The 123782-nt window shown below is 41.9% G+C and overlaps 16 protein-coding genes across 28 annotated transcripts; 6 read left to right on the forward strand and 10 right to left on the reverse strand.

Moving 5' to 3' along the window:
• Positions 1 to 7150: 7150 nt before the first annotated feature.
• LOC102720553 (pentatricopeptide repeat-containing protein At1g09820-like) lies at positions 7151 to 9891 on the reverse strand. Of its 6 annotated transcripts, none has more exons than XR_005812623.1 (4): positions 8105 to 9891; positions 7781 to 7944; positions 7486 to 7585; positions 7151 to 7409 (listed from the first exon to the last, which is right to left on the reverse strand). XR_005812623.1 is itself a non-coding variant. In XM_006662389.3 (2 exons), exon 1 carries the CDS (start codon positions 9844 to 9846, stop codon positions 8113 to 8115), a length of 1734 nt encoding a protein of 577 aa, XP_006662452.3. In that variant the 5' UTR covers positions 9847 to 9891; the 3' UTR covers positions 7604 to 7944; positions 8105 to 8112. The 6 variants fall into 6 exon arrangements, 1 of the variants encoding a protein (XP_006662452.3); XR_005812622.1 differs by having other exon boundaries at positions 7151 to 7414; XR_005812621.1 differs by having other exon boundaries at positions 7151 to 7585.
• Positions 9892 to 11347: 1456 nt separating this feature from the next.
• LOC102720828 lies at positions 11348 to 14095 on the reverse strand. The gene is made up of 2 exons (XM_006662390.3): positions 12979 to 14095; positions 11348 to 12065 (listed from the first exon to the last, which is right to left on the reverse strand). The coding sequence occupies exons 1-2, from the start codon at positions 13912 to 13914 to the stop codon at positions 12030 to 12032; spliced, it is 972 nt and encodes a 323-aa protein (XP_006662453.2). The 5' UTR covers positions 13915 to 14095; the 3' UTR covers positions 11348 to 12029.
• A 6976-nt stretch (positions 14096 to 21071) lies between these two features.
• On the reverse strand, positions 21072 to 23645 carry LOC102701756 (probable N-succinyldiaminopimelate aminotransferase DapC). Of its 3 annotated transcripts, none has more exons than XM_006661811.3 (9): positions 23364 to 23641; positions 23150 to 23280; positions 22956 to 23041; positions 22753 to 22847; positions 22477 to 22573; positions 22205 to 22319; positions 21923 to 22077; positions 21710 to 21835; positions 21072 to 21504 (listed from the first exon to the last, which is right to left on the reverse strand). In XM_006661811.3, exons 1-9 carry the CDS (start codon positions 23543 to 23545, stop codon positions 21280 to 21282), a joined length of 1212 nt encoding a protein of 403 aa, XP_006661874.1. In that variant the 5' UTR covers positions 23546 to 23641; the 3' UTR covers positions 21072 to 21279. The 3 variants fall into 3 exon arrangements, with proteins under 3 accessions (XP_006661874.1, XP_040384109.1, XP_015697185.1); XM_040528175.1 differs by having other exon boundaries at positions 23150 to 23270; positions 23364 to 23381; XM_015841699.2 differs by having other exon boundaries at positions 21392 to 21504; positions 21710 to 21825; positions 23364 to 23645.
• A 1681-nt stretch (positions 23646 to 25326) lies between these two features.
• On the forward strand, positions 25327 to 27632 carry LOC102702039 (type III polyketide synthase A-like). The gene is made up of 2 exons (XM_006661812.2): positions 25327 to 25612; positions 26379 to 27632. The coding sequence occupies exons 1-2, from the start codon at positions 25414 to 25416 to the stop codon at positions 27356 to 27358; spliced, it is 1179 nt and encodes a 392-aa protein (XP_006661875.1). The 5' UTR covers positions 25327 to 25413; the 3' UTR covers positions 27359 to 27632.
• Positions 27633 to 27641: 9 nt separating this feature from the next.
• LOC102721396 (pentatricopeptide repeat-containing protein At1g61870, mitochondrial-like) lies at positions 27642 to 29419 on the reverse strand. Its single transcript, XM_015841545.2, has one exon. The coding sequence runs from the start codon at positions 29345 to 29347 to the stop codon at positions 28043 to 28045; it is 1305 nt and encodes a 434-aa protein (XP_015697031.2). The 5' UTR covers positions 29348 to 29419; the 3' UTR covers positions 27642 to 28042.
• A 316-nt stretch (positions 29420 to 29735) lies between these two features.
• Positions 29736 to 39675, reverse strand: LOC102702317 (pre-mRNA-processing protein 40C). Of its 3 annotated transcripts, none has more exons than XM_015841898.2 (16): positions 39248 to 39675; positions 38239 to 38385; positions 37896 to 38108; positions 37195 to 37798; positions 36958 to 37121; positions 36810 to 36847; positions 35365 to 35443; positions 34809 to 35264; positions 34404 to 34487; positions 32606 to 32746; positions 32368 to 32474; positions 32169 to 32280; positions 31360 to 31503; positions 31122 to 31268; positions 30910 to 31032; positions 29736 to 30286 (listed from the first exon to the last, which is right to left on the reverse strand). In XM_015841898.2, the coding sequence occupies exons 1-16, from the start codon at positions 39638 to 39640 to the stop codon at positions 29996 to 29998; spliced, it is 3243 nt and encodes a 1080-aa protein (XP_015697384.1). In that variant the 5' UTR covers positions 39641 to 39675; the 3' UTR covers positions 29736 to 29995. The 3 variants fall into 3 exon arrangements, with proteins under 3 accessions (XP_015697384.1, XP_006661876.1, XP_015697385.1); XM_006661813.3 differs by lacking the exon at positions 39248 to 39675 and adding an exon at positions 38566 to 38619 and having other exon boundaries at positions 29738 to 30286; XM_015841899.2 differs by lacking the exon at positions 39248 to 39675 and having other exon boundaries at positions 29739 to 30286; positions 38262 to 38372.
• A 386-nt stretch (positions 39676 to 40061) lies between these two features.
• LOC102721679 lies at positions 40062 to 47635 on the reverse strand. The gene is made up of 8 exons (XM_006662392.3): positions 47297 to 47635; positions 46384 to 46800; positions 45834 to 45886; positions 45275 to 45682; positions 42987 to 44784; positions 42555 to 42652; positions 41949 to 42090; positions 40062 to 40957 (listed from the first exon to the last, which is right to left on the reverse strand). The coding sequence occupies exons 1-8, from the start codon at positions 47487 to 47489 to the stop codon at positions 40350 to 40352; spliced, it is 3717 nt and encodes a 1238-aa protein (XP_006662455.3). The 5' UTR covers positions 47490 to 47635; the 3' UTR covers positions 40062 to 40349.
• Positions 47636 to 50463: 2828 nt separating this feature from the next.
• On the forward strand, positions 50464 to 59673 carry LOC102721961 (protein EXECUTER 1, chloroplastic). Of its 4 annotated transcripts, none has more exons than XM_040528300.1 (12): positions 50464 to 51108; positions 52147 to 52263; positions 52708 to 52773; positions 53586 to 53692; positions 54037 to 54115; positions 54998 to 55711; positions 56223 to 56331; positions 56676 to 56842; positions 57289 to 57363; positions 57441 to 57533; positions 57622 to 57734; positions 59290 to 59673. In XM_040528300.1, exons 1-11 carry the CDS (start codon positions 50578 to 50580, stop codon positions 57712 to 57714), a joined length of 2151 nt encoding a protein of 716 aa, XP_040384234.1. In that variant the 5' UTR covers positions 50464 to 50577; the 3' UTR covers positions 57715 to 57734; positions 59290 to 59673. The 4 variants fall into 4 exon arrangements, with proteins under 4 accessions (XP_040384234.1, XP_015697032.2, XP_040384235.1 ...); XM_015841546.2 differs by having other exon boundaries at positions 59293 to 59673; XM_040528301.1 differs by having other exon boundaries at positions 59354 to 59673.
• Positions 59674 to 61514: 1841 nt separating this feature from the next.
• Positions 61515 to 64020, forward strand: LOC102702596. The gene is made up of 3 exons (XM_006661814.3): positions 61515 to 61971; positions 62170 to 62294; positions 62922 to 64020. The coding sequence occupies exons 1-3, from the start codon at positions 61735 to 61737 to the stop codon at positions 63613 to 63615; spliced, it is 1056 nt and encodes a 351-aa protein (XP_006661877.2). The 5' UTR covers positions 61515 to 61734; the 3' UTR covers positions 63616 to 64020.
• A 1778-nt stretch (positions 64021 to 65798) lies between these two features.
• Positions 65799 to 79099, forward strand: LOC102702879 (endoribonuclease Dicer homolog 3b). Its single transcript, XM_006661815.3, has 25 exons — positions 65799 to 66200; positions 66316 to 66429; positions 66984 to 67118; positions 67283 to 67352; positions 68617 to 68681; positions 68777 to 68908; positions 69034 to 69186; positions 69992 to 70127; positions 70827 to 70932; positions 71027 to 71219; positions 71297 to 71457; positions 71705 to 71920; positions 72217 to 72482; positions 73335 to 73609; positions 73698 to 74206; positions 74304 to 74401; positions 75663 to 75871; positions 75949 to 76158; positions 76554 to 77030; positions 77115 to 77396; positions 77556 to 77882; positions 78054 to 78140; positions 78221 to 78296; positions 78439 to 78550; positions 78651 to 79099. Exons 1-25 carry the CDS (start codon positions 65955 to 65957, stop codon positions 78847 to 78849), a joined length of 4854 nt encoding a protein of 1617 aa, XP_006661878.2. The 5' UTR covers positions 65799 to 65954; the 3' UTR covers positions 78850 to 79099.
• A 299-nt stretch (positions 79100 to 79398) lies between these two features.
• On the reverse strand, positions 79399 to 81800 carry LOC121055508. Its single transcript, XM_040528019.1, has 2 exons — positions 81438 to 81800; positions 79399 to 79904 (listed from the first exon to the last, which is right to left on the reverse strand). The coding sequence occupies exons 1-2, from the start codon at positions 81798 to 81800 to the stop codon at positions 79401 to 79403; spliced, it is 867 nt and encodes a 288-aa protein (XP_040383953.1). The 3' UTR covers positions 79399 to 79400.
• A 7273-nt stretch (positions 81801 to 89073) lies between these two features.
• On the reverse strand, positions 89074 to 90349 carry LOC121055509. Its single transcript, XM_040528020.1, has 2 exons — positions 90023 to 90349; positions 89074 to 89787 (listed from the first exon to the last, which is right to left on the reverse strand). The coding sequence occupies exons 1-2, from the start codon at positions 90347 to 90349 to the stop codon at positions 89281 to 89283; spliced, it is 834 nt and encodes a 277-aa protein (XP_040383954.1). The 3' UTR covers positions 89074 to 89280.
• A 3007-nt stretch (positions 90350 to 93356) lies between these two features.
• Positions 93357 to 97933, forward strand: LOC102703424 (uncharacterized protein YpgQ). The gene is made up of 7 exons (XM_006661817.3): positions 93357 to 93527; positions 93647 to 93677; positions 93756 to 93774; positions 93912 to 94012; positions 94514 to 94612; positions 95342 to 95517; positions 95995 to 97933. Exons 1-7 carry the CDS (start codon positions 93357 to 93359, stop codon positions 96079 to 96081), a joined length of 684 nt encoding a protein of 227 aa, XP_006661880.1. The 3' UTR covers positions 96082 to 97933.
• On the reverse strand, positions 96694 to 100639 carry LOC102703152 (cytochrome P450 86B1-like). The gene is made up of 2 exons (XM_006661816.3): positions 99300 to 100639; positions 96694 to 97094 (listed from the first exon to the last, which is right to left on the reverse strand). Exons 1-2 carry the CDS (start codon positions 100587 to 100589, stop codon positions 96711 to 96713), a joined length of 1674 nt encoding a protein of 557 aa, XP_006661879.2. The 5' UTR covers positions 100590 to 100639; the 3' UTR covers positions 96694 to 96710.
• A 7138-nt stretch (positions 100640 to 107777) lies between these two features.
• LOC102722251 (zinc finger protein 385A-like) lies at positions 107778 to 111227 on the reverse strand. Its single transcript, XM_040528021.1, has 2 exons — positions 111021 to 111227; positions 107778 to 108314 (listed from the first exon to the last, which is right to left on the reverse strand). The coding sequence occupies exons 1-2, from the start codon at positions 111225 to 111227 to the stop codon at positions 107778 to 107780; spliced, it is 744 nt and encodes a 247-aa protein (XP_040383955.1).
• A 1625-nt stretch (positions 111228 to 112852) lies between these two features.
• Positions 112853 to 114348, forward strand: LOC102703717 (thioredoxin-like protein YLS8). The gene is made up of 2 exons (XM_040528462.1): positions 112853 to 113078; positions 113819 to 114348. Exons 1-2 carry the CDS (start codon positions 112959 to 112961, stop codon positions 114125 to 114127), a joined length of 429 nt encoding a protein of 142 aa, XP_040384396.1. The 5' UTR covers positions 112853 to 112958; the 3' UTR covers positions 114128 to 114348.
• Positions 114349 to 123782: the final 9434 nt, after the last annotated feature.

Below are 123782 nucleotides of genomic sequence, written 5' to 3' on the forward strand. Positions count from 1 at the left end.
ATTTATTTAGTTTAATTTGTTACTGTTGGATTCTAATCTCTCATAAAATCGATTATGGATTTAGTTTTTTTCGAACGATGGACCGACGCATCACATCTTTTAAACAGGCAGGTCTATCGGCAGGCGGGACAGTTGCGGTAGAACGTCGGCGGGCGTAGCAGCACACGTCCGCGGCTTGTTCAGCAGCGCCGGCCGCTACACGCAAAACGCCGACAATTAACGACGCCGATGTTCGTATTCACCCAGCACTGCATAAAGCATCTCTCTTCAATCAGAATAGCCCTGAAGCTACACGAGGGCACGAACAGTGCTCCTACGTGGCGAAGAGCTCTAGCTCGTCATGTAGAAGCTTGTTCGCTGGGTCGACCGTGCCCTAACCAGGGTGCATGTCCCCTCGGCTATGTACGGTAGCTCTGTCAGAGAGAGGAAAGAGAAACCGAAGAAAGCAAGGAGAGGACAGAAACGTCGTCGGCCGGAGAGAGCACCGCCCATGAACGTGACGCGTCGCCAGCCGGATCTGCCATGGCCCGACGCGCCGCCGCTCGCTCGTCGTCCAGATCCGTCGCGGGGACACGGCCGCCGTCTCGACGAGCCGCCGCCGAATCCGCCACAACCCGACAAGCCGTCGCCCGCCCGCCGCCCTGACGCAGCCCGCTCTCTCCTGTGCCGAGCCACCAAGATCCGGCGCCCTAGTCCGTGGAGCCGCCGAGATCCCATGCCCCCGACTGCCGCGCCGCCGAGTTCCGCCGTGCCCTGTCCAAGAGCTCTGCCACTGCAGGGACGCCGACGTCGTCGAGATCACGCGCTGCTGAGATCCGACGCCCCTGACTGCCACGCTGCCGAGCTACTGCACTGCCAAGCTCCGCCGTGCCCTGCCCAAGAGCGCCGCCCCCACCGTGGGGACGCAGTTGTCATGCCTTGCCGGCTCGCCGAGGCGAGAGCTCCTTACAGAGGGGAAAAGTTAAAAAGTAAAAGAATTTTATGGTGGGACCAACTTGAAACACCTTGCACGCGTGGCTTGCATCGTAAAGCTGGCATCTTCATCCCACGTGGTATGTCAGGGCTCCTCATGTGAGGAGCCTGCATAGTGTATGTCCTGACAAATAATGGGTACAGTGCGGACCTAAATATGGAATTAGTGGGAGAATATTTTGTGCGTTTGGGAGCAACTGCAAAATAGAACAGATATGAATGTGGTCTTCAGGAAAGATGTACAAGATAGCATCCACTGGAAAATCTCTACTGATGGACAGTATGCAGCCAAATCAGCGTACATGGCTCAATTTGCAGGCAGAGTATGGACGAGGCAGGCACGATTGATTTGGAAAACCTAGGCACTATCAAAATGCAAAATAATGATGTCGCTGTTACTATAAAATATGTTATTTTTTCTCTTTTGCATGTCTTCGAGGGATGACGCGAGGGGATGTGTATCTATCTCCATGCCTGGTAGCGGACTTGACCCCACCTATTCCAGATCGACCACGGTCTAATTCGGGTTTCTGAGTGGGTTGATTGACACTCGTTACGACCATGGTATAAGTCCGCATGATGATTTATGGCAGCATTTGTTGTTTATGCCAATTATTATTGACCAGCATTTTGGTATTTATGGCTTAACAAGGTGCCACCGTCAGTTTTGGTCAGATTATTACTACTAACTGGCTGAATCTTTAGAGCATCTCCAACAGACAACCCAAATTAGATTCTCCAAATGCTTATTTAGCCACTCCTCGTTTCATTTGACCACTCAATTTTTATTTTTTACTCCAAGAGTATCTTCATCCACCCTCTCAGCCTCTATCCATATTCTTCTCCTTTAATTTCTCCCTCTTTCTCTCTCTTTCTCTCCCTCTATCGAATGAACGGACATAGAGCGACAGCGGTGATGGCCGTGGAAGGGGCGGCGGTGGCGACAGCCGCCATGGATGCAACAGCGGGGGGGGGGGGGGGGGGGGGGGGGCTCTGCGGGCGGTGCGGCGATAGACTTTGACGGCGTCGGCGAGAGCCTGCGAATGACAGAGGCAGCGTGTGGATGGCGCCGATGCCAACAGTGGGCTGGCTGAACAGCACCAAGGGGGCTGGACGGACGGCGACGGCGGGCTGGCCTCTCGGCGTCGGTGGCGGTGAGACATCTAGGAGACGGGCAGATGGTAGCTCGGGTGGGGCGGGGGGATTTATTTATTTTTTAAACCTTTTTAACAAATAATTTTATTACTAAACCTCTGGGAAAAATATTTCCACCGCATGAATCTTTTGACCACGCCAGTAACATTAGCATGGCGAAACGGCTTGCCACGTCATTGTCGGTGGCGTGGCAGTATTGTCTTGCCACGCCACTGACATTGCGCGTGGCAAGACTGCCACACCGACCAGGCTGCGTGGCAGCATTGTCTTATCACACCACCAGCACTAGCATGGCCAAAAGGTTCAGTTTTGAAAAAAAATTGCCCAGTGGTTTAGCAATAAAATTAGTTGATAAGAAGGTTTATTTAATAAAAAATTTCAGTGAGGAGGAGGGGCTAGGATGAGAGGTGTAGTGTGGGCCCCATGCATGGGGCTCACAGATGGTAACCCTAGTTTGGCTGGCCAACTTTGGCAAGTGGGAAGGTCAGTTTGGCAAGCCAGATGGCTTGGGCACGTTTGTTGGAGTGTATTTTTTTTTGCCAAAATTACCAAATTTTAGCTTAGAGAGCCAAATAGTTATGCTGTTTTGAGATGCTCTCAAGGACATCCGGAGAGTTGGCTTCTACACTTATTTCTTGGGCTCCAGTTGTCAATGCTGCCACAACATAAACAATTGGAAAAACAGTCAAAAAGAAAAGAAAATAGGTAAACTCTGCAATTCTTATCTTGTGTTTCATTCTACGTTTGTGAGTTATGACAAATCAAAGGCGCAAAATAGAATAAAAGTTCCAAAATAAGAAAGTTTTGTATGCTAATTTAATATATCGAAATAGTGGAAAATGAGAAGACATGACAAATAAATTATATTTCCTCGTAAGCTCTTCTAAGATAGTAGGTATTTATGTAGTGAGGTTTAGGGATGGATCTAGAAATAAACTATAGTGGGATCTAAATAAACCAGACCATCATAAATTAAAGCATATCTCTATTTATTTATGGTAGAAATTTTTAATAGATGCTTGAGGGTCTCCATGGTTCAAGGGCTAGTAGTGAGGCCTCAGGACCCCATAGCCCCTATCGTAAATCTGTTCCTAGGGAGATAATGGAGCATTAATAGGAAAGTCTCTGAGATTTTATTTATTGGAGATTAAATCACTTTTTTTGATCAAAATGGAGATTAAATCTCTTGAACCAAGAAATTAGCAAATGTCGTTATGAGATACTGCTGGCATGTCTAGCCAAAGGATGACAACTATAGAAGATAATTAAATGTAGTGCACACTATTTTTGTGTGAACAGGGAATGCGGAAGATGTTGCATTGGAAAGAGTTTTCAAAATGTTGATCCTTCTTTTTAGAGTTGGTTGAGTGCCTTCAGGAAGAAAATTCCTCTGCATATGTGTAGGATGAATAAAAATTTTAGAACCTCAGTTTCTGATTGGTTACACGATATTTTATTTCTATTGTGAAGGTGTTGTCCTCTTGTATTCTTTTTTTTATTTACTTTATTTCTTTTTTATAAAATTACACTACTAGGCAAATGCCTGATATTATTTCCCCTCAAAACAAAAATAAAAACCAAATCTAGGTTTTCTTAGCCAAAACACATGCTATGGATGCAAGTGATGTTTTATGAATTGATAGGTACATTATAGTGAAAGCATTTAAGATGGGCATTTTAATTATGATGTTTGACTCCCTATAGGGAGTATAGCGAGTACTTGCTACAAACAAAATATGCTTGTCATGTGTCATTCCATTCCTATAACATCATTTATAAAATCTAAGTTGTATACACAAAAGCTTACTTATGGTATAGTTATTGTGCACTTGTTCCATACGATAGGTCTAGTGTTTGATACTTATTCTAACAAAATTCTAAGCTATATCTATCACTAAGTAGGAGAAAATCCATTCAATGACTAGGACCAAGCTGGATGGGTCACATATGCATATCCAATCTCTTGGGATTTCACCCTCTCTTTCCCCGGGTGGTTATTAATACGCCATTGTTATGTTTTGGGCCAACGTAATCACAATACTTATACAATCTATGTTAGTTTAACTTAAGAAAAAACATAAACACTATATATAGATATTGTGTTTTATGCTTTTAATCTATCAATTGTTCAACATAATATTTTACAAATTGATGTTGAAAACACAACTATATTGCAACTATATTGTCTTATATATATTTTTATATGTGATAAAACTATTTTAAGATGCATCTTGCAAATACTAGACTCTTAGACTTAATATGATGTTCTTTTTTCTATACCTAGCCTATATTTTTTTCATTGATCAATTATGTGTTTCACATTTTTACATACTTTAAGTGTATTACTTTTCTATTGACATAAACTATAACATTGCTTACATTGTTCAATATTTTTATTTTACAGCAACTTGTAATGACGGTACATAAGGAGGCTTCCATTGAAGAGGAAGCCATGTATGATTGTGCTAGAACACTCATAGAGTTGCCAGAGGCCTCTCCGGGGAGCTTTTGTAAGGTGTCCAATGAAGCTGAGAAGCCTAATAAGAGATTCTTGATATGTGACCACTCTCTTTGCTCATACAAGTTCTACCATATCATATACTTGAAGCCCAAACAAATAGCAAGTGATGAACAATTCGACAATGGGAACTGGTACTGTCCATCTTGCCTCTGTCGTGTTTGCAAAATCGATAGGGATGACGAGCAAATCATCCTTTGTGATGGTTGTGATGAGGGATACCACCTCTACTGTTTGACCCCACCATTGACATCAGTGCCTGAGGGGTAATGGCATTGTTCATCTTGCATCGCGCACGACACTGAGGAGGTGAAGATGAGACTATATGAGCTGAATATACTTAGGCTCCATGGGAAGGACGTTGCTACCATTGAAGAGATAGGCGGCTTTGCTGAATACAAAGTTGCTAATGTGCTCATGCTAATGAAGAATTAGAGCACCGATGGAGAGATGGTGGTGTCACCTCTGTCCAAGTAGGATGTCACCTAGGGATATTTGCAACCTCGTTGAACTTTCTTTAGGCCTTTGTTAGTAATGTTTTATTAATCAAGTCCAAATGTTTCTTTGCCTTGTTTTCAACCAATTGAGATATTCTGTCATATAAAGTTAAGTCAAACAACCAAACTATGTTTGTGAATTGTATTTCAGTTGAACTTAGCTTGGAGACTACTTTTTTTTAATCTTTTCTCACATTTTCACAATCAATTTATACAACTTTGTATTGTATTAGAACTCAAGAAAAATGTTTAGCACATTATTATAGTGGTTAGTCTTAGAATTGATAATACATTTTTACTCTATCCTAGTAAAATATGTGTTTCACACATTCTTTTCAGAGAAAATATGTTTTTCAAAAAGTGTTTAGCGAAAGAAAAGGTCCAATAGTCACTTAGAAAAAAAACATATTAAGGTTAGATATGTCATCAATCTAGATAAAAAATGCAATATAGTTTATTTTGGAAAAAAATGATTTTGAAAGTAATAATGAAGCACTTCTCTCATTTGCTTTAAAAGTGTTAGAAATACAACGCATGAATTCATTTTCCCTAAAAAAAGTACTACACGTGTAAAAAAAAAACATGTAGTAAAACGTGAAAAATAAGTGATTTTTTGGAGCATTTTTTAATTATATTTTTTCATCGCATGCATTAAGGAAATCAAATAAAAAATCTAAAATCAAATTGGTGTAACATAAAATCATGGGAAAATCCAGAAAATAATAAACATCACTTATGTCGTGTTCGTTAGTTTGGGTGGGAACTGGCACGGAAAATGTAACTGCGTATACTAATTATTTATTAACTATAAGAAACTTTAAAAATAGTTTGATATGATTTTGAAGCCAAAATTTTATACGAAACTTTTGTAAAAAAAACGAGTCATTTAGTAGTTCGGAAAAAGTGCAAAGAAAAACGGTGGAATACAGTTTGGTAAGACGTTGGTGAACACGACCTTAGAGCCAAATTGAAATTTTCGTTAATTTTTGTTATTGTTTAATATTTTTTTTAAATAAGACGAAATGGTCAAACACTTGACACATAAACTAATAAATACTCTTTTTTGTTACGGGGTGATAGTTCCTTGGTTTGATTTCTTGATTTCCTTCACTACCTATTAGCCCCCACAGGGCTGTGGACCGACTTGCAGCCTCAGCACCCAACATCCGTAGAGATTGACCACCACATCGCTAGAACACGACAGAAGCTCAGAGCACCCAACATCCGTAGAGAATACAAATCTCATCTTCCATGGATTTTTTATGCTTTTCAACCTGCCGTGGTGACCATGCGCTCGCCGTGGAGCTCGAGGAGGGTCATCCTACCGTGGTGCGGTGGTGATCCAAGGCGTGTCGCTCCCTGCACACGAGGGTCAGCTCCAAGACCCTTTTCTCGCCGGCAGCCACCTGTGGACGTCCAACCAAGCTCTGCTCGTCGGCGATGAGAAGACAGCCTCCTCGACGGTGCGGTCCGCCGGTACGAGGCTCTCCTCGAACGAGCCTAGCCTTGGTCGATGGTAGTACGTACTCCAAACTGAAGGTGATTGTGGTTTGTGAACCCCGGCTCGCTCACAATCTCTGACATTTTGAACAACGAACACCCTGCAAGCACCTGTCCTGAAGATGATCTTCTTCTCAGCACTTGCCTCCAGCGTCTTGCACGGTGAGGGGAGTGACATGGTCCAACCGGAGCTCGTTTTTCGGTCAAGCCGGCAGCTGTGCCCTGTCAACGTGGCAGAGCTGCTCCCACACTGCGGGGTGTTTAGTTGGTGAAATAAAAAGTGTCCCATCAGACGTTTGATCTGATATTGGAAGAAGTTTTCGGACAAGAATGAAAAAAAACAAATTTCACAGCTGACATGGAAACCGCTAGACGAATCTTTTGAACCTAATTAATCCGTCATTAACGCATGTGGGTTACTGTAGCACTTATGACTAATCGTGTACTAATTAGGCTCAAAAGATTCGTCTTATGATTTCTCACATAACTGTGTAATTAGTTTTCCGATTTATCTATATTTAATACTCTATTTAGGTATCCAAAATTTAATGTAATGTTTTTAAGCGAAAATTTTTGAGAAATAAACAGGGCCTGCGTTGCTTGCTCGATGTTGCCATGTCGTCATAATAGCAGCCATACGTGGGACACGACGTTGCCTCTGTAAACCTCCTGATAGTACGCGCATATGCATCCATCGAGCTCCGTAGGTTGACGCGGACGTCGGCCTCCTTGTCGCGACGCTAAGCCGAACGTCTCGTCGGCGACGTCTAAGCTGATGACGTTGAAGCTATTACTGCAGAGGAAGTACACTGATTCGTCCAAGAACACAATCGATACATTTACCTCGACGGTGCAAGTGCAGTCGGATTCAATAATCAACTTGTCAAAGCCATGCTTGCGTGAAAGAACACCATCTCACATCGCCAAGGCCTCGGCAATACACCTGTATTGTGATGTCAAGTCTAATCCATTAGTAATCCCAGAAAGTAAACAGGTGAGGGCGTTGCTATTGCTGAAATTGCTATCCTGTAACTCCTGTTCTTCTTCTGGGCATTAAGCCATTAACAAGAGAGAGAATAAGAAATTTGACACAATAGATTTTTAGCTATCTACAGTTAATTTGGTCCGTTAGTCTTACCTAGACGCTCAATTGGCCGGAATAGCAGGACCAGACCATGTTTGGAAAACGAAAAATTAGCTGACAATATCCATCGCAAGCACAATCAGGTTCTCAAGTTTGCCCGCTTTGCTGCTTCATTCACTCCCAATGCCAAATGCATGATTGATGAAGGAAAAGGATTTCTACAATAACCAGAAAGTAACGGCATGATCAGACAAAAATTTAGAGAAGTAATCTAGAAAGAAAGGAGCGTAATTTCACAGAAAACAATCCAACGTATCATTGTTTCACTGCTATGTATAACCTAGTGAAAAGCTATATTAGTATACAGCAAGAACATACCATACTTCTCAGGATGATGGGTTTTGAGAAGCTTGTGAGACAGTGCATCCTCTAATATCTGGTACATAACCTTTTTCCATCATCTTCTCCTTGATCGTTTCATATGTGATCGTGTTTGGAACTAGCCCTTTATCCAACATCTCATTGATGAGATCATCAGCTTGCTCCATCTTCCCCAAGCTGCAGAAATACTTGATCAACACATTGTACGTAACCACATTTGCCCGTTTCCGAAATTTTTCCATCCTAGTTCTAATTTCGTAGGCAGCTTTAATGTTACCCTTGTCACAGAACCCCTGTATTATGGTGTTGTATGTCAGATGGTTCGGCTCCAATCCAACTTTCAGCATTTCATCCAAGAGCTTTACAGCTTTTGGCACCTCACCTTTGCCACACAACGCACCAATAAGCACATTGTAAGTGACGACATCTGCTTCAATACCTTTCTCCTTCATCTCATCCCGAAGGCCAGAAGCACTCCTCCAATCCCCATTACGGCTAAACCCTGTTATCAGGCAATTATATGTTCTGACGTTTGGACTGATCCCCTTTTTTGCCATTGCCTCCTTCACCGCCATTGCATCCTCCATCTTTCCAAGCCGGCGATACCCACCGATCAACATATTGTAAGTAACTACACTAGGTTGCACATTTCTCTCTACCATACCATCAATCCAATCCTTGGCATTTGCCACCATGCCCTTCTTACAGAACCCATTCAGAACACGGCCAAAGGTGATCTCATTGGGTGGCAGCCCCAAATCCTCCATCTCCTTCATCATCTTCAGCCCTTCCTCTACCCTCCCCTCGCCGCAGAGACCTGAAATCAGCACATTATATATCGCAGCACTCGCAGCAATCCCCTGCTGCTTCATCTCCTCGAAGACTCTCACCGCAGCAGCAATGTTCGAGTTCCTGCAATATGCATTAGTCAGCACGCCAAATGTAACCGCACTTGGCGAGATCCCAGCTTCGACCATCTCCTTCAATAGCATATCTACATGGTACATGTTCCCAGCTCCACCCCTCTTGCAGAATCCATCGATTAGGCTATTGTAGGTGGCCACGGAAGGAGCTAGACCCCATAACCTGATCTCCCTAGCGCAATCGCGGGCTTTGCGGAGCTGGCCGACCCTGCAGAGGCCAGAGATGACGGTGTTGAAGGTGTAGATGTCCGGTGACGCGCGCCGCCGCAGCGCGCTCCTGAAGGCCTTCTCGGCGAGGTCGACCCGATTGGCGCCGACGAGAGCAGCGAGCAGGGCGTTAACGGAGATGGTGGACGGGCGGTGCCGCGGGTGGCTCGTCTCGGAGAGGAGGAACGCGTCGTAGGCCCTGAGGGGGCGGGAGGCTCTGGCGAGGGCGAGGATGAACATGTCGGCGATGAGCGGCGCGGATGCGGCCGACGCAGAGGGGGAGGAGGGGAGGGAGCGCAGGATGGATGCGTGGGAGTGGAGGCGCGCGGCGGCGAGAGTGTGGAGCTCGGAGCGGAGGAGGCTGTAATGCCCCTGGGAGGCGAGGCCGGCGAGGAGGAGCCCGTGTAGACGGAGCGGGAGCGGCGCGCGGAAGTGGGCGCGCGACCACCGCGTGAAGGAGACGAGGTACGGGAGGGGAGGCAGCGGCTCGGTGCGGAGGAGGAGGCCGAGCAGGCGGTGCGCTGCCGCGGCCGTGGCGGCGCCCGTGAGCGCCTGGACGCGGCCGAAGCGGCCGGCGGCGAGGTGGCCGAGCAGCGTGGCGAGCGGCATGGCGAGATTGCGGCGCCAGTGACACCTACTGGAGAAAAGAGCATTTTTCTTCTGACCCCTCTTTTCGCTTATAATTCCGTTTACAAGCTATATTTAAGTTTTTAAAGCTTAATTTTAGAGCTGGTTTTAGGGTTTTATCCTAGTTATTTTTTAGCATTTGACTTTAGACAGTTAAGAACATGTGTAAAATTTTTAACCACGAATTATTTTAATAGTTAAAAAACCGTTTCGCTCGTGCTTAATTTCAGCGAAAAGATTTGGCTGCACTGGACATTTTCACTAACTTCGGATGAATTTCTACAAATTTTGAATGAATTCAAAAATTTCCGAGCAAAATTGTTGAAGATGCCATTTCGGCTCAGGCTCGAGATGTTCTAAATTAGTCAAGACTATGAACTCTGTCGTCGTCGAAGTGAACGCGCACAACATTCAAAATCAACAGGATTTTACCTGCTATGGTAACCACCGTTTGAACAGTAGAAAAACCAGATGAAATTTATCAAATTTTCATTTAAATTTGTTTTGAACTTGGTACTGTTACCGAACATTTGCTATTACTGCAACCTAACGGTAAACCCAGTTATTATGGTAATCGGAATAAAGGAAACGCAACAATCAAGAACTGAATTAATTATCTTCATCGACAAACCTAAGACTCCATTGTCTATCTTCTCCTTATCTGCAGAATCAAGCAACACGACTCTGTATCTGTTGGAGTCCGAAGGTATGGGCAGTAAACTGAGCTGAAAAAAACCATTTGACCATCTGAGCATGACCCGTCGATGACTCACGCATTGATTGTGTCCTCTACAGAACTAAGGGCATTCCTAATACAAGATATAGTCTTGATTATCATCAAAAAACTAGTAGCACACATCACTCTTATAATACATCACTAATTTACATATAAATTTAATGTTGTTCATCTCTCATCAATCATTATATCTAGATGTTGTGTAGAAATCATTTCTCACGTAAGAAATTTTTTTTTCTTTCTTTATTTGCTCACTCATCACGTCATCTTTTAACCTATCTGATAACTCATTCAATTCTATTGGCATTATCTTAGTAACAAAATAGCCAAATGTCAACTCCAATGCGGTAAGCTTGCTTGTGTAGTCGTTGGTAATCAAGTGTATTTCACAGCCGGCTCTCATCCTCCTTCCCTCTCCTTAACCTGTGCTCTCTCTTCCTCCCCGCCTACGCCTCCTCCCTATGCCAATCCCCAACACTTGAAGCTTTTCCTCCTCCTCCGTCTAGCACGGCAAGTTGCTGGTGGTCGTCGCCGCCGTCCCTCCAAATCGAACGCGACGAATCGCTGCTGCCGGAGGGAGGGGAAGACGGCGAGGGCTGCGACGAAAAACGAGGATTTCTGCTCAGGCCTCTACGATCAACTGGTTTGGGCCGGCACGGCCCATGACAGATGGCACAAGCAATTAGTTCGGTCCCAGCTTTAAATGGAGTACAAGGGCAGTATAGGTATTTTCAATCTAAAGGAAAATAACAGAAATGGGTAAATATACGCCTAACATAGCATGATGTTCTTGTTCCAGAATTGTTTCTTCCATGCAAGAGAGATAGAAGAAAAGGGGGGGAAGCTAGCTAAGCCAAAAGACTTGAATCCATCAGTGCATTTAGTCCTATCTGAAAAAATTCATGCAGTGCGCTACACCTGATGTGCTGATAGCACCGTTTGCATCTGAGCACCTCTTCCGTTCAGCAAATTCTTCAACAGCAGCATATGCTTGGACTATATGCGGTTCTAGGAACGTTCGGTTGTGCTCGTCGAGCTGGCTGAACCAGCAATCCAGCATGCTGGTATGTTCCCAGTAGAAGAGCTTGATCCACAACCATTGTCTGATGAACTCAATGTGATTGGATGTCCATCCTAGTTTGAGCTGATGTCCCATCTACTACATCTGAAGCTGCTCCTTCCTGGGTTCCACAAATCCTACCCAGAAGTTTGATAGAGCACAGTGCTTTGCCATTTAGAGCACCCGCCTCCACCTGAAGACTTGGTCCCTTGTTTTTGAAGCTTCTGATGGTTGAGAATAATTTGCTATTTTGTGCTAACCCAAAATTCCTGCGGGGCAGAGGATGATACCCCGGCAGCGGCAGCACTTCCAGTCAATGTAGCAACAGAAAAACTATCATGGCTTCTAAGCATTCATAGTGTTGAACCATCAGCGAGATTGAGTGTTCTGCATAACCAGTGTATTCTGCAAGTAAAGGTTGAAATTGTCAGGTCTAGCAATATTAGCACTTGGAAATTAACAGTGCTGTTGACATAACAGATTTTAGAACTCTGAATGTTCTCTCCGTGAGGATAAATAACTTCATATGCATCATATCACGCATACATGCTAAGAAGAAACCATATCAATGAACACAAACTTTGCCAAAGGCAAGTAGTAAAGCAACACATTGTTGGATACATGATGAGCTCGGCTCAATTAGTCGAAATAAGAATGTAGAATCGGGAATTGGTTTAGTAGTACCACATCCTGTTCACCTTGCTTATCTATGTCATGCATCAAAATGAAGCATTTCATAAAATTAGTAAGATTATGAATTTGTAACAAGAAATGCTTCTAATAGTTTGGTCCTAAAACCAATAAAAGTTCTATAAACGTGTGAAGATGATTTTGCGTTAGTGCAATCCCCTCATAGGCTACTTTCAGCAGGTGAGCAAAATAAAAACCCAGATCCAACAGATATTTAAATATACAGATGCAGGTTCATAAGGACATTTCAAAAATCCATGAATTCCATCAAACAAATTTGTGGAAGTGATTTCATGGTTAACTGAAAATAGCAGAAAGTTTTCTCACTTCTTTTCTACCTGTTAGGGAGGCAAAATAGAAGGACTGCTAGCTCAAGAATAAACGTTGGGCACCTAACTATTTTCACTAAGAAGCTTCATTATATGCATAAGCGACTTGCTTTCTTCAATTCTTTATATCATGGTTTGATGACTACTTGCTGTAAAATGCCAATTCCTCATACAGAAACACACTTTGAATATCAATACATTATTTCAAACTTAAAATTGTTCCTATACATGTGATGTGATGGTGGCACAATATAATTTCTTTGTGCAATTGCAGTATATAGCACATGATCAAATAATACCTTTGTTGGCTTCCTTTGCTTGAGCTTCACCTTAACATCAACCCCATTATCAATAATTGAACGCAGCACAATCTCAATCTTCCCTTCAATCCTATCTCCTTTCCTTGGTGTATAAATTGCATTGTGAATATCATCCTCTATTGCACGTTTTGCAAGCACTGCCCCAACCGCTGCACATGCCTTCATACCTTTCCTTGAACCCACATCACACTTCATGTCCTTTGATATGGAGTGTGTAACTGTTACAACCCTGCTGGTCACTCGGTGCACAAAGCAAGCACGAACTGACCCCTTCGTGACATGTATGTCCAGACAGAAAGGATGGTGATAAGGATCGGTCATCTGGTTAAATGTCGGCACGCGGTCCCTCTTTGCTTCAACCACTTCATCCTCACGCACTGTACACTTCTTTTTCAGCTTCGGGGCCTTCAAAGAAGCAAATTCACGAGGATCCACCTTCTTGCATTCCTTTGGATTCTTTGCATTGCCTTTCTCTCTCTTCCATCTGTGGCGCAAGGACACATTATTCTCCTCAAACTCCTTGGACCCCCTGTCCAGCTTGTAGAACAGCTTCTTGCGGTGCCTCATGTCGTCTATCTCATCTTCAGAATCATGCACTTCTTCATCCTCATTTTCTTGAAAGTCATCAGGGCTCCCATTTTTTGGTGCAAGGTCCATCGACAGGTCGAAGGATGCGGGCCAGAGGTCAGAGTCAACCATGTCAATGCGGAAGCGATCCCCAAGGGGATTGGCATGGGAGCAAGGGAAATTTTGAGGCGGCAGGATTTGCTTAGTGGAGTGACGGGGCGGCGCAGGTAAGGTTTTGTGCGCGTGGTCGGAAAATTCCCGGAAGAGAACGAGTATACCTGAGAGCTGCGGAGGCGGGTGAGACGGCGGGAACCGCCGAGCTTGGAGAAGCAGCTGTCGGAGCGACATTTCTACAAACACCCCACGGGCAATCCTTCCTACCGGTGCTACCGCACTAGTCAGCAGCGCAGCAGAGATGTAGACCGCCGGTGCACGCCCCGGCCTGTCGGCGTTCACCGGAATTTGCCCCCTCCTGGTTGGGGCGCAGAAAGAGGAGGCGAGCCGCCGCCGAAGACGAGGTGGTGACCGGTGAAGGCTTCACGCGTCAAAGGCTTGTCCGATTCGTCGCGCCCTCTCCGCGCGTGGACGCGCCACGCCCCGCCGCGAGCAGACGGCGAGGATGACTGTCCCCGCCTGGCCTCGACGGCGCAAGGAAGCCGCGGCAGTGGAGACGGGAGTAGCGTGGGCCTGATCGATACGAGATGGCTCCGTAGACTGTTTTTTTTTTTTTTTGTAGAAAACAAACTCAAAACATCAAATTGACAACCAATCCAAAACATCCATAAATTCCATCGAGTAAAAAGGATTTGATGTTGAGAAAAGTTAGCTTCTCCCAACGATATTTTTGTTAGAGGGGTGAGGGCAAGGCCAGTGTTTATGGTTGTTATGGTTATAAGGATGGGACCCACTCAAAAATAAATGTGAATGTGCCTATATTAGTTTCAGTTTATTTTTGTTTTCTTTTTGTTATAATTTGTAAAATTTGAATTTAAATTTACATGTTTGTGAAGTGATATAATTTATATTAATCTATCTTATCAAATGTTTTTATATTTTTTAAGACTATTTTGATGACATGCAAGCACACGGGTGGACTACATGTTTCTCCTCTCGAGAGCGTGGCGGCAGCCGACACGTGCTGGAAGGCGGAGTGAGGCCGGCAGGGGCAGGGGCTGTGGCGGTCGGGCTAGCAGCGACAGCGAGCGGCGACCGGCGTGGGCGGGTAGGCGGCAGCTGGCGCGTCGGTGGCGTGCGGCGACCGACGGGCACGGGCGACGAAACCGCCAGGGCGGTGGCGGCCGGTGATGATCGTGCGGCGACCGACGTCCGTCGACAGGTGGTAGAGCCGTGCGGTGGCCGACGCGGGCGTGCGACGGGGGCGGTGGTGGGGGTGGCCGGAGAGCGGAGCATGGGCGGCAGCCGATGAGTACGTGGAGTAGCGCATCTTATCGGCGATGGCGACGAAAGTGTTGGCAGGTTAGCCACTTAGCCCTACCAGCGTTGATCGTTGTTACCGGCACGACCCTCGATGGCTCCTACCCGGGACACGCCGTGCTGCTCGTCGCGCTTTGGAGCTACGCGAAGCGCTCTACACCATGGAGGTCGTCGGTGGCGAGAGGCACACTGAAGCCGTCGTCACCGTCGAGGTTGCCAATGGCCTTGCTCTCGTACGTACTCGTCGTCGCTGCTCTTGCACTTGATCGCCACCTGGAGACCTAAAAGGTTAAAACGTACATTGTTGAATAACATGATCTGTGGTAATGAGTTGTGCTACGCGTACGTACGACTAACAGCAGCTAGCGGTATAAGTTTTTTAACACACGGAGGTATGTATAACCTTTACTTGCATATCATCTAAATAGTCATCAAAAAATATAAAAAAATTTGACAAGATAGTTTAATATGAGTTATATCACTCCACCGACATGCAAGTTTAAATTCAACTTCTACAAGTTTAAAAAATAACAAAAACAATTATGAATATGCGTATATATACTTAGTTTTAGTTTTGTTTGTTTTTTGCTATAACTTGTAGAAGTTGAATTTAAACTTACATGTTTGTGAAGTGATATAACTCATATTAATCTATCTTATCAAATTTTTTTATATTTTTCATGACTATTTAGATGGTATGCAAGCACATGGATTACATACGTACACCCGTATACTAAAAAGTGTTTCCGGCAGCTAGCACAGCAGCAAAACGCAGAGACGGCAGAACGATCGGCGCGCAGCGGCAAAACGCGGCGAGGACGGCTGAAATCGTAAACGTATCGTACAACTCGCTTCGTATGTACAGCGTTTTCCCTGTGGTAATAGATAAAGCTTCATTCTGCAGATATGGTGTATATATATACCCTTGAAAGCATCCTCAGCCTGCATGTTCTTCATGGTGCAGTCGCCACACTTGCCTAGCCAACGACGACCGCCGCCGCCTGCATGTTCTTCCTTGGTGCATGTTCTTCCTGTTCAGTAAATGCTTTTGCTACGGTTGTGGTGCTTGCATGCATCAAATTAGCTGGCTACAACTGGTCAGTACATCAGTACATGCATTCGCGCATGATTTAGGGTTGGTTTGGATTCAGCTACTTTTAGTAGTTCTTGAATTTTTTCCTAGTAATCCCTAGAACTTTATTTATAGTCCCTCTTATTTAGAAAGAGGGACTAAAATTATATTGCTATAGGGTATAAGTACTATATTACCCTTGAGATGCTACCCTGTGCTCCAAATGCTGCTTGTTGCTTGCTTTTGCCGGCGAGCGGGGACAGCGCACATTGGGCGGGGGCGGCGCCGGTAGGTGGGCAAGCGAGCGGAAGGCGTCAACGGGTGGGACGGCGGGCGAGGGCGGCGCACATCGGGCGAGGACAGCGCCGGTGGACGGCGCCGGCGGGCAGGGACAGCGCGCATCGGGCGGATGGCGCCGGCGGGCAGGGACGGCGTCGGCGAGCAGGGACAGGCGGGCGGACGGTGCCGGCGGGCGGGGAAGGTGGGCGGGCGGGGACAGGCGGGCGGACGGTGCCGGCTGGCGGGGATAGGCGGGCGGACGGACGGCGCTGGCGGGCAGTGACGGCGGGTGGGCGGACGGCGCTGGCGGGAGCGTCAGGTGCATCGGCAGATGGGAGAGAGGAGGGGCAACGCGTAGAAAGAGGGAGAAAAAGTTCCTAAAAATCTCTCCTAAGGGACTACTGATTTTTGAGGAACTACTTAGAAAAAAGTCCCTAAAAAAGTTCTTTCCTAATAGTCCCATGACTTTTTCTTGGATCCAAACAGTGTCTTAGTTTAGTGCATGCAGCTAGCTAGTGGTGGCCTGATTGAGTTAGTTGCGTGCATGCACCCAGCCCGGCTCCGCCGCACGCCGCCGTCGCTCGCCCGACCGCTTCCTCGACTGCTGCCGCCATCAGCTCGACCGCCATCTCCAGCTTGCCGTCCTTACTGCCCAACCCAAGAGAGAACAAGAGGTAGCACGGAAGAGAAAGAAAGAACAAAAGGTAAACAGGTAAACAAAAATAAAGAAAAACCGACTCGTGTGGGATCTGTCTAGAGATCTTTTTTAAATGGATTATACAAGTTTAGGGGTATATATTTCTAGTATTCTGGTTAAAGAACGAAAAATAGACTCGTCTTGAGGGAACTTTGGTGAACATTTTCCTCTCGGAAAAGGAATAAAAAAATGACTCGGAAAAGTATTCTAAGTCCTCGAGGAAATGTTCTTCGTCTAATGGATGTTATAGTTATTAAAAAATTTTAAAAACTTCATAAAGATACATTAATATAAGATATACTACTATACAAACATACAAGTTCAAATATAACTTCTAGAATCTATAACAAAAATAACAAATTTCATATTTGAACTTGCATGTTTGTGTAATGATATATCTTATATTAATATATCTTTATAAATTTTTTTTAATTTTTTATTACTATTTAAATAGCATGTAATGGAGGATTTAAAATCCATTCCCTATATATAATACAGTAGATCAGAACCCCGCGGTGTATTTGTCACATCGAAGCACGCCGCCGCCGCTGGACGCGCGAAGTACGTACCTAACTCGCGACGGAATCGCCGACGCCGTTGAGGCTGATCTGATCTACCGCGATGGGGTCGGTGCCCGACGACATCCTCATCGACATCTTCTCCTACTTGCCGGCCAGGTCGGCCGCCAGGCTCCCCGCCCTGTCGCGCTCGTGGCGCGCAGCGCTCTCGTCGGCGTTCTTCGTCGACCTCCACCTCCGGCGAGCCAACAGGACGCCCAGGCTCCTCTGCGGCGCTTGCGACTACAAGCTGGAGAAAGAGTGGTGCTTCTACGCCGTGTGTCTCGGCGGCAGCGGCGGCGGCGGAGGAGGAGGACGACGAGGCCATGTGGAGGAGCTGATGCGCGGCGAGTTCAGCGACGTGACGGCGTGACGCCTGCTCCGATCACCGGGCCTCTCCGTGGCCTCATCTTGGTCAGGTGCTTCGGCAAGAACGGCCTCTACGTCTGCAACCCTTCCACCGGCGAGGTGCTCGCTGTCCCCGACACGGAGATCCCCAGGAAGACGACGCTCCGGCCGTCGAGGGCGCTGCCCCGGCCGCCGCGCTACCTCAGAGTAGCGTACGGCCTCGGTTACTCCTCGGCGACCAGGGAGATGAAGGTGGTTCGGCTGTTCAGCCAGGACACCTCTGATCCGTTAGGCCCGTCACCGACGATATGCGAGGTGTTCGTCCTCGACACGCCGGCGTGCTGGAGACCCGCCGCCGGGAAGCCTCCTCCGGAGTGCGTCGTTGAGTACAACACCGCAGGCGCGTTCTTGAACGTCTCGCTGCACTTCCTCTGGCGTGACGGTCGCAGTATCGTCACCTTCAACGTCACCGACGAGAGCTTCGGTACGCTGCCGCTGTCCCCGCCGCCGGCAGCGACGGCCGGTGCGGAGGATTGGCAGATCGTGGAGACGATCACGGAGCTGGATGGTCGCTTGTGCGTGTGCCAATCTGGTCGTAAAAACATCTGGCCTTTGGATCTATCATCTATGGCTGCTGCACGGAGACGGAGGCGACGGAACGACGGCGTGGGAGAAACTCTGTTCCATCGACGCGACCGCAAGGCCGTTCCGCGACCGGAGTCTGCTCTGGGCAGGCTCGGTCGCGCCGCTGCCGCTATGCATGCACGGGGACAAGAAGATCTTGATGCGGACGGGGCGGTGCGTGGTGTTCGCCGTGGACGCATCCGGCGGCGGCGCGCCGGAGATCCTGTTCCGGCCGGGCCAGCACGAGGCCACCGCCGGCGAATTCGAGGACACGTCGTTCCCAACGCTGGGCCTGTACGAGGAGAGCCTCACGCCCGTGGGCCGCACCGCCGAGGAGATCGCCCTGTCGTCGCCGGCGACCAGGGCTTGGTTCTACGTCCTCAAGTGGCTGCCGGCGCGGACGGTGTCGGAGCTCAGCCTCGCGTGCAGGGAGTGGCGCGCCGTCGTCACCACGGACAGCTTCGTCCGCTCGCACGCCGTCCACGCCAACATGGCGGCGAGAAGGCCGCGTGTCCGGTTCCTCGCGGAAACGATCGCTATCACCTACGGCATTGATCGCGCCGACGAGGTGTACACGCCATTCCCCTCCGCCAAGCCGTTCGTGTACGTGCCAGTCACCTCCGCCAAGCTGTTCGTGTGCTCCCAGCCCTGCCATGGCCTCAACGTCGGCAGCTTCTCCAACAGACTCGACTTCATCTGCAATCCCGACATGGAGTACCTCCCCGCGACGTCATCGACGATGATGACGATGACGACGGCGTTGGCGGCGGCGGCGGCATCGACTACGATAGCTTCTACGGCCGCATCGCGCCGGGGTACGACGAGGAGGAAGACGACCAGGTGGTGGTGCGCCTCGCCTACACGGAGAAGAACCTCGAGACGCGGAGCTACGAGCTGCGATGCCTCGTGCGCTACGTCAAACGGCAGGAGTGGCTTCGCCTGCCAACCCCGCCGCCGCCGCGGCCGGTGGCCTCCTCCGCGACGCCGGCGTACGCCAACGGAAGGATCTACTGGCTGGTCGACCCGGCGCTTGCCCCGCCGCCGGAGCCAACGACGGCGTGCGAGCTGGTCTCGCTCGACTGCCGCAACGCCGCCGCGTGCAGGTACGCCGTCGTGCGGGGCCCACCCACAGCGTCCCCGGCCGCCTCTCCGTCCTCCGGCTCCACGGCGCGCTCTGCGTGGCGTGCTCCGACCGCGACGCGAACACCATCGACGTGTGGGCACTGAAGGGCGCCGTCTGGTCGATGGAGTATCGCCTGGAGCTCGCCGGGCACTCGCCGGAGTACATGTCGGAGAACGCGACGCTGATGTGCGTGGATCCGACGAGCGGGCGGATCCTGCTCAACACGGAGCGGTCGCTGGGTTACTACGACGCCGAGACGGGGGAGCTGGAGACCATCTACCGCGTCCCGAGGTGGGTGGAGCCCCACGAGAGGTTCTGTGCAGTTTGAGTGCATTCCCAATCCATAACATAGTTTCTATAAACTTCTCATCATCAAGAAACTAGTACTAGACACTATTTTTTCAATGCAAACATCATTATTTCACACTTAAATTTAATGCTACTTATCTTACATGATATCTTGGATGTTGTGTAGAAACCATGTCTCATTCTTTTTCCTCATTTATTCACTTGCCACATTATTTTTCATCCTATGTGGTAACTTATTTAATGCTATAGATACCATCCTAGTCATTGGGTTAAGAGTGCCTTATGCGAAGAGAGCCTGGTTCGCTACGTGGTCTCGAGGTACCGCCGGATGTAGAGGTGGCACCGAAAAATTTCGGCTTTTAAGTTTACAGAGAAAAATACCATTGATTAGCTTATGCAAAATATATTTTTAATTAATTTTTATATCCTATTATATATATTATATGTTATATTTATGGTAATTACAAAAGTTAACACGACCACCCATAATAAAAATTATGAATACGCCGCGGTCTCAAGGTTTTGAGTTGAGTGGCTTGCAAGCGGTTTGGAGGAATTTTATGCGAGTTTTCAAGGAATTAAATTGTTTCCTATAAAATACATGTGCTCTCAAGGAATACTGAAGGAGCTTAATGTCTATTCAGTTTAAAGGAATTTCATGAGTTTTGGAGAAATTGAATGGTTTGCTGTAAAATTCAAACCAATAACTTGTAAAATTTATTTTTGTAACCAGGCAGTCGAGCTTGAACATTCATCTTACCCCCCCCCCTCCCCGGGTTTTCTCTGATGCTTATAAATCAAATTTTAAATTTTACAACTTAAAATTGGTGGTATTTAGTCATGGTTTATTTTACAGTCAATGCTTTTAGTCGCTAAGACCACATATATAAAATTTTTAACAACAATTTGTTTTGTTTAATTTAAACAAAACAATGACGTTGTTAGTAATAATTTCTGCAGTTTGATTTTGTTTTTGAGTAGATCAAAAATTTTCAGGTTATATGTGTTAATACATTTTTTATGTTTTTAAATAGCTGTTTGGATCGCATAAAAAATGAGGGCAGACCATTTGGGCTTAAACACTTATTTTGGAAGTTCGGTAAAGCGTTTAGAACAAAATTGTTTGGTGAAGATTTTGCTTGTGGGTGTGGTCTGGCAACAAACTTCTGCCCTGTTACTTGAATACTACTTGATAATCACCCCAAAATTATAGCAAAATGACACTTGGCACGCAGATAAGATAGCTGTGATCAAGTAGGGATGGCTGATGCTATCTGAATTGCTTGTCCATCAGTAGAGGTCGCATCTTTGCATCACTGCCGGCTAGCTTCCTCATCTTGTGAGCAGCAGAGTTTAGGGTGTCATTGCTCTTGCAAAACGCAAACCTGACGTACCGGTGATGGCAGCTTGAGTCGCCAGTACTAGTGTGGAAGAATCCACAACCAGGCACCGCCGCCACACCGGCATTGGTGATCAAGTTTGTCACAAAGTCCATCTGCATTGCACGGTGCCAAGAAATGATCAATTGCATTACCGCGATGATCTTTCAAAAAAAAAAAACAGCTGGTTATTTACTCGTTCCAAATGCTTCAGTTATGAGAGAATTATGGCATTGCCCTACTCACTATCTCATGAATTTTCAGTGTGAATAAGAAACTCACATTTATCTGTAATAAAATAAAAAAGGGGAAGAAACTCACATCTGAAATTTGCCATGACGTGGGAAGCTCAGCAAATACAAAGATCGAGCCTTGTGGCTTGAAGCTAATGTGAAAGCCAAAATCTGTGAGCATCTGAAGGATGAAGTCTCTTCTAACTGTGTAGTCCTTCCAAAGTAATGATAGTTGCATGATTTAACATATAATTTTCACAGAGCCATGGCAAATTGGTAAACACTGCTGATGAAGTATCACCTTTTTCAAGGATGAATAGAAGTCTGGTGTGCTTGTTAAAGCAACCAATGCAGCTTCTTGGAATGGTGCAGGAGCTGAATCAGTTAGCTTGACATGGATATTTCGTATTGCTGAGGCAATATTTGCTGGAGCACAAGCCCATCCAACTCTCCAACCTAGCCAGTTTTGACAAGTGATTTTTCAAATGTCCCAAATCTCTCACAAGTAGTTAATTGCATTCATGTGTGCATCACAACAGACAATATCATAAGACTCTGCGTTACAAATTTGATTGATGCTCACCAGTTACACTGTAGGATTTTGACAGCGAGGACGTGATGATGGTCCTATCTTGCATTCCTGGAAGAGAAGCCAATGAGATATGCTTGTTCTCATCATACGTAATGTACTCATAAACCTGTAGATATTCGGACACATTGAAACAAGAGATAAAGAAATGACGAAAAATCCATTCACAGGATTGTCTATAAATGCTGATTGATGTTTTACTACATTTGCAACACAAGGGGAAAGAAAGTAAGAAAGTCTACAGGCATCACACATGATAGATCTACCTCATCAGTTATTGCAAAACAATCCATTTTCTGACAAGCTTGAGCAATGATAAGTAATTCCTCCTTGGTGAAAACCTTCCCTGTTGGATTGTGCGGGCTGCAGTGGTGAGATTTAACAATGTCACGAGTCAAACTAAGTTATGGAGCTCCAAAACAAAGGCGTATTTTGTGCATACAACCCCAAATACTTGCGATTAAAAAAATGCCATAAAGATGAGCAAGATACACTTTCAATCATTAGTTACTTCTCCATGAATACTGATGGGAGTCAATCACCTATTCAAGACCACTGCCTTTGTCCGGTTTGTAAATGATTTCAAAAATTTATCCTCATTCAAACTCCAAAAGGGTGGATCCAATGGCACATACACCTAACATGTAAATGCAGGGATTACATACATGGATAGCTAATTTTCAATAAAAATAGTACCATTCTTGTAGATAGCTAAAGAATCTAAAGACTTGGAGAAAAGACTTACAGGGACACCTCGGGCTAGTTCAATGCACGTTTGGTATGTTTCGAAAGCTGGATCAAAAAGCAAAACCTCATCCCCTTGGTCGATTACTGCACCAAGAATCGTCCTAGTAAGATCAATTAAGCATCACCAATTCAGCGTCTCACACTGAGATTCTGAATGCCACATTGGTCGCTCGCGGTAGCACTGCTAGTCACCTGCGAATGTCGCGGCAGCGAAGGCCTCGGACTGGCCGCAGCAAACGGCGAAGTCGGTGAGAGGGTCGACGTCAAGGCCGTGGTCCCGCTTCATCGCCTTGGCGAGGACGTCGCAGATCCCCTGCACATGCCTTAGGGCCGATCGAGCGCGGCGCGTGAGTTTGTCAGTGGTGCCACTAGGGTTGGTTAGGTAGAGAGAGAGGGGAGAGGGGACCTGTACTGGTTGAGGTCGGCGGCGATGGCGGCGGCGGCGGCGGCCTTGACGTGGGCGGGCGCGGGGAAGTCGGGGAAGCCCTCGGCGAGGTTGACGGCGCCGACGCGCTCCGCCAGGTGGGAGAGTTGCTGGATGGGCGACGGCGCCACCCGCCTCGTAGCCTCCGACAGCTTCGCCTCCATCGCGCGCACTCGCAGCTTGGCAGTGCGACGTGAAGCGTGCGCGTTCGGATAAGGTAGTCGCTAGCTAGCCCTGTACGCTAGTCCTACTCCTACTCCTACTCCTACGGGCTACGCCTCTCCTTCTGCTCTGCACACGCCAACGCCGCAGGCCAGCGCGGAAGCAGCGCTGGCGACGAGGCTTCCGTGAATTCGTGCAGGTTCTAGGTTGCTGCTACTGGTATACTATCTTCGTCGCATAAAAATTTTATTTTTCGTTTTTTCTATCAAATATTTGACCATTCGTCTTATTTAAAAAATTTTAAAAAATTAGTCATGTATAAAGTAATATTCATATTTTATCATCTAGTGACAATAAAAATATTAATTATAAAAAAATTTTAAATAAGAGGAATAGTTAAACGTTGGACACGAAAAAACGAAAAATATGATTATTATGGAACGAAGGTAATGCTCCACTGTATTCCAATAGAGGTCATTGGTTTATTCATATACGGTTGATTATTTGTTTTAATTGAAAATTTTATGTAATTATTATTTATTTTGTTGTGGCTGAATTTATTACTAATATATTTTAATTATAACTTGATTTTTGCATATTTGTATAAAATTTTTAAATAAGACGAATAGTTAAACATATGGCAAAAAGGTGCACATTGTCATCTATTATAATACAGAGAAAATATAAGTTATATTAAAGTGAGATTCATATATAAGTAACTTAGACGTAAACGGTATAAAGTTAGCGGAAAAAAGTCAATTTCACTAATACCTCCACCATCTATAAACGTGGAAAGTTATCTCTCTTTTTTTGAAGGGATTCTTTTTAGAAAGGTGAAGGTGAAATCAGATTTCATATGGTAAGATTTCTAGCATTAGCTAAATTCACCAATAGATGAATATATATAATTTATATATATGTCTAAATTCATTAGCATACATATGAATCGGAAGGGAGCAGGAATGTTAGTTGAGCTTAGAAAGTAGTGATAAAGTTAATATAAAATGTTATATTGATTAAGACAAGAAGGTTATGTAAAATGTTATAATTGTATGTCGAGACAAATTTGAATCATAGTAGTTATATTTATTTTAATACAGAGAGAATGTCTTCAGTGTTTCACCTGACCCTGATTGTACATAAAAGCTTTGTTCATCTCACTCACGGCTTATAGTTTCAACCCCTTGCCCTATCCGGTTTATATTTTAATATAGAGAGATCAAGTATTATCTGTGCTTTACATGATTATTCATAAAAATTTTGGTTATCCCACCCACGGCTTATAGGTTCAGCTCTCTTGTCCTATTCGATTTATATTTTTATACAGAGAGAGCAAGTATTATCAGTGTTTCACCTGTTTGTACATAAAAAGTTTGTATATCTTACTTACAGTTCATAGTTTCAACATGGTAATTTGCACCAGCAACTGAAACTTCTCATTGGTGTTTCCATCACGACATACAGATATAACCATGCAGCATCAACTTACACCAATTGCTAAAAGATCTTAGCGTTAGAGTTATTGGTCAACAGTTGTTTCATCACCTAACAGACGGTTGTAACAGAGATCACACCAAATGGATGGGCAGCAAAAATGCAGGGTAGACCAAAGAAGGGTGGAAAGAATGAACCTTCTGCTACCCCCACAAAAAATGGACAGCAGGGGAACTGACCAGTATGCAACCTACCACCCTTTGTAGCCTGTCACTCATGCCATCGTCCTCTGCAAGCCTGAACCCAAACAACCTCCCCCTGGCAAAAACCTTCGCCTATTAAAGCGCACAAACATGATGTGAACCTGGTATCAAAACAGCGAAATTGCAGGATCAGAATATTTGGTGGGGCAAAAAAGGATACCAGGAGGGCGACGATGTCTGGCCTTGGATGCTGCAACACCAACGACAGGGGTGGCAATGGCAAGAGCCACTGCTCCGGTGGCAAGGCCATGCTGCTCGCGCTGGGCAAGGGCCTCCCTGAGCAAGTTCTTCCCCAGGAGAAGGTTGTCGAGACCTACCTCCAGGACTCCAGCTGTGATGACCCTGCAACAAGGGCAAAGCTCGAAAGACTTTGTGAGTTTCGTACATGTCGCTTGTTGTTTTACATCATGCTTTCTAGGTTGAGAATTTCCAGATGCCAACATAGTTAGCCCTCCTGAAAAGATCATTGGACGCTAGAGTTATCGAAATTGTTGTTTGTTAGCTGTATCACTGTGTGTGAAATCTGGCTTTATTTTAGTGCATCTGACACTATCAATCGTCATAGGTTGACATTGTTTAGTGAATAAATGTGCACATCATCATCAGTACTACTAAATGTTAGTTGCCCTTCTGCTTAACAAAAAACAGTAGGGTCTGGAAAATGAAATTATTACAGTGAGAAAGGCAACAGATTCCTCATTTAGAAAACAACACGTGCACATGATAAGTAACTACAGTAGCACTTTCACTCTAAGAAAATCACTACAGTGCTGCCTGGAAAGTCTTTGGATTATAGTCCAAAGATCATATTGAATTTTAGAGTTTTAGGATTAATTGTAGGGGTTTTCTTCATCATTTCTATTGGTCAGCTCTCTTTTCATGATTGCTGAGACATGAAAAAAAATCAACTTAAAATAATTCTAGAATTCAAAGTTCAAATCATTTTGGATTATAATCTGCAGCACAACTAAGACAACACTTTAGTTGCCATTTTTCTAGCTCGCTGATCAGTGAGTAAATAAGAGTTATAGGAACTAATCACAACATATATACCCTCAATTTGTTCTGTAATGACTTGCACAGTCCCTCCAATGCACGAAAATGCTGGTAATTATTTCCTACGATTTGATTTTTGCAGGCAAGACCACCACAGTGAGGACAAGGTACACTGTCATGTCAAAGGAGCTCCTAGATGAGCACCCAGAGCTCAAGACCGAGGGAACTCCAACATTGACACCACGCCTGGACATCTGCAATGCTGCAGTGCTTGAACTGGGTGCTACTGCAGCCCGCGCTGCCCTTGGTGAATGGGGGCGTCCAGCAGCTGACATTACCCACCTTGTCTACATCTCATCCAGTGAGCTTCGCCTCCCTGGGGGTGACCTTTTCCTGGCAGCTCGCCTTGGCCTCCATCCAAACACCATTCGCACTTCCCTTCTCTTCCTTGGCTGCTCCGGTGGTGCTGCCGCTCTCCGCACAGCCAAGGACATTGCTGAGAACAACCCAGGGAGCCGTGTCCTTGTAATAGCTGCGGAGACAACAGTGTTAGGCTTCCGACCACCAAGTCCTGATCGCCCTTATGACCTTGTTGGTGCTGCCCTGTTTGGTGATGGCGCCTCAGCTGTGATCATTGGGGCAGGCCCCATCACTGCTGAGGAGAATCCCTTCTTGGAGCTTCAGTTCTCAAGACAGGAGTTCCTACCAGGGACTGAGAAAGTGATTGATGGCAAGATCTCTGAGGAAGGGATTAATTTCAAATTGGGCCGTGATTTGCCTGAAAAGATTGAAAGTCGTATAGAAGGGTTCTGCAGGACACTCATGGATCGGGTTGGGATAAAAGAGTTCAATGATGTATTTTGGGCTGTGCATCCTGGTGGCCCAGCAATACTGAACAGGCTAGAGCTATGCCTTGAACTCCAGACAGAGAAACTCAAGATCAGTAGAAAGGCCCTGATGAACTATGGTAATGTGAGCAGCAACACCGTCTTCTATGTTTTGGAGTATTTGAGGGATGAGTTGAAGAAAGGGGTGATAAGGGAAGAATGGGGCTTGATCTTGGCTTTTGGCCCAGGCATCACATTTGAAGGAATGCTAGTTAGAGGAGTTAACAGGGACTGAAAAGGGTCCAAGAAGACTTTCAGCTAGATGGAAGAATCACAAACAAGCTTTACATGGCAAACATAACATTTCTGGATTAATCATATAGTATGAACTTTAGAAATCTCATAAGCATAGATGTCTTGACAGCATCTGTGCACTACATAATTATTGTTTTACTATAATCTATGTTTTATGTATCAAACAATGTGAGGTACTAAAGTTTGAATGCAAGATATGCAATACATTGCATCCTGTTCCATTGTCATGTATAGTAATTTACAGGAACATATATAAATGTTCAAGTTAATTTCTTATGGCAGAGATCAAACATACCATTATCTTTCCATTATTCTGAAGTGCAAAAAACATGTTAGTATGTTACAGCGATTGATAGTACATGGCAACATGAGCCCATTAGAATTTCAGAAAATGTTTAAACATCATTTTCAAATGTTATTAAAAAGAGAAGAAAGAGGTTCTTACATTGAAGGGGTTAAGAAAAGTCACATCTTAAATTCCACTTCATAGATTCATCAGTTACATTCTGATTTCTGATATAACCATTGGACATTGGAAAAAACAGCCCCATGACAACATGACAACAAAACTAAATCCCCTGTGGAAGTCCTTCATCATCGTTATTCAAGGGCCAAAACAAATGAATTAATCAGAAGCAACATAGTGACATGCGACTCAAACATATCATGGCTTTGAGCTAGGTGTTCCTTCTTCAAGAGACAATTCACCAACAATCTTCTCCCAAGCCACTTTAGCATCGCCTTTCACGAGAAAGTTCATCTTGGCAACAACATCCTTTGCCTCTGCAGATCTCCCACCCTTCACCAACCCCTCAACCAAACCCTTGACTGCCTCAAACGGTGGTGCTGCCTTCATCGCAAAGCAGCTCTTGCAAACCCACAGGGCATCATCAAGCCTCTCTTTCTCCACCAGGCTCCTGAACAGCACCACATACGTCTGTGAATGAGCTGACACCCCCAAGTCACTCCTCCCCTCCCTCCTCTTCATCACTTTCATCCTCTTGAACACCCTCATAGCGGCCCCAGCATTACCCTCCTTGCAGTACCCCTGCACAAGTGCATTGTAGGTAAGGTAATTCGGCGCCACATGCTTTGACTCCATGACATCAAGCAACTCCTCCCCCTTGAAGGTTTCACCCTTCTTGGCAAACCAGTGTATCCGGCAGTTGTAAGTCACAACATTCGGCTCCAGCTTTTTCACATTGATCTCCTTCAGTAGCTTCTCAAAACCCTGCTCGTAACCCTGTGCTGAGTAGCCAGCGAGGACGGTGTTGTATGATACGATGTCAGGGGCTGCGCGGTGCTTCAGCTTCTTGCTGGACATTTCGGCGAGCAGTTTGCGGGCAGCAGCGAGCTCGGAGTTCTTCACCAGAGCATGGAGGAGCACGTTGTGGGAGGCGCGGCCAGGGGCAAAGCCAAAGGAGGACTCCGCAGAGGCGACGGTAGACTTGATTTCCTCAACGCGACCGGCGCGGAGAAGAGCGGAGAGGAGCGCCGAGAGGGAGACATCGGAGCGGGCGGAGGGCGCGGAGTCGGAGAACGCGCGGAGGGCATCCTCGGGGCCCGGGAAGAGAGAGATGGCGCGGGCAAGGAGGCCGGCGGACGGCGGCGCGGAGGCGAGGAGTGTGTGGAGGAGCGAGGCGGCGAGGTCGGGGCGGCGGAGGCGGGCCAGGCGGGACGCGGCGAGGGAGAAGAGCGGGCGCGAGGCGTGGAGGCGCGGGTACTCGCTGGGGTTGGAGAGCGCTCCGGCGACGAGGGAGTGGATGCGGGCCGGGTCGGCCTCGCCGCGGACGGCGAGCTGGAGGTCGAGGACGGAGGCGCGCGTGGAGGCCGGCGTGGTGGAGGTCGGGGCCGAGGTCGGCGGCGGGTGATCGACTTGGGGGAGCGCGGAGAAGCGGCAGAGGAGGTGGGAGGGGACGCCGGCGGGGAGCGGGTGGGGGCGGGGGCGGCGGCGCAGGAGGGAAGCCATGGTTGAGAATGAGAGACGGGGTTTGGGAGGGTTTGGGATCTCTTCTTCTTTTTCCCTCTCCTTTTTCTGTGCAAAGCTAGGGTTCGGGTTTGGTTAAGAGGTATCGTTGGTTAACACTCGCTGTCTCCCTAGATCCATATTTCTGAATATAAGTAATTAATTATACCGTATATTTCATATTCTATCCATATTAAATACGTTAAATATCACTTCCTTCGTATTTTTCCATAGATGCCACAACTTTCATTTCGTATATCTTGTTAAAAGAACCGGGGACAATTACAAATCTGATTTAAAATATTGTTGCAAAATTACCACTAGAAAATTATAAAAATATCATCGCTAGAACTGTCGACATCATTGCAATTTAGAAAAAATCAGTGGCAAATTTACGAATGTCCCAAAAAGTGTAATGACGTAACACCACTGCATTTGCACAACTGTTGCAATCTGGAATTCTGGATTCACGGGTCAACGAAATGCATGGCCAAAAAAAGGTAAGTGGATGCTCCTGTTACCAAAATTTTCAGTTAATTTAACGCCCTCATTGTTACAAAAACAAGGGTAAACAGAATGTGATTATGTGAACTAATGATAACATCAATATCGACTAGGGTAGTACAGGTGGACGGTTCTACATTCTACAGGCTACCTCCGCCTTGGTGGATCAGAGGACCTACGCTGCTGCTTCCCATCCGTATCTGGTTTCTCCTTGGAATCTGACTGCTTGAGCTTTCTCGCCATGTCATCTGCGTAGCGCCGCCAAATGGACTCCCGGTCTTTGCTTGGCAGTTTGTTGTACCGAGGATCAGATCTTAGAAGACCTTTTGCTTCAGTCCAAGAGTTGATTGCAGTCTTTCCTTCATCTGTTGTTGTTCGAGCTGCTATCTCCAGGGTTATGACCTCAGATAGGAGTGCACGGAAATCCCGCACGCGTCGCTGGAGGAAAAAGTGTAGCAGCTCAGGTCAGATCTCAAAAAGGCATGCAACGAACATCATGTGAAATAGATTGCAATAGAAACCTGATAATATATGACTAAGTGAAGACAATTTATTCAAGCAACCGAGATTCAAACGTCCAAGCTCAAACAAATCCATGTACTGGCATGGGAAAATACAGTATGCTTCCTTAATCAGTACTGTCACATAGTATATTTTCTTGCATCAATATTCCATCCAAAAGTAGCTGAGGTAGTGCGTCTGTGACTGAGTTTAACAGTGTGCCCGGAGAGATGTGCCAACGCACAAGAGTTTAGGATTAATTGGATCCATGTCATTGTAAATATGCCATATTTAAAAAACGACATTACTATTCGCAAAACTTCAGTAGTAAGCAGTAGATTTCACGAATAGTAATGGCATTTTTCCAAAACGGTATATTGCATTTTGCAGTGGCATGGATCCAATTACCCCAGTTTAGGATTAATTTGGCAGGGGATAATGCATTAAGTTCTCATACATTAAGAACAGGTCTGAGACTCGAAGCCCATCAAGTAAACCCTCAAAAGTACCCAGATATGACATTTCAATTTAAAATTCTATGTACAGCATTTCAAATTTACCTCATACAAGTCCTTGACATGGTCACGAAATAACTTCTCTGCATCACCTTTACCTAAATCTGGATTTACCGCACGGCCTTGTGGATCCTTTTCAAGTTTTGGTTTGGATTCTGTCCATGATGCCTATGGCAGAAAAACAGCAGGTTCATATAAAATTGGACATTACATAGCAAATAGCTTCTCAAATGGAGCTCAGAAAAGTGACAAGTCACCTTGGGATCTTTTATGATTTCAACAAGTAAAGCCTGATATGAAGACACAGCCTCTTTTCTTCGGATCTTCAATTTTACTCTCTCCATTTCCTGCTCTTCCCTTTCTTTCCTTTTGCGCGTCTCACGTTCCCTCTCCTTTAACTTGGCCTGATTATAGTTGCATACAATAGCATATGTGAAGCTACAATGCTACATTCAGTCAACAAAGCATTAGAGTTCATTAGTTAAGTTGACTAACTTGTTCATCTGATTTGGCCTTAGCAGCTTGCTCTGCTTCCTTTTCAGCAGATTTTAGTTCTGCTATGTATTCATTAAAAGCATCCTCTCTTTCTTCATGCTTCATTGCTTTGTACCTTGCATCGTTCCGGAAATTTTCTTTCACCTGCATGATGCCATACTTAACTAGTGAGTTGTGCACAATGAACAACTTGAAAAGGTTACTATATAGTCCTACTATCCTAAAGTTGTCATCCAAGTAAACATTAGAGTTATAGAATATTTATAGCCCGGAGGGGGGAGGAGCTCATAAGGACAGAGACACATGATCACATGCAAGTTAGATGATCAGCTATCACGACAAATCAAACCTTCATGTTTCATTAAAGCCCAATCAGAAGATATCAGGATCTTGAGGTCTTATATAGAAGAAAGGCTACACTAGATCACTACAATAGTTGTTTAAAGGCTAACAGTCTGTTACCAGACAGAAAAGCTACCTAGATCGTTGGTCGGCATCCAAATGAACTCAGGTGAATCCCTAAGTCATGCAAATCATAGTACAAAATATCACATCTAGCCAATAATTTAAACATAATAAGAGATTGAACTCATTCCTGCTATCATCATGATTAGAATATGACAGAACTGAAAACTGATAAGGACATCACCCTAGAAGTATCATGCAGCCAGTGTATGTTATAATTTGTAGATATACATATAAGACAAAGTCATCGCAGGGTAGACTGAATACAATTTTTACATGAATCAGATCTGCCCCTTTTATCTTTTGGTGGAACATGTTTAGCGATATGAGTACAGGGAACTTACTTTGGTCCAGCGGCTAGTTGACGTTATGTCTTTACTTTCTCGAAGCATTGATTTGAAGTCAGTTTTAACAGCATTGCGCATTGATTGAACTTTCTCTTCAATTGACTTCACCCTGAAGAATATTGAAAATGCGTCAGTATATGAACTAATATGATTTAAAATTTCAAATTCAAAAACATTAATATAAGGATGTGCATACTTTTCACTGAAAAGAGACTCCCTTGCTTTTCGATCCAAGGCTTCAAACCTTGGATCAGTACCCCATTTTCTTTTGAATTCCTGGTAATCTTTATTGGAGTTGATGTCCTGCATTTTATGTATTAAGATGGTATGACTGTCAAAAAAAAGCAAGTGTAAAAAAATAGACAACTGGACCCATTTGGCAATGCACAAATGGGAAGAGCACAAACAACTTTCAGAAAGTATCGATAGCAAACCTCAGATGCTTCTTCTAGTAACTGTTTATATGCCTCCATTGCAGCCCTCTGAGCAGCTCTTTTCTCCTTCCGCTCCTCGACAGCACATGTCCGAACATACTGGTCAAATATAGCACGTCGTCTCGAGTAACTTGGAATCGCCTGTGACAGAAAATCTAGCATTAGCATCATATTACTTAATTTAAGAAAATGTTTAGTTAACCCCTAAAGTATAAAACCAGGTATTAGTGTGCATGTGTGCCTCCTGAGCAGCGAAAAACTGTCTAAATAATGCTAGCATGGTTATGAAAGTGGTTTTGCCACGTTACCAGTGTGGCATGGTGTGGTTTTGACCATAGTTGTTAAGGCATCGCTTAGGTGTCAAGGTGAGTCCAGGGGTCAAGGTATCCCTCAGACTTGTGGGCACAACAGAGGAGAGAGAAATAGCAGGGGGCAGGCAACGTAGGCAGCAGTGCATCCACCACACAGTAGCTCTGCACTCCTATTCTGCCCTCCTCCTTACCACCAGTATCCTCCTGCCTTAGCGGTTCCAAATCCAGCTCAGCCTCATCCTCATTGCCATGTTCAATGTTTCTTTGCTTGAAGACAATTTACTCCTCTCCCACTCACTCTGCTCTGATTTTGATATGGTGCTACCACTGCACCATTCCTGCTCACTATAGTGGCAGCTAGGTTAGAAGGCACTGGCGGAGCCAGGCAAGGTAGGCTGCAGGAGTAGGAAAGAATAATAGCTGGAAAACTTGGTGCTTTACATGAGCTGTTAGTGTGTTAACATGTTGATTATGAGCCATACTTTATTTTTTATTTCTGGCTGTGTTATGTGTATAAGGCGCGTTGCTTCGCCTTAAGCTTTACTCCCTCTGTCCAAAAATAAGGTGACCTTATTTTGGGATGGGGGAAGTGTCACTTAGGCTGAGAGCCTGAGAGGCAGAGGTGGTTTACCTTTCCTCACCTTATGCCTTAACCACCTAGGCTGAGGAGGTGGCTCGTCTTGCGTCAGCTTAACAACTTAGCAACCATGGTTTCAACATATGAGAGATCACATGGAGCATTTCTCATTAACTCAGCAACTAAAAATATATTAACTAATTTTCATGCCTCTATGAATTTTTCATGTAATAACATATCTTGACTGGAACTTAATTCAAATAGTTTTAAGCCTAAGTCATGGCATATCAGCTATGTCATTCGCCAAGGTGGCAGAACTACCTCCAAAACCACCACTAGTGGTTATTCAGATGGTTTTGACTTTAGGAAATAGAATGCTTGGTTTTATACTTGAAGGGTCAAGTAAACCTTTCCCTACAATTTATAGAATTAGCACAGTAAGCACAGCTGGAGGCCGACAAAAGGAAACTATCTTTACTAAGCACTATAGTCTACAAAAGGAAGTGTTTGTGTGAGTAATGAGCATTTAGTATTTCTAAGTGGGGAACACCAAACATATAGCCCAGATATTTTCCCAATCAGCAGGAGTTTTGAAGCCTCACAAATCAAATAAATTTGTTTCTTAGTTTTTCCCATTTTTTCTGAAGAATAGTTGATAGGCATCTATGTACAACTTATGAAGATGATAAAATCAAGATAACATATCCTATACAAGTAGCGATCAGACTACCAGAAACTGCATATACGCATTACAGGTAAGAAAATTTCCGGCACCTAGGCTGGCCATAGCATATATTTACAATAGGTAACAGGATAAACGATACTAGCACGTGAAGTCATAGGCAATGCTAAGAAAACAAACTTAGCAAGCTTTAAAATTTTGTACAAAAGGTTAAGAAGATCAACAAACCTTAAAACGTGGATCAAACACTATTTTTGGGAGTTCCTTCTCCCACTTTGAAAATGGTGCTACACCTCTTTCCTTTAACATCTCCTGTGAAAATAATAATGCATTTGTCATGCAATTAATTCATCAAAAAGCCAGCTGATTCATTAATAATTTCATATATAACTGAGGCATTGAGCTATCATAATTATCCAACTAAACATAGTATTAACAAAAAAGGTGTCTAAGAAAATTATGAAGGCAAACTGTCTTCAAGGCCGCTATAAAAACAGTAAAGAGCAAACAGAACTGAATGTGAAGTGATAACATGGAAAAAACAGTAACAGCGCACAGAACTGATTGTGAAGTGATAACGTGGAAAATTTCATTGACAAACAAAAAGTCTAAGAAGGAAGTTAAAAGGCCCACCTTAAAACAGTCCTCTTTACTTGGGCCATGTTCCTCATCATCTGAGTCTGAAGAGGAATCTGACATGTTACCATCACCGCTGTTATCTTTTGATTTCTCACTGCTAATCGGGAGTTGCTGTCCTTTGGGTGCAACATCAGTTGTTTTAGATCCATTCAACTCAGATGCACTGGATGGAGTAGCAAGAGGTGAAGGAACACTGGAGGCACCAGAATCCTGCAGTTTCTTCTTTATCAAATCCAATGCAGAAGGCGATGCAGGGACAACTGTCTGCCGAAGTGGCAACGAATCACGGCCACCTGTCTGTACGGCAGGAGTATTAATATCAATACTTATTTCCCCTTTATTCCCTACTGTGCCAGCATCCTGCAGCGAAGTTGAACTTCCTTTCAAGGGACCAGACTCAGTATTCTTGATGAGCTCAGCCACCTCTGGTGGAAGCTGCCAACTGCTAACCTGTTCAGTTTTAGAATGAGTTGTATATATAATTTTTTGTGATACTGGAATACTTATAAAGACCTACAATACTGAGATTATGCCATAATCCAGGTCTTACATTCTGTTTGTTATCATAGTAATATTTCTTTCCATCACTTGTCGTTACTATGCTCCAGTCAGTGCCGGACAATTTGTCCCTGTTGAAGTGAGATTTATAGTTTTTCATGTGACACAAAATGTATGAGCAAGCATAGAAAAACAGATCGGCACTCTTATATGGGTAAAGAGGGAAACATCAAAAGTCAAACAATAGCAACATTCCCAAAGAAACTTTTGCTTTTTGAAGACCGTCACAGGCCTGTTTGGAAATGGGTCATACAGGAGAAAGTTCAATTACAGATTTTCCCTTAGCTAAATAAGGAGACATTCTAATTAACATCAATTGGTGCAATATGAGATCAATACTAGAAAGAATGGACCAAAGGAAGACTTTGAACTCAACATGAAAAAAAATTGACAAAGTGAATATGTATAGTGTTATTCTACATAATTTGCCTTACTTTGAATACAGTGAGAACATATGTGGCTGAGTAACATAGCAAAGTGGATGACCTACAGCAAATTCTTGAACAGTTGCATGTAGGGGTGAAATCAGTGTGGAATTTCCTGACAATACCTGACTATCGTTTTCATCTTTTACCAACAGTTTATTCTGATTCCATAAAGTCTAGAAATGAAAACAAAAATGGTAAAGGAATTTTTCTGACAGTTGAATGGTTCACCATTTTCAACCAGAACTTTCAAAAAAAAATTACCATATAGTACCAACAACACATCAAAATAAAACACAATTTATGTGCATAGTCATGAAGTATTTAGTTACTTCATGCTTTGGATCTTCACTAATAATTGCACTGGTCCGAACGGAAACATGGTGTGATTTGCTTGCTACTATAGTGTGCCAATTTTGAGGTTATAGTCTGATGGTACCAATATCATTTTCATTTCCATCTGTGCCATTTTCAAGAAAACAATATGGTCCTGTAAACAATTTATGCATTTTGCAACCATTTTCATCCCTATTGACATGAGCAATTATGAGGTTTTCAGTCTACATTTACTTGCACCATAGATACACAGCTGATCAGAAACTACTCTGATTAGTACTGAATAGCAAGCATGTTGGTAGTCTTGCAGTCAATATAATTTCAGAAATAGCAAATTAAAGCAGAATTTCATAATAGTTTCCAAAATGCAAGATTACTGCAAGACCTACCACTTAAAAAATTAAAATGTAAGCTCTGGGAATTTCTTGTGTTACTACCATGTTAAATATGCACTTTGATACCTTTTCGGCTGTTGTGCAGGCTACCAGAAATAATGTAACAATTCCACTAAAAGTCAATTGTCCTAAATAAGTTATAGAACTCCTAATTGTGCAAATGGTAAATCAAATTCAAAACATGTCTTTACAGGTTACAACCCTGTCATGAAAAGATGAAATCCATGTTCTAAAATCAATTAGAGATAGCATAGAATATAGGAGAACTTGCACAGTTATACCAAGAAACTGGAACTGGTTGGGCTGCAACCTTCTCGGACTGCAGGATAACATATGAAATCAATTAGTTAAATTGTGATGCTAATTTGCCATGTCATAGACTAGAATGAAGTCATATTACTTGATACAGCTATTCCTCTGTGCAACTACCTCCCCTTTATAACCAGGTGGTTTTTGATAAGTTGATTCTCCGGTCAAGGCGTTGTAATAATATACAACACCAGCCTCTGTCTTGTGTGCAGACCATGCATCTGAATCCTGAATTGCAGTAGATTTTTTGTCCTCAGGCTGATTGCTGTTTTGGCTTCCATGTTCTGCAATATTACAAAAATCACAAGAATTAACAGAGCCATTAGTACTGATCATCAAATCCAGTAAAAACAGTACCTGTTGATGAAAGTTCAGCTGAAGTATGTGTAGGCTCCTCAGATCCAGAATTTGTTGATGATAGTTCCTTGGAATCCCTATCGGTTGAGACACCAGGTGGCTGGACATTGGGCATGTATGCAGTCACAGCAGAACTCCCGACCATTGGCCTACCAAGAGGACCAGGTGGATATGATTGGAAGTGGGGTTGCTGAAAACCAGTAGGCTGTGGGGGATATCCCCATAGAGGTTGAGGAGGAACAATGCCATGTGCTGAAGGATAGGAAGGGTACAACTGTTGCTGACCAGACTGTGGAAAAGCACTTGGAGCAGCAACTGACTGTGATGTTTGGGGAAAAGGAGAAGCAGATGGAGCCATAGGTCTTCCAAGGAGGTTTGGTGGAGCAGGAAAGATTGTGGAAGGTTGTCCAGGTACAGAAGCTCCAAAAGCCCCAAATGCCTCTGGGCGAGCTGGAAGTGATGGATTTGTTGGCATATGAACGGTGATCGAAGGACTTCCAGAAGAACTTGCAGGTGGTGGGCCTGTTGACAACTGAGATGTCTGGGGACCACCCTCTGGAACACTTCGCGTATCAGACCTGGAAGTGCTAACATCTGAGTTCCCCTGTAATAATTCCGGAGTTATTAGTAACTGATCATTATGACACAAATATAAAAGCAAGTTGGCTGAAGCATACGGTGTTTGTAGGTAACTGAGATACCTGGGACTGTGTCTGTTGTGGGCCTGCAACGAAACTATTACTGGATGGTCTGGGTAGAACTGGGAATGGCAACCGCATAGATCCAGGAGGATTTGGTGGCATAGCTCCTGCTCCTGGAAATGCTGTACTTGGGCGCGCTAAATTCATAGGAGCTGGAGGCTGCAAGGATGCTGGTGGAATAGGCCGTGAAATTTGGACGGCATGATTTGTACCCTGGAAGAAAAAATGGCAGCAATAATCTGTCAGTGAATCAGAAAAGAGGATCAGGTCATTAATTAATTAAATGAAAGTCAGGTAAAAGAAGCCCATTATTAATGCTAACAATAAAGATATGAGGAATTACAGTGTCAAGTTGAAACTGCTGACCAGTAGGCAAGCCAGCGTTAGCATGCGAGACTACATTATATGAGAAAGACGGCCTGTTCCCAAAATACTGCCCTGGGACAGGAGGCTGAAGAGCCGCAGCAGGTACTGAAGGAGCCATCATGGCCTGGAAGGGAAAAAGGAGACGAGACTTTCATATGTGGGAATTCAACATTGACAAGTTAAGTCATCATATGTTATGTTAATCCAACTTAACTTTGTTGGAGTTGTTTGCTACATTTGTATAAAACTGGAACAGCAATAGTCCTCTGTTTAAATGTGATTTGCTATTTTATGTGAACTGTACCAGATTATGCTGATACAGTAAAGAACTATGTAGCTTCCTCTGCATTAACAGCTTTCAGATGACCAGTTGTGATGAACCTATAGGGTATAGCAGTACTAGGTTACAAGCTGTCCAGTTGAAAGATTGAATTTTCCGCACAAGAATTACTTTAGTAGTAACATTGCACATCAGTGACAAAAAATAATAATCTCACAATATTTTGGATTAGACCAAAATGAAAGCAGGCATGTTTACCGTCAGATCAAGATAAAATCATAGTAAAATAATTAAAAAAATTGAATTTAACCAGAAGTTAAGAAAATATAATAGAATAGAATTTTCACCACCACCAGTACTAGAAAATGTTGCAACGTTTGATCAGCAGATTAAGGAACAGTAGAAATTATGGGTTTGAAGCGCTTTAGAGTTCTCAGGGAATCTATAAAGCACAAATTTTCATTTACTGCAGTTCGTATGTACTTAACAGGACCAATTAACTAAACAGTGAATCACCCCCTCATAATCTGAGTCAAACAGCACAAATTGACCCAACAATGCTAGTATTACATCCCATTCCAGAAAAAGAAAGCAATATTTGTGCAGTTGACAGATACAAAAAGGAAAAGGTATCCTACATGAAAAGTATAGATATATGATTGCTACAAGCAGAGCATAACATATGCACGATAGTACGAAACCCTACCGGAGAAGCACCTAGCTGCTGCTGGGCCGCGGCACCGCCCACCTGCGGCGGGGGTGGCGCCCTCGGGAGAACGTTGTACGAGAAAGCCAGCGCCGGGTGGCTCGCGTAAGCGGGCGACCCGGCGAACTGCGGCCGGGGGGGCACTGGAGCGGCAGAAGACGCCGGGTTCACTGGTACAGGCGGCGCCGCAGGACCGGAACTGGGGATGGGAGCGGGAGCGGTCGAGGCGTCTCCATCCGCCGCCCCATCCACCACCGGTGGCGCTGCCGCCGCGACGGCGCCGGAATCGGGCGCTCCTCCCGGCTCCTCCGTAGACGCCTCGGACTGAGGAGGGCCTCGCGGCTCCGGGTTGGGGGCCGCCGCGTCGGAGGCAGCCGTCGCCGGCGTCGCCATGGGAGCGAGCGAGTGGGAGGCGAGGCCTAGGGTTTTGCGGCCTAGGCGAGCGGAGCCGAGCCGGATGTCGCGAGGAGGAGAGGAGAGCAGCAACCAATGCGAGCGCCGGAACGGAGAAACCGGTGAGGCACGACACATGGGCCGTGGGCTGGCGTTGACACGTTTACATGGGCCGTTTCGTAGTGGGCTTTATTGGGCCTCAGCTCGTAACTGGGCTAGTCTTGCTCATGAGAATTTGCATATTAATTAACTGTCCATTACAAAAACATTTTTGTACAGCAGCAGTCTAAAAACAATTTTGTACAGTAACAGAGAAAAAACAGAGCAGGATGGATTCAGCAGAAGAAATAACTGTCCATTACAAAAACATTTTTGTACAGCAGCAGTCTAAAAACAATTTTGTACAGTAACAGAGAAAAAAAACAGAGCAGGCTGGATTCAGCAGAAGAAATACCAAAACTGTACATAGAGCTGTCTTTTCTAATCCACAAGAAAAAAGATAGTGCAGTTCAGTAGTAGAATCATCAAAACTGTAAATAATGATGTTTTTCTAATCCAGAAAAAAAAAGGTGAAGTACAATGTCACGTTGCAGTGTCAGCATGTACATATGCCTGGAAGACTTGCAACTTCTCCGGCAACTCTCCCGACAGGAAACAGAAGGGGATCCTCTAAAAACTACTCTCTACGAACAGAAGAATGATGCTCTAACTAATTATCAGGCCAGACCAAATGCTCGATAGGCTCTTCACTCACTTGCCAAGCTCCTTCAGATAGTTCATCAAACAGTTGGCTGTATCCCCAGCTCGAGAACCCAAGGAAGAACCACAGGTTCTCAGAAGATTGCTCACCTGATTTGATCTGTCTGGTGACCTGGGTTGTGGCGGCTACGTCTCCATAATACACACCCGGCATAACCTGCAAATACCCATCGAAGGCTACTCTGGACAGGCTCACGAGGTAGTAGCCCTGCACCACAACAGGTCCGCCGTAGAAAAGCGGGGCACGCTTGATTGGCTCCATGGAGCTGTCCAGGTTCTTGAAGGCATCCCAGCTTAACCGCTTGTTGATGATCAAGCCTTGGAAGCCCTCATGGGAGTCAGCGGATACGATGAGCACCTGGGAGTTGTCGAATGGAACGGCAGACCCGAGCTTCGCAGTGGCAGTCAGGACGGAACCTGCGAGGACACGCGCCTCGTGCCTCTCTAAATGACTTGGTGAATGGGAACCAACTTCGGTGCTGCTTTTGTCGCTGCTGTCAAACTGAATTGCCTGTGGCGCATCACGTTGCGCGACCATTTTCTTCTTCCACAGAAACCCTGTGCACCAAAAATAAAAGCACAGGCTTTAGAATATTTCTTTATCACAGTGACAGTGGATAGCAAAAAAATGTTATTAATCTTTCGTGCAATATTTGGGAATGCCCAGCTCAGCTATGAACAGTTGGTTTATAAATGAAAGGTAAACAATATAAAGGAATTGAGAAATAAAAGTAACAATGCCAGAAAATATCGATGCCCATGATGCCTCGATCAAGCAGGCCATTGCTCGTATACCATTCCCTGATGGATTTTCAGGATTTCTAACAAGGTAGTCTACCAACAAGCAGCTGACCAGACAAGATAATAATATACAGCTACATCGGATGTTAGCCAAAACCAACACTTAGACGAGAATTTTTGAGAGTGACAAGAACAGTGCATTTATAGTACTACCTCTGTCCCTAAATAATTGCATTTTCTAGTAGCCAAACTTTGTCCCACAATAAAGTACATTTATACTCCCTCCCATACCACAATTCATGTCATTTTAGACAAGGTTATGCTCAAATTTTTAAAACTTTGACTATTGATAACTTTTAAAATATTTAGTTTGAGGACACTAGGACAGCATATATAGATTAGTCTTATAAATAATTTAATAAAAGTAAATAATTATTTATTTATTGTTTATATTATAATAGAAAATTATAGTCAGAAATATATTTTGAAGATCGTTGTCAAAAACAACAGGAATTATCAACTTGGAGGGAGTAACTACTAGCTGTTTCATCAATCACCTCCAATTCAAAATTTCCTCCATCGTATTCCTCAACTCCTCTCACTCTAAATCCTTCTCATTTAATGAGGGGTATTTAAGGTATTTTTCTTCCTTACTAATTTATGCTTGCAATCCTAGAAATGCACTTATTATGGGATGGAGTTAGTAACAAACAGCCACACTACTATAGCAAGCCAACATATATTACCATGCTAGGATCATTTTGTTAAAAGTAGGAATTTATGGGCTATAAGATGTTTTTGTACTAACCTTTATATTCCAACAGGTGGGGTGAATTGCTTGTGTGAGACTCCAAAAATTCAAATAAATTGGCAACTGAAATTCCTCTTTCATATGATATTGCACTTTTGCTCTCAGCCGGAAAAAGCAACAACGTGGGATAATGCTCCTCCTGTGAACGCACGAAGGTTACATGAGTATTGTCACTATAAGCACTTCAGTTAAAAAAAATGGTAATGTCAGGCAAGGCCCTTCAGTACCAAAATAAAATAAAACATGTTAACAAGTATATTTAATTAGATAGGCCATCTCTATATTTTTAATTCAATCTTCACTGATGCTGTGCAGAACTGTGGTCAAGTGGTCATTATAACATTGTTAATGTTCTAAAGATGAAATCATTTTTAAGACTCTAATGATGAGACTTTACATAGTTATATCAGTCCGAATAAACCAAAACATACTTCTTGCATGACTGCTGCTGATAAAGTGATACCAGTGCATTTATTACGAATTATCAAAAGAGACCATTTCAGGGTAAACAACAGCAATAAGTGTGAAGAGCTCCTTCTGGTTTTCTTAATTATTTTGTCAGGGGATAGGGAATACTTCAATACATGGCAAATATTTGATTACCTTGCCTGCTAATTTTAGTAAATGGTGGCATTCATTTAATGTGCAGTCTATCAGATAAATAGCTGGAAAACCCTTCATGGTAGATTCTTCGTTTTTCTCTGCAACCAAAAGAATGATTATTAGTGGCACAAGTACTTCAAATTTGAAGTGCAGTGCCATAGAAAATGGTGAACTCCAGAGGAATAAGCTATAGTATAGGGTTATCTTACTATAGTGTGGAACATATATGATTATATATAGGAAAGGCACTACATAGTGTTGCATAAGTTTCCTAGCATATGTTGCATTACATTCTAATATGGTGAAATTTGATTAACAGGATGATCCTACAATTCCAACTAAGAGAAGCTAAATAGCAGGAAACTTGTACAGATTTCTTGAGACGAAGTTTAACAGAAGTTCTCAGCATGATATTGGTGAATAGGTTATTACCTTGCAAGTCTTGAGCCCGTAAAAATTGAGAATTTGAAGTCCCAAAATTCTTGAGTGATTGATACACCTCACAGACAACAAGCTCTGTTCGCTGACAAAATCCACACCAAGAGTTGCTGAAAAGCACCAATACATCCTTCTTCCAAGCAGATGCAATATTTTCAGTGTTTGAAAATGGCATTTCATTTTTTGAATCACAACCTTCAAATCCAAAGACCGACATACAAAAATTACTCGTTGTCAACTGAGGGATGGAATCTGCTTCGTGGAAATCACGGTTAATAAAAGGTGGTCTCAGAAGCTCCTTAGAACTTATGACAGATAAGGCTGAACGATAATATGGAGATAGACTTTGATTCATATAACAGTCGAAAAAACTTGCTAAAGAAGGGTAGCTAAATTCAATCTCATCAGGAAAGACATAATGCTTTTGTTGAATTGGGTCAATTATTACAAGGGATGGAATTCTTGATCCACCAGTTAAAGTTCGCAGAAGCCTATAACCGCCATCAGAGAAGAAGAATGAACCAGCAAAATGTTCGTCAGGTATACTTGGAGTTACCTGCTCTGTATATTCTGTGTTATCGCCAACAAGGCTACTGGAAGAGCTTAATGCTGTGTGCACAGGGTATTTGCTATCACTTTCTTCTGATCCTTCATCTAGAATAAATAGGTTATCCTCATAAATGACATCCTCAATTCTTCGAAATTCTTGACCCAGGACTGGAAACACATCATCTTGCTGTTTTGCTGATCCTAACTTCTCTTGGTTAAAATTCACATTTGCCCCATCATGTTCCAATATGGCTACAGCTTCTCTAACTGTTCCCTCATCTTTGTGTTTGTGTAATATATCACCAACTTGATTGCTGGAATGCACATCAGTGGAGACCTCTTCCTGAAGATCAGAGCTTATAACTGAAGCCTCAGTTTTATGTTCTTGTTTCTCCATTTTTGCATCACTACATTCAAGATCATCTTTACTGATATTACAGAAATTTTCAGGAGCATTGCTGTCGTGCACATCAATGGAGATCTCTTCCTGCAGATCAAGGCTTACATCTGAATCTTTTGTTTTGTGTTGTTCCTCCGCTTCTGTATCACTGGATTCAAGAAGTTTTTCGTTGGTATGATAGTAATTTGCAGTACCTTTCTCAGGTTTAATGGGTTTTTGTCCATCATCAATATATTCAGCTTCTGTTGCCCTGTTTTCATCATTACGACTGTCTGAACTGGCAAATGACACATCATTTCTTTCAGGTTGACTCTCTCGAATTGACAGAGATTCCACCACTTGGACTTCAGAATCATCAGACGGCTGCTTTATGCCAACATCTTTTGTAACAAAACTTATCCTTGTTTTCTTTGACCTATGTGCTGGTCTTGTTTTCTGTAGCAGCTTTGTTAGAATATCATATAACGGATTATCGGTACTACCTTGGCTAGCACTTCTGTACGAAATACTTTCTCCATCATTGACCACCATTACTGACATTTTATCCCCAAATTCCATTAATTTGGAGGCCCAAGCACTCAGCCTAGTTTGTTCAGTATGGGCAGATCTACTTGTGCTCATTAGGGAAGGAACAGCTCTAGAGCTCATTCTGGATTTACCATTACTTAGACCACCAGTACTGAAATGAGATGGATATTTTTTCTGCACATATTCCCTTAGTAGTTTGAGGTGTAGTTTGCTTTCATCTCTGACTTTTGAAGAATCTGACAATCTATCAATGAATAGAATAGCCGATGGCCTACTTGCGGGAAAGGTAGCGACACCACTTGCATCAACATCCATCTACACATATAGCATGCAACTCCAAAGTCATTTGATCATTACAGAAAGAAAGAAGAAAACCAATATCATCCACCAAGGAAATGATCTTTTTTTTCTAAATAACAAGAGATATGCCATCAAGATAGTTACATACTTCTAATATAAGAACAGAAGAGTTGTATTCATGTACAGCTTATGATCATTTTTCAAGAAGAGAAACACATTTGCAAAGAGAGCAACATGGTTCAATGGATTTGAATTAGTAAACTTGGAATATCTAGAATCTAAATGCAAGCAGCTATTAGCTATCTTCCTAGTCAATGCTCTATCGATATAGAACAGAGTTGTAAGAGAAGTAAGAACGAAGCAATAGGCACATCATTATATTTGTGTGACTCAATTACATAACAGTTGTCCGCCGACAACTCTTTATGGAAAGAAGTGTTATCTTCACCTTGTTAACACATACAAGATTATGTTTGTAAAGTTCATGAAATTGTTTATCGCCTACCTCGTTAATGTCAAGATTATGATAAGATTGCAATAGACTTCTTAGGTCATCCCCTTCTTTTGCAACAATTGAACAATTGGTGCACCCCAGATAATGAACACTGAGGAACCATGTCTCCAAATTGCCTTCGTTGATAAACTCCAATGAAGGTAATGATGATCTTTCAGTTATAAGGCCAAATCTAACTTTCTCTGGAGGAAGAAAATAATCTCTTGACAGAGCAATAAGCTTTGCATAGAAGCTTTCAAACTGGTGGAGCTTTTCAGCTGTACACAGCGTTCTATTTACATCAGTTGTAATTCTAATTTGATCTGACACACTTCCATTTGCTAAGGTAAATCCACCTTTCCAAGGAGAGCCAGTAAGCTGAACCCCACCTCCAAAATTCAGTTCTTCATCCTCTATAACCTGTTTTCATCTCAAAGAAGCATATTTTAAGGGATGTTTCTCCTGGTATTTGCTGAATCTTCGTAGTCAGATAGATATTTCATATTTCTTCTCAAAGAAATTAGCAGGGTAATTAATCAGAGATAAATGTGATCTTCTTTGCTACACTTACAAGCTCTAGGGGCCCATCTGATTCTCTTGTTAGTGTCTTCCCAGGAATGTCAACTGTACAATGAGTGATATCAATGAGCATAACATGCATATGCTAGAATGGAGAGGAAACATTACCATCCAATCAAAAGTTATATGACAAACATCATGGAGCAAGTCATGCTTGAAATGGATTAAGAGTTCAAGATTATAGTAGATAGTTTTGAATCCATAAAAGGAGAAAACCGACCAATGACTCCTGGAGCCCCATGGAATACTTTTACCATCTTAAATCATATTTGCACCCCTGACCCCCATCTTTGGTACATGTGCATTTGGACATTAAATCATTTAGTAATAATTAACTTTAAGTCAGGATAGAATTCCTAAAATAGGCCATTTATTTCTTTAAAAAGGGAAAGGGATTGTGCCTACTCATGTTCAGTGAAAGAACTACTTGCACCACGGTGGCTATCAATCTCAATTCTAACAAAGCCCCTCACAAAAATATGGCAGTAATAGAATAGATAATAGTTAAATGGACTGTAAAGAGCGGATTAGAGTTGACGAACCATTTTCTGTGTGATTGTTAGATGAAGTGCCCTCGGTTCTGTTGCTCCCACCATGAGCCAATTTGGAAAACCACCCACAGAATTCAGATAGAATTACAGCTTTATCAGTTGATTCAACAAAAGCCTCCACATCTTCCTTCGTATGCAAAACCACAAATGGGGTCTCTGCATGCTTGAGTGACATAATATAATGGACTGAAGACAGTATCTCACGTGTGCGAAGCTTCCCTTGGTACTTGAATGGCAATGAGTGTTGGTAGTATATGAATTTTATTCCTTCTGTGGCATCGAGTACATCTGTCAGCAACTTCTCAGAATTTCTGTGGACAACCATCAACTTTAGACGACCAAGCTCCTGCTCATCGGCAGCAACCAAACGTTGTATCTCGGCCATCAGTGATCTTGACTCGCCATACCCTATAGATTATCATGAATAAAACAGTGAAAATAAGGTTTTTGCCCACAAAAAATACCATACACGTCTTTTCATTTGCTGAATGCAATACAAACATTCGGCCAGGTTTCCAGGGTAAAATGTTGCATTTTCATAAAATTAAACTTCGCAATTTTAAGAACATTTAACTTAGTTTAAACTAAGCAGTGCTGACTCAAAAGGTAATGAAGACCTGCATTAAAACAAAGGCAAGATCTTACAATACAGCAGTTGAGCGTTTCAGAATTCAGACTACAAAATTGCCACAGTTTAACTCGACAATCAATTACTTCGACAGAACAAAATGTGTTCCTAGTGCCGTATCGCTTATAACCTTAAATACTTCGTCACTCCGAAATTCACAGCTCAATCGAGAAAGAAAGTTCAGTTTGTCCAAATTAACCGCATAGAGCGACCACGCACACGCAGCTGGCCGGAAACCATGGGCTCTCGACTAGGTCTATGGACAGGGGAGCTCACATGGCATGGTGACGATGAGCAGGACGTGGGGGTGGAGCCGGATCTGGGAGGAGAAGTTGGCCCTGGTCAGGACCTGCCATTCCGCTCGCCCGGAGGTCGCACCGGAGCTCGCCGCCGCCGCGGACGCAGGCAACCGTGACGCCGCGAGGAGGGAGAGGAGGAGTGGCCATGCCGCGGCGAGGGGGAGGCGCATGGCGGCGGGGGAGAGGCCTGGTACTAGTAGTGTGTGTACTGGTAGAGCAAGACGACCTGGGCTCGGCCGCTCGAGCTCGCGGCCCGATGCTCCGCCGGTCGTCGCCGTGGATTTCTTGGTTCGTGATGAATCCGGGAGAGAAATTTGTGTTATTACTGTACTAGTGCAAAAACTTGCTTCTCCGTACTGTACAGAAACATAACTCGAAAAATTTGTTACCTCGATTCTAAAACATAAACAGTTTTACGTGTTTATTGAAATGAATCAGAAATACGATAGAAATATTTTTTTTCTTTCCTTAAATATAAGAGATTGTGGTAATAAATTAAAATCCCATACATTTTCGGATCGAGGCAGCAGTGATTAAAATGATATAGGTTAAATTAAAAAAGCTGTCACGTAAGATAGAAAATGATGTGACAATTAGATAATAAGAAAATATAAGGAAATCAGTCTTGCGCGAAATATGTTGATAAACTACTTCTAAGATTTAATATGAGGCGAAGATATAAAAATCAATGCTAGTGTTTCATATAAAATGTCCTTAGATTTTCGGATAAAAAATATCTTTTTTTTATGTTGGGGAAATTTATGGTTTTGATAAATTCATTCGGCGTTGGTGTAGGTGTAGTTTCGTGAGATGCCTATAAAAATTTGATTACTTTGATAGATAATTGTAATTTCGTAAAATTTTTTGTTCAAACGAATCAGAATAATACATGATGTTTGTCTTATCTATATATATAATTTATGCCAACTAACAATTGAGTACTCATAAATCTTAACATGCAAATATGCTATATCCTCACTCACTGGCCAGTAGTAAATAATAAGCACATGCAAATTATGTCACATCATTTATATTTCAGTATATTACATAAAGCTCAACATGTGTGCAATCATGTTAAATATTCATCAAATATTATCTCCGCCATATTTCAATGTATATTTGTATTTCTATGATATTTAATAGATATTCATACATATATCCCACAGCGATGTGTTTGGCATCACATAGTAATTCTTCTATTTTTCTTCGGGTGCCAATCTAACACACGGTATCGTGGGCTTAGTTCATACTTTAAATATGCCAATGATCTTAACATTAATATTTTGAGCTAGAATAGGGAGAGTTGTGTAACTATAATTCTATTGTCATAATCATATCAACTTTTACCTCGCCCTATTTCAACGACGGTGTTATAGATATCACGTGACGGAGGTAGTATGTCTCGTGTGTAAAGAAGTTGTTTGTTTTAGCATTGTGACTCTTAGTTTTCCAAAATATAAAGCCAGGGGCTTAGTTTGGTTTGGAGAAAATAAAGCATTTGGGTTTCTAAGGATTAGTTTTTACGAGTGCCATTTGGTTATATAAATAAAATATAGGAAAAGCTTATTTTCTAGAGAAAACAAAGGAAATTTCACTTCCACTCAAATCTACGGGAGAAAATCACATGTATTTTTGATGTCTTTCTATTGTCTTCGTGCATTCATAGTCCTTCATTTTCCTATTCTTATCGGTTTGAAATTTCTCGAAAACCAACTAACCAAGCAAGGTGATATTGCCTCTTAAAAGTGGTCACATGAGTAAAGTCAATGTAATACTGCCTCTTAAAACATGTATAATAATAAATACAATAATCTAAACATATACACTTTCAACTCTTCATGTTTTTGCACAAGCATAAGTGTTTCATATAATTATTAATCAATATCATTGTCATTTAATACTGATTCCGTTTCATATTAGAAGTCACTGTGTGTTTGTCCCAAGTCAAACATCTGTACCAATACAAAATCAGTTATATTAAATTCATCGGATATAGTTTTTATCGTAACAGACCACTTTTGATAATAAGCTATAAACGAAATTAGTATGAACAAAACATGCTCTCTATGTTATGTGTTTGATTGTTCAGTTTATTGCTTGATGTGATGTTGTGAGGGATTTTTGATTTCTTTTATCGTCGTATGCATTAAAAGTCGTTGGTTACAACTTTACAATTAACAAAGACCAGAGAGTAAAAATTTCGTTTGAACTACGTCGGGCTACCACCAGTCTCGACCTTGATCTGCCCTCCTGAATAATACCTTCCTGCAAAAACCCATGATTTTAGCATCAAACTAGCACCATCTATCTGATTCACAATTAAAAGAGCAAAAAAAAAAAAAAAAAACATCCCTCTCCCGGCCTAGAACATCCGGCCCTGTTTAGTTGCTAATTTTTTTTAAAAAAAACATCACATCGAATTTTTGTATAACTAAAAAGAGCATTACACATAAATGAAATTTTTTGTACAATTAAATTTTTGAAATGAAAAACTAATTACATAATTATGTGAGAAATCACGAGACAAATCCTTTAAGCATAATTAGTCCATAACTAGCCATAAGTGCTACAGTAACCTCACATGCGCTAATGATGGATTAATTATGCTCAAAAGATTCGTCCCGCGGTTTTTAGACAAGCCGTGTGAAATTCGTTTTTTTATTATATCTAAAATACCCTTTCAACGTCCGGTCAAACGTGTGACCTGACACCAAAGAATTTTTATTTCCCTAACTAAACACCCCTATCACACATCACTCTCCACTCTCCCCAATGAAAATGCATAGTGAGAGAGGTCCCACTTGTCATCCTCCTCCAGTGGTCCGGTGCCTCTTACATGTGGGTCCTACCTGCACACTACCGCTACCCGCAGACAGTCGCACACCACAAGCCATCGTCCGGCGTGCTGTACCCACGCCGTCGCCGCCAAACCTTTTCTCGTGGCCCCCGCGTTTCCGACGACCCAAGCAAGGCACCCAAAAAATACAAAAAAGGAGAGAAAGAAAAAAAAAAAACAAAAACCGCACGCCGCAGAAACTCGCACAGGTGTCCGTCGGAGGGGCCCACCTGTCATCATCCCCTCCCCGCCAGGCCGCGAGTCTTATCATCTCGTTCCAATCCACACGAGGAAGAGGGGGGCGAGCCCGAAGCAGAGGAGGAGACCACGCGAGTCCAGAAGCGAAACCAAAAGGGTCGCGAGGCGGCGACGCGAGCGCTCCCCCCGCCGAGCAGCGCGTCGCCCTCTGCCTCTGCCTCTCCATGGCGGCGGCGTCCGTCTCCACGGCGCCGCGCGCGCCGCTCCCGGGCGCCGTGTCGTCCTGCTCCGCCTCGTCTTCGTCGTCGTCGTTGGTGTCGCGCCGCCAGTGGGATCCGAGCCCTAGCGGGTTCCTCGCGGCGCGGCGGGGGCACCGCGTGCGGCGGCTCGCCGGCGCAGCCCCCGCGCCGCGGGACCGCCGGGCGTCCTCCGTGGTCAGGTGCGGCGGCGCGCGGAGCCCCGACGCGGACGGAGGCGGCGAGCGGCGGCGGGGGTGGGACGCGCTGTTCCACGACGCGTTGCAGGGGGCCGTGCGGCGGTGGAGCGAGTACGTCGGCAGCTACTGGCCCTTGACGCCCCCTGGGAAGGGTGCTGGGCTCGGGAAGAGGGTTGAGAAATTTTGCGAAGGGCAGGTTAGAGGGGAGGAGGAAGAAGAGCGGGAGGTGGAGGGTGAAGAGGGGAAATGGAGCTGGGAGAGATGGAAGCAGCACTTTGCTCTAATCGAGGAGAGCGAGCGCCTCGTTGATGAGCTGCAGGTATATCTTTCGCACGAAAACTAATCCAGCTAATTCGTGCCATTTCCAATAACGCACTCTTAACTTTAAGTTCGATGTATTGCTGAATTCAGTAGAAACTTTTAAGTGACATAGAACTCCACACGTTCACTTTGTCGAACTGCTTCTGTTTACTTACTGATTTTTTTCGTGTTAAATAGCAACACTAGTTAGTTCTGTGTACTTCCTGGACCAACTGTATGTGTATAGGCTGATGGTGATTTTTGTTCATCCGGAAATTATACCTAGTTATAGGAGGGTATGCTGGACTTCATGGTGGCATCGGTATTTCCACTCATTGTCCATGTTATCTACGAGTAACTTCTGAACCTTTACCGTAGTGTAAACAATGCCTTTATAAGGACCCATGGTTTACTATGCTCCGAAAATGTGCTTTGTACTGTGAGTTAAACTTTGCATTTAGATAAGTTCCCATTCTCCTGATGCTGACCAGGAGCTACATGCTACAGCAGTTAGTGCGTAATCTATGATCACATAACCTTGCAATTCTCCCATTTTTTTTTGATCAAAAGACAATGAGGGAAGCCCCCACGGTTAGATTTTATATAAATGGTAACAGGTTACAAAACGGCCTGAAAGCCTCTACTCTATAATTCTCCCAATTTTCTTCAGATACTATCAAGAAACCGCACAATTCAACATCGACCATTGTTGAAACTTGAAAATGTCCTTAATAAATACCATTATAAGGAAGAGTCAGCCAGTTACAAACTTATCTACCCATTTAAATGGTGCTTATACTTTCTAAATGTCTCATCAATTAGTTTTAAATTGTCAAACATGCCAATTCTTTGACATCAGGAATTGTTTGAAATCTAGTATGCCAGATGCATAATATGTGGATATACCCTTTTCAAAGATACCAGATGGAACTTAGTGTTTGGTTGAGGAAGATTCACCATGTCTATCCTGTGCTTTTGTCTAGACATAATTTTTCTCCTCAACCTCTGTGTTATACCATCATTACATATTTCCTGATAGCTGTATTTTGCATTTCAGCTACAACTACAGACTGCTGTTTATAGAGAGGACTTCAGGAGCGCTCACAAACTGAAGTTGGCTATTGCTGCTACATCAAAAAATGATACGGTGGGCAGAGCAATTTCTGACTTAAATGTAAGGAGTATCTCTCTTTAAATGTTGTAAGTGGCAAGGGGCACTTTGCATCTTTGTTATTTTGCTCTCAATATTGAATTGGCTCCTCTATACTAAAATACCTATACTGTACAAGCCTATAGGAGGATGAATATCTAGCATTGTTGCTGATTTGATGGAGAATAACAAATAATAATTAACAAGTTTGCTACTTACTGAAATAACCCAATTTATGGGGGTCAACAAGGTAGCCTTGTGCCAAAAATTTCCATAAACTATTGTATTGCACACGATGTCTTAACCAGCAACATTAAACAATGTCATATGCCTAACTTCTACTGATGACAGAAGGATGTAAATAAACTGCTTTTGTAGATAGAGGAATTGTTCCAAATTAATATTTTCCATTGTCAAAATAGTAAGACAAATTTGCTAACTCTTTTTATAATCCTTTTGGGCATTCAGAGTGCAATACAAGAGGAGCGCTACATGGATGCAGCTTATATTAGAGATCATGCTGGTGCAGGACTGGTTAGTATTGGAAAGTTTCTACATAACTGCTTTCGTATTGCTATAATATATGCTTGCAATTATGAAATACCTATTGTTACATGTTGCCATTCACATTAATAAATATGGACCAAGCCAATTATTGAAGGGGGAAAAACCAGAAAAGGAGTGGTGGATTAAAGTTAATTTACCTTAAATATTAGTACTAGCCTAAAGATTTCCCCGTTCATTTTGAAATGGAATGTGTAACTACTTCTGTATGTTTCTAGCGATGATTTGCTGAATGTATACTAAAATTTTGCTTCCTACTTATTACAGCAAGAACAACAATTCAGTTGCTCTTGGGGGATTAAACAAGCAAGCATGATAACAAATTTATATCTCAAGCAGAAATTTTAACTATTTTAGTTACATATCTGTCACACTATGGATATCTGTCTAGAAGTTGTGTGCAATACACATAGTAGTGTTTGTGTGGCCTATGTGCTTTCTGGTGAATGCCAGAGCTAGAAATTGTTTGAGACTGACTATGACACCTATGTTCTAAAGTCATGAGAATCAGGAAACTAAGGTAATTTGACTAACCACAAACTCCTCCAGGCCTGAACTACCTGTTTTTGGAATGCATAATGTGATGAGAAATAACAATAAACAGAAAATATAGGTGTTCTGTTATAAAGATTCAGTTCTATGTAAGTAGTATTTTCTATTTTCTTTCACTGTTATGTTCTGTAGTGCATGATTGTGCATGATTATCCATTTCTTTTTTTTATTTCGCTTCTTTCCATCTGTGCAAAAGAATGGTATCACCTGATTCTTTAGAGCACATGCAGTTGGGATGGTGGTCTGGGATTTCCGGAAATTTGTCTGATCCATATGGTCTTATAATCCATATAAGCGCTGAACATGGTCGATATGTGGCGAAAAGTTATGATACCAGGTAATATTTTTCATCTATTTATTATTTACATAGGGAATTACATGTCTGATATGTGGATAACTACTTCATGGACAATTTAATTTTTTTACTTATTATATCCCAGAGACTTTTTTTAGTCAATAATTGTGCACCTTGCTGTTTGCATTGTGTTCATGAAATACTTGGGATTCTTGTTAATTCCATCATCATCATTATTCCATTGTAGACAGGAAGAAATACCGTAGGTTAGCTACTGCCAAATGCTTTCATTGATGGATCTGATGCCCTCATGGAAATGATTGCATATTTGTACTGATAGTATTTGCTCTTTTTTCTAATTGAGCCTTTAATTTTCTCTTGTTCAGGCAGCTGAATTCAGATGGCCCTGGTTTCCCCATATTTGAAATTTACTTTGCAGAAGAAAATGGGGGATACCACCTACAGGTGCACTAAATTATATTCCAATGAAAAGAATATGCCTGGAAATTGTAGGAATAATTCCATTTGTTACCAATTGCACAAGTAGAACACACATTTATTGATTTCTCACGTAGTTCTGTAAACTCACAATAATATCTTTTATTTCTTTTAGTGTGACAATAACATTATATATGGTAATGGCAGATGGAAGTGTCATATTGATTGGCACTGCAATTTTATACATTTTGAACAAGGATTTACTCACCTTTAGGACATATAGTTCTAGATGAAGGCATGCTGTCAGTCAAAAAGAAACAATTGCAGGTCCATCTAGGTGCATGTTTCCTCAGATTTGTTTCTCTTAGGAAACATCGGGGCGACCCCTTGTTCCATTTTGTATTACAACGAAACAACGAGATTTATATATTTCACATGGAAACTTATGATTTCCTTTTGCAATTACTACCATTGTGGATGCAGCTTGCAACTCGTATAGTTTTTCTCTTGAAGTACCAAAACAAAGTTCTGTTGAATGTCATTGGAAATTTGCAACCGTGCCATTATAATTTTGTAAAGTTAGAGATATGCCATTGGTATCTCAATGACATGTGGATCCCACATGAGTCAATGACACGTGGGCCAGGATGACATATCTCTAAATTTATAAAATTATAATGGCAGCCTTCAATTTTCCCTTAATATAATAATTATAACTGAGAAACACGTTTGACATGCATGGTGATCTGACATGTGACTTTCTATCCCTATTTGGTCCAACTTTGATAGCGATAGATGACATATATATTATTTAATCTAAGAACTTGTGTGAAGTTTGGAGTTGGTACGCAAACAGCTTGCATGTTTTTTGTTCTGCCCATTCTTGACAAATGGCAGTCTTGTTTACAGGCAGTGCATCTGAAACCAGAAGACAGTGATTCTCAGCAGTTGCCAAATATGTTGAGAGAGAAACTAGACATGGACAGTATTAACATATCTAGCACTTCATTTGGGGCTAAACATGAGGATCACAATGAAGGGATAAACATGGATGATCAAAATAATGATGATAGTGATGTTTCTGCTGGGCCAGCTGGTTTCAAAAACTTGCCAAGTGATTCAACTCCAGTTCCCAGGGTTAAAATACTGAAAGTGGTACCCATGGAAAATGTTAACCAGGACTATATAATCAAAATTTTTGATCAGATGTCTGATGAAGATGATGACAATGATAATCCTGAGGTTGAAAATGATTCCTCAGAAGATATTGGTGATGGAGATAACATTGAAGTAGCAGAAGCAGCTTCTGGAGAAGATGATGTTGATGAAACTGGTGATGAAAGTGATATTGAAGCCTTAATTTCAATTGATTTTATCACTGAGGATGACAAGGATTTTACTTCTTCATCATCAACAGAATCCTTTGAGAGAATGCCAGCTAGATTAGAAAGAAGAGACCGCTTTGCTTTTTCGTTCTATACTGACCAATATAGTAAAAAGCAAGACGTGGAAAAGGTTCAACAGACTTCTAAAGAAAGAGTTGGACCCCGTACCACTCAGCAGGATGATGATTATCTTCAATTTGATCGTGTAAAGTTGGTAGGCAGCAACAGAAAGTTATCGGTGAGTAGTGTTTTATGTTTGCTTTTGATATCTTGCATTTGTTAGTTTGAATAAAATTTGTTTGATTGATTTCTGGTCTAAGAACTCTCTGGTTTTTATTCCTGAATTGGCAGTGTTTTTCTTTTTTTTTTCCCCGTGAATTACTGTTTGTTAAAGCCACATAGCGTTTTTGTCTCCTTGCTAGAGAATGGACCTGCCAATTATTCTTCTGCAGGGTATTTATAGCATCTTGTTTTGAATTGATTGTTAATTGTAAATTATTAAATCTGTATCAAACACCTTAGTGTATATCCATTCCCCTTCATATATGTTTTCTGTCTTTACTTGCTTTATCAACACAACCATATCTGCTATGCAGCAAGATTTGAATAAGTTCTGTAAACTAAGGAAAGCTATATTAATTCAGCCAGATGTGAATAAATTTGGTAAAGTAAGGGAGGGCATGAATATTTCAAACCAATTGCAAAGTTTTAGACTTGTTCACGATATCATTTAAATTTCTCTTATGCAGGTACTACAACTTGGCATCAAGCAACACAATAACAAGGTTCAGCAAAATTTGTATGGAGTTACTCACTTCAGCCGTATTCAGATGCCTATCTCTTTAGATCCTCTTACTGGTATGTTCCAAATGATACTTTCCACTTAAGATTTGCATGGAAGTGTTCTAAAAGTCAGCACTAGGCACCAGTTAGCCACCATGATTAGGCATTAGATGGTGGATTAGACGGCCAAACTGTCTTTTGTATTTTTTTTTGCTATTTTAGTGTTATATAGTATAATTTTGTGACTAGTTGGTCCAACCTAGGCGTCTGCTAGGCGCCACCCAGCTGCCCGGCTAGCGCCTAGTGCCTTCTTGAACCATGTTTCGTGGTATAATTGTCCTCATCTAGGCACGAATTCCTTCTTGCTAAATGCTAATACTTCTTGCTAGTATTAGCTGACTAGGAATCTTCCTTCGCAGGCTTATACATGACTGCATCAGGATTTGACTCAGAAATTCTTAGCTTACAACGAAAATTTGGTCAATGGCGAGAGGATGATTCATCTGATGAACACAGGGACCTACAGTTTTATGAGTATGTTGAGGCTGTAAAGTTGACTGGGGACAACCTTGTGCCAGCGGGTCAGGTATTATGGCTCTTCCCCAGCTTTTGCCATACAAAACTATCGAGTACTGTGGGAAATGTATTCCCTGGTTTATGTCCTTTCCATTTGGAAGAAAGTACATATTGACTTTTCACTAAATTGTTTTCTGCTAAGAAGTGCAATCATCATACCATTCTCAGTCTTTGAAAATGTTTGAATTCCCTTGGATGTATATAGCAGTATTCACTCCCACACTTGCACATATCCTAAAGCATCAGCCAAGGGGCAATTAGGTCCAATCCACCCTTGTTTGGTGCTTCAGTAGTTGTGCATCTTGCTATGTGCAGAAGAATATCTTCTTTTGAGTTTCTTGTGTCTTGAGTTTGTTATAATAAGCTTACAAGTTGTGACTAGTCGATGCTGCCTAAATATTGATATTCTGTTTTGCTGGTATACATTGAGTTTATCTGATACGTTCTCCATGGCAGGTTGTCTTCCGTGCAAAGGTTGGGAACCATTATCAGCTCCCGCATAAGGGAATCATCCCTAGAGAGCTTGGAGTGGTACCTTTTCTCCCATAGTATTAGTTTATTTCTTTTTCAACAGTAAACTTCATATCTTAGATTACAATATTATATAGGTTGCTAGGTACAAGGGGGAAAGGAGAATCGCAGATCCTGGTTTCCAAAACCCTCGATGGGTTGATGGCGAGCTTTTGGTACTAGATGGAAAGGTTAAAAATATTTTATAATGCACCTTCTTTTTTAATTTGTATATTTAGTAGATATCTTTGTAACAGGCTTTCAGTGTGAAATTTGCAGTTCATCAGAGATGGTCCTGTTATAGCTTTCTTTTACTGGACATCAAACTTTCATCTTTTTGAATTCTTTAGGCGGCTGAAGCTTCCTGATTAGTTTCAGAGAATCAGTTAAAGGTAAATGCATTTTGTCTTTTTGTGGTTAACTATTCAGCTGTTATTTTTCTAAAATAATCTTCGTGTGTTCTATTCTCGCACCATGTTGCACTTGCCATATTAATGCATGCAGAATTGGTGCCAAAGCTAGTTACAAATAGTATAACACTAGCAATGAATAGAATAACACTTTGGGATGCTATTGGCGCTTTTTACTTTTGATGTGGCCACCATGATTCTGTTATGATCTGTGTACTTCACATCAAGGTTGTTTTTTTATTTTGTTAGCCTACATATGGTGAGACCAAAGTGTGTAAGGGCTAGTTTCTGCCGACCATCGGTAGACTGATATAGAACCTTCAGTTGGGTGCATTCCTGTCCGGTATTTATCGACATCTTTCCTGACTTGAAACTAACCAGTTACCTGGGAATCTGATTACGTTGGATCTTCTGGGTTTAAATTCTAATAAAATGTAGAACTTCAAATAGATTGAAACACACTGGATTTTGATATACCAAAGAATATTGGGGATTAAGCATTTAGTATGGTGGGTGGCATGTCGGCAGAGGGTCCAGCAGGTGTGTGTTAGTTGGATTGTTTGAACCACACCTTGTTATCCCATTTTACCTGCAGTTACCTGTACTCCCTCTGTTCCAAAAACGAATTTCTGGATTTGAATTTGGACATACACTATTTAAACCCAGAAGTTGTTTTTTTCTAGACGGAGGGAGTATGCTCGAGAAATTTAACTATAGGCCACTCTATTCAGTTGGCTTTAACAAAATGTCACCCTCTAGCATGGTCCTATAAAAATATCACTCATCTAACTTTCTTAACAAAATGCCACTCTGCTGTATTTGCCGTATTCTCTTTTTTCATTCAAAAACACGTGAAGTGTCAAAAATGCCCTCTCTCCAAAGGCACTAATTGCTGCTGCATGATGGCCGGGTACTGCCGCTGCCAGGGGAGGAGAGCTGGCGGCGCTGCCTTGAGGCGGCGAGCTAGCTGCCGTAGCCAGGGAAGGCCGCGGACACCGGGGTAGGGCGGGGGACAGCCGGGGAAGATGAGCTGACGCCGGGCCTGAGGAGGCGACCTGCCCGCGGCTGCAGGGGGCAGCACCCGGGGGTGGGGTGGGGGGGGGGGGGGTGGGCGGTCGGGAGGCCGGGGGTGGCATTACCCGGCAGCTCTCCTCTGGCGTCAACGCGGCGCCGCTAGCTCTCCTCCCCCGGCAGCGGCAGTACCCGACCGTTGTGCAGCAGCAATTAGTGCCTTTGGAGAGAGGCATTTTTGACATTTCGCGTATTTTTTGATGCAAAAAAGAAAAAGGGAATACAACTTCAAATACAGCAGAGTGACATTTTGTTAAGAAAGTCAGATGATGGGTGATATTTTTATAAGACCATGTTAGAGGGTGGTATTTTGTTAAAGACAACTGAGTGGAGTGGCCGGTAGTTAATTTCTCAGTACGCCCTTACAAGCATTGGAAGCCTTTTTCTCTTTTATTTGAAATTGCATCGAGCCTACATCTTACAAGGGAAGTGACTGAAAGGTGGACCTGATGCCTCTTTTTTATAGCAGGCCATTTCACTATCTTACATCTTGTACAGACCAGAATGTACATAATCATTTCCATATACAGTTGAGAAGACTTGCGCAGCATCACATTCCCTAATACGGGGTTTTCTAGGGAGAGAATCCTGTCGAATGAGTTTGAGCGGCATCTCCAGTCTCAGTGGAAGTTGCCACATTGAAGGGCGGAGAAAGAACTCACACAAAGGAAGACCGGCTGATATGAAGGGTGGGCTCCTCGTTCCATTTCCGCTCAGCTCACCGACCCAGTTTAGAGTCGAGGCCCAGTGTGATAGTTACTGAAAAGAACAAAAATCGATCGAAGCACTAAAACGTAAGGCCAGAATTATTTCAGAGTGTAAAGTGTTCTGTTTGGTCTGGGCCATCACACAGGAATTACTGTATGTGAAATATATAAGTAGGAACAGTTTTAACCAGTGTGATCAGATAATTCAGTCGGTGAGCAATAACGGACACCTTGTTTTATAAGTTCGGCGACAAATTGGTGTATATAAATATAGTTTGTTATACATTTCAGCATCAATTTGTATTGAACGTTGTTTACCAATTCCCTTTCCTTAAGCAAGGATTTTCATTCTTCCTCCCTGCAACAAAGTTCATTGTCGCCGACTCAGCCACCAGGGGCGCCATTGGAGATAGAGTTACTGGTAACCTGGATTACGGTTTGGCTGAGAATTTAGAGAATTTACAAGAAACACGAATTTAATGGTAAATTCTCTAAATTCTCTGTTTGGCTACGGTAACAACAAGGACTCGATAACACCACCTATTTTAAAAGAAATTCAAACAAAATTTAGTTCTATTCTTATAAAACTTTATTCAGTTTTTTCACTGTTCGCTGCGCGGTCATCGGGTTTATTTCTGTAAGCAGATCGTAGAGGTCGAGTTAATTTGATCACGACTACAAAAAAACAGAAAGAAAAAGCCGACCGAGCCGGCAGAATCGCCGTACATATCCCCATCGCGTACGTCGTCCTCCGTCAGCCGCGCCCACGTACGACGGCGCCGCTCGCACAGAGCGCGGCGGCGGCGGCCGGCCCGGCTGCTAAATCCGCCGCGAGAGGATGCCACATGGTCAAGATCGATGGCTACTCCGGCACCCTGAACGTCCAGGCGAGCCAGCCCTGCCCATCTCCTCCCAGCCGTTCCGCGTCGGCGCCCGCACCTGGGCGCGTACGCCCTGAGAGGCCGGTCTCCCAGCAACACCGACTTCCACCTCTCTCTCTCTCTCGACGACGAATCCGCCGCCGAGCCCGTGGTGCCGCGGGCCACCTTCTGCCTCCTCGACCGGCGCCGGCCGAACGGTGACATGCCACGTGCTAATATAATATGTTGGATGGAAATAAATATAAAAGGACTTATTTCTGTTTCGGATTAGATCGGGTAACAGTGATAAATGAATTGGTGTGGACTAAATTTGGTTAGGTGATTTTAGTTTCTAAATAGAGTTGGCTTGTGGAGGACAAATTGATCACTTTAATTGGATAACCAAAGGATAAGATAAAAATTATATGCGAGATACATGTGCAGAAATTGACTAAAATTTACACAAAACTGCTTTTATACATAATGAATTATCCCACAAAATTTCATTTAAGTTTAATAATTTTTTATAATGTGAACGGTAGTTTAAAAATTTTATGCCGGAGTTTATACATATTAAGTGAGTACATCTATTCGGCTACAATAAATTAGAGGTATTTTAACCAAATATTTTGGTGCGTATTAGACTAAAGTCAAATTGGATTAGTCTAGGTTAGATCCTAACGAAGAATATTTAATGTCAGTTATTTTGGTGGACGAAGGCGATTGAAGCCCATTAGTAAGCTTATCTATAATATCTCGCACTATCTCCGTTTTATATTATAAAACTTTTTCGGTTTAACTAGATTTATTCATATATCAATGTATTATATATATATTTAGATTCATTAAAACACATATAAATTTAAACAACACTAGAAAATTTTATATTATTAAACATAGAGAACACTATAAATAAGAGGATTAGTACCAATATATTTCATAGAAAAGCATGATACTCCACCAGTAATTCTCCGTTCGAAACAAAAGAAAAAGATTGTCAAACGTTTGAAGGAGAGAGAAGGGGACGCGAGAGTCCCTCCTGCGCCACGTTTCTCGCGTCCCTCCCTGGAGTCCTCCCCACCCCCCCCCCCTGCGTCAACCAAATTAACCAAACCACCTCGCGAGCTCCCTCTCTCTCTCCTCTCTCCCCGTCTCTCTCTCTTCCCCTCCGCTCGTCTTGGCCTTCTCCTCGCGCCGCGGCTCGCGCGCGGATTCCGTCACCCATCTCCCTCTCTCCCGCGCTCGCGCCCACCGGAATCCGGCGCCGGGGACGGCGAATCCGGTGCGGGCCCGCCCCCGAATCGGCCCCGCGCCCCAGATCTCTTCCCCACGCCGCCGCATGTCATGAGCCGCCCCCATTTGCGCGCCGAGGACGACCCCCACGCCGTCCCGCGCGCCAATGGGTTCTCGTTCGAGATCGAGGAGGCGGACGCCGCCGCCGTCGCCGTCGAGCAGTCGGTGTCCCCCTCCCCCTCCCCCTCCTCGGCGTCGCCGCTGATGTCGTCGTGCGGGCAGTACATGCTGCACCGGGTGGGCAAGCTCGACACCCTCGCCGGGATCGCCATCAAGTACGGCGTCGAGGTAACGCGGCGGGAGCTCTTGTCTTTTTTTTTTTCTTAACGTTTTTCTGTATCATATTGGAATATACTTGTTAGAGAAGATACTGCTATTAAATTAACATCTTTTAACTTCTAGCTGTTTTTGATAGTATGCTGCTTTGCTTTACATTGATTAGGAAGCGATTTTGGAATGATTTGTGTCTTTTTGTGTGTGTTGCAGGTAGCTGACATTAAGAGGCTGAATGGCCTGTCAACTGACCTCCAGATGTTTGCGCACAAGACGCTGCGGATTCCGCTCCCCGGGAGGCATCCCCCGTCAAATGGTTCATATGAGGGTGATGACAGGTACTTTAAATCATGACATCATTTTGCTTTTATCATCAGCACAATGCTGGACTCTGCACTGTTTGTTATGGAAGTCATGTCCTTATTGGCGACCGGCACGTCACAACATACTGCTATATCTTATAAGCTGTACACTGAATTTTGTAATTATGAATTTATTTTTAGCCAATCTCTCTGTATGATGCGCGGTTAGTTAATTCGGTGGTTATATGACTTGGTATATTGGCTTCTGACTCTGAGCGCAATTATGTTCATTTGGGACCATTCACCTACGCTGTTATTTCCTGTATAACATCCATTGAGTGACCACAGTTATAGCTCAGAACATAATATGAGGCAGCACAAGAAGAATTGAAGAGCATTGAGATGTAGAGAATTTGGGAAACACATTTCAAACGAACCTGCAACTAGGTATTAATCATCTTGCGCTCAGGGATAGAAGTATATAACCTTATTTAGGTCACGCTGGGCCATGGCCCACCCAAGTCAATAAAACAACATTTCAAATGTCGTTTGCCGATGCTACCATACTAGACTAATCACTTACTACGGTGGCTCTTGGATAAGCAAACATTTTTTCTAGCTCTTCTATGTAATGCCAGCTATAACAATACAATATTATTTCAGGGAATGTACTCCTCCACGTCGCCTTCATGATGACCTATTGGATTCAGTTCTGAGAACACCAAGGCACAAAGTTTCACCAGCCATGAGTCTTCTGCAGGGATACTACGGTCTCACACCACCTCCAAAGGACCCAACACATGAAGGCACAGAAATGTCAGTATATGGAAAAGGAAAATCTGTTTGCCTGGATGACGACCCATGGTTTGGAGAGCCACCAGATTCTGATCCATTCTCTTTTCAACATAGGAAAACCAGAAGCCAGGCAATAGGTTATTCTCTCCTGAATGGTGGCACTGAGGAGAATGGTGACAGCGAAAAGTTGATAAGGCGACGGCAGAAAGCTGATGGTGAGTTGTTACCTAGGGAAGAAAATGGCAGTGCCGTACTAGCAAGGGCTGGGAAAGGCTTGGCATTGAGGCCTAAGTCCGGCAGTCGACAAGATTTGAACAAGAGTCAGCAGAACCTTATGGCATTGGTGGAGCCTTCTTTCAGCGATGGGTTGCATGCTGTAAGGAAATCGTCGAGCACTCCGGAGTTCCAAGAACCAGAGAGCAATAGCAGCAGTTCCTCCATATGGTCGACGAGCAAATGGACCTTAAAACCAGATGCTTTCACTCTCCCTCTTCCTCTCCCTCTTTTTGACAACATTCCAAAGCCGATTGCTGCCTGGAGAAACAAGACAGCTCGAGATTAGTAGCTTATAGTCTCTTGGTTCTACGCACCCCCGATCAAAGGTGAGGTCTTGTAAGCACCCCTGGAGGAGCTTCGGTTGGCAACAGCTCTTCCGAGAGATGGAAGCAGAGCAGGACCTTTGGACCTTGGTTAGTTCCTGGTAGCTGGAGCACACACCACGTGAGATCAACACAGCGATGGTGCTGAGTTTAGCTTCTGTTTTTATGGTTCCCATGTTATATTGGAGATGCTGCAACGAGTAGCAGCATCAGTTTCTTCAGTTAAGTTATAGATGATACAGAGCCTTGGATATTGAGGATATTCTTTTGTACACAATGCAGATAATGTAGGGATAAAAAAGCGGCTATATATGTTGTATGTGTTAGACCTTCGCTGATAAAGAAAATCGTCACTATTTACCTTGCAATTGACCTAACCTTTTGTTTTATTTAATTATTTTGACCTTGTTGCTCCATTACAATGATCATGCCTTTTTCCTATTCTGCTGCTTGCCATGGCATGCAACCGTGCAGGTTTAAGGCCTGTTTTGAGCTCAAGCATGTATATCCCTACTAGTACTAATATAGACCGTGTTCTTCCGCGGGTAACTTCGTTCGTGGTATTGAATTAGCATATGATTAATTAAATATTAACTGTAAAAACTTAATAATGGATTGATTTTATTTTTATGGGTAAAGAACAAGGCCTTATGCTTTATTGAGTGTGATGGAAAAACATGTAAAGAAGATGAATGAAGGGATGTTGTTGAGATAAGGAGGTAAGTAGAGCAGTTATATCTTGAAATAAACAACCACATCTGCTTATACTTATAAGCCAACATATAAATTTTTAACCTTAAATTCTAAATTTAAATTTAGAGTTGATTTTAGAGTTTTTTTATTATAGATTATTTTTTAAACTTATCTTTTAAATCACCAAGAACACGTATATAAGAGTTCTTCTTTATAGATTATTTTTTGTTTGTAAATATGTTAAACCACCCCAAATTTGAATCCATTGTTATGTGAGTTTTGTACAGATATTCGTCGGTTGACCGTAGAGAAATGCAACAATCTGAAAACAAAGTTCAAATGTTATTTTGCTCTAAAAACTAACAAAAAAATTTTGCTAGAGAGATATTTTTTCATTCATCCAAAGGGCATGAATGCATGGTATTGCCGTTGAAAATTGCAAGGCGAACCAGCGGAAATATGCGTTCTGACATGTTAGGCCCACGTGTCGGTCTCTCGAACTAAGTTAACTTTATCCGATCCTCTATTTTAATAGGACCATTTATATTAAAAAGATAAACTCTAAATATTGGAGATTTTTTTCACACCATATCTTAACATTTAATGTCACGAGAAGAAAGAAAAACAACATTAGAGTAATTAGTTGTAAAAAGATAATAATATATATGTAAGATAACGAATTATCCAAATATTACTATCCGTTTTTATTGACACTGCCGACTTCGAGAACTATGTTTTACACTACGTCTTATCAAAATTTTTATATAATTATTGATTATTTGTTATGATTTGGTTTGTTATAAAATAACTTTAAGTATGATTTATAATTTTGTATATTCAGTTAAATAATTTAAATAAGACAAATGATCAAATGTAAATAAAAAAAATCAACGATATCAGCTAAAAAATTAGAGAGTAATATAAATAATTAATTTAGATGAGCGGCCGTAGATACTGCTACCTCCGTCCCAATACAACTGTATTTATATATCTGTGCATTTATATATCTGTGTCCAACGGTTGACCATTCATCTTATTAAAAAATATGATTTTTTTAAAAATAGTCACACCTTTAATAACAATAAAGGTTTTAATTATAGTTTTTTTAAATAAGACATAATTAAACGTTAAACATAATAGTATAAAAAACTTAAAATACACACTTACTGTGGAATGGAGCGAGTAATCACAGCTCGAGGATGCCAAGACCCCAACGGCCCAACGGCCGGTGCGTTCTCCCCCAAAACCTCCTCCGGACTCCGTGTCCGGTCCTCCCCGCCGCGCCAACCAACTCTCTCTCTCGCACACACACGCCGCCTCACGCGCTTCGCCTTCTCCACTCACCCTCCGCCACGCCGCCGCGGCCGCCGATTTATACACCTCTCGCCATGCGTCTCCTCGTCCTCGCCACCGACCCCCCCGCACCACCGAGTCCTAACCCGCCGCCGCCCCCATGGCCGATGACGAGGACGCCCTTCCGCTTCCGCCGCCCCCGCCGCTGCCTCCGCCTCGCCGCCTCCACAAGCAGCTCCACCCGAGGGGGTCTCGACCGAATGCTACCTCGCGTGTTCTCTCGCTCGCTAGCCCGGTCGGTCGATGCAGCTAGCTGATGGTCTCTCTCCTCGTGCGTGGCGCCGTCGTGTGTGTGTGTGTGTGTGTGTGTGTGTGCAGGTACCAGGTGGAGGTGTTCGAGGCGGCGCTGCGGGGGAACACCATCGCGGTGCTCGACACGGGGTCCGGGAAGACCATGGTCGCCGTCATGCTCGCGCGCGAGCACGCCCGCCGGGTGCGCGCCGGGGAGGCCCCGCGCCGGCTCGTGCTGTTCCTCGCGCCCACCGTGCACCTCGTCCATCAGGTGTGCGTTCGGAGCGACGACGAGTCGGAGCATTTCTTTTTTCACAAATAGGTGAACAAACGTTGTGGAATAGATGTTCTAATTGCTTTGCTCTCTTTGTGTGCTTGTGTTGTAGCAATTCGAGGTGTTTCGTGAGTACACTGACCTCGACGCGATGAAGTGCTCTGGAGCATCGGGGGTTGGCGAATGGGGCGTGGATCATTGGAGGAAGGAAGTTGGGAGAAATGAGGTAAGCTTCCGGGTTTACTGAACTTGTGCCGTCGCTATGCTAGAGGCAGCAATTGCTTGATTTGCGATGTACTATGAATTGGCACATTTACCGTACCCACCAACTGCTTGACAATTGACTTACGGAGAACGTGCCTTTGCTATCTTGATAACTTTGTGTTTCGTAGTCGGCATTGGCTTCGAGTAAGATGTAGGGTGAGGTTGCTACCAGCCTACCACTAATAATTTGAGTCATCAACGTGATGTTTCCTGAAGGGCCGTGCCTATGAAACAGCTGATTTAGGACTCTGGTTCAAGATGAATTTTCTTTTATGTGTTGTCATTTCTGGATTGGATGCTGGTTTGATTCTGGGTGATATTGCAGTCCTATGCCACTTTGTTCCAAGTAGCTGAAATCCTGTGACTTCCAGGTTAAATTTCTTAGATTCCTGCTATGTTAGTACCTATCGAAGTTAATTACAGCTAGTGAATTGAGCTTATGCATGCCCTTGCTAACTTGGATTGGAAATGTGTATGTCCATTGACTTTGAGCAATGCACACCTTTTGTGTTTCAGATTGTTTTTATGACGCCACAGATATTGTTGGATGCTCTGCGGCATGCTTTTCTAACGATGAGTGCTGTGAGCTTGCTAATATTTGATGAATGCCATCGTGCTTGTGGAAGCCATCCATATGCGCGAATAATGAAGGTAACAGAAATTTGGGGATCGGTCTTTTGTTTTGACAATATCGATAGATAAGTTTTGGCTTGCAGTTCTTTTTATTGCAGAAAGTTGCTTCGTATAGCAGTATTTTTAAACAATATTCTACATACCGAATTGATTTTGTTTTATGTCTCTCTTGAGTTTCAAAGGAATTTTACTTTGGGTCTCAGTGGAGGCCTGATGTATTTGGAATGACAGCCTCCCCCGTTGCTACTAAAGGCAAGAATTCTACACACAACAGTCATGTGTTTTCTCTAACAAAAGCAGTCATGTCCTTTTTTCCCTGTGTAATATTCCATTGATCAATAGTTTTAGAAAATGTGTTTTAGCTTTGTTCTGTAAATAAGCATGTGTGACTGTTATTATCTTCCTTTTGAACAACACCCTAGCTGTTATGTACTGTCAAAAACTTATGTGATGTATTTTAGTGCTCTCACCTTCTGCATAACAAGACAATACATTTCTGGAAGTAGGATGCTTCCTAATGCTCCATAGTTCTACATGGAATACTGCTCCCAACTATAGATTGCATCCTACTTCAAATTTCGTTGATTGGGATTTGGGCACCCAATTCGTACATTTGACTTAGTTATCCACTAATAAGTAGTCCCACTCCAATCTATTCAATACTTCCATTCATATTCTTAAAGAGCACGCACTCAGTTTATTCAATGAAGGGAGAATAACCAATATAGTCGTTGAAGTTTTGCACTGGGACCAATTTCTCTAACCTTTTATATTGTCTAAATAGCTCTAACACTTTGTTATGCGGGCCTATATAGTCTTCGCACCCACTTAAATTGCCACATAGCCATGTCATCTTTTCATGCAAATTCTATGGTGAAATGTCCAATTTACCCTTTTATATACTACATGAAAAGAAATAAAAAATAATTCAAAATATAAAAAAAACAAAGCAATTATGCATATTAAATATTTGTTATAATTTTAACATTCAAATATGACTATGGTCACATGGCACCTTTTTTCATTGTATTATGCTAATATGAAGTTAAATAGCTATGGACACCAAACATATAGTTAGCATGCCAAACAGTAAATTCCATGTACATAATTGCATTTGAATGCTAAAATTCTAACAATATTTAATATGCAAGCTCACTTATTTTTCTTTTTACTATTTTATTTTCTTTCTCTCTCTCTCTTCCTATGATATGTAAGGGCAAATTTGGCATTTTATCATGTATTTGCATGTGAGGATAACATGGCATGCTCACATGATAATTTTCATGGGCCTAAGGATTATATATGACTACATGATAAAGTCTAAGGGCTTATTTGGACAATTGAAAGGTAAGGGACTAAATTGACTCTGGAGCGAAACTTCAGGCACCAGCCCTTAATGAAATGGTTTCCTGTTCTAGAATAATTTCATTACCATACTGAGTTTCTAATGTTGTTCAGATTTGCTGGTTCATAATCTATTACAACCTTCTATTTCTCAAACCATCCATTTTTTCAGGTGCTTCCACAGTACAAGATTGTGAAGAACACATTGCTCAACTTGAACTAACCTTGGATGCCAAGGTTATCTCAAGCTGCTAAGCTTTGGATTTTATTGAGTTTTAATAAAACCACTTTCTGGTAGCAAATAGCCTTTCATCCATTACATGCTATTGCAGACATACATCATAGAAGATCGAAATGAACTTGAGAACTTTTCCCCTCCTGCAACAATTGTGAGCAAATACTATGATGCTTACATGGTTGATTTTGAACATCTGAAATCAGAACTTCAGATATTATTTGAGGAGGTGATTTAACTGAAATATGTTCGAGCTTATTCATAACATACATATATAATTTGTAGCACCAAAACCTACAGCTCCCTGTAACTTTATTTCATGTATGTCTGCTTGAATTTTGTGCTGTTGGGCAGTTTGATGCTTTGTTGGTTAGTCTTCAAGAATCACCATCGAATAAATTTGAAGACACCAATAATATCTTAGAGACTTCAAGAAAGAGCTTGTCCAAATACCATGGAAAAATATTGTACAGCCTAAACGATCTTGGTCCAATTATTACCTCTGAGGTATTGAATTATCTGATCACTTCTATTTTTTTTTAAAAAAAAAAACTGTTGGAAGAGCCACATAACCTTGTCATTCCATATTTGTCTTGACTGTTTACTGGTACACGTACATAGATTCTAACATGCCCTATTGAAATAAATCAAACCTTGTTGCACATGTATAAAATATTGCAAATACCCAATTGATAAACCAAAAGAATATTTGGTGAATTCTTTTCATAGGAACTGTTCATAAAATACTTTAACTAGCAAGACTGGCACAAGTTCAAGTACCTAAGAACATAAATTCTTTGCATGACCCTTTTTTATACTACCACATGCCCTCTAGTGATAAAACATTCTATTACTATCTGATTATCAACAAAATTCTATGCATCACATGGGCCTGCTAATGTTTGGTTGTTTACCTATTTCACCATATAAATTAATGTTTGACTTTTTACCTATTTCATCATATAAATGTATATATTGTTGTTACCTATAAATTGAGCCCTGTGAATGTTTACTGTTTGCAACATGTTCCCCATGTTCATGTCCTATTGAGGTTCACCACTTGCATTTCCAATTTCTGCGTTTCAAAAGCCATGGTCCAATCTTTTTCCCTTGCCTGTGACAGCTATAGTGTCTTCGTCATTAGTTTTCCATAAGATATCATGTACTGCAACTGTTTGTCTTCGGTTATGAAAGAGTGCTTTGTTCTTTGTGGAAGTGGAAACTGTGCATTGTACTAAAAAACCTGTTATCCAGAAGGACTTCAAGTACATGTAAAATGTTTATATGCTAACTTAAATTGTTTTCTTAACAGGTAGTCAAAATACATATTGAAAGTATTAAGCCATTATGTGATTCTGAAGACTGCATTTTTTCTAAAGCTAGCTTGAGCTTACACATGTCTTATTTTAAAGAAGCTTTAAGTCTAATTGAGGAAGTTTTGCCACAAGGTATGGTGCACCCTTTAGTTGTGATCTATACTCCTATAAAGAGTAGTGGTGGTGGTGGTTGATGGTCAATCTGCCACCTACACCACTACCAACTCCTATTTTTTGAAAGGAAAAATAATTGAGACCTATATATCAAACCATTTTTATTAACTCTACTTTAATAACATGCTAATGATACTTTTAAATACCATTGCAACGCATGGCCGATACGCTAGTCTTCAATATGATGTTTCTGTTAATATAACTGCATATGCAAAAACGATGTAGTGAATAACCATTTTATCTGTATGGATGAGGTAATGACATAACTTGCAAATCCAACTAGGATTGCATTATGTTCTTTCTGTTTAGCTTCTGCCCTCCTTTAAAAGGTCCCCTGAATCTTATTAGATTAGTTTTCTGTATTTTGTATGTTATGCTCAAAATAAGAAGAGAGATACATGTTTCTACATGCCCTCCTAATTTGCATGCTCTATAGAAGTGAGCTATGAAATTGATGGAGTTCGCTGGGTGTTGCTAGCTAATTGTTGTAGTTGCACTCAACCTAAAAGAGGATATTGACTCTAGCCTATATAGCCACTTAGGTTGTAGTTGGTAGTTTCCATACCGCAGTTATTGTTCATCTTTATGTGTTCCTTTTCCTACTTCTATACGTTGATATTTGCCTTCTCTAATTCTGCTGATGCAATTGTATGACAGGATATAGTGAACTAATGAAATCAGAATCTGGTTCTGAGGAATTAACTAAAAGGGGATACATTTCTTCAAAAGTGAATACACTGATCAGCATTTTCAAATCATTTGGGTAATACTCTAGTATTCTACTCAAGATGTTTACTTTCACCTACTTTTGGTCTTTTATTGGCCAAATATAATACAGCCATGTGTTTTCTCCACAGGTCTTCAAATGAAGTGTTTTCCCTAATTTTTGTAGACAGAATTGTGACAGCTAAAGCTGTCGAAAGGTTTATGAGAGGAATTGTTAACTTCTCTTGTTTTTCAATTTCTTACTTGACTGGAGGGAGTACATCAAAAGATGCTCTGAGTCCAGCAGTGCAGAAATTTACTTTGGATTTGTTCCGAGCTGGAAAGGTATGAGATTCTCTTGTAAATTTGGTTCAAACAGTGTTTGTTTCAAATGTTACATTAATTTCCCAATCAATGTCTAGGTAAACTTGCTTTTCACAACTGATGTGACTGAGGAGGGTATTGATGTACCTAACTGTTCTTGTGTTATACGCTTCGACCTACCCAGAACTGTTTGTAGCTATGTCCAGTCTCGTGGTCGTGCCAGAAGGAACAACTCGGATTATATTCTTATGATTGAAAGGTGAAATCATCACACTTGAAATTAAGTTACCCTGTGACAGAAAAAATCGATTTGTTTTCATTTTCTGCATTTTATGTGTATAAGTTAGACCCAAGCTACATGATTCTGTATTTGTGAACATTCTGAGATCCTAGGCCCCAAAATGCTGAATCCTACCTATCTCAGTAGAAAAAGTATGTTCGTGTTTAATAACTGGCATAAGTATGCCAATTTTTTCCCGTTCTGATCTTTCACATGGGATTTTCAGGGGAAACTTGCAGCAGCAGGAAAACATATTTCGTATAATACAGACTGGTTATTATGTTAAAAACTTTGCGCTGTATAGACATCCCAATGCTTTATCCTGTGATTTGTCTATCCAAGGGATGTACACCTACCAAGTTCAGTCAACAGGAGCAACTATATCTGCAGATTGCTGTGTCAACCTAATTCGTAAATACTGTGAGAAGCTTCCTAAAGATAGGTACACTTATGCTCTACTATTTATAACTCTTGTTGTTTTCTGAGTTTCTTGTTCCCACGTATCTCTTCTCTTCTTCCTGTGGATCAGCATTGCAACTTATGCACTAATTGCTGACAGTATCCGTAAGTTCATTGATATACTGTTGTTGTTGACACCAGTTGAATGGATAACATATGGCAGAATAGCTGGGTAGATTCAAATCACATAGATAAAAAATATCCCTGCTACTTCCAAAGGCATGATATGTTGCCCTCCATTACATAAAAGCGGTACTTCATGGTAACATTACTCTGCAGGTATTTCATGCCAAAACCTTCCTTTGAGGTGACCATTGAAGATGGATCATTCAAATGCACATTGACGCTACCTCCAAACGCGGCATTTCAAAGGATAGTTGGCCCTTTAAGCAGTTCAAGTAGTTTATCCAAGCAGCTTGTATCCCTAGAGGCCTGCAAGAAATTGCATCAACTGGGAGAACTCAATGATCATCTTGTACCCTTGACTGAAGAACCTATGGATACAGATTTTGCTACAACTGATGAAAAATGCATATCTGGACCAGGTATGAGTGTAATGTTGCAGTCTTGCTTATATTATATTTCTTTGATATCCCATCACTTCATATATTTTATGAACAGATCTGGGTTACTGTACAATACTGAAAATTGTAGAACTAACTAGACCTGCCACTGGGGAGGGCATTGGGCAACCCATACCCATTTTTAAGAAAATTACCCATATCCAAACTAAATGGCTATTACCCAATGGATAAGGGGAGAACATGTGTGAGTCCCACATGCAGAAATTTATCAAAATTTGCACAAAGTTGCTCTTATACATAATAAATCATCCCACCAAATTTTAGTCAAATTTGATAAATTTTTATAGTGTGATTACGAGTTTAAAAATTTTAGGTCCGAGTTTATATATATTAAATGGGTACGATTAAAGCAGGTAAAATGAGTAATACCCTTCCCATACCCAAAATTTCAATGGGTAATTATTCTTTACCTGTACCCTACCCATATGAGACGGCTATGGGGATGAGTAATGAATAACCGGTGGCAGGTCTAACTAGAACTAATGTGGGTTGCCTCTTTCTATTTCCTTTGCAATGCACTAGCTATTTATATAGATTACACATTGTATAGAGTTATATTTTTGGACATGTTTGTTGGAGCAAATATCTCCTGATTGTTGAACTCTGTTAATCTTGATATTACATAGCTACTCTATGTTCATTTTGTTACTTTTATCATTTGTTTGAGAAGTACCTGCATACTGCAGTATGGCAAGTGAAAGTTTTGCAACAGCAATCCCATCTTCCCATATATTGAAGTTATCCAACAGATATGAGTGTTTCTCCTATTGTACATGATCACTAATTCTTCATTGCTCTTCCCTATTTTCTCAGGAACAACTAAAAGGAAGGAGCTTCATGGAACAACAGGTGTTCTTGCTTTATCAGGAACTTGGATTCATGAAAGTGAAAGTGTTACACTGAATACTTACAGATTTAATTTTCTTTGTGACCAAGAGGGTGAAAACTATGCTGGATTTGTTCTCTTAATGGAATCAGAACTTGACGATGATGTGGCATGTTCAAAAATGGATCTGTTCCTGATCCCTAATAAAATGGTCTACACCACTGTAACTCCCTGCGGAAAACTTCAACTAAACAAAAAGCAGGTTGTTCTAGAAATAGTAGCTTACCAACATTCTTGTTGCTAAATTATATATAGTATTTGTTTGTGACTCATTTTTCTTGTTTCTTCAGTTAAGTAAAGGGAAGTTGTTCCAAGAATTCTTTTTCAATGGAATCTTTGGTAGATTATTTCATGGTTCTCGAACAAGTGGAGCACAGAGGGATCTTGTTTTCAAAAAAGGGCATGAAATACAGTGGAGCTCGGAAAGCATGTACTTGCTATTACCTTTGAGGGATTCTTCACATATCCAGGATGACATAAACATACACTGGGAATCAATTGAATCTTGTGCTGGTGCAATTGAGCAATTGTGGAGTTCGTATAAAGGAGATGAAAATGTCATTCCTGGAAATTATATTCCACAAAAAATAAGAAAGGGACAACAAGACATTATTCATCTGGCCAATAAGTCTCTTCATTGTACCACCATCAAAGATTCAGTGGTGCTGTCACTACATACAGGAAGGATATACACTGTTCTCGATTTTATCTTAAACACAAGTGCGGAGGACTCATTTGATGAACTGTGTAACGGGAAAGCTTCACCTTTTACTTCATTTGTGGACTATTACCGTCAAAAGTACATTCTCTCTCTTGTGTGTGTGTATATACAGTTCTAGTACTGCTCTATTGTGGTATGCGTCCTAATGAACCTTTTTTTTTTCACTTCATTGTAGGTATGGTATTATTATTCAACATCCAGAACAACCACTATTGCTGTTAAAGCAAAGCCACAATGCACACAATCTTCTTTTTTCAAAATTGAAGTATCTAGGTACTGAACAAACACCCTATTCTAGTAACCTTTACCTCTCTAATATAGTGGAATGTTTTAGCTGAGTGTGGGCTCACCGCACCTGGTATCCACGCCATGCGAATTATTGGGATAAGGGCACAAATTGTGTCTTTTATCTTCAGTTTTGGTTTGAGAAAAGCAGTGATGCAAGATTGATCATACAGGGGTACAATATAACTTTAACACTAGGCCTCAACTTTTCATTTATTGATGTATGCTACTGATTGTTGCCCTGACATGCTGTTCTATGCTTGCCTTATTTTGGCCAGGAACTGCATGGGCAGCGGATAGAATAACTTCATTGAAAATTCTATAAAAGAAAGGCTCGAATGCTAACATTATACAATTGCTATTGACTTAATCTAACATGTTGGTTCACCAGTATTGTTTTGTATAGATGAACAAGTTCAATGTGATAGAAAAAGAGACAAATTTAATAATTTTCTTAATACAACTGTAAGATACTACTAAAAGATTATCAAATAAGTTAAGATTACATAATGCAAAACAGTGGAATCCATAGCATGATTACGATTGCTTGTATAAATGCATATAATGTCTTCAGTCGAGCCTTATCTTGAGCAAGTTCTTTTTAGTTTTATTTAATTTTTAGCTGTCTGTGATGTCAGTATGTTCAGAGAGCACGCAGTCTCTCCTCAATTTTCCATTTCCTTTTGTGTGCGTTTCAGGTTATGCTGGTATCCCCAACATCAATTTTGTAATAAACTGTAGTTTGCTTTCTACATAAGCAGGGGATTTCCATTAATAAGTCGATATATTGATTCGAAACCAGCTAAGAGTCCTTAGTTACATTATTTTTGTGGACACAATTACATTATTTTTGTGGACACAATTTGATTAAATCATACTAATTATTAATAGTGGATATTTTGCAATCATACATTCATGCAGTTGAGCCGTACTTGCTTTTTCCTGTATATAAGTTTTCTTTTGTTTCATCAGTCTGTCGTGTAGAGCATTAGAGTCCCTGTTTTGTTATTCCCTTCGTACAGATCTCCACTAAAGTCATCTTACTGTTTCAAGGACTGGAAAGCAATATGACTGTCCACACTAATTTTTACTGTATCCCAAACAATAGGACATAATGAATGCCTTTAGTACAAGGAGCAGCTGTGCCATGTGCAGCATATGTGCACTCCTAGTATAATGATCTGAAAGGTAGAAGGCACAATACTTTCAGGTCTGAATTTGACATGAAATTCCACATGACCTGTGGCAGATGGCTCCACTGGCAAACCCCTGCTCATGGAAAAAGAACAAATTCATGCTCGGGTTCCACCTGAACTACTCATCCACATTGATTTATCAACTGACATTCTGAAGTCATTTTATTTACTCCCTTCTGTAATGCATCGACTTCAGTCACTCATGCTAGCCAGCCAACTTCGCAGAGAAATTGGTTACAATCAACATATACCAAGCTGTCTGGTTTGTTCTATTCAACATTTTTATTTGATAAGGATAACTATGCATTTATTAACAAGTTGGTCTATTTTTCATGTTAGATTTTGGAAGCTATCACGACTTTAAGATGCTGTGAGACATTTTCTCTAGAGCGCCTAGAGCTATTAGGAGACTCCGTGCTGAAGTATGTCGTAGGATGTGACCTGTTCCTAAGGTATCCTATGAAACATGAAGGTCAGCTCTCTGATATGAGATCCAAGGCTGTCTGCAACGCTACACTTCATAAACATGGAATTTGGCGGTCTTTGCAGGTAGATGGGTTACACCCCTAAATCCATTTGCATGGTTTCAACTCCTTGAAGTTTTTAATGTTTCTGTTGTACAAATATTTTTTTGCAGTTACTTACTATAGCATGACATCCTAAGAATTTTATATGCACATTGTATAGAAAGTATTCACTTCTATGCTTATCTTTGATTTTTGTATAAATGCAATTGTGGTCATATGTTTGACATGATTGCTTCTTTCGTATCGTCCTTTCATTACTTCATTTGAACGCCTATGCTTTCCTTACTGTACGAACAATCTTTAGTTTCATAAAGTCACATCATAGGCCTGTGGAATAGATTCATAATGGTTTCTAATTCTTGTGCTATGTGAGAGCATTGTTTATGTTTACAGACTATTTCTATATCATGCTTTCAGGGTTATGTACGTGATAATGCTTTTGACCCACGGCGTTGGGTTGCTCCTGGACAGATATCTTTGCACCCTTTTCCTTGTAACTGTGGAATCCAGACTGCATTTGTTCCTTCTAATAGAAGGTTTATCCGAGATGACCCATCTTTTGTTGTGGGAAAACCATGTGACAGAGGTCATAGATGGATGTGCTCAAAAACAATATCTGATTGTGTTGAAGCACTGGTTGGAGCATATTATGTTGGTGGTGGCATTGCTGCTACACTTTGGATTATGAGGTGGTTAGGAATCGATATCAAATGTGATATGAAGCTATTGCAGGAAGCGAAGTTTAATGCATCTCATTTATGCTACTTATCAAAAATAAATGACATTGAGGAACTGGAAGCAAAACTAAAGTATAACTTCTCAGTCAAGGGTCTTCTTCTGAAAGCCATAACTCATCCATCTCTGCAGGAATTAGGTGTTAACTACTGTTACCAGGTCAGTGCAACAGAATCATTATGTTTTTTCTTTTGTTAGAATCAAAAGTTTTATTCTTCTTTCCTGATTCTGCTTTCTATGCAGCGTCTGGAATTTCTTGGTGATTCTGTGCTGGATCTACTTATTACACGTCATCTGTATGTTACCCATAGTGATGTTGATCCTGGAGAATTAACGGATTTACGCTCTGCTTTGGTTAGTAATGAGAATTTTGCACAGGCAGTTGTAAGAAACAACATTCACAATCATCTACAGCATGGATCTGGAATACTTTTGGAGCAGATCACTGAATATGTCAGGTCAAATTTGGAGTGTCAAAGGAAAGAGAATGAATTCCTTCAACATGCCACTTGTAAAGTACCTAAGGTTTGATAAAAGTAGTTTCTATGTTCAGTCTTATTAGCCTAGTTTCCAATTATGTGTTTTCTCTCTCGTTAATGTCTAATTCTCAATACTCAGCTTTGCAGAGCATATCACTAGTCAATATCACGATTACATGTATCTTGTTATTATTTATTTTTGCAGGTACTTGGAGACATTATGGAAAGCATTGCCGGTGCAGTATTTATAGACACAGATTTTAACGTTGATATGGTTTGGGAGATTTTTGAACCATTGCTTTTACCACTGATCACACCTGATAAGCTTGCACTGCCACCTTACCGCGAGTTGCTGGAGCTATGCAGTCATATTGGTTGCTTCCTAAATTCAAAATGCACCAGTAAAGGAGAAGAAGTAATTATAGAGATGTCAGTGCAATTACGAGATGAGCTGCTGATAGCACAGGGGCATGACCGTAACAAAAAGAGTGCAAAGGCAAAGGTAGCTTCTCGTATTTTGGCAGATCTTAAGGTAAGTTTCTGTAAGAAACAAAAATAGTGCCTCCTAGTGTAAGTGGTTGTCCAGTTGAATGACAGCCCAAGTACACCTTGAGCCTTGGGGTGTTCAAAATTCTTCTGTGAAAATAGATGCTTTCTTGATATTATTAGCTATACTACAAACTGATGTTTGATTTTCAAGCAGCAACGGGGCCTTTCAATTAAACAATGTTTGTCCAAGGCTAAGCAGTTGGATATCATGACTTCGGACCTTCAGTTTGGCTTGAAAAGTGTAAGAATGTAAACAGTATTCCACCAACGCCTTATCAAAATATTGAACTTATTATGAGTAATATATTTGGTGTTGTGTAGTCAGGAACACAAATCGATTGTTCTGATTTGAATGACTATCATATCCTGCAAGGTCTTCCCTCACTAAAGAAAGAAGGTTCGCCCTTTATTCAGTGTCTTGGTCTAATTGTTGCTTGCTGGTTTGTGGCCTGACAAAAAGGAAGCACTAAAATTTAGGCTTCTTGTCTCTTAAAGGAAAAGTAGATGTACTGAAACCATGCCATTCAATATTTTTTCAGTTGTGCTTCAACTCACGACGGAGAAAGGTGGGCCGCGAAGAGCACTTTTTAGGCTATGCAAGATTTTTCAGTGGCCCATGCCAGAATTCGAATTTGTCGAGCAAAGGTTCAGGTATGCACATGAATACCAACATGTTCCTTTGAGAAAAGCAAAACTTGGCCTAAACAATCTTCGCGATGTCTCGATTTATTGCGTGTGGTTGCTTCAACAGGACCCCTATTGTTTTGGATGGGGCGACAACAACAAACTTCAATAGCTTTGTTTCGACAATCACCCTTCACATACCTGACGCAACGACCATTACATTTCAAGGTGAGCGGCGAACTGATAAAAAAAGTGCTCAGGATTCAGCATCGTTGATTATGCTTCACAAGCTTGAAGAACTCAAGATCTGTATCTGCAAAACTTAGCAAAACATCATGGATCAATATGGCAGCTAACTATTGGTACTAGCTAATGTGAGCTTCTTCCCTCCCAAAAGGTGAGACAAGGCGAGGATATTTCTGAAAAACTTCATACTCAAGGCTGCAGCTGGTCGCTATGGTATATGGACCTATTTGGTATTATTACCTTGCATTGCTTGGATTCTAGGTTGAATTTCCAATAGTTTTAGTACTTGAGTCATGTACTTCTGGGATTACCATCACATAATTCCTGTTCTAGTATCAATTAATACTCGAATATTCGAACTCCTATCACAAAATTGTAATCAGTTAAAACATGTGGGAAAAAGGAGACACTCAACAATCCCTATTTTTCTTTTTTTTTCCTTTTCCACCGAAAAGGATGTGCGCGTGTGCCCAGTTCTGGTCACATGTACCCCAATTTATAACCAAGAAATGAAAACAAAATCAGAAACAAAACAGGTGCACCGTGTCGTGCCCTAAGAGGAAAAACAAAAACAAAAATCCAAACCCAATAAAACAAAAAAAACATTTACAAAATCAACGGCCGTGATTATTTACAAAAGCCGGGAGGAAAACCTCTTGCCGCCTCTTTCGAGCAACCCTTCCATCACCACCTTCTTCTTGAGCTCCTCCGTGCACGGCTCCGCCGCCGCCGCCTTCCGCTCGCCGAACCTTTCGCTGCCGCCGGTGGCGCCGCCGCCGCCTTTGCCCTTGGCAGCGGCGCCGGCGACCTGCGCCCGGACGAACCGCGCGCCGTACAGGCACGAGCAGAGGAAGGCCACCGCGGTGGCGCGGCCGAAGAAGACGATCACTCCCAGCGTGGTCGCCATCGTCAACAGCACCCCGCCGCCGCCGCCTCCGCCGTCGCGACGGAACGAGCCGTGCCTCCTCGAAGGGGCTCTCCTCACGCCGGTCACCTCGTCGGGCGGCGCCGGCCTCCGGCACGGTTGCCAGCTGCCCTCCGTCTCCGGCCGCGCAGGCGGCGGCGGCGGCGCCGTCGGCCGTGGCGACGACTTGCTCCCGCCCCGCTGCTTCTTGCCGTCGGCGAAGCTGCCCACCTGCGGATCACGGCGACGGGCCATCGACCACGACCAGAATTTGCACGCGAATCATTTGACGACATGTAAAGCAAACCACTAGAGCAGCCAGGAGGTGAGCGCTAATTAAGCTAACCTGCTGGCTGGCTAATTAAGATAAGTTCAGTTAGTGAGTTAAGTGGTGTGATGCACCTGATGGTGTCACAAGAATTTAAAAATCTTCTCGAATGGGAAAAATGGGCTTCAAATTCAATCAGCTTTGTAACAAGATACATATACTGAATTTGCACCATCATGGTAGGAGAGGGACCTACTAGCTGCCAAACTAATCATGAATTCATGATTTTGTTATTAGCAGACCCACCGTCATTAATATATGAGAATTTTTAGTCTACTAAGGATGATCGATGGGTTACGAAAAATAATATGGAAATATAATTTTTATATATTATATGGGTAGTGAGTTAAAAGCAAATATCAGAAAATAAACTATAATAAAAAAAATTCTAATAGTTAAGAATTTATGTAAATATAAATAGAAACGAAAAAATGGAACCGCTATTCAGTGTTTCATAAACTTTCTAGAAAATTACTACTAGACAGCGTGCCCATGATCCACAGTGTGACAATGATACGAACAGTGTATCAGAAGCTGGCATTGACACCTAAGATACAAAATTGCTGCATGGATGCCATGTAGCACCAAAAATTCCCCCCAATTCAAAATGCTGCAAAATTACTAAAAGCCAATTCATCTTTTATTTTTTTTTCAACACACGTGACGTGACTATAGTCAAATTTTATCGATTTTTCTCCGAATGTGACAACCCAAAAACCTCGCAACAGCGACGACTCGACTACTACTACGTCCTTCGGCTTCTAATTGTTCCACGGACCGGCCGGCCGGCTGCGTTGGTGGGTCAATCACGCAGGCTCCGCCCCGGTGGGCCCCACTGCATCTCCACTGTTAGTTTGGTCTCCCGCCGGTTTAACTACCCGATTACAACTACTGACCACGCAATTACCCACTAACTGCGCCATTAACGTGTGGAGGAAGCCATGTATATAGGTAAGAGGATTTTACGCTCAGGTTGAATTCTTTTGTCCGCGACGAAAAAATATCTAATTTTTTTATAGTTATTTTGTAGTATAAATAACGAAATTAACTAATATTTAGAAATCTATACTAGAAACATATTGTACTATTTAGTGCTTCGGCAAGCATTTTGGTAACACTTTTGATCAAATGTTTGATTTTTGTTTTTTTATCAAACACGTGCCTAAAACATGGGAGCTAGGAAAGGTGTAAAACATGGGAGCTAGGAAAGGTGTATATGTGTTTTTTTAACTTGCATGTACGCTTTTAGATTATCATCCGATAATAATGATAGAATTTAATTAATAAAATTGAAATTTTCAAACGTTTAATCACTCGGCGTAAAAGCTAAGAAAAAAAATCCAATCGCTGCGAACGAACGGAGAACTGCTCGAGATCACGGCCATGGGCCCATGGCGATCGGTTTGAAGTTGGCGCACGTTAGGAATCGCACGTACCTTGGGGAGCAGTAAGCTGCCGGCTGAGGAGGAGACAGACGTGGCGAGCGCTTTCTTGGACGGCGGCGGCGACGGCGACGGCGAGAGCAGCAGCAGCATCCGACGACGACTCTTCATCGTCCCGTTCCCTTTCGTCTTCGTCTTCTTCCCGCCGTTCTTCCGCGGCCACCATGGCCAGGAGAACCACGACAGCCGGAGCCTTAGCCTGAACAACCTTCGCGGCGACGGCCGCCGTCGCCGCCGCCGCCGCTTCTTCCCGAGGCCCCACAGGCTCAGGCTGCAGAACGGCAGGCACGAGCAGCAACCTGCACCACCACCCTCCTCCTCCTCCTGCCCGCCACCGCGATCCTCCCCGGCACGCATACCGATCGCCGATCGATCACCGGCCGGCGCGCCACGGCGGCAGCTGGCGCTGCGACACCATGTCACTGTACTGCACCTCCGCCGCCTTGCCGGCCGGCCGGACCCTGGCCCAGCGATCCTCCGGCGACAGACAGAGTAAGAAAGAATCAGATAGATTTCTTCAGAGGCGCGCGCGTCGCGCTTTAGGCGCCCCGACCTGCAAACTCACGGAGAGGCGCGACAGCCTCGGCACGTCGAGGAGCAAGCTAGCTACAACCTACAAGCTTCAAGAGGCGACTTTAAGGCCAAAGAGCGCGGAATTCTTTTTTGAGTTCTCGGAGGAGGACAAGACTAATGCCTCGTCTTTTCGTTATTATTATATTTATAAGCTAAATTTTAACTTTAAAGTTAAATTTGAATTTAATTTTAGAGATTTTTTATTCTAATTTATTTTTTAGCCTTTAAAAGCATGCATATAAAACATGCATATAAAAATTTTACTTATAGAATATTTTCTGTTTGCAGAAAAAGCCAAAAAATTAGCCACTGTCAAAAAAAAAAAAAGACGGGAGACTCGGACCGCTTTGTAGCGACCGCGCTCGTGGGGGGCGAAAGACTGGCGCCAGTGAGGAGGGAGGGGGAATATGCGCGCTAGCTAGCTCTCGTCTAGGTTGCAAACAACATGTTAACAATTCCGAGTGAAAAAGAATTATTTTTTTTCTTATTTAGAGATAATAGATATTACCAATTGCGAGTGAAATGGAATTTTTTTCTTACTTAATTGGAGATCATGGAGATTAGAGGCGATGCCTTTTTTCCACTAGAATGCATAATTTTTTGTCTTATAAGCCAAAATAGATTTTTATAGACAACTTTAAATTTTTTTTAATAAAAAGTCTTTCAAAAGTTCTACGTCTAACGAAAAACTATTACATCTGTTTTATATTATAATATGATTTGGTCCTCTCAAGATTCATAAATCATAATGATGCTAATGAATATAAATAATAGGTAAAACATGCATATGCATTAATATATAGATGAATCTAGATGAAATCAAAATATCTTATAATATAAAATGAATGCAATATTTATTTTGAAAAACACGCATGGTGTGCAGTGGTGAAGGTGATGCATAGCTCTACCAAAATGACCAAGGGACGGAATCATAATTCGCTGAAGAGTAAGGTTAAATTAGTGCAATTTACGTGAATTACCTTTTATCTTATATTTTTTTAATAAAATGAAGTGTAATTTAATGTATTTTAAGCATAGGCCGGACTAGGGCTCAACCCTGATGTCATATTCTTAGTGAATATGTTTTTAATAAAATCTTAGTGAGATCAAATATGTGCCTTTGATTTCGGTCTCTTTCAGCGTGTATGTTATGAGACATTATGTGACTATGTGCATTTGTAACCAGGGGTGCACTTATATTCTCCTATGGTTGAAAAAAATACTTACTTATAATATGATATGAAGTTGGGAAGAGAGCTATAGTGCCATAAATTTGAGATGTTCTGCAACCGTTGGATCAAAATGGAAGGTGAAGATCTAACGCTACAACAATGAACAATATTTTAGATATATTATGACTATATTACTCTGACACTATTTATGATATTTATTTACCGATTAACTTATATAAACAATAATTCACTGTATTACTACAGTGACCGGATCCACGGGTTTGACTTTTTTAAAGAAAAAAAAAGAAGGGAGACAGAAAACAAAATGGATCGGGGTTCGACAAGATTCTTCTTTCTCAACACACAAGATATGTCCGTCGGGAATGCTTGTCATGTCTGGAACAGTGGTTGACGGGCTTACACGTGAGCTAGCTTTCAAGTAATATACCCGTTATACTATAACGTACATATGGACATATATTATCAAATACAATAAACACCAATTGTCGAATATCATAAATTTATCTCTTTCTGAATAACATTTTTACTATGAGGTTCGTATTTTAAAGTACAACTAGCATGAACAATTCAAGGAAGATCACTCGTATTACACTCAATTATTCATATTGTTGACAATCTTGTATTCAAGGAATATATTTATTTCGATTCTGTTTCTAAGTTCTACGCGTAACATCCACTTGCCTCATTACCTGGTACCAAAATGAACCTAAAAGTTTGCAGACCAGGGTTCAAAGGTATTGGTTTGAATTTTTGGGATTTTCAGACCCCAGATCACAAATAATGGGAGAGAATGTCAACTTTTAAATTTTCAAAAGAAAGTTTAGATTTAGCCACAGTTTGTTGAAATTTTGTTGCTATCAATCGTGACTTAAGTTGCGAGAATTAATCTATACTTACCCTTGTGGATTCTGGTTATGAAACTACGAAAAAAGGATCCTCATGCAAAAGAAATTGAAAAGGACGAAACGCTCAAAATATAAAATTATAATTTTTATTGTTCAAGTTCTTAGGATTGTTGTACTATTAAGAGGAGTTCGGAAAAAATGGTCACATGTGTTCTCATGAAATTCTTAGTATCCTTGAGTGATACAGCATGCAACGCACGCACTTGGGTTAATGTTTGGTGTAAAATCATCTCTAAAGTGCTAATACTCCCTCCATTTTATAATATAAGATGTTTGACTTTTTTATTTATAATATTTGATTATTTGTCTTATTCAAAAATTATAGAAATATCATTTATTTTGAACATTAAACATAACTCAATTTTTGAATAAGATAAATGATAAAACATTGCAATCGAAAAAATCAAACATCTTACTTGTATTATAAAACAGATGGAGTAGTTATCATAACTCCCGTTATAATTCCTGCATAAGGCAATGAACTTGCACCAGAGTATCCGGTTCAAGGGACTGGAGTCTTTGGTGGTTCTGACATGATACTCTGGAGCATGTTTCCTTGTCCAAAGGAGACCTTGCCTAGCAGCCGCGTGCGATGAAGCAGAGAGGTGGTCTCATCTTGAGGGTGGTGATGGAGTGACCTCGGACGATTGAACAAACGGGACATAATACGGAAGCTTTTTTTTTTACTTTTATTTATATTTATAAGCTAAAATTTAAATTTTTAACCTTAAATTTAAAGTTGATTTTAAAATTTTTTATTAAAATTTATTTTTCAGATTTGACTATTAGATAGCTGAAAATATATATGTAAAAGTTTTATCATAAATTATTTTTTACTTGTGAATACGTCGTTTCCCCGTTCTAAACTCTAACCTATGATTAGAATCCGATCGAACCCATCGACTCAACCCATTTTGTCCCCCCCCCACCCCCAACATTTTACATCGAAAAAAAACTGCCCCCAAACCAAATTGTTTGTATACCTGGCCCCGCACCAGTCCATTTATTACACTAGCCCATTTCCCCAAATCCAAAGCTAACCAAATTAAAATCCAACGCAATTGATCCATCGCCCCCATGTATTAGGGCAATCCCAACCCATGATGTTTATAGGCGGTGTCTATATGAGAGAGATAGTATTAAATGTAAATGTAGAAACTACCTCCCTAATACATGGTGTCTATACTAGTTTATATGAAGAAAAAAATTAATGACTTTTCTGCATGTCATGGTGTCTATACTAGTTTACATTGTTCTGTATAGTTGCCCTCCGTTCTATGATGAGTATCAAGGAACGGTACAAGCTAGGAACGGAGTGATTTACTCTTTTTAAGGCCTTGGCGTATTTTACACATGCTACACATACATCTGGACTATTGCATCTACGACAAATGCATATGTAAATAGGACTCAAACTGTAGACAGAAAAAAGAGAGTAACTACATGTCAAAGAATAGAAATGTAAAACTTCAGGCTGAAATAGTTCATCCAACCAGCATATAACAGAAATCGGAACATGGAATTTGAGCGCGGGAGGAGGTCGCGCATGTTGTGGCATGGCAGTACAACGAAAATGTAGGCACAACAGATCAGGATAGCGAGGGAGTTCCGGAGGAAGAAACGATGCATCTCGCCTCGACGCAGTTTATCGTGGTTTCTTTTATCTCGGTTGACGCGATGAGTTAGTGTCGTGCATGCGACCCAGTTTCTTGGGTTTTCCTTCTCTCCCCTCTTTAATTTCACTGCCACCTCAGATTTTTGCGTAGCTAGCAGGCTAATTAATTCTATGGACACGAGCTGAGGTGGAGGGTTGGGACTGCACTTAGCAGGTCAAGTTTATTTCCTCTAAAATTTCCGCAAAATCTCTCCATTTGAAAAGAACCTTAATTGGATAGCTAGGTTCAACATTAGGCTATTCTTAGTGGCTCCTTTCGTTTACAGTTTTTAAGTGTGATACGTCAACATTCTAGTTTTATTCTGTGAAATAAAAAGACATCTCTCAGTGGTCACTTTTATTTTACAGTTTTATAGACTTGATACACTATTAAATTCTTGCATGAGAATATGATTGTGTCATACAAATTGTTTCATGAGAGGCAAATAGGAGGTGAACCCTGCACGGGATCTAGATGAAAGAAATGTTTGACCTCAGTGAACTTTCATTCGGCTTTTATTTGCTTGGAAACAACGTCACGAGCCTTTCACTAGGATGAAAAAGTTCTCTTATTTTTTCTAATTAAATTCTTGTTATGTCATAAAAAAGTCTGATGTGGTAATTAATTAACACCAAATGAAAGGACTATTGACAATGGCCTTAGCTTACGAGATGTGCTTTGTCAACGCACCTAAGAAGAGAAACAACGTTGTCTTAAAAAAATAAAAGAAGAAGAGATCCAAACCAAGGCCGTGTTCGGTTGGAGTAAAAAGGTGGTAGTTATTCGATGCGGAAATATAATATATTAGTATATGATTAATTAATTATTAATTATAAAAAATATATTAATATATTAATATATTAATATTATTTTTAATGTAATTTTTTTATAGAAATTTTTTTATAAAAAATAAAATGTTTAATAGTTTAGGAAACATGTGTACGAAAAACTTTGGAAATTTAGGGCAAGTAAGTGAGCAGCCGAACACGGCCCCAAGTTGGTCAACTCACTCTAATTAACCGTACAGTCTTTAGAAACTTCTAACCTTCATATGAAAGAATTCTCTTCCCTTGGGGACCAAGCAATTCCAACTCCGGTACTTATCCCTATACTCCCCTTTTCTTCTTCTTTTTAAACTTCTCAACACACTGTTAGCTCCGCATTTGACTGTACTATAATTCCTTAACTGAGAATTAATCATGAGATTTGATACTAACCTGCCCACGTGTACAGAACCACGGGCCATATTCTGATAATTAATCATCATGTGGATGCATGCTGGCTCCTGGTTTTACTTAGTCAGTTGGCCGAAAAATTAATTAACAGCGACACACTGAGAAGAACTATCAGTGTACGGCACAGAGAGGTTTAGAGATAGAGCTGACCAAAACAGCAAAAAACTGATTAGTACCGCGCTGACCCTATCCACCTCCTTTGCGGAATACCAGATCAAGAGATGAATTAGCGGATCACACCGTCCCATAATAACTCAATTTTTCAGTTTTTTGATACAATATTTTGACTCTTTATCTTATTTAGAATTTTTTTGTGTTTAATATTTTTATTGTTACTAGATGATAAAATATGAGTGACATTTTTTTAAGTTTGTTTACAAACTTTTTAGATAAAACGAATGTTCAAACGTTGGACACGGAAAAAAAATAAAATTACTATAGGACGAGAGGTAGTAATTAGGTGCAGTTTAAATTAAAATGCTCTCATGCCATGTGATGTGATGTGGCTAGCTGTTCATCCGCTGCTTGTCTGTGTCCTCGCGATTCTGATACAGTGATGGTAGCTTAATGATTTTTAATTTGTAAATATGTGTCTTCTCTACTGCTTACTGAAAGAGAGTGGTTGATTTTGATGTTGTGTACGTACAGTACAGCTCGATTGCGAGCAAATTATTTAATTTGTAAAAATGTGCGCGAATTTGGCAGGTTTTTTTGACAGAAAATTAATTTTGAACTGCATCACTGTGTCAAATTATTTATCGATTGGTGGTTGATGAAAAGGACCTGGATTAAGTTATATTAACCTGCAGTGATTTCATCTGCTTCGTCGATGGTAATTACCATGCACCGTCAGAAAAACTTCGTGGTTTGGACTACATGGTAAGGAATAATAAAAAGGTTGAAAAAAAACAAACAATGACCTCACCAGTACTGCGCTATATTTAAAATTTTCAAAAATTCACTAGTTCCCCCACGAGACATATCTTCGAATATCCATATAGCAATAAGGAAATGCATGACACTGTATATAAGACTATCACATATGAAAGATGGATACATAATCTCAAGATAAGACAAATTCATAACGGCCAACCACTTTGTTGAATTTATGTTTATGGGAGAAAATTTTAAACGTGATTCTAGTGGAAGATAACGAAGACAGCATTATATGGGACAGAATGAACATATAGAGAATACTATGGCCGAGTTTTTCCCCTTCTTGCCAACCTCCCGAACTGCTAAACGGTGTGTTTTTTGCAAAAATTTCTATAAAAAATGCTTTAAAAATCATATTAATCTATTTTTTAATTTTTGTATAAATAATAATTACATAATTATGTACTAATCTATTATTACGTTTTCTACTCCGGATAACTAAATCGCTTCCGAATGCGGCCTGTGTAGCATGATCAGCCCTTACACATTCCAACTAAATGGCTCAACCGGCACCATCTTCAACACGGTCATTTGGAAGCATTAGGTGACGTCCAAGCGCAAATTCTTTATATGATTTTCGATTAGGAATAGATGGTGAATGGACCTCCTGTAGGAGCTGAGGATGGCAAAATAAGAGAACATAACCTCTATGTAACTCATACCAATAAATTCACTAAATGCAGGCTCTCAAGGAGAGTTTGGAGTAGAATGGCTATATGGATCGATGGAATGTATATGCTAATTAATCTTTGAGATTACTGTAACACAATGGATGGGTGATGAACCACATAATAGCAAGTACACCGAGAATAACAGAGAAACCTCTTTTGACATGCTATTACTATAGTATCATAGGATCTATCATCTTGTTTTGTTCGTTTCTGCTTATATTTGTAAGCTAAAATTTTAATTTTCAACCTTAAAATTGAAGTGGATTTCGGAGTTTTTCATCGAAGTTTATTTTCTAGCATTGGTTTTTAAATCGCTAAGAATACATATATATATATAAATATTTTATTCACAAATTATTTATTTTTTACAAATATGCTATTTAGATTTTTTTCATGAAAAACCCATGCAATTACTCCCAGTGAAAAGAATGCAATGCACATGGCATGCCATCAGTCATATTAGCCAAGATAAAAGATGAGGCAATCAAGGTTGGTGCCTAATGGGTACTTAAGAAACAAACAAAGAGCATTTCTACCCTAGGAAGAATAATTTCTTCAATGCTTGTTTATTAATGAATTAGGCAGTAATTTTTGTCTACATTCAAAAATATTTCTGAACATTTTGATCTTAGTTTGCGAATAATTCACAAGCAGAAACGTAGAATTAAGCTATCTGCAGCCATCCCGCTCGAGAAGCCCCTTGAGCACGACCAGCTTCTTGTATTCCTTCGAGTTCACGTCGACGACCTCCTCGCCGCCGCCGCCGCCGCCATCAGCCGGTGGCGGCGGCGGCGGCGCCTTCCGGCCGCGCCGCTTGAGCTGGACTCCGTACAGCGCGGCGAACCACGCGCACACGCAGACGACGGCCCAGACCCGGCCGCCGAGCAGCCCCACCATCGACACCGCCGCCACCACGGACACCCCCACCGCCGGGCCGAACTCACGACGCGCCACGGCGTCGCTCGAGCTCGCGTCCGCGTCCGCGGCGGCGGCGGCCTCGTCCGCCCGCGTCTTGGCGATGGCGCCGCGCCCGCGGGGCGGCGATGGCAGCAGCTCGGCCGGTGGAGCTCTGACGTTCCGTGGCCGCGACGGCGGCGGCGGCGCCGCCGCCGTGGGCTCTTGCCGCCGCTGCCTGCCATGGTCGACGTTGCTGTTGCTTCTCTTGACATTATTACGCTGTTACATGAGAAGGGAGAAAAAATCAAAAAAAACCGCCATTTTTCACTTGTCAACTGCGAATTTTCACACGACGAAAAATCTCTCGCAATGCACGACTAATTCACGCAATTAATCTGTTCGTGAGCACAAACACACAATTCAGTGACTTGACGCAATTAATCGACGTGTTGTTGAGCTGAAAATCGTGTAGCAACAACCAACAAGCATCAAGCATGGTATGGTCGATGCACACCTTGAGTCCAGGCAAGCACTCCAGCGGCGGCAAGAAGCAGCAGCCGCCGCGCCGGCGACGAGGCCCTTCGCCGCCCACCTCAGCAGCGGCGCTCCTCATCTCCCGGTCAGCCGGGCTCGCCGAAGACGACGCCACCTCTCCCCCGGCGCCGTCCACCGGCACGGTGCGCTTCCTCCGCCGCAGCCGCTCCCGCGGCGGCGTCCCAGCCTCCGCCTCCTCGCCGCAACAGCCACCGAAGCAACACAGTACGGCGGGCCAGAGTCGCCGCCGCCGCCCCCCACCTGCCGGCGGCTGGCCGCCGCGTGCCCCGTCTGCCCGCAGCGCCATACGGGCAGCCGCGCGCGGCGCGCGAAGCTCGATCGATCAGGCTCAGCTCGCCGGAGCTGGTGACGACGATCAGGCAGAGGCAGCTAGCTAGCTGCTGCCTAATTTCCAAACTCGAGCGCCACTCCGATCGATATTAATAAGGCGGCGGCGTTGGACCAAGAAAATGATTAACTAGACCCGATTAAACTAATCCGTGGTTACGAACAGGATCAGCTTCTCCGACATGGTGCATGCCGCTAATTAACTGTCGGATTAGTTGAGGAAACGAACGGGATTATCCCCCATCTAATTAACGACGGCCACGAATGGTGACGACGACGACGACTAGCAATTAACATGAATGGATGGTGGCACTACTCGTCAATTCGTTATGGCTTATGACAAAAAATGTGCTCTTACCTAGCGGTTCAATTTTTTAAAAGAAAAAAACGAGGCGAGCCTTTTGACCGAAATAAGTTTGGGCAAGTCGCTTGACAAAATTTGCTCTTAACTTTTACTGCAAGCTATGTTCGTTGAGTGGCTCTACCCTGTGAGCAAGGACTAAGCCTTAGAGCCGTACGGGTAACCGCGCCCTCCGCGAAGCTCAGTTTCGGTAAGTCGCGATATCCGAATTTAAATTTAAGGAGAATTTAAAAATTTTAAAAAATTTTAATGAAAAAAATATATGTTGTATAGGTTGATATATATTGTAATTTTGTCAAAGAAATTCATAAAACGTGTATTTCTGGCTTAATTAAAAATCATAAACAAGAATTTCGGGAAACAAAATTAAAAAATAGCTTACTCCAAATAATATTTCATAGGAAGATGGTTAAGAATATTTTGTTATTGAGTCATTATTAATTTTCACTAGACACTAGGGTACATAATATTGATATACGAATATACAACGATGGATTTATGGAAAATATGTGTGAAGAACAACTATATATGCATGTTAGTAATAATGGGTATTAGGTATAGTTGTGACGCAGCAATCAAAATGAAGTTGTTGTTACTTGTTATTGGTGTGAATTATTTAGTGAAGGAAAATATGACGGTGTATGTTTGTATGTTACAATATCAAGAATTTAGAAAAGGTCATGTGAAAATTTTCTTATTTTTCCAATAATATGTCCTATTTTTTCTATGTCACAAATATAGTCACAAAATAATTTCCTATTTTTCACGTATTTTTTTAGATTTTTAAAGTTTTTTTTATTTGACATCACACCTGCGGTCTCCTCGCCGTAACCGCGGTCGCACGGTAACCGTGCACGTTACCGCGCGGTTTTGAATTCAAATTTTTTATTTTCAAATTCGTTGCGGTTTTTACGGCGTCCGTGGTTACCGATCGGGATCCGCAGCTGTGCGACGCTGCGGTTTTGGTGGTTCACACGGTAAGTGAAACCCTGTTAGAGCCTATAAGCTTGTGTACCAAGATACAATCTCTTCATTTAAATGTATGATATTTTATTTTTTATATCAAATTTAACCATCCATCTTATTTAATTTTCAAAACATCGTTTATTTGTTATAACTTGTTTTATTCCTATAAGTATCTTAAGCATAATATATATTTTGGAATATTTGTATCTATTTTTCAAATAAAAGAATGGTTAAATATCGGGTCTAAAAATTAACACATAATAAGGTTCATGCGAGAAGGAAGAAGTGTGAAACTGACGGGCTGATTGTTTGAGAAATAATTTATGAATAAATATTTAATGTTAAATTGGGAGTTGGTTTTGGGGTCTTTTATTATAGTTTATTTTAAAGTCTTGCTTTTAGATAGCTATATTTAAATTTGGAGTTGGTTTTGGGGTCTTTTTTTATAGTTTATTTTATAGCCTCTCATGGTGTTTTCTTATTTTTCTAAAAAAATAACATTGGGAAAACTAAACTCAAATAAATTTAACTAGAGGGAGTAAGTAGTGTACAGTTATAATTCAATCACCAGTTAAAGAAAAGACACACATGGCTCCTATGGAATGGAGTATTTTGAAAGGAATTTCTAAGGATTCGAATCCTATTGAAATTTTTCTAACTAGATTGTTTGAACCGGAGAGGAGTGAAGCTAGCTAAATTCATTTGGATTGCAACCCTATACCCCAATTTTGTAGGAATTTTGCACATGAACTCTCACCTTATTTAATTTTTCTTTCAGAATTCCAATTTCCCCTTTATCTCTCTTCTTTATCTGCCGAAGCAACTCAAATTCTCATGTTGTTATTTTCTTGTGAGCTATTCAAACATATTATCGTGTAAATTTATGAGTTTTGCATCATTTTGCTTATACATGATGGGCTCGTTTGGCACAACTATAGTTTTCTAACTCTAACTTATCTAGAGCTGAAGTTGTGACAAACGATATAGATTTTATATTTTCTAGAGTGGAGTTAGCAGACCTGCTCATAAAAATGCATGGTTGAAGCTATGTTTTTGTTGCTCCACGGCTTCACTCCATCCAAAAACTCACCACCCTCTAATTTATTAATGTAATTACACAAAACTAACACTCACCCACCCCTAAAACCACAATACTATTATTGTCAACATGCCTTCTATTCTTTTTTTTTCAGGTTACTTTCTCCGTTTCATAAACTTTCTAGCTTTACTAGATTCATATGAATACTAATAAATCTAAATATATATATAAATTATATACATTCATCGATCGATAATGAATTTACGTAAGACTGCGGGGTTTTACGTTATGAGACCAAAGTCGTCCTTTTAACTCTCATACGAGGCCAGGAGCTAGCCTACCAAATAAGACCGATATAAGTTTTTCATATTCCTGTTTCTAAAATGCTGCACACGAGTTCGAGAAATCGAAGTGCGGAGCTGTACCGGTGTTTCTACTTCGTTTCAATCGCGACCGTTTTCCACAAGCGAACGAGCCAGATCATAACGTATTACGGTTTGACTGACTGGTGGGGCCAGCAGTGGACAGTTTCAGGCGTCTGCAAAACACCACGATTGGAGGTTATTTTTGCAATTTTTTTCCCTCCACACTGCGTCCGAAATGGCAGCGGCGGCGAAGCCCGCGGCGGTGCGGCGGGCGGAGGAGCTGGTGGAGAGGGAGATGGGAGGGCGCGACGCCTCCCACGACGCCGCCCACGCCCTCCGCGTCCGCGACCTCGCGCTCTCCCTCGCCGCCGAGCAGGGCCTCTCCTCCCCCGACCGCCTCCTCATCGTAACCCGCTACCTCCTCCTCCTCCCCCCCCCCCCCCTCTTGGCTCGATCCATTCTATTACTCGCGGTGCGGAAATTCCCAGATTGTTTATACCCGTTGTGCTTGAATTCTTGCTGCAGGTGGAGCTTGCCGCTCTCCTGCATGACATCGGTAAGTCAGCGCTGCTTGATCTCATCAGTTTGAGGTTTTGGGGGAAGATGCCAAGTTTTACTAATTCGGTTCGTGCAGGTGATTACAAGTACACCAAGTGAGGCTACTTCTCGTTGCCCGTTAATTTTTTGCATTTGTGATGAGTAGAGAACTTGCAAATTCAGTAGTGGTGGGATGTGTTGTTGAGGAAAGCTGTGTGTGCTTGGGAACTGAATTGGTTGGATGAGTGGATAGGGACAACGCCGAGGATATGAGCATCATGGAGAAGTTTCTTGAAGAATTGGGACTGGAGGAGGGCCAGAGAGAGGAAATTGTTGCGATCATTAAGGGGATGGGTGAGTTCTTCATGTTTATCTGTGGATGAAATTGTACTAGACAATCAGCAGCTGGCTTGAGCTAAAATTAATGGTTCGTTGAACTTGAAAGACGTAACAATCTTATATTTCATAAAAACTGTTTTTTCCCTGTGGTATATTCCTCGTTTTATCCTGATAATTTGGTCATTCTATTATTATCTAATAGTATTTATCTTCGTGATATTGGTCCTTAGTTTACCACAATAAAGTATGTTGCATCATTCCTTTGTGAAGTTCATTTTTTTTTTATTGTCATACATCTGAACTTCTGAGGGCCATTGGTAGTTCTTACTTTCCTCCATTCCAAAATAAGATTTTTGGCTATGTATCTGGACACCCCTTCGTCTAAGTAGATGACCAGAAATTCTAATATTTGGAACAGAGTGAGTACTTAGTGTGTCACTATTCCAAAATATTTGTGAAGTATTCTTAATATAGTGTTGTGCAGTGTATGACTAACACCTCAAATCTTATGTGCAGGATTCAAAACTGAGATTTCCAAGAAATCTGTTGTTGAGCCTACTCTTGAGTTTGCAATTGTACAAGATGCAGATCGTCTTGATGCAATCGGTGCAATTGGCAAGTACTGCTTAACCGAAGTTTCTTTATCGGTTCTACTCAAACAATATTCCTTTGACGATTATGGTGCATATTAATGTTTTGAACCTTGGTTATGCAAAAAATTTCCATGTACAAGCTTGCATTCTCTCTTTCTTTGAATTCTGATGGTATAAATTTATCATGTCTTTGCCTAGTGTGTACTCCCTCTGTTCCAAAATACAGATTCGTAATACTGTGGTGTCTAATCGTGTAATAGGTTGCTATACTTTGGAAAGAGGGAGTAGATATCAATCTTTCTGCCTCTAGTTATGGAAGTACAGCGCAACCTTTTTCTCATTTCTTTAAGAGGACAATCACACATGTTTTATTTTTCTGAGTCTTAGTTATCACAGCAGTTGTTCCCAAATTTCATGAGTTCATAAGTTACTAAACCGCTTTGCTTGCAACCCCTGATATGCTACCTAAAATTGTAGACGAGAAAGAATAGGGATGATAAAAATAAGAAAACATCCTACTTTCCATTATTGTACTGTATACCTTGTCCAGTTCTAGCATATGCCGATTGGGTAATGGGACAATGTGAATCCTATTGTGTTCACTTCAACTGAAAAATGCATAAGCAGTTCTCGATTTTAGTTTGTGCATTTTTTTTCCATAGAAATTAGAAGCACATTTTATCTTCCCTTTTGGTCATATGTAGTATGCAGAAGGGGTCTGTGTTATAATATTTCCAAATAACACCTGTAGGTATTGCAAGATGCTTTACATATGGTGGGAGCAAGACCAACACATTGCATGATCCTAAAATACTGCCGCGTGATTATTTGTCAAAGGAGAAGTACATGTCCAAGAATGAAAAACAGACGTCAATTAATCATTTCCATGAGAAACTTTTTAAGTTGAAGGACATGATGAAGACAGAGGTAGGTGCTGAGCTATGTAGACAATTGGTCTTACTGCTGTCCTAGTTGAAACCAAGGAAGAAAGCATTAACTCTTTGAAAATATCGAACTTAGCAAGAGTAGTAGAGCTATGCTGGGTATTGTTTGCATCAGTTATACTATATGTACCAAGTATATTAAAAGAGAATTCTGGTTACCAATGTCCTGGTATATCTTCTGATGTACTAAATGATCACATCTTTTTGTATATTTTTTAGATAATGGAAGATTTTTACTGATTATCTTATTCTGTTTTGTTGAGCATGCATTTGTACATTGACTAAGTATATGAAAAGTAGATTATGTTTACTACTTCGCAAGGCCTATTCTATCTTCTGATGGGCTAATAATCACTTGATTAAACCTTTTGAGCATGTATCATAGTAAAATGTTCGGTTTACCTAGTGCATCCCAATTTCTCCTCCTTTGATTGTGACACATGGCTCACTTTGTGCATAGGCCGGGAAAAACAGAGCAGAGAAAAGGCACAAATTCATGGAGGATTTTGTGGCTGAATTCTATGAAGAGTGGAACGGCAGGGCTTGAAGTTGACCTACCAGGTTATGGGCTGGTGGTTTGTGGTATAGCTTGAAGTAGGCCAACCAACAACAATTCATATTGCTAGTCGTCTACTTGGTGACGTTAGCATATTTGTTGCTGGTAAGTTAAGACATGAAAATAAATGAGGGATAAAACATATTGGAGTGGCCAAACCACTGAATAAGGATAAAGGCTCCTCAACAGGTACTTTGCCTGAACCCTGAATACTGGAGCACCTGTGACTGATGCACTACCTATCAGCAGCAAAGTGATTAGAGTTGATTGGTAACCCATTTATCCAAAGAAATGCCATCACATCTTGCAGCTATTGTGTTCAAATAATATTGCTAGAATTTATTAGTAACACCATCTTAAGCTTAAGCATTTCCTTACACACGTATACAGATAAGTTCTATAGTCACCACACTTGGCTACACTACAGTGCTATTTTGGACAAAACGAAACAAATCAAATAGTTCATGACAGCAAGCTGCAAATGCAGAAGAAAAGAACACCCGCACCACATCATCTCCTTTTCTCTGACAGACTGATCACCACAACTCACATACCACATCTGAAAGCCAGCATTGCTTCCATCATGTCCCTCCCATATCTTCTTTTTTTTCTGAACTTATTCAGAGCTTGCTCTTGCAGTCCCTCTTGGTGAGCTTCACCTGGAGCCCGTGCTTCATGTACATGGTGAGCGCCATCTTGGGCGACACCGGGTGGCCGTCGACGACGTCGACGCGGTAGCGGCGGAGGATGGAGGCGGCGGCGAACTTCATCTGGTAGTAGGCGAAGTCCTTGCCGAGGCACAGGCGGGGGCCGCCGTTGAAGGCGGTGAACTTGTAGGCCGACTCGCTCATGAAGCGGCCCTCCCTCAGCCACCTCTCCGGCCTGTACTCCCTGCAGTCCTCCCCCCAGATGCTCTCCATCCTCCCCATGGTGTACATGGCGTAGATCACCTTTGTCCCCTTCTTCAGCACCGTCCCGTCAGGGAACACCTCGTCCTCCACAACCTGTCAAACAGACATGATAATGTTAGCCTCAAGATTCATTTGTTTGTGTCTGATATTGCATCCAGTCCCGCTATACGTACGATCTAGTTATATTGCCCTACGTCCGACTGAAACACTGTTATCATTAATTAGGCAAAGGGGTCAAGTGAGTGGTACTGTAGTCATTGGATGGTTGAGTCGTACGTAAGTCGGATGGGGTTAAGTGGTACGCATAGTAATTTCCTATTGCATTTGTTGGGTTTTTTTTTTGGCCAGATCTGAAAACTCAATACTGGAGTAGTTGCAATTAAATGGGGGGATAGATCAATATTGGTCATCAGTTGAGAGGTTTTTTAGTCAAATATTGATAAGATTGATACCATAAATGACAAGTTAATATGCTGACCAATAGGTTGTCAACTTGTCACTAGGTTTAGTTTGTCAGTGCCACCAATCACATATAACTGACTGGTAATTACTGCTTTCCAACAGCAAGTTCAGGTAGGTGATCGACAGTAAACTATAGTTTTGTACTTTTTAGCCTTTATAGTATAACAATTAATCAATTAAAAAAGAGTACCCTTTTGTTGGCAATCTATTTTGCAAACCTACGAGGCTAAAATTATGTAAACTAAAAACAGATGCATTGGTGCAACTACAACTGGACTGCCCGAGACATGTCTCTGTCATGTTGGAGAAGAGTTTCAAGTCTTCACCAAGATATCCAAAGCGCATGTGTAGTAGATGGCCAACTTGCAACCTAGAACTCTTTGCTGTTGCATTTTTTAAATTTTAAATTTATAGTTTTTATATGGCCCATCAACTTCAAGTTGCAAGGTCCAATGCTGACCCTGCATGCTCATGACTTCTGTGCAGGCGTCAGCTGGTTCATCAACTTCAGTAACACTCAACCTCAATATCTACAATACAGTAACTATACCGTGTAAATGTTCACCGTTATTGATTTTAAACAATGGCATCCAGAGATATAGAAAATTGTCCCCGCCACTCTTACGAATGTTTATAGCAGATTTGCTACTGGGTCCATATGCCATAGACTCATAAGGGTCTACATGTTATAGAAAGCGAGTTGTAAATCTGTTTTGACCCTCGTAAGAGTGGTAAAAAGTTAAATTATCCTTTGTTCCTTTATACATTCCCTTCAAGCATGCAAATCGCTCCTAAGCTGCCAATCGGAAGAATTTGGAATCAAATTTAGGATTTTGAATTTGAATTGTATAAAATGTATATTTTCTTGCAACATCGTGGGCAAATATGATAATAATTTTATATACTAGATTTATAAAGAAATTACTAGTCAGCCATGCCAAAAGTTTGAATTCAGACTAGCTACCAGCGGTAAGTACTAAAAATTTGGATTTCACCGGTAGAAACAGTCAAACAGATACTCAGTATTTTCTCTAGTAAAAAATTGAATCCAATTATTTAAGTTGAGAAACTTATTACCGGCGGTAACTGGTACTGTAATTGGTAAAGATTTGGATTCAAACTTTTGACTGGTAAAATCCAGTAACTGGTATCTGCCTTGTTCATGTCTTCAGATGATGTTGAAAACATTGATTTCATGTGGTTGTTCCCATCATGGAGACACGTCGTTTTACACAGCTATTATATCAAACTTTTAAAACTTTGGACATCGTTATCTTTTCATTATTTAGATTTGGATGCATAGAAGTCATACACTTTCATTTCTTTCCAAAAACAAACACTGTAATTTTAGCTTTTCCAACTATTTTGCACTACAATTTAACCGTCAAAGTTACATTTTTTTCTTAAATAAAACCTATGTTGATGTCTAAAATAACATATATATATATTCCCATGAAGATTACTGTGCAAACTGATAAAAATCTGTACTAGATTATGTTTCATGTACAGTGATAGTACTGTGCTAGCAGCTGGCTACCAACTCCTCATGCAGATAGAGTTATCAGCTCACACATTTGGGAAGATCTTGGCATTATTTGGATGAGTTAGTTCTACCAAACGACAATGCAAAACACATTCTTTTCCATCATGAGACATACATGCTCACCATGACATGCACACGTACTTCATATTTTCTTTCTCTCGTATGCCATACGTATTTTTCAGCGTATTATACGATAAAAATACGGTCCTGTGATAGTATGCCATACGTATTTCTCGTTTTTATAGGGTTATATTAATTAAATGGAAATACGGATAGTGTATACGTGTACGTACCTCCTTGTGGTCTACGGGTACGGACGGGTAGAGCCGGAGCGCCTCGGTGAGCGCGGCGTGGAGGTACTCCATCCGCTTCACCTCGTCCGGGTGGAACACGAGCTCGTCGCCGTCTTCGCCGGCGCCGTTCGCCGCCGGTGACGACCTTCGCGCAGCGACGATGCCGTCGATCTCGTCGAGGATGGTGGCCTCCACGGCGGGGTTCTGGCGGAGCAGCCAGAAGAACCAGGCGAGCGCCACCGAGGAGGTGTCGCGGCCGGCGAGGATGAAGTTGACGCAGATGTCGCGGAGGAACTTGTCGGAGTAGGCGGCGCCGGTGTCGGCGTCGCGCATCTTGGTGAAGACGGTGAGGAGGTCGGACCTGCGCCCGGCGGCGGCCGCGTCGTCGTCCTGCTCGGCGGCGACCTCCTCCTTGCGCTTGCGGATCACGTCGTAGGCGAACTTGTCGACGCTGGCGAGCGCGCGCTGGAGCACGCGCTCGTGGCCGACGCCGAGCGCGCGCATGGCGCGCCACACGGCGGTCGGCGTGACGAAGCGCAGGAGGGTGGCCTCGGTGGCGTCCTCGAACGCCTTCGCGAACGGGATCTCCGGGAGGCCCGGCCGGAGGCATCCGGGGTCGACGCCGAAGGCGATCATGCAGACGTTGTCGAACGTGAGGCGGAGGAGCACGTCCTGGAGGTCGACGGCGGCGCCGGCGGCCTCGGCGTCGGCGAGCACGGGGAGCAGCCGGCGGTGCACGAGCTCCACCAGGGAGCTGGCGGTGAGCGCGCGGAACTCGGCGGAGTGGAACTCGAGGCTCGCCGCCTTCCTCTGGCGCCGCCACACCTCGTCGTCGGCGCCGAAGATGCCGTCGCCGAGGAGGTCGCGCACGGTGTCGCGGAAGTACGGGCCCTTGGGGAAGCTCCCGAACTTGGTCTTGAGCAGGTGCTCGAGGTTCCTCGGGTCGGCGGTGACGACGCAGTGCAGGTTGGTGAACCACGGCCCGTGGAACGTGAACGTGCCGCCGCGCGCCTTGAGCACGCCGGTGATCCACTCGTACATGTCGCCCCGCAGCCCGAGGAGCAGCGACGGCAGCATCCCGACCACCGGCCACGACGGGAGCCCCTGCGACCGCCGCTGCCGCAGCGAGTGGATCGCCACGAAGATGAACACCGCCACCAGCAGCTCCACCATCTGCACCTCCGGGAAGAACACCATCCCAGCCAACCCGCGGCGAACGTACAACCCCGCCCCCGCCGCCGTCGAGTTGTGCCCCCCGGCGCCCGACACGGCCGCGTCCGTGGCGCTCATGGTGTTCGACGCAAAGATCGATCAAGCTAGCTTGGCTTAGCTTGTGTGAAGTGTGAAGTGAGGAGAGTGTGATGAATATTTGCAAGGGGTTTTGGGGTTTGATATATAGGCGCCTCGTATACAATAATGCAGTTGATCGATCGATGATGCCGACGTGTAGGCCGTTTTGATTTGGTGAGCTGAAAGCCCAAAAGAGTTGAGATATATGGTCAAGTAGATGAATTTTTATTTAATTTTGGAGTCCTGAAACCTTGTGGTTGAAGCCTCTGAAAAAAGAGCTTTGAAATCTACTCCTTTTTGTATTTGTAGTTTATAATTTCTTTTAGTTTTTGGTGTATTGTTTCGTACGGTGTACGTGCATTGCTATCTTATTCCGAAGTACTTTGCTGGGTCATTTTTATTCCAGGAACCATCGTAACTCACCCAGATCGACAGTAACCTATATATATACATCACATTCACGTCGAGGTGTATTTCCACTTCACTAGAATACTACACGCATTTCTTAATTACCCAGGCAGCAGGGAACATAATTAAATGTGTCTAGAACGATGGATTTTGTTTTTGTTTTTCAGATTATATGGGGCTTTACACGTACGCACATCACGCCATGTGAGCACAGGCGAGTGCGTCTCCTCAATACATATACAAACGAACAGACTTACAATAATTACAATACATTAGCTTCACTATGTTTATATTAAAAATATATACTTTGACCAAAACTATTGCAAAACAACAGATTTAGTATCAATTTATCCAAAGCTATATATTTAAGGTCAATTATCACAAACATATAGATTTAGTAGCAAAAATATCATCAAACTACATGTTTAGGACCAACTTAATCACATAACTACAATACTTATATCTGCAGTGGTAGGGTTTTAAACTCTAAAATCTACCGTGTTGTGCATGGTTACTTGTAGGTTTGGTAATTTAGCGCCAAACTTTTAGTTTCGTGACATAACACCTTAAATATAATGTTACGATAGTTTGGTCAAAATATTTATAGTTTTGTAAAATTTACTCAAAATATTTCTATTTTTTTATTACTGAGGAAACACATACGCATAGCGTGCTCAAACATCCTGATACGTGGTAAATCTCTGCATCACTAGCTCCTATTGAAAGCAGACTTGTTTGCACATAATATTCATACACAAGTGGAGTCACGTTATTATAGACCCACAGCTTAACCACCGCACTTTAATGGTTCCCTAGATCCGTCGACCCTTAAGCAATTAATTCCAATGTAACAGTAAAACCTATATTTTTCATTAAATTCGTTTGCGTTGACTTTTTTTTTACCACGGTGAGGACACTCACATTATTAGAAACTACCGTAGTTCTAGGATATCGTGTCAAGAAACTAGTGTATCTTATTATCACATAGTTCACTCGTCTCTCACAGTCAGTCTTGTTTTACGTTAAAACGCTAGGTCTTAATCTATATCCAGTTTCTTTAATTTTGTCTTTCTTTTTAATAAATAACCCGTCACATCAGTAAATTATTTACATAACATAGCAATAAATACAAATAAAAACTATTATTGGGTCTGCACCGTGAATGTCCTGACAGCGGCAACTTTTGTTGGTCAAAACAAGCATCAAGTGATCCAATCGGCAGCATGCAGCACCCAACTACACAGTCACAAAAACATTCATGTTTTTTTTCTCGAACGCGTAAAAGACTTGCACGGTCAATATAGCTTCTCTTTCGCGAGATTAAAAAGTAAAAAAAAGAGAGATTGAGAAAGAATTGCGTCGCCGCCGCGGCACGCAACGGATTGCACGCGGTGTCAATCCGTTGGCTGATCAGCTAGCTGCATGCGTGACCTCTCACTCTGGAAGAGTCGCCGCCCGCCCTCGCGAGGGAGACGGCCGGCCGGTGGCCAAACGCAACAACCGCGCCACGGGGAGCTCACGGTTTTTCCCCCCGTACGGCAAGCAATACGCGCACCGGCTGCACCCCGTTTGTTTCCGTCGTCGTCGTCGCCGCCGCCATTGCTGCTGCAAGAGATCGAACTAACTGGGGTCGGCGGCGGTCGCTGAACCAGATTAATTTGTTAGCTGAAAAAAAAGGGGGGCCTTTTTTCTTGGCCAGATTGCGTGAGCGGTACTAGGTTTCAGATCTATGCGCCAACGTCCTGTAATATTTTATAAAGCGTTGATATCTGTCGTCGTCTTTTTAAGGCCACTTAATTTGGTTTGTAGGAAAAAAAACATGGAAAATGTATATCTTATATGAAAAGGAAACGAATGGTTGGATAAAAAATTTCTATCTCTAAGGTTAAAAAAACTTAAATCAACTCTAAATTTAAGGTTAAAAATTTATATTTTGGCTTATAACATAAGCAAACGAAAAGATGGGAGTTGAGTGATTCCTTTGAGGATTCATGTTAGTTCATGCAGTCGAAATAGTTGTAACTTCTTTGTTATAAAAATAAATGACATAGATGATTTAGTGCGGCACATATACTTCTACAAGCATGTGAGATTAAGTGGAGTATAATTAACCTAGAGGAGAAAACAGCATATGAGATTGCAAATTAGCTTCGATTTTTTATAGATTGAATTTTGTCTTGTATATTTTCGGAGGGCAACTATCTTTATCAGCTAATTAATTATCCACATTATTATTTAGACCACATGTAACTCAGGGACATGAAAATTAAAAGCCCTTTTCCAGTCGTTCTAACTCTGTCACTAGCAGCGTACGTTGAGCGTTGGCAGATCAATTAAAATCCGTATAATTAAACACGTACCTTGGGCTGTCTGGCCTCTATTGGTCATGATCACTCCTTTTCCTCTTGTAGAGTGAAAGGAACAAAATGTTTTATTTTAAGGAGGGATAGGTTACCAACCGTTCAAACGAATCAGCAATTCTGCACAAATACCATTGAAATACTTGAATTATTCTAACGGTGGCATGCACCTCCCAATGGTATTATTCTTGTATATTTACAAATGATGATTTTTACAATGCTAAACAATAAAATAGACGGTTTTTAAAAGGAACCACACCAAACGATGCGAAGTTACATATTGATATAGAGATTTGCTTCAGTCCAACAAAAAGTATATCAAGGTACTGGTACCTCATGATACTAAATTATTTCTGATCATTAGATCTAACAATATTCATCCTGCGCAGCTAGATCCAATAATGAAAAACGATTTAGTACCGAGAGATATCGATACATCAAGTTACTTTTTGTTGGATCGAAGCAAATCTAATTGATATAGAGGAAGAAGAACAATATGACCCTTTTTCTTCTTCTTTTGAAACCTTCGTTCAGTTTTCTCCATTGTGGGTGACCTATCGCTAGCAGTTTGCCAGCTTTCAGTTCGTTGTATATCAGTTATAATGTCTTCCAAGTTGCAGCTAGGTACCTTGATGATCAGACAATGAAGGGGGTTAACCTGACAGAAACTGACTGAATTCTAACAAAACTGGGTTACCTAGAGCTGGGTTATTTGTTTCTGGGTTTCTGTTGAACTGAAGAATTCTTATTAGGTAAGTGCACTGGCATTTGGTCTACCTGCAGATCTGCAGTTGTACCCATATTTTTTTGATTGTACCCCTGAATTCTCTCTGGTCATTATCGGAAAAAATGCATTGTCTGGTAGTTAAGATTGGTGGTTTGTCAGAAAGCACTGTAGCTTTATCAGTGTGACATGTACTTCACATTTAATCGTAATTTGATCAGTAGATCAGCAGGTCCAATTAGAAGGAGAGATGACATCCTTAGGCCTTAGCTACCTTTTTTATGATTCACATCACATGACGGAGTAACCACCTTGGCATGATGTGCTTGTTTGTCAAAGAACAAATTAAGATAGACATAAGAACTGCCCTATCATACAAATATACAACACATTCGTAATACCAAGAGTTGTAAATGATTTATAACACGTGTTGAATGATGCGGTGATATTTTTTGTTTATAATTTTACTGTACTTGAAAAAACTATCAAATATCCAAGAGGTGCCAAAATCTTTTGGTACGAAGTGTTTACACTAGAAAATATGCTACCTTAACGTAGATGTTAAAAAATATCTTTTTGTTTTAAAATATGATAAAACTGACTAATCTGATCTGAAATAGGATCCTAACCATTTTCAGGGATGCATGGTGCATCTTGCCTGTGGACAAACATTCAAGTTTCAAAAGACAAATCCCTGCCCAAAGAACTTCGATGTGATTGAACCCATTTGCTGAACACCATCAGGTAAATATATGGAAGTAATAAACAACTCTCATGAACATTGGCAAACCATTAATATATATAGGTTGTTTGCATTGAATGTGCCAAAGGATAAGATGGTTACACAATTGCAGTTGATAATGGCCTTGTAATCTTGTCAGCTGGGTTAATGAGACGTCAACACATCTGTTTAGTTTGGCGAATGCATTTAATCTCTTCAGCTCCAGAAACCATATGTGCTTTGACATACATAAATACGTGGATGAACATTGCACTGCCATTGCTACAAACTAAAATGACATAACTCAGTGGTCAGTGATTAGTGGTTGGGGGTCGATTGATGCAAACACCACGAGAGAGACGCAGGCGAGTTGATTGTTGTGATTACTTACAGATGGGTAGCATGTATGGATAATGCAAGGAGAGATACAGAAGAACATGTTGCTTTCTAGTATTATCCTACATTTTTTTTAATTAGAAATGAGTATTTTTACCCGGCCTCTATATCTAACCAGATAGAGATTCGAACCCAGGATCTTGAATACTACTCAGGTGGCTGCATGCCCTTCATAGTATTATCCTACATATGGTAGCAAATGCAGATGTATCCAATCGAGTGCAATATAGATTGTATAGGAACACAGCTCTTTTGTCAACTGAGCTACAATACCACTCTGTCTGGCGACGTTGAGATTCAGAGAAACAAAGCTCTTTTGTCAAACGAGCTACAGTACTGCTCTATCCAAGGAGGTCGAGATGCAGAGGAACAATGATCTTTTGTCAGATGAGTTACAGTATTCGTAGGGTTCCTTTTGTTTTGAGGATATGATTACTTTGTTTAACACATATAATAATGCAGCTTTGATTTGCTTTCCTTATTAAATAGGAGTAGCTAGGTGGAGCTGCTACCAATATTTCTGAAAAATATAGTTTAGTACACAGCTGAAAATGATAGCATTAGAAATCATACAAGGGTAATGCCTCCATCTAGTTGCATTACTAGCTGCATAATATGTAGCCACACAACTATACGACTGTCTACTATTGTGTATAAGCATAGTCGGTTCAACGTAGGGTCCGTCTCTGGTATGCAGTAGAATTTAATCAATACCGCTGATCTATTTTTATCGGATGATCTTTATTACCAATAAACAAAATTACAAAATATTACTAATCAATACAAGATTACAAAATACTACTAATAAGCAATTAATTAACAAAATACAAAAATATCATTTTTAATCAATGATTGAGATTAGTTCTACTGGTATAATACCAGTAGAATGCATCGGAGAGGGTAGTCAAGAAGTATAAACTCGTAGTAACACCTGGCAAAAATGCATAGCTTCTATTACCTCCCAGAAGTTCAAAAAATTGAAAAATAAAAGAAATACAGATTCATAAATTTCATATGGAGAAATCAAGAGCTAGCATGGAAGCAAATACGCATCATGCTCCACCTTGGTGAGCGTCGTCGTCGTTGTCACTGTCGCCATCGTCGTCGTCCGTGGCGCACCTCGTCCCAGCGGTGCGTTCCTCCTCCTCACTGATGGCGGATCTCACCGCACACCGGCCGTCGTCCTCATTCCGGTGGCGCGTCTGGCAGTAGTCAAGGTCAGTCTCCCGGCCGGTTCCTCGTAGGCCATCGCCGTCGCCGTCGCCGTCGCCGTCGCCGTGGCGCCCTTCTTCATTTAGTCAGTTTATCTTCACATCTTCCTCACGACATTCACCATCATGGGGGCAATTTCTCACTACTACATTCACCATCCATCATGGCGCTGTTTGTCACTATACCGTAAAATTCTGCAGGTATGATCTGGGTGTACTTTCAGTGCCCTTTTTTTCTTTTCCAAATCAACCTCAATCAATACCAGATTGCCTTTTGTTTTGAGCTTCAATTTGGTCAAGCTGATCTAGCTAGTTCTTTTCCTTTTGGGGCTTTCTACTTCACTGGTACTTAGGTAGCCTGTCACTGTTGCTGGTTTTCCAGTTTGCTGTGTCATCTGTGCTAGCTTGTAAGCTGCAGCTAGACACCTCGATGAGATCATCAGAGGAGTTAATTAACATGAGAGAAAGTGGCCACATTACTGACAAAAAAAATCGATCACCTGAAGCTTAGCTGGGTTAACTGTCCATGAGTTTCCATTGACCAGAAGAATTCTTGTTAGGTGAGGGGCACTGGTAGTTGGTCTACCTGCAAGATCTACAATACACCCACATTTTTGTTCCATGCATACTGTGGTAGTTAGGGCTGGTTGTCTTATGAAAAAGACTCTGTCTTTGTACTCCCTTTCAAAGAGACCTGCACTCTGCAGGTTCATCAGGATAACATCTACAGTATACTATGTATAATCATAATTTGTGGCTATATACCAAGAAGTGCAGTCAGGAGAGAATGATGCCATCCTTTAGTATTCTGTAACGATCCTAATGAAGTGCAATCAGGAGAGAATGATGCCATCCTTTACTATTCTGTAACGATCCTAGTGACAGCTTCATTAGTATAACATATACAGTTTATGTTTAATTAGGAATGATTTAGTAAAGCAACAGAATAGTCCCCCATATTGTAGGATGGCAAAGAATAAACAAGATAGGCAGCATAGGAGAACTACACATCATAATTCATACATACCATGTGTTTAACCTAGTGAGATTAAAGAAGCAGCTGGGATAATGAAAACAAAGAGAATAAAACAGTCTTAAACATAATTTATTACAAAACCAAATGTCAGCTTCAGAGAATTCATGTATATAAGGCTAATGTCTCCTACTTAAATTACTGTCAAACAGAAATCCTTAGCAGTGTGCAATTGTGATTAATTGTTTCAGCATGTTGGTAATGTTCAGTAAAATATAACAGTTGAATGCTCTCTGTCAAAAGTATAGATTTGCACCAAATTCATACGGAGAGCAATTCATAATTTCGGTTTCACGAAACCCGTGCAGTTTTTTTGTCGTCTGTGGAGATCACATTTAGGCAGCTCCGGCGCCGCCATTGACACCGCCGCGGCGGCGGCTGAGCTGGAGCCGGTGGCGGTGCTGCCTGCCGGCGTAGTGCTGCGTGACGTTGAGCTCGCTGGCGAGCAGCACGTCGCACACCTGGCACCGCACGTTCTTCTCGCCGGCGATGCTGGCCACCTTGTCCCGGTGCTTCTTCCCGGCCTCGTGCTCCCTCAGGTTGTACTGCGTCATGCACTTGACGTTGCACACGCCGCAGAACACGGCGGCGGCGGCCGTCTTCCTGATCGCCAGTGCGTCCGGCGCGCCTACGCGGCGGCGGCTCGGGCTGCGGTGGTGGGCGCTCGCCGGCTGAGGCGGCGGCTGCGGCTGCGGCGGCTGCTTATGTTGTGCTTGTGCGTGCTGCGCCCTCCGCCCTGGTGGTGGTGGCAGATGCTTCTGTGGTGGCTGGCGGACGCCGGCGAACCCCGGAGGCGGCCCGGCCGCCGGCCTCTTCCCCCATGCACCGTGCGCCGGTGGAGGTGGAGGTGGCGGCGGCTGCTGCTGCTGCACCTGAGGAAGTGATGGTAGGGTGAAAAATGAGTTAATTACTGGCAAACTGGATTTTTACTGTGCATCATTTTTCATCTCAGGTCTGAAGTGTTAATCAAATTAATCATTAAACAGTCTAAAAATTGTTAACAAAATTGGCACGATAAGAATCTAGAATCATAAAATTTCAACTCCAAAGTTGATCTCTACAATGAAAAACAAAATGAACAAATCCAGTAACAAATATTACTCTCCATACTGACATTGCTTATATAGCTACAGTTCTAGTTTCTTCCTTCGATGTATACATTTAATTTATTATTACATATTTATGGAAAGATATATGACATTATGATCTATGCCACTAAATTATTTCAAAAGACATATATAAAACTATAACTTATGGATTACATATTTATAGAGAGATATATAAACACAGTTCGAAAAGAAAACATCAAGTTTATTTTGAAGGCTGAAAATTACCATATTAATTAGAGAAAAATCAAAGGATCTCAACTGTTAGATCATGGTGGGTTTAATTTATAATGGCATAGGTTGATTTATACAATTGTATGCAAAGCGCAATTGCATCTTAAAAAATAGAAAATATAAGTTGTATATGAAATCCAAATGTTATAGATATAAAATCTAAGATTTGTATGTGAAATCCAAATCTTATAGAAATAGAAAGTAAGAGTTGCATGTGAAATCCAAATATACCTCTATATATAATGATATCCATACAAATAAAATTTTGAAATTTATATATTAGATATAACTCTACTTGAATTATCTGGGTAATCCCCTAGTTATTATAGACATTCCTATCAGAAAAAGCATTAAACAGAAAATCTAATAATGCGGGACGATGGTCTATCTTGCACAGCTCATTGAGCATTAGGTTGTCCAAAAGCAACAACCTACAAGATGTCTGCTACAGTTCACAGCATTTTTATGTTGTAGTTGGTGGCTTGTTGTTATGCAAGAGACAGGGTTCTTCCTGGCATGATTAAAAAAATGCTTTTTTTTTCTGTCCATACATGAATGTAAAGGAATGAAAAGATGTATTGGATTGGACCCCCCGAAGTAATTATGCAGTATCCTAACTGCATTTTAATGGCTTCGGATTGTCTTTTCTAATCAACTACTTAATTGTACACAGATGGGAAGATTTGGGTTTTATTCAACACTGGAATTAAGAGAGTACAGTGAAGTAGCTAAACAGTCCACTTACTCTTAATTATGCAGCAGAGATTTCATATTAAAAACAAACCATTGTTTTCCAACTATTTTGGGGGTTGGGACTAAGCATTTTGCAACAGTGTGCGTTGGCGTAGATGTTTCTTGTTGCACTTGGAGGGTGGATCAGGAAAATTATAGTGCAAATAAAGTGGCATGTGCTCAACAGAAATCATCAATGGGAGCTACAAGCAAATAACCTTCCACTTTATTTATTGAAACGCAAAGAAAATCCTGTAGTAGTGAAGAAAAAAAACAACCTTAGTTTTTTCAGATAGCAAAATTCCAGTGAAATTATTCTCGAGAAGTTTCAGGCCCCCTTTGATTCAAAGCAAATTCATAAAAATTTTAGAAAGTTTTATTCCTATAGAAATTTTTCCTACAAAGCTTTTTGAATCAAATAAATGAACCCTATGAAATCCTATGAAATTCCTATGGAATGTCTTTTCTCATACAAGTTTTAGAGAAAATTTAATAAGAGGCAGAACCTTATGGAAAAAAATCCTTTAAGTCTTTATCTAAACTTAAATTTCTGTGTTTTTCATGTGGTCCAATCAAATGGTCATTCCTATATTTTTCCTGTGTTTTGCAATCCTCTGTTTTACACCTACATTCCTATCAGAATTTTATGTTTTTCCTATTTCTCTGTTTTTTTATTCCTATAATTCAAAGGTGCCCTCAATGTAGGAAGATTTTACGGTAGTCTATACTACTAGTATAATTAATCTATAAATTTACGATGTGCTGTCCTAATTTTCATTCAAATTCTCAAAGGACTTGTATCTTTAAAAAAATCTTAAAGGACCAATTGTGAAATTGTTCATTGGAAGAGCATTAAGAAGTCAATCTCTGCAGTATAATTCAATGTGATTGCAGATTTATTTCATGGTAACAGAAGATAAACTCAAAATTGCATTTCCAGGAGCTAACAGGAGCACCTTTAGGTTAAGTAGAGTCTTTCTTTTTCATAGAAAGTTTGAATAGAGATTTCCTCTCTGAAATAATCCCAGAACTCTCTTCTAATCTCTGATTAGTTCCAATTACAATTTACAAAGTCCTGATTGTTGCAGAGCAAACACAGCACACTGCCACTGAACTAACACTAATTAATTGGCAATTGCCACGTCAAAGCATATCAAATGGAGTAATAATATCACTGTCGCTACAATCACTTACTACGATTTAAAACGGCTCATTACTAATCCACATTAATCTAAAGAAAATACAGCAAACTAAAGTGAAAGGTGATCAATGATATCTCAGTCCCTAAATGTTTGACGTCATTGACTTTTTAATGCACGTTTGACCATTCGTCTTATTTAAAAAAATTATATAATTACTAATTATTTTTATATCATTTTATTTATTGTTAAGTATATTTTTATGCATATATATAACTTTACACATTTTTTAAAAAATTAGATAAGACGAATAGCCATATAAAAAGACAACAACGTCAAATATCTCGGGGAGTACGATTGATCTCACCGGTGGAGGAAGAGCTGGCTTGGCGCTGGTGCCGGAAGCTCGCCGGCCGACCCTCACCAGGAGCTCCCGGAGATTCTTGTCGTTCCTGAAGATGTCCATGAAGTCTTCTTGGCCGACGAGTGACGCCGCCTGACCTGCTGACTGGGAGCTGTCCATGTTGCCTTCGTCTTCCTCTTTGACGGCGCCCCCCGGCATTGGCGCCGCCATGATCGATCAGAGCAGTTTTCTCTCTGAAAATGTGAGTTCAGTGTTGGTCAAGAACTGCAAGTGATTTAGGGAATTGAGCTGGATTTTTTAAGAGAATAGTGTTCTATTCATATGGTGGCTGCAAAATCAATTATGTTTCATCACAACTAGGAAGAAGAATCACGCTCTGTGGAGAAACTGATGAGGTGAAATGGCAGTGAGAGAGGTAAGAGGGAGCTGCCTTACAGGGAACTCCAACCACAACTCAGAGTAGAGAGTAACCAAAGATATATTTTGTATCCATTTTGGATGAGTTGGTTCACCTCATGCCGTCTACATTCTCGAAGATATCTACCGCCATGTCACATGGAAATCACAACCTACACCGAATAAAATCAACTTGTAATTTGTAAGAGTAAAAGTTCACCATGTAGCTAGTAATAAAGTAAAATAAGTGAATCTACGTGCATTTTAACCAAACTGTAACAAAACCACGTGTTCAAGGTGGCGCATCATGAAACTACAAATTTAACACTACATGAAAGTTGAAACTTGAAAGTACATATGTAAGCTGGAGTATCCAAAAACTGCAATTTTAGTAATGTAATTTCCGAAAGAAAAATACAGATGCGTCAGTTAAAATTACAGATGCGTCAATTCTACACTAGTAGACTGCGAGGACTTCTCAACGCTAGCTTCCTCGGCGCCGACTGCGTAGACTTCCTCGACGTCCGCCGTGCGGGTCCTCGCGCCGGCCACCGCTCCTAAGTGGTGTTCGAGACCATCTGCTCAGAAGGCCAGCTGTGGTCTTCCGCCAGAGTGCGGCTTTTGGCAGCCTTTTGAGAGAGTAGGGTTGTCTACCTTCCCCCTCTTGGTGTCGAGTTAGCTGTTTAGTCTCTTAGGTTTCTAAGTTAGTTCTAGCTTTGTACCTTGGGGTTTTCTGCGCGAGGCCGGTCTGATCTTGTTGTGCCATGTATCAACACTCTTTTTATATTGATGTGTATGTCTTTTACGTGTTTGAGAAAATAATTGAATTACAGAATTATAACATTTGTAACTCCAATAGACCAGTAGTGTAGGCATGTTGAGTTTTAAACTCTAAATACGTGGTTTTGTGATAACTTCAATACTAAAATATTCTATAGCTTTGGGATACTTTCATTCAAATTTGAATTTTCAAATTTAAATTAGGAGTTTATTTAGTGTTTTTCATCGTATTTATTTTTAAGCCTTGGCTTTTAGGTCGCTACGAGCATGTATATAAAATTTTTATTTATAAGTTATTTTTTAAATATATCATTTGTTTTTTACGGAAAAAGCCAAACGATCGCCCATTTTATTAAAATCTATAACTTTTTATGTTAAATGTGTAGTTTTGTGTTATATTAACTTAAATAATTTTTATGATCTGATCAAAGCATTTTGTGAAATTTACTCTATTGACCCAAAAAGAAAGAGTTATTTACCATAATTATAGCGAGCCTGGAGGCTGGAGACCCAAACGTCCAGAACTTAACTGGGCTTAGAAAGCCCAAAATCCACCCTCCCAACACAGCCAGTCCGGCCTAAAGTGAGCCCTCCTAGAACTTTCCGTGGTCCTCGAGGCGGTTCCGTTTTGCACTTTTGCAGTTTCAACCAACACGCCGCCGCGACCTTTCCCCACCGAGCCCCCACCCGCTCCGTTCCCCGAAACTTTCCTCCGCGCGAATCCGCAGCAGCGGGAGCGGCGGCGGCGGCGGCGGCGAGGCGGAGATGTCGTACCTGCTGCCGCATCTGCACTCGGGGTGGGCGGTGGACCAGGCCATCCTCGCGGAGGAGGAGCGCCTCGTCATCATCCGCTTCGGCCACGACTGGGACGAGACGTGCATGCAGGTAAATTTCGGGCCACGCACACCCTAAAACCCTAGGTCGCTCGGTGTGATGGGATCCTCGATTTCAGGATTCTGTTCCGTGCGGTTGCTATGCCCTGCTCGTCGACGCCTTCCGCGCGCTATTCGCCGGTGAATTTGCGAGTATTCTTTTTTTTCTTTTTTTTTTTGGGGGGGGGGGGGGGGGGTGGGGGGGAGGGGAGGGGGTAGCGGGTCTTGGGGACGAATTCTGCTGATTGATTGTATGTGACAATCATAGCAATTTTGCTGATTTTAGAGTATGTAATAATCACATATCCTCAGCTAATCATGTTGGATAGTTAGCTCAATTGATTGTTTTTTTTATATATAATTTTTTGCGTTGTTAAGCAATGTTACAAATAACTGATATAGGTTTACTGGTCTAGCTTAGTGATGATCCTTTCTGCTTGAAGTTGGAACAAACCTGGGAGGAATTCATTGCGCTTCCTTTATATTGGAGTAAACCTTCTGGTTTCATACGAGGGCAATGAATTTACATTCTGTATTTTACCTTACACATTTGAAGTATATAAATTGGGGTACCTATATTGGCTAAAGTTGAGCAATTTATATGCTTTTCTTATTGTTTGTGGTCCAGGGGCAACAAAATCACAGTGTTCTCTGCCAAATATTTCCACATCATAAGCACATTACATTTCACCGTACCTTTTTTTGCTTCATCGATTTAAATTAACTATTTTACCCTACTTGCGTATGTTTTAGATGGATGAAGTTCTTGCAGCAGTTGCTGAGACCATAAAGAACTTTGCGGTCATCTACCTTGTCGACATCACCGAGGTTCCAGATTTCAACACCATGTACGAGCTGTATGATCCATCGACTGTGATGTTCTTCTTCCGCAACAAGCATATCATGATCGATCTGGGGACAGGAAACAATAACAAGATCAACTGGGCCTTGAAGGACAAGCAGGAGTTCATTGACATTGTGGAGACTGTCTATCGAGGTGCTCGCAAAGGCCGTGGTCTGGTGATCGCTCCCAAGGACTACTCCACTAAGTACCGGTACTAAGCTATTTCGCACCATGTCTGCTGTTGTGCGATTTCTAGCCTGTATTCTGTAAAACCCCTTAACATTAAGGGCAGGTCAGGTGACCTTAGTGCAAGAGCTGCCAACTTGCTGTGTGTTGCTTAACTAGAAACTGTAATCCTTGATTGTTCAGAAGTATTGAGTGCCAGAACAGAATATACACTCTATTGATACATCGATGACAATTTGATTGGTGTGGAGAATGACTGTGATGTCAGATCAATGGTTTATTTCTGTGCACTTTTCCCGCCCCAAATGGAATTTCAAACGGGGAAAATATGTGTACATTTTTTTTTCTTGAAATTAGTTATGCCTTGGGTCACTTTTTTTTTGCTATATTAACTCTTTGGACAACCCTTTGCTCAATTTTTTTTTTCACTTTGGACTGCTATTTTTTTCATACACTTTGTACATATTGCATATCGGCTTTGTTAAGCTGATGAACTCATTAAAAATATTTGGATCTATGATATCGTAAAATTATTTTCTGAAATTTACATTTTCTCTATATATTCAACTCCATTCCGAACTGTACATAACTGCATCAGCTAATAAATGAAGATTAAAACACCGATCCTATTTCTTTAAAAAAAAATCAAAAATGTCGGCTCCTCCAGTCCGGACGGAACAGGCTCCCATAGTGCACGACCGGGACGAACATGTCGTCGTCGAGCTCATCTCGCGGCGCCCCCAAGCTGTAGATCGTCTCCAGCTCCGCCGTCCCTGGGTCGTAGTAACCCAGCGACCTCCCGGTGCTCAGCAAGATCCTCCCGTCGCTCCCGTCGACGGCCAGCGGCACGGCCGTGTCCGGCGAGTACTCCGGCGAGCACCCGCCGAGGTCGATCTCGGACTGCACTGACCAGGAATGGCCGTCCTTCATCGTCCACAGCTCGAGCGTGTCGCCGCCCAGGCACGAGCACGCCGCGCAGAGCGTGTCCCGGAGCTCGACGATGGACAGCACGTGGCGGCGCGGCGGGCCTGGCACCACCTCGAACCTCCACGTGCTGTTGTCCAGCGCGAGGATCTCGTCGCAGCGGGACCCCGGCAGCCGTCCGGCGAGGTTGGCGTCCGCCATCCAGTACAGCTTGCCGTCGACGTAGACGGGTGGCGCGTTCGCCGCCGGCCTCGGCGGCGGCTCCTCCGTCGCGTACCACGCGCCGCCAACCTGCGGGTCCCGGAAGATGCACTCCATCTGGTACTCCCGGGTCAGCGTGTCCCTCCGGGTGTAGAAGAGGCACACGGCCATGTGCAGGTTCGTCTCCACGTCGTAGCCCAGCCCGACGCCGCCGTGGAAGAAGGTGTTCACGCCGTCGTCATCGAGGGTACTCATGAAGGCCTCGTCGTTGAACTCGACTTGCAGCTCGCGGTAGTCTCCCATGGCGCCAGGGTTGCACAAGAAGTAGCCCTTGGTGGCGCTGCCGCATATCACCAACCCGTGGCAGGAGTTGGTGCACGTGAACTTTGATCCTCGGGACACCAAGGGCGGCGCGGCGGCGGCGGCGGCGACGACGTCCTCAAGGGCGGCGAACTTGACGGCGGTGGTGGAGGCGTGGGCGAACATGATCCGCGGCCTACCGTTCACTCGTTCAGCTTCGCGTGGGCGGCGTGCGAGCGGGCGAAGCGGGCCGTGCCGATCACCGCGCGCCAGTCGCGGCACACGGCGGTGAGCCTCGCCACCGATCTCGTCGGGAGCCGCTTGAGCACGCCCGCCCACGCCGTGGACGCCGGCGACGAGAAGATGATCTCCTCGACCGTGCGTCCCACCGAGACGAGGCTCTCCTCGTGCATCCCCATCAGGCGGGGAACGGAGTCGGTGCCCCCGCCCATCGCCGGCACATCTTCCGGTGAGAGGAGCATTTCCGGCCGCGAGCCGCCGTCGACGTCGAGGTCCACCGCGAACACATTGCCCCTTCCCGTGATGAACATGAACCTCTTACCCCGTCGGCCGCCCTGCGCATGGATGATCTCGACCGGGGTGACCGACGCCACATCGGCGTCCGGCCATGCCGACTGATCTATGCAGCAGAGCTTCTCCCACCGCGCCGCCTCCTCGTAGTCCTTGAGCTCCCACATGGTGTAAGGCTGAGGCTCATCGGAGCAGTGGATGCCATGGCTGACGTACAAGCAGCCGCCGAGCTCGGAGACGCAGGGGGGCTTGATGGGCGGTACATCGCAAGGGTACATCAGCAAGCCAAACGTCTCGTCGGCGACGTCGAAGGTAACAGTGTAGCCGCCGTACCCGGCGAAGTGGAGCTTGCCGTCGAAGAAAACGGCCGGCCTCCCCGTCGGCACGGCGCAGACGGGGGGCTTCCCGGCGCTGGGCCGCCAGCACGCGGACGCGTCAAGGACGAACACCTCGCACCTGGTGGCCCCGGGCAAGCCATGGTCGTAGTAGCAAATCAGCCGCACGATCTTGTGCTCCCTCGTCGCCGCGCTGTAGCCGAGCCCGTACGACACGCTGCTCTTGCCGACCTCGGTTACCCTGATGTCCGGCACCAGCAGGAGCTCGCCGGTGGTAGGGTTGCAGACGTAGTGCCGCAGCGACGGCACGCAGCGGAGGAGGGCGAGGCCGCGGCATGTCTTGCCAGCGAGAGCGATGACCCGACTGGCCTGCCTGACGCCGCAGATGTACGCCAGCCTCTCGACGCGGTCGCCGCCGGGCGCCTCCCACCAGTAGAGGTGATCGCCGTCGTCGGGGACAAGGAGCATCTTGGAGTACTGCCCTTCCCGGTTGGCTCGCCCGTGGTGGAGGTCGACGAACGACGGCGACGACAGCGCGGCGGCCCACGGGCGCGACACGCGGCGGAGCCGGCCGACCGACTTGGCCGGCAGCCGCGACAGGATCTCGACAAGCATCTCGTCGGGAAGCTCGGGGCTGAGCGCGGCGCCGCTGCTCGTCGTCTTCCTCCTCGTCTTGCTCCCGCGGCCTCCCTCGTCCTCCGCTGGTGCCGCCATTGTGGTCGCAAACTCCTCTCGCTTTCCTGCCAACGTTGTCACGTCCGCGACGTATTTCCGTAATAACTTTATTTTTTAATTTATATAATTTATATGTCGTTCACATTCGTTAAAATTTTTTTAAAAAATAGATCCGCCTAGTGATCAAGCGTTTGAAAATTTAATTTTATCAATTAAATCCGGTCACTATCATTGGATAATAATCTATTCACGTGCACGTAAGTCAAAAAGGCCATACACGCTCTCATCTCATGCATTGCTCGAGTATTTGACATAAGAATAAAAAAATCAAGCATTTGATAAATAGCAAAAGTGTAAAAAAATTAGTCACACATAAAATATCATTCACTAATAATTTTGCGCAACAGTTGATAAGAAAAACAACTACCGCATCTGTCTTTAACGTTAGGGAAAACAAGTGCTATTCGAATTTCATGGCCCAAATAGAAAATAATGCAGAGAAGTGCATAAGGCCTAGAAACATTTTCGTTTTGAGCACAAGAAATCCAAAATTAGTGTAGGTTTCTGCTTGTGTGTTCATTGTTATAAGTCTATGGCACTGTATGAACAGGGTAAGTTACCGTTTTCAATAAATGTGCAACTTGAGTTATAATTATGTGCAATTTTAGCTGTAATTTTCTGCAACTACTGATGTACTTACATAAGTTTGTTTTTTAGTTGCATGTATGTCTATGCATGCTTGTCACAATGGACAGCAGAAGCCACATTTCTCCACAAAGGTTTGTGTGTGGTTTTTTGGCTGGACTCTATAGGTTAAGTTTCAGTAGAAGATTTTTTTTCCTCAATTCAAATCCACAACAAGGATTTTTGGTTCCTCATAAAAGTGGAAAATTTATGGTTCTGCAGCCTGCTGTGTTTAATCATCTAAAATGAGAAAAAAAATTATTTCTTTTCCAGCTAATAATCACGTAAGATAGGAATAAGTGGTCATATCACATTATTACTAACCTTTCTCTTGGTGCACTATGCGTAAATCTACCAATCATTGCTGAGATAAATATAGCACACAAAACTATTGATTTTATTTTGTCAATGCTTGCTTAAGAAACAACTAGAAGATTCTACAGAGTTTTCACAAAACTTTTACGATTCATTCTTTCTAAACTTTGGGGGGTTTTTGGTTTTGTTGATTTCAGTTTATTTTTAGTTAGTTTAAGTGCAGTTCTATACGGAGAAGTTTCTTCTTCTACTGTGCTTTTCCTTGATGTGGTGGCCTCTATTGTTCAGATTTCAGAGAAGAAAAGGGAGGATGCTTGTTCCTAAAAAGCAGACGAAGCTGTTCCAAATCACATTTATAAACCTCCGTTTGTACTGTAGACCCAGGCCACATTTTCTCGAATTCTGAGCAAATGAATTTTTGCTTTTGTGCATCATGCGTATCGTGTTCTTTTGTTTCCGTTGAGAGGAGTTGCATGAGTACGACCAAATGCATATGCTACTCATCATGCAAAATACACAAGTGCACATACCCAAAATATACAAATATTTCTAGCCCACCTACAAGCATATGGGCCTAAGATAATATTAAAATCTAGTCCAAATTATAAATGGGACACAAAACACGTCCAACTCATGTGGCTCTCGTAAAGACTAATTCTCAAATTCCGGAAAACAAACTTGTCCCAACCCAAACCCTAAAAACATCCAACCCTGTTAAGAAAAGTTGCCTAGAAGCAAACCGTTTGGATTCTTGATCATTTGTCCTAGGTGTTGAATGCAGATCCGATGGTTCTCGGAATCGACTGATAAAACAAAAGATTTCAGGCACCTGCACAATAGGCGATCCCAAGATTTTGTTGCCAAATTATATCTAAATATTTTGTTCTTGACTAGGTAATATCCCTTGATTGTATCTATCTGAACCTTTCTAATTTTAAAGAGGTAATATCCCCTTTATTTCATTTAGACCACTCTCCTTATCTTGTTTATACAAACATTTTAACTTTAGACCCGCCTTTCATCTAATATTAAAAAAAATTATGTAAATGTGAGCTTGACGTGTATGGGTGGTCTTTTGCAAAATTTCAATACCTGGGGTAACATGACTCTTATGATAATAGCTATATTTTTGTGCATGTTCGAGTATAAAACATGAGATTTCGTAGTTTTTGTGCCAAAAATAAATACATTTTATCTATAAATGTTGCTTAATTATATATTTATGTGAAAATCATTTTGTTCAACTACACGCTAACTCTATAATTCATGAAGTGTTTTAGTTTTGTCACAAGTCAAAATTTTCTAATTTTAACCAAATTCATCGCAAAGGAAAGCACTAACATCTACAACTGTTTCATTGAGTCCATCACAAAATTTGACTTGATAGTGTATCTGTTATAATTATAGATGTCGGTATAGCTTTGCCTAAATTTGGTCAAAGTTTAAAAATATTTATTTATGACATCCTACTACATACTCCTGTTTCACAAAATTTAACTTGACGGTGCATTTGTTTTATCCAACTCTATTTATAACATTATAGCCTTGGCTAGATTTACATGGATGCTGATAAATCTAGACATATATATATGAATTATAGACATTCATCAATGAATAAATCCATGCAAAACTAAAAGACCTTAGAATATAGAACGGAGGTCGGAAAACAAAGTGATTAACAAATATGAAAGACAATGTAATATAGCAGTTGCACAACAATGAGGAGAGTAGAGCAACGGAGTATATGAAGAAGCAGAGGGATCCTGGACTCAAGAGACAAAGTAATGTTAATACAGTAACAGAAGTAATGGTAATACAGTAACAGTAACAGATAATGAATCTCCAGACAAATATAGAAACGTTGATCGATCAATATAGGTGTAAGCTGAACACATGTGTCAGATAAAAGTCAAGTTCATTAAACTACAGTAGTACATCGGACATATCCGGTAAAGAGTACTTAAGTGGCGCACCTACATCGACTACTCTATATCACTCAATAATGACCGGCAAATCATGGTGAAAAAGTCTCTCGACTCTATGTGGAGTCACGTGACTAAAAAAATATTAAACGGTGACTCGATAATTTCAGTCTTGCAATCCTCCATGTTCTTGTACCAAATTAGATTGAAGTTATCGTTGTCGTGGCTAAAAATCTCCACTCTTTGAAGGTAACAAGGTGGGTGTTTCTCCATTTAAAATCCTTGGACGCCTGACAGAAATTAACTCTCAAAGTAGAAATTCAGGTTCCGTTCGTAAAAGTATTCGTTCATTGGTTTAAGCGCCCACACCCTTCGATGACGCCGAACCATTACCACAGACAAGCGTCGCCACTCCATATGTGGCACTAGTTCTACGTAACAAATTAAATATTTTAATATTAATTTATCATCCAAACTATTTTCTTTTGATATCTTGTCATGGATAGTATTTTGAACCCAAGATCTCTCCTCACATGCGCTCTACTTTATCAACTCGACTACACAATAATTTTGTTTGAAAGTGCATATCATTCCATTTGAGCCATCCTATCTGAGATTTGAATCATGAATTTGAGTATTTAAAAGATTTCAAATAAAAAATTTAAGTTGTAGAGCTCTAAATTTCATACAAAATTTATCATAATCCATGTCCATATGAAAAGAATAAGTTAAATTATGAGATAATATTTTTTTTGTTACAACGAATTTGTTAATCGTGGCAATATAAAATAGTGAAAAGTACAATGTACTATGCAAAATGCCGTATAAATTAAATTTTTGGCGACAGAACATGTTTTTTCAATAGTGATATTTTTTTGTGCTGATAGCTTATTTCTTATCACAAAAAAATACTGAATAAAACAATGATCGTAAATCGTTGCAACAAATTATAGTTATTTGCCATAGAAAAATTAACATTACGATAGTATATTATATTACCATGAATTATTTTTTATTATAATAAATTGGTGGTGATAGCTCAATTATATTGTATTGTAGTGTTGCTTCTTTTTCTCATACGTGCAAAATATACAGCCTATGCCTATTTATAGGGAGACCAAACCAACATAGTCATGGAGTAAGAAAATTCTTGAATGCTCTTGATACTCCTAGTACTAGCCAGCTAAAGCTACTAGAAAAGACTACAGGTATGTAGCTATGGCAAACATGATGCCTTCTCTCTTTTTTTACTTTGCTTATTCAAGATATTTTGAGGTAACACTAGTATATTGTAGAAATGAATTAATCCTCAACATAATCCTCCTTAATTTCATTTACTTTAGACTCCGATCATCTCTCTATCATGGATGAATTTTTCTTTTGATAAAGCCTTCGTGTATACGTCTACCAATTGTTGATGGGTTTGGCAGAATTCCAATTTCATTTCTCGGTGATCAAATGTTTTTCGGATATAATAATACTTGATAGTAATATGTTTCGTTTGATCATGACTTATCAGATTTTCACTGATCACGATAGCAGACTTACTATCACAATAAATTATTGTTATCTCATCCTGCTTCTCACCTAGGTCTTACATAATTCTACTTAGCCAGATAGCTTGTGAGACAGCTTTTGATGCTGCTACTTATTCTGCTTCGGTGGAAGATAAAGCAACAATATTTTGTTTCTTTGTAGACGAGGAGCATGCACCTGAGCCAAGTGAGAAAACATAATCAGATGTGCTCTTCATATCATCAAGACATCCAGCCCAATCACTGTCGGTATACCCAATTAATTTTAATTCTTTAACTGACTCATACAATATACCATAATCTGCGGTCCCTTTGATATACCGCCAAACTCTTTTTGCAACGAAAGTTTAACTGACTTGGGCTAGACATATAACTTGATAATAAGCTGACAGCAAACATAATATATGGTCATGTTGCAGTCAAATATAATAAACTTCCAACTAGGCTTCTATAAATCGATGATCTGCCTTTTCAGCTCCATATTTTCCCATTTGTTTTTCATTTAGCAACAAGGGGTTGTGACTGATTTGCAATTCTCCATTTTAAATTTCTTCAAAGTATTTTCAGCCTATTTTTTGTGATATAAATATTTCTTCATCACTTTGATATACTTCCATGCCCAAGAAATAGTGCAGTAAGCCCAAATCACTCATTTCATATGTATTCATCATGTTTTATTAAAAAATTCTTGTATCATCTCCTTAATATTGCTAGTATATATTAAATCATCAACATATAGTGAGATAATTAAAATACTTGTATCTGATTTCTTGACATAGAGAGTAGGCTCACTTATACTCTTGGCAAATTCTTTCAAATAAAGTACTTGTCAATTTGACTATACCATGCTCTTGTTGTTTGTTTTAATCCATATAATATCCTTTTCAGTTTATATAATTTGTTTTCTCCCCCTTGAACTGAAAAACCATCTGGTTGTTCAACATAAATTTCTTCTTCAAGATAGCCATTGAGAAAAGCTGATTTAACATCAAGCTCCTCCATCTCTTTCTAGATGCTAGAGCAATTATTGTAAGAATTGTCTCTAGCCTCACAACAGGAGCATATGTCTCATAGTAATCAATGCTAGACTTTTGCTTAAAACTTTTCGCCACGAGTCTTGCTTTGTTTTTCTGTACCGAGCCATCTAGATTTAATTTTGTCTTATAAACCTATTTGACTCCAATAACTTCTCTATATGTAGGACGATCAACCAATTCCTAAGTATTATTTTTCTCAATCACATAAATCTCATCTTCCATGGTCTTTAACCATTTTTCATGTTTTCCATGGTCTTTAACCATTTTTTATGTCTCATCGGCGACGTTGAAGGTAACAATGTTGCCGCCGTACCCGGCGAAGGGGAGCTTCCCGTCGAAGAAAACGGTCGGCAACAAGGAGCATCTTGGAGTACTTCCCTTCCCGGTGGTGGAGGTCGACGAACGACGGCGACGACAGCGCGGCAGCCCAGGAGCGCGACACGCAGCGGAGCCGGCCGACCGACTTGGCCGGCAGCCGCGACAGGATCTCCAGGAGCATCTCGTCGGGAAGCCCAGGGCTGCACGCGCGCCGCTGCTCGGCGTCTTCCTCCTCCTGATGTTTTGCTCCCGCGGCCTCCCTCGTCCTCCGCTGGTGCCACTATTGTGGTCAATCGCGAACTCCTCTCGCTTTCCCGCCAACGTTGTCACGTACTTACCGTCTTATTTTCTATATATACAGTTAAATTAATACGTCTTATTTTCTATATGTACAGTTAAATTAATACTTCCTCCGTTTCATAACGTAAGATGTTTGATTTGTTTGGTTAAAACGTTTGACCATTCGTCTTGTTCAAAAAATTATAAAAATATCATTTATTTTGCTTGTGACTTGCTTTATTATCAAAAGAACTTTAAGCATGATTTGCCATTTTTTACATTTGTACTAAATTTTTGCTAATTTGCTCGTAGACTAGTCGTTTGATTCGACAAGAGTGAAGTTATCACGAAATTTATGTCTAACGAGTTAAAATACCACCTCGGCTTGTTAGGAGAATAAAACGAGCCGAGCTTGACACGAGTCGAACAACCTAACGCCTTAACTAGCTAGACCAACCGACATGCCACGACCCTATAGCCTATAGCGCACAGGGCATTTTGGGCGGAAGGCCTACTGGTCCAATAGTTAGTACATCACATAAAAACCCTAGTTCCCTTCACAGACACGACCGTGCCTCTGTCTCCATCCGTCCGCCGCCACCCAGATGTATGATTCACCATCGTTTGCTGA

The sequence above is a fragment of the Oryza brachyantha genome, chromosome 10 (assembly GCF_000231095.2).
Source record: "Oryza brachyantha chromosome 10, ObraRS2, whole genome shotgun sequence".
NCBI classification, from domain to species: Eukaryota; Viridiplantae; Streptophyta; class Magnoliopsida; order Poales; family Poaceae; genus Oryza; species Oryza brachyantha.

What these genes read in the sequence shown, in the direction of transcription:
- LOC102720553 (XM_006662389.3), bottom strand. Translation starts at nt 9,846, where the DNA reads ATGCCGCTCGCCACGCTGCTCGGCCACCTCGCCGCCGGCCGCTTCGGC.
- LOC102720828 (XM_006662390.3), bottom strand. Translation starts at nt 13,914, where the DNA reads ATGTCGCTCCGACAGCTGCTTCTCCAAGCTCGGCGGTTCCCGCCGTCT. An exon ending in AGCAAAGGAAGCCAACAAAG is followed by an intron (nt 12,066 to 12,978) that starts GTATTATTTGAT and finishes CTTTACTTGCAG; the next exon opens with AATACACTGGTTATGCAGAA.
- LOC102701756 (XM_006661811.3), bottom strand. Translation starts at nt 23,545, where the DNA reads ATGGAGGCGAAGCTGTCGGAGGCTACGAGGCGGGTGGCGCCGTCGCCC. An exon ending in GCCGACCTCAACCAGTACAG is followed by an intron (nt 23,281 to 23,363) that starts GTCCCCTCTCCC and finishes ATCGGCCCTAAG; the next exon opens with GCATGTGCAGGGGATCTGCG. An exon ending in AAAATCCTACAGTGTAACTG is followed by an intron (nt 22,078 to 22,204) that starts GTGAGCATCAAT and finishes AAAACTGGCTAG; the next exon opens with GTTGGAGAGTTGGATGGGCT.
- LOC102702039 (XM_006661812.2), top strand. Translation starts at nt 25,414, where the DNA reads ATGTCTGGCCTTGGATGCTGCAACACCAACGACAGGGGTGGCAATGGC. An exon ending in GGCAAAGCTCGAAAGACTTT is followed by an intron (nt 25,613 to 26,378) that starts GTGAGTTTCGTA and finishes TGATTTTTGCAG; the next exon opens with GCAAGACCACCACAGTGAGG.
- LOC102721396 (XM_015841545.2), bottom strand. Translation starts at nt 29,347, where the DNA reads ATGGCTTCCCTCCTGCGCCGCCGCCCCCGCCCCCACCCGCTCCCCGCC.
- LOC102702317 (XM_015841898.2), bottom strand. Translation starts at nt 39,640, where the DNA reads ATGGCGACGCCGGCGACGGCTGCCTCCGACGCGGCGGCCCCCAACCCG. An exon ending in CACCTGGTTATAAAGGGGAG is followed by an intron (nt 36,848 to 36,957) that starts GTAGTTGCACAG and finishes GTTATCCTGCAG; the next exon opens with TCCGAGAAGGTTGCAGCCCA. An exon ending in CAACTAGCCGCTGGACCAAA is followed by an intron (nt 31,504 to 32,168) that starts GTAAGTTCCCTG and finishes GGCATCATGCAG; the next exon opens with GTGAAAGAAAATTTCCGGAA.
- LOC102721679 (XM_006662392.3), bottom strand. Translation starts at nt 47,489, where the DNA reads ATGCGCCTCCCCCTCGCCGCGGCATGGCCACTCCTCCTCTCCCTCCTC. An exon ending in ACGGGCTCAAGACTTGCAAG is followed by an intron (nt 42,653 to 42,986) that starts GTAATAACCTAT and finishes TTTTGGTTGCAG; the next exon opens with AGAAAAACGAAGAATCTACC. An exon ending in CCACCTGTTGGAATATAAAG is followed by an intron (nt 40,958 to 41,948) that starts GTTAGTACAAAA and finishes TTTGGTGCACAG; the next exon opens with GGTTTCTGTGGAAGAAGAAA.
- LOC102721961 (XM_040528300.1), top strand. Translation starts at nt 50,578, where the DNA reads ATGGCGGCGGCGTCCGTCTCCACGGCGCCGCGCGCGCCGCTCCCGGGC. An exon ending in GCCTCGTTGATGAGCTGCAG is followed by an intron (nt 51,109 to 52,146) that starts GTATATCTTTCG and finishes TTTGCATTTCAG; the next exon opens with CTACAACTACAGACTGCTGT. An exon ending in GCGAAAAGTTATGATACCAG is followed by an intron (nt 53,693 to 54,036) that starts GTAATATTTTTC and finishes TCTCTTGTTCAG; the next exon opens with GCAGCTGAATTCAGATGGCC.
- LOC102702596 (XM_006661814.3), top strand. Translation starts at nt 61,735, where the DNA reads ATGAGCCGCCCCCATTTGCGCGCCGAGGACGACCCCCACGCCGTCCCG. An exon ending in CCATCAAGTACGGCGTCGAG is followed by an intron (nt 61,972 to 62,169) that starts GTAACGCGGCGG and finishes TGTGTGTTGCAG; the next exon opens with GTAGCTGACATTAAGAGGCT. An exon ending in TCATATGAGGGTGATGACAG is followed by an intron (nt 62,295 to 62,921) that starts GTACTTTAAATC and finishes ATATTATTTCAG; the next exon opens with GGAATGTACTCCTCCACGTC.
- LOC102702879 (XM_006661815.3), top strand. Translation starts at nt 65,955, where the DNA reads ATGGTCTCTCTCCTCGTGCGTGGCGCCGTCGTGTGTGTGTGTGTGTGT. An exon ending in GTGGACTATTACCGTCAAAA is followed by an intron (nt 74,207 to 74,303) that starts GTACATTCTCTC and finishes ACTTCATTGTAG; the next exon opens with GTATGGTATTATTATTCAAC. An exon ending in CCACTTGTAAAGTACCTAAG is followed by an intron (nt 77,397 to 77,555) that starts GTTTGATAAAAG and finishes TTATTTTTGCAG; the next exon opens with GTACTTGGAGACATTATGGA.
- LOC121055508 (XM_040528019.1), bottom strand. Translation starts at nt 81,800, where the DNA reads ATGCGTGCCGGGGAGGATCGCGGTGGCGGGCAGGAGGAGGAGGAGGGT. An exon ending in GCAGCTTACTGCTCCCCAAG is followed by an intron (nt 79,905 to 81,437) that starts GTACGTGCGATT and finishes CGTGATCCGCAG; the next exon opens with GTGGGCAGCTTCGCCGACGG.
- LOC121055509 (XM_040528020.1), bottom strand. Translation starts at nt 90,349, where the DNA reads ATGGCGCTGCGGGCAGACGGGGCACGCGGCGGCCAGCCGCCGGCAGGT. An exon ending in AGTGCTTGCCTGGACTCAAG is followed by an intron (nt 89,788 to 90,022) that starts GTGTGCATCGAC and finishes CTCATGTAACAG; the next exon opens with CGTAATAATGTCAAGAGAAG.
- LOC102703424 (XM_006661817.3), top strand. Translation starts at nt 93,357, where the DNA reads ATGGCAGCGGCGGCGAAGCCCGCGGCGGTGCGGCGGGCGGAGGAGCTG. An exon ending in CCCCCGACCGCCTCCTCATC is followed by an intron (nt 93,528 to 93,646) that starts GTAACCCGCTAC and finishes TTCTTGCTGCAG; the next exon opens with GTGGAGCTTGCCGCTCTCCT. An exon ending in TGCGATCATTAAGGGGATGG is followed by an intron (nt 94,013 to 94,513) that starts GTGAGTTCTTCA and finishes TCTTATGTGCAG; the next exon opens with GATTCAAAACTGAGATTTCC.
- LOC102703152 (XM_006661816.3), bottom strand. Translation starts at nt 100,589, where the DNA reads ATGAGCGCCACGGACGCGGCCGTGTCGGGCGCCGGGGGGCACAACTCG. An exon ending in TACCCGTAGACCACAAGGAG is followed by an intron (nt 97,095 to 99,299) that starts GTACGTACACGT and finishes TCTGTTTGACAG; the next exon opens with GTTGTGGAGGACGAGGTGTT.
- LOC102722251 (XM_040528021.1), bottom strand. Translation starts at nt 111,227, where the DNA reads ATGGCGGCGCCAATGCCGGGGGGCGCCGTCAAAGAGGAAGACGAAGGC. An exon ending in AGCCAGCTCTTCCTCCACCG is followed by an intron (nt 108,315 to 111,020) that starts GTGAGATCAATC and finishes TCACTTCCTCAG; the next exon opens with GTGCAGCAGCAGCAGCCGCC.
- LOC102703717 (XM_040528462.1), top strand. Translation starts at nt 112,959, where the DNA reads ATGTCGTACCTGCTGCCGCATCTGCACTCGGGGTGGGCGGTGGACCAG. An exon ending in GGGACGAGACGTGCATGCAG is followed by an intron (nt 113,079 to 113,818) that starts GTAAATTTCGGG and finishes CGTATGTTTTAG; the next exon opens with ATGGATGAAGTTCTTGCAGC.